This window comes from Haliotis cracherodii, unplaced genomic scaffold (genome assembly GCF_022045235.1).
Source record: "Haliotis cracherodii isolate W230 unplaced genomic scaffold, xgHalCrac1.p SCAF_1, whole genome shotgun sequence".
Classification (NCBI taxonomy): Eukaryota; Metazoa; Mollusca; class Gastropoda; order Lepetellida; family Haliotidae; genus Haliotis; species Haliotis cracherodii.
In genome coordinates this window covers 33,560,367-33,704,545 of record NW_027266264.1, presented here as the reverse complement: position 1 = coordinate 33,704,545, position 144,179 = coordinate 33,560,367, and the positions used below count along the sequence as shown (strand labels likewise).

Genomic DNA, 144,179 nt, shown 5'->3' with positions numbered 1-144,179 from the left:
GCAAGAGTCAGATGAAATTAGAAAAAAATGGGAAATTGTCAATTCAAGATTTAACGATTTCCCAGTTTGATCCATTATAATTTATGATAGCCTATTTATGATATTCCAAGAAAACGTGTGTACAGCTGATTGCTGTGTCCGGCTTAGTTTACGAGAAAATACACAAGGTAATCTTAATCCCTGGATATAAAAAAATGTCAAGTAGAACAAAAAATACAATTTAAACAGTAAATCAACATGTCTGGTGATTTTTTATCTCAAATTTCGAATTTGTACTGACAAAGTTTCTCATCACCCATTCGTTTGCCGGACTTCGCTGAAAGGGTACGGTGTAATTTTTTTCTGCGCATAATATTCAAATTTCTTTTTTTCCAAAATATTGAATCTGCTAGAGGGGGGTGCGCATTATACATGGGTGCGCACTACACTCAAGAAAATATGGCATGTTTAGTTGATTTGAATTTCACCGATAACAAAACAAGAGATAAAAGGCTTAAATGCATAGATATTTGTGCTTAGAATGAGGTTATCTTTCCTGGAAAGCACAGGCCCTTTGTACTACTTGGATAGTAGCTATAACAAGGTAAGTCTGATTCAATATTATTGAAAGATAATTTGTTTCTTATGAAATTAATTTTTTCCTTGTTCACTTCTGATGACCATGCATCATTAAGCTGTTTTACAGTAAGACTCACTTCCTACTCCTGCAAACATTGTAAGAGTTTTGATAAAGTAGAAATGTCTGAAAATGTGTCTGAAGGATGACTGTTTGTGTTCCCTCGTGACTAGCTGCTGAAACATGATGCTGTTAAGTGATGCTCTGGTCCAACCTTATTAGATCCACGATCCAACATTTTAGTCTTATTCACATTCCTATCTTCATGTACAGTATGCGTCACCCTGATCACTGATAATTTGAACCTATGTAAGAAAAAGTTATCAGCGAAAGTCTGTATTTTTATCACTGATTTTGTCAAGTGTCTTCTCTCTGGCACACACTGGCCCTGATGCTTATGTGCTGAACTTATGCATTTAGGATAACATTCCGCAGGAGCTGCTGCCCCACCTTCCGCAAACCTCGCATGAACAAGGTTTATATCCTCAGTGACCTGTTCCTCAGTGAATGATTCAAGGATCAGGTGGTTACATTGTGTGTCCTGGCTAATGGTGTGTCAGGATTATGTGAATCATTGACCTGAATTTGCTCATGCTACCAAGAGATCATTGTAATCTGGTTATGATTAGATCCTTTCCTCTCGCTCAGTCCTTCTCTCCATCAAGATCTCAGAAACCAATCAATCAGCATCGAGGTTTCTAAATTCCCGGTGTAGCTGCGTATCTAATTTCTGTGTCAAAAGATGATTGTAAATCGTAGGTCCAAATGGAGACTGATAACACTGTCTATGAGCACCAAGAGGGTTTACTTGTGAAGGAACATCTGTGTTCTGTATGGGTTCTCCTCTGATCAGATTAAAATTTACGAATCCTGGTGCTACAGAAATGAAGCTGAATCATTTTAGAAAAGCTGACATCTGATTGGCTCAATATTTCAGAACAAGTTCAAAAGGAAGAAGAATGGACACATGTTTGTAGGGGCTATTTTTAGTAGTACATTTGGAATACTAATTACAACACATCTTGTGATATTTGACTGACAAACTTGCTGAGGGGTCATTAAACGAGTAGCTTGTATATATTTTTGCAAGTGTATCGTATTGTTTTGATACTGGAAAAAAAATGTAGCATGGATTATATCATCGCATGAAAACTTACGATGCACCGGTACAGTATCGTCTCACCCCAAGTGGTTAAAGCGTTCACTAATCACACCAAAGGCCCATGTTCAATGGGTACAATGTATGAAGCCTTTGTCTGCTGTCCCCTACCATAATGTTGCTGGAATATTGCTAAAAGTGATGTAAAACCATACTCATTTAGAGTTCATTCACACATGGATATGTATGTATTTCCTTTGTGTCTTGTTCCTTGGATATGTATGGTCCTTGTGAGGTGAACTGAAAGCTAGCTGTCAAAACACACATGTGAGATGAAGTGCTGTCAGGCAATTAATGTACGATTCATGCATTTATTCTTCTGTCATTTCCTCAATATGTTCTGACAAGTCTTGTTACATGTGCATGGAGCTTTTCATCAACATCTTGCATGTAAGCAAGTAATAAACAGAACAAATATACCCGTATTTCTGTTTTTTTCTCTTAACAGGTAAATTTCCTTGGAATTTAGGGCGAGTGCAGACTAAATATATACTGAACAATTAAAAAGTATGGGATCATGAAGAAAAAATATGTAAATAAAAATAAAATAAATTAATTAAGCATTGTTTAAAAACGTGATCAAATACACTTTGTTTCAAGAGTTTTTTTATGCATTTGGAACACGAGGGTAGAGGAAACAAGTATACCTCTGATTTTTTTATATTAGTTTTTGCAAATTCATTTTCGAAACAGGGACTGCCTCCAATCGAGGAATTCTGGAGAACCTCTCTTTTCTTGAGACCTACACGGTGTCATGTTACAAGGAGCAATATTACATCCTTCAAAGGGACTGAGGTACATCTCAAGACTCAAGGAAAAACAAATTCACTCACTTCTCACAGACCGCCTCCGTGGAATAGTGGTCGAGCGTCCACCCGGAGAGCGGAAGGTCTGGGGTTCGATCCCCGGTCGCGTCAGACCAAAAGACGTTAAAAGATGGTACTTGTTGTTACCCTGTCTGGCACTCGGCATTAAGGTGCTGGTTGGCTCGAAGTCTGTATACTGTGTCTGAGTGGGGTATTCATGTTCAACTGCATGGTAGTACAAGCAGCCTCACACACACACACCAACACACACGCGTGCATGCATGTCTCTGTATAAGTGCAATAATCTTGGACGCGACGTTAAACCCCATTTCACCTCACTTCTCACAGTGCCTTTTATAAGTAAGACGGGAAGAATTTCAATATCACATCTTCAAATACCAAGCTCAAGACACATTTTTATACCACCGTAAAACAGTAACGATGCTTCATATAAAGCGTAAATGTTACGGTACTGAAAATATCCATTTAATATTTGGTCATTCGACTGATCGATGTTTTATCATAGCCAACTCACTTACAAAACCCATACCCGGTAACAGGAGACAGATCCACAGGCTCTAAAAGTGGTGCAACAAGTCAATTAACAATGTCATTATCGTGTGTGTCCACTTTGATACATGCGAGGCTGTGGCAGCGCATTGAAGACACCCACCAGGTGATTGTAAACAGCCTGAGGGATGTTCCAAATGTGAACCAAAGATTGGCCCAACTGATTTGGGGTTACCCACTGGTTCTGATCCTGTGGTAGGCGTCGTAACATCTCTGCCCAGACATGTTCAGTGGGAAGAGGTTTGGAGGAGGTCGGGCATGTCAGTACAGCAATGTTATGCTGCCTCAAAAAGTCTGTTACAACACGTGCAACATGTGGGCAGGCATTATACTGCTGCACGTTACGTCCCTGCTTTTGTTCAAAGGGGTGTCGTACCGGTACTGTACGCCACTCATATTGGCATTAACGATGATGAGTTTTGTCCTCCCACGAGTTGGGCAGCCACCCCACATCAATACCTTAGATGCTGTCGGCACCTGAAAATCTTTCAAAATACCTTTAACAAGACAGTATTTTTTTTATTTTTAGCATTTATGTGCTATGGATGTTGGTCATGTTTAAATAGGTTAGACCACTCCGATTCCAATGCCTAATCACTGAAATGTCAGTTAAATGACCATTTCAACTAGTAAACATTGGAGCCTCGTGGTCTAACCTATTCTAAGGGAGCAGCAAAGAGACCTACGGTGTATGCGGTTACCAGAGCTAGTCCTTTGGTTGACGACACACTGATAAAACATTTCTTATTCTTTACGATAAATAAAATATATTCAGTCCATAGGTATGTAATACCATTGATTATATATTGGATGTAATGAAAATGAAGAGGTGCGCGTAATAAAGTGGCATGTGACATAAGAAATCGCAAGAAATGGTGATAAATTTTATGTAATAATAATAATAATATTAATATAATGCGCTAGCCTCCATGTAGAGTTCATGCTCAAAGCGCTACATTCAAATGTCACCCTGGAAAGCTTTTTTTAACAAACGTGTCTTTGTCTTGCTTTGAATGTATGAAATGTTGAGGAATGTCTAATCTCAAGTGGAAGATCAATCCTTAACTTTGGGGGAGCCACACTGAAAGCCTTTAGTCCATAGCTGGAAAATCTCTACTGAGGAACAGACAGCAGGTGTTGATATGCTGATCGAAGAGTTCTTGGTGGATTATGAAGCTGGAGCAGAGTGGAGAGATAAGCTGGAGCCTGGTTGTTGACACACTTTTAAGCCAAAGACAGCATTTTGGACAAGATCCTTGACGCAACCGGAAGCCAGTGTAGATGCTTGAGGACAGGAGTGATGTGTGACGTACGTGATGTCCTTGTCACAATTAACCCTGGCTGCCGTGTTCTGCACTAACTGTTTGAACCCCCCCACAACAAGCTGTTTCCATAGTCTAGCCGAGACAACACCAACAACTGAATCAGGTTCTTAGCCGCCTCGATCTGTGGTGATGCTATAAACAACACTCCCTTTAGCGGTAGCGAGAACTAGGATCTGATTTTAATTAAATTAATTGAAAACGCATTTACTCAAAGTTTTACAAAAGCCAAAGTAAGTGATACAGAAGTCTCATTAAAGTCAGGTCTAAGTTCTCGCTATCGCTAAAGTGGGTGTTGTTTAGCCGTATCGACAACGTAATGAGATTGGTGATACAGATACATTTTTTAACCGCATTTTTTTTATCATATTTCAGAAATAACACTGAATAACTGGTCGTTGACCAATAAGAAATTTTTTTTTTTGCCAGCTCTTAACATGAACAATTACTTCATAAACAATGACATTTCTTGTGTCAATTGATCGTGCTTGCTAAAATTTGTCCTGCCTTCGGCGCGAAATGCAATTTCTAATTTCCCGCTTTTATTAACTTAGGTTACAATCGATTACCTCCCATGCGAAAAGCCAGTGCCCGTTGAGGGGGCGCTTTAAATACAGACCTTGTCGCTCAAACGATGGAAATGTGCCGCCATCGTGTGAAACTATCCAGCTAAGACAATTCTTAGTTTGAGATATTGCAAAAGAGTAGAAGTAGGTAAGTATGCGTGTTGTCATTACTTAGAAGGTATCTGATTATTTTTAATTTTGAAATATTCTTTGCAACCACAGCAGAGATTTCTTTGAAAATCAAGATATTTATCACAATTTTGCAAATATGTGTTTGATGGTAGTTGCAATATACAGTGTCGTTTACATGCACCAATTAAAGAGACTGCAGGAAAATCTTTGACGGCTAGCTATTTACATTGTATGCCTTCCTTGCACTCTTATTACGAGTAATGTCTGGTCCACGCACGTGATTACCTCCCCTTGAATGGATGAATGAATCAGCTGTAAAATATTAGCAATCAGAAAATGGTACATTGCGTGAGTTTGTTTCAACGCAACTTTGAACAGCATTTCGGTTGCGTCATTGTATGCCAGCTTCATGTGTGACGAAAGCCCAAAGTGAAGTAGGTCTTAGACAGTCACCCCTTTGGTGAAACCCACCGGCAAGGGTATGGTAAACCTAGGAACAATAATCAGTGTGAATTCCTGGATTCAAACACGAGAGATGCAACTCAGCACGACAAATTGCAGGCCGTTTGCTGACAGGGACGCTTATACCCCATAATTGCATACCTGTCAACTCTCACGCATCTCGCGTCAGTCTCACGCAGTTATCGCCTATGTCTCACGTAAGGTTGGGAAATTCTCACGCATTCATATAAAAATATTTTTGAAACCCTTTTCTCTTCCGATTTATCGCGATTGCGGCCAACACGACGAGACTGGGTTCATTCTTTCCCCTTTCCCATATATTTTTCAGAATACATGCTCTCTAAGGCCATTAGAATGGTCTTAAAATCACTCAAAACCAGTTTTCGCATTGGGGGCCTGACGCGATGCTATACATCATATAAGTAGTTCTACAAAACATTCCATGTACACACATGCCTTGAACCGTTTGTTATAAAATATAAGAAATAAAATGGCTCCATCCTCTCAGAAATATTTCTTTTGGAGGAGACTCTAATACCTTAATATATTGTTGCCTCAGTCTCATGTTCTCTATGTTGGCTGTCTTCAGAGATGGAAACGTTGCGAGACGCTGATCACGAGAGCACTTTACGACAGCGGTTTGAGGACCTTCGGAACCACCAGGCCCTATGTGATGTGACGCTGGTCAGCAATGATGGGCACAAGTTTGAGGCGCATTATCTCTACTTGGCCGTCAACTCTGCATATTTCCATCAAGAGTTGTCTTTCTTTAGAAAGGGTTCTATGCTGCCTTCAAATGTCTTTATAAAAATTGGTAAGGAGATCTCCGTGAACAGATGAGTGTGAATGTGTATGCTGCTATGAAATATATGTAAAAGAATGTCTAAGGTACCTTGCTCTGACCAATTAAAATGCTGACCAATTAAATTTGGAATTGTGAACATCAGAATAAGGGCTTTCATTTAAAAAGCCACAAATTGTCATATCGAAGTGGTGATTTTGACAGTTTGCAGACAGTGAAGAGCTTATAGCCATTAGAACTGTATGAAATTAAGCCAGAGTTAAGGGGTTCATCAGGGGTGTGGAAAATCAATCTTTAACTTCTCCGACTTGTTACATGGTATTGTCCAACAAGCAAATACTTTTAAATTTAGCACACCATGAGAATACGTAGTCAGTGTTGATAAAATATTTGTAAGGAGTACAAAACGTAGCTTTAAAAAAATGTAAACTTTGTAGGGCTAGGATGATGCACCAACTGTGCGATCAGATACATATCATGATACCTTGTAAACGATCTGATACCTATCACAATACTTGCATGTGCTCCTATCTGTGGCGTGTAAGCCATGTTTTTCATAGAGAGGATAGTTTTGACTACTAATTTTCACTACTAATTAGTGTTTGATGTAACAGTTATTAAAGTAAACATTTAAGGTATGTATTGATATTTTTAGCTTTGTGTGCCACAGCGATTGATACTTGTATCGAGCAGTAAAAAAATGCGATCCACTGATTCATCGGTATATCATCCCACTACTAAACCGCATTGTATTGTTTACTTCCTTGAATTGATTTCGTTCATGATTTTGGATGCACTCTCTGATTTGTTGATTCGAGTACCATGCAGCCATGGTAGATCAAATGGCAGCACAAAATGTATGGTTTTCATTTGATTACAGCCAAGCAATGGACAAATTTATTATTCATGGATTCCACACCGTTTTGGTCAATCGGGACAAGTTGACTTCATTGCCAGACAAGCGAATTGTTTTTACTGGTTACAATTTTGATATTTCCACACCCCTGGTACACGTGCGTGTCATAACCCTGAACCTGAAATCACCTACCATGTTACCTCTTATTTTATAACACTTTTTAGATTCTCAGTGTCTATGATTTAAATGCTGATTAATGAGATTTGTATTCTATTGCAGATGTGCCCTCCAGTATTTTGGGTGTTCTTTTAGATTATGTGTACACTGGAGAACTTGCTGTCACAAAAGAAACTATACAAGAAATTGAAAACATTTCTGTGAAACTTAAATTTGAAGATGCTCAAAGTTTACTTTCTAAATCAAAGTACTATTCATCTGTAAGAAAAAGCTGTTCAGAAGAAATAAGAGTTTTACCTAAAAATCTTTTGAAGGGTGTGTGTACTCCATCTATGGATACTGCATGGGATGCCAAAGACAGTAATGAACAGGATGATCAAGAGTCAAATACAACTGATGAAGAAGTGTTACAAGACGCCTATCAGGACTTGGATGCAGGGCCAGGATCTGGGAAGAAAAGGAAATCATCACCTGTCAAATCTACTCCAACAAAGAATGTTTTTAAGACTGAAAGATGTTTTGAACTCATAGAAGACATTCCACCAGAGACAATGAGTGGAAGAAAGAAAAGAACAAGCAGGTCTGCAAAAGACAAATCAGTTGCTGTTGCAGAACTCCCAAAACGTAAATCTGCCCGAGGTTCCAATGCTGGTGGATCTTCTTTGTTCAACTCTGATGTGAGTAAAGGTTCAGGTGCAAGAAGATCTGTGAGGAATTTGTCAAAGGTTGAGCAGAAGTCTAGCACATCTGGACAGGCTGGCAGCTCCAAGAGGACAAGACCAGTCCAACAAAAGATAGCTATAGAACCAGGCAAGAGACAGTCTTCCAGGTTACAACAGACTTCATGGGGTAGACTGAGCTATGCCAGCACTCCAGAAGTATCTGATGACGAACTAGAGGGTGAAGAAGGGAATTATGATTTCATTGATGATGATGAAACCCTCCCTGAACAAACCACTGACTCCTTCAACGAGCATGCATCTTTAGAAGACTTTTCTGAGTGTGAGGGGCAGGATGCCATTGTTAAAAAAGACTCCTATAAACAGGCCTTTTCTTGTGCAGATCATAAGGCTATGGAACTGCCATCAAAGAAATCAAGAACCAAGTCCAAATCTAAGGACTCTAAGAACGTTAGTTTAAAAAGTAAACGGCCAAATCGAACAAAGCACCCCCCTAAGAGATTTGATCCATCTGATTCTAGTCCAAAGAGAAGAAAAAATAAGGTTTCTTCAAAGCAGCTGGAACTGTCCTTTCAACCATTATCCAAAAACATCTCCTTGAGGTACCTGACAAGCCGATGTACCAGGTGGGCATTCGAGGCTTCCTCCTCCATGTGTCACCATGACTACGACAAGAAGACCTGGCAGTGCTGCCGCTGCCCAGAGAGCTTCTCCATGTACAGTCGATGGAGACTGCATTACAGGTAGGAGCTGACATGCAAGGCAATGAACTAAGCCTTTTTATGTTTCTGATTTTTTAACTTATGAATTTACTGTTTGTTCTTGACAGAGAAAGAGCTCTGAGAGGTCTTGCTGAAGAAGCTCTAATCCACTTGAATCCTTTGCGTGTTTTGCAACACTATCATTCTTGTGAATGTTATTTGTGCTTACGGTTTGTGACATCATATCTTTCATGTAATTTATGCCCTAGCATTAATATTTATCACCTGTAAATATCAGGCGCATAGTTGTACCAATTGGCCATTTTGAATTCATTTCATGGTCACATATTTTTGTCTCATACATTCTGTATTCTTTGTATTACTTGGTATTTCAATTCATTTGTTTGTGTAAACATATTCTCCATAAACCCACATGCCTGGGATAAATGATTGTGGCATACATAATCGGACAGGGACACATTTTGATTACGCTCTGCTATCATTGCAGATACATGCCATGTTGTAGCAAGTGCCACAGCAATAAGTCTGCTCCCAGGCTACTAAGTGTAACGATTGTCTGCCCCTCTCACCTACAGCTTTCTCCAAATACCTGGCAGACACAGCAGGCCTGGAAACATCTCAGTAAATATGTGTCTGACTCATTCGAGCCTACTACACCCCAACCAGCCATGACCATCTCTTCCTCAGGCGGGGTACCTCCAGCATGCATCTCCATACCTGTATCTTCGTGGGGACTATGTCTACCTCCTCACCACGGATACAGACCCACTCTATCTTCGTTGATGTGACATTGTGACTGAGCTTTGGGATTTGGACCTCCATCCTTCCTCCCGACGCCTTGGATCCTTCTTGGATTCAACTAATGCAGTTTCAGCAAGCAATGCCCAGGTTTACAGCTCTTCCGATGCCTTCAGCTTCTGTGACGCCCTTGGCGCCTCAGACAGCACCTCGTGTGGACCTTTCGTGGGGCCTCTACGATCCGTGCTTCTTCATCACATATGACTCTACCTTTCCTTCATCCAGACATAATGGGAGCAAGTAATCCCGTTCCAGACATCAGTCTTGGTGCCGCTCTCCAGTCCGGCGCCATAGAGATTATCATGCTGCCTCTTCTGAGGGTTCCTTCGTCCCATCTTATGATGGCTCCCTCGCAGAGGTTGACTCCCACCTTGGTCTCAACCAGGTTCCTGACTGGTTCACACATTGCCTAGCTGCTGTAGCTCCATCACCATGTCATGACATGGATAAAAAGAACTGTCTGGTCTCATCCAATGTCCATCCCGCCATATCCAATGATAAAGGATATGATTTCGGCTTTGGATGAGGACTTCGCCAAGCTCTCACTTACTTCCTCCTTCAAGGTGCCCAAGTACAGGAAGGATGACTTTCCAGTCCTGATCTTGGAAATAGCAGACAGTGCTCACACACTGGATGATGACCTACACCAGTGACTGGATCCAAACGCTCCACAACTATCCTGGACACTAGACTGGCGTACATCAAGACATAAAGCTCCATAAGGCCTCTCTTCGTCATGGCATCCACCTCCAGAGCCATCATTCAGGACCTGTCTGAGGATAACCCTAACCTCCTCGACCACCTTACTACTGTTACGGCTTATCAACAGCGTCAGATAGACCAGCCGTCGGTTACCTGGCGCTCACTGAGTGGGATTGAGAGTTCAAGAGTGATCTACTACACCAACCCTGGTCATCCACCTCCCTCTTCAACGGCCAAGTCTCAGCCACCCACTCTTGTGTCTCCAACTTCGCCAGAGACGAGACTGTAGTCACTCCACCTCAATCAAGCCCTCTCGATGAGGCAACTACCAGCCTTGGAGGAACTCCCTCTAGCCACACAGACGTGACCTTTCGGCCTTTCATGGCAGGAACCAGGGCAAAGGAAAGTCCACCCGAACCTACCAGGCACGTCATGACTGTTCCCATGGAGGGAGTGTGGACCGCAAGGCTAAACGTTGATGCGACAGATGCCAATGACTGGTACCTCTCACCCCCAGTCATTCCGGTCGTTGAGACCCCTGTAGGCGGGTGATTAGGACGCTGTTGGTGGAATTGGGACATATGTTTCATTATTCTGCGGCGCAGTTTCAACTCACTCTGAGTGAAGACCCGCCTCCGACTTAGTCATCCACAGCAGACACCTACATTAATCTGCCACAGAGACTTCACACAGTGTCTCCTCCATTGGTTGGGTTGGATCGTCAATGTCAGAACTCACACCTTCGTTTAATCTCCAATTCATCGGAGACCTCTTCCTGACCAACAGAGACCTCCTCTTAGTTCCCAGGGACAGGTGGCACCTAATCCAAGTCCATCTACTCCCTGCTCTCCTACAACCTCGCACTCTGTGCCAGTAGCAGGCACTCCTGGGTCTCCTCACAACAGCGCAGGATTTGACCTCCTCAGGGAGGCTTCATCTACACCCGATACAGATGTTCCTTGTTTCCTACATCAGGTGCCAGGACTGGTCAGTCTCCATGGTCCTCCTGGATCACCTCAAGCAACATCTACAATGGTGGATGATGGAAACGAACGTCTTACACGGCGTCTCCTTGACAGAGCTCACATCCTCACTTCAAAGCTGGGGAGCGCATCTGGAGGGTCAAGTCGCCTCAGGGCTGTGGTCCGTGCATGGCAGCAATCACCTTGGCACACTGACCTTCCACCAGGGGCCTTTATGACGACAAGTGGTGCTCCTTTGAGAGTTTCTGCAAGGAGAAACACGAGGATCCTGCCTCTGCGTCACCCCAAATCATCTGTTCCTGCGCCACAAGCGCTGTATGAAGGGCAGCAGCATCACAACCTAACTTGTGGTCCTTAACTCCGTCTTGAAGATTCAAAGATGACGAAGATTCTGTAACACCAAGAGCTGTTATGCTCCTTTTGTCTGGAAGACCAGATGGCCAAGTTCAGACCACCACCCTGGGATCTGGACGTGGTTCTTACACTTTGAGGCTCACATTTTGAGCCACTCTATTCAGTGTCTACAACCTCACCAAGAAGACGGTCTTCCTCTTGGCTGTGGCAACAGCGACACGAGTGAGCGAACTACGCCATCTAGACATCATCCGTTAGAGATTTGAGCGCAGAGCTTATGGAGCCGTTCATCTTAGGCTGTGCTAGGACTTTATAGCCAAGAATCTACTCCCAGGACAGCCAACAGATCCTTCACCATCCCGCCCCTATCTTCATGGGGGTTGAAGATGAACAAGAACTTCTACTATGTGCACGTCGCCCCAGACTAGGTTACATGCTACACTGGCTTGGGACGTCAGTTTTGGACTTTAACTACGTTTAATTTCTATTCCTGCAATGATACCGGGACATCATGCATACCTGATTCTCTCCTCCCTTTTTGACAGGAATGGTCACTCGATGCCGGATGTCGCTGTTGCTGCTTGGTTGGAGAGTTTTGGAAGGTCACATCTGAAGGTATGCCCTCTTCCCTACCGTCCAATGCAGATGCATAAAGGAGTAGTGCAGGATAAGTTAAAAAAATCTAGTAAAATCTAGATATTTTTTATATTTGTATACTTATCCTGCATTACTTTGTCTAAAGTGGCCCACCCGTCGCAGAGCTGCCTCCCCTCAAGAACTGCCTCAGCAAACTGTCAATAACTGAAAAGTGATCTTGGTATTTTGTAACCTGGAACGATATTAAAAAGTTTAATTTTACGAAAAACAAGAGATGCAAAATACATGTATAGGTTTTAAGGAAATATATATCAGTTAAGTGATATTTGATGTCTTCTTACATGTCTTAGGATGGTCCTTCTTAAAGCATACCATGCATACTTTCTGTTACAGATCTGTCCATTTAGCGTTTATGCTTTTGAGGCTGAAGAAGATTAGAAACATGAGCATATTGAAACTGAAAAGGCCACCAAAGAAGAGGAATAGGTTGTCTCGGGGCAGTGTTGTAATGATGAACTCGGGCAAGGTTCGGAAGATGCCGGGGCCGAAGTGTACACTGTCGAGGGCTGCCATGGTCAAGTGTATAGAGTGTGGTGTAATGCTGGCCTCTCGGGCCTCCCTCAAGAACCATCTGCTGCAGTATCACAACTTGACGCGACAACAGGTAGGAAATAGGAGATACCACATTTGTCATGGTTGTTGCAGATATTCTTCTAATGTCCTTATATTCTGTCTATTGGGAGGCTCGTGCTTCGTATATTCGCTAGCCAGGCAAATCACCAAGGTTTGATCACTACTGGTCCTGATGAATGTTGAATTACTCTTCCGAGGACCAGCGCCTTCTCAAACCCTGTTTTAACTGTTTCAGTAGTATTGGGATGGTTAAAAACACTGTTCCAGTTGAAGTACTTTGCATCTTTCTCACTCAAGACCTGAGTGATATTCAAGCTAGTGCCAGTGTGCATTCCTGAGGGCAGATCAACAACACAGCATCTGTATGGCCTAGGGGTGTCCTAACATGCACACCTCATGCATACATACATAGTACATACATGCCCTGCTAACATGACGTCATGTTATCAATCTGTCCTTGTTTAACTAGCATGACGGATCAGTCTCGGCTAGTTCTGATAATTATGTGCAAGCAGATTTAGCATTTTCTCAGTAATAAGTGCTATGGTGAGGAGCAGCTTTCAATTTAATTTTAGTTTTGTACTTAAGATTTTAATGTTTGAGACCATGTACTTTCCTAAACTGCACTATGATATATAAAAAAGAGTGAATGTGTGAGTGAGAAGTATGTTATTTTCTGTAAAAACAACAACAAATTAAGATGTACTGATAAGTTGTGCTTTATGTCATGGGCTTTCTGCTACCCTGGGCGGAAGCCCATTTATGTAACAGGTGCGTCTTTCTAAAAACAATAAAATAAAGTGCTATGGTAATGCTCCCCTGAGTAGGTATAAGCCTAGATTAATGCAAAAACATAATATTTTGCAGATCAATACAGAATGAAAACATGAATCAATACTTGGGTAGGCTCAACATGCATCATATGAGGTGTATCCGTGAATCGTGACTCCCCTAGTACGATCTGTAATGGAGAGTGTTGCGGAAATCGTTCCTCCAGATTCTATGTGCTGTCCAATGTCTGCTCCACAGGTAGAACGCCACAAGTCTCTGCTGGTGTGCTGTGAGGTAACAGGATGTGCGTTTGCCAACATTGACATTCAGAAGGTGGAGCGCCATGTTCGTGAGAGCCACCCGGAGGTGCGCCATCCCTGTCCTGAGTGTCAGCGGTCCTTTGTCCGCCAAGACCTCCTCAATCAACATGTACTACGGATCCATCAGAACCAGACCAAGTTTATGTGTTCCAGGTGTGGTGAACGCTTCAAGAAGTCCTGTGATCAGAAGATCCACGAACAGCAGGTCCATGGAGTCGATCACAACTTTGTGGTAAGTCAACTTCATGTATCTGGAACAAACAATGAAACAAGCATGCCTTATGAAGAACTGTCTGTGACAAAGTTGCAATTTGTGCAAGTATAATCAGGCCATTCTCAAGGTTTATTTGTACTTGTAATTATTTATCATTAACCAATTTACAAAGAGGACACAGCTCCATTTATATAAGCACAGATAACTACTTCACAGGTGGTTATGTAACTTGGAAAAGGCTTAGCATGTCTTTAGATCAGAAACTGATTGAAATCCGCGAACAACTAGATGCTAAACCGGTGGAATATGAGGTGTACAAACAAAAAAGGTTTCTGTTGACATCAAGAATGATATTGACAAGCTTAGCCTTGACGGATCCTCTGTGGAACACTGGAAGCAGCAGGTGTGTGAACCAGGGACCGATGCAGAGGTCAAAATACTTTTTAAAAGCACTGCATGTTGCTGGCAGGAGCTAAGAAAGTCAAAGGGTCCTTGTTAATTTCAGGAATTAAACCAACCTAAGATTTAAATATTTTAACAGCAAAGTACACCTGGACCCCTTAAGGCTTATAAAAATAAAAGAATTGGTTCTCAGGCAATGGCTTTTGAAAATATGGTGCGACCAGGTAGCCTTTTGTTTGTTTTTTCGGTTGTTCAAATTAGTATGTAACAAAATACACAGTTGTGTACAATCAACCTGGGTATGGGCCCTTCCCTACATAAATGTGTTCCTTGATACTGGAATACCGTTGAACTACTAGTGTGTACAATGAACCAGAACACCGGAAGACGCATGTCAACAAATACGTAAGGAAGTGCACAAGTTAATCCTATTATTACACTATCTTGTGGCTGTTACTTACGTTTATAATCCATTATATGAATTTCCTCAAAGATTTCATAAAATTTTGTTTACATTAAATTTGGTGAAATCGTATGTGATCTGATCAGCAAATCACATCAACTGACCATGAACTCACTTTTGAACAAACATTGGTCATTAGAGGTACATAGTTTTCGGTCTTTCTATCACTGTATTGAATTTTCTTGTCAGTTATGATTTAGGCCATGACATTAAGTATTATCTGAACTAAATCAGATAGGGAAGAAAATGTGTCAACAGCTGATTGCTATTACCGGCTTATTTTATGAGACAAATACACATGTCACCTTAATCTCTGCGTATGAAACATTGTCCCGCATACAGTACACAAATACCATTGAATTTGTAAATCATCACGTCTAGTTATGTTTTATCGTAAATTTCATGTTTGATCAAATTTTCAAATGGCAAAACAAGCATGCAAACTCCTATTACCGCCATGACCATAACACATAAGACAAGATGCATAGTGAGGCAGCGTGCATGTAAAGGGAAGTAACTGCATGCTGTATTGGATCGCATTGGTTTTTTTAAATATTGTAAAATTTCACTGCCGAGTTGTGTGTTCTAGAAGCGGAATATTTAAGGATTTTTGGGATAGATGGGGGAAATGGGAATAAAAGACATGCGTCAGATTTTGTGATGATGCAGGGGTGCCTGAGAACCATGACTACCGGTATTATTTTTAGCCTAATGTTGAACACTTACTTGTAGCCTGTGCACTGATAGAAACTTATAAATTCAATCTAAATTGGTACAATTTGAACCCTGGTCACTGCAGTGCTGTCACAACTTTCCATTAGATATTAATGTAACATTTCGAACACTGCTTGAGATGAACATCTCTTGGTCCTAATAACCAGTCTTGTTCATAATATCGACCATATTTACATGTGGGTAGATCAGTAGTGTTAGAGTGTATGTAAAGACATACCAAGATGACGTAGTCGTATTAACCGACATCCACTCCGACAATGTGTGGTTTTGGCTGCAGGTGTACAGCTGTAATGTGGAGGGTTGTGACTACCAGACAATCACTGCCCGATACCTGGACGCTCACAAGAAGGCCAAACACTTTGACAACAGAATACAATGCTCCTACTGTCCCACAAAAGTCAAAACCAAACTGTAAGTATGTCACTTTTACTGTAGATTCAGTAACAACAAGTTGGGCGGATGAGTATCTCAGACATGGCAGGATTTGACAAAATGTAATTTACAGATGTCATATAAATTGAGAATCTCACCCTTGTTACTTTTGATATAAAATATATCAACACAAGTCAGGAAAAGTTGAAGACTCCAAGGCTTGCAATAGAGATCTATACTTGTATCAATAAGTGTTGTTGATATGTTTGATAGGAAAGACATTACGGTCAGATTCTATTTATCGTCCAAAATCATTCTTCCAGCTTTTCAATTTGTAAACAGAAACAACCAGTGCCTTGAATGCAAACAGTGGAGCTAGCCAGCTTCTTTGACAGTGAAGCATGTGATGATTTTTGATTGAAACATCATGGTAACCAATGGTGGTAATGGTCTGCAGAGTATTGTGATGCAATTCATTCATTGTTATGGCAATATCTCCTTGAAGATATCACTTGATCTCACATTAGCGATATCTCCAGTTTTTGAGGATAAATAATGTTAACACAGGCTTAGTTAAGTAGTTAACCAGATTGGTCAGATAAGAATGTCAAATGAAAATGTGGTAACAGGAACTCCTAGTGGGTGTCAAATCTGACGGAATTAAGGTTTGAGACACAACTTGTTTCAGAGTTATGGTAAACATTGTAAAAGTGTGGATGCCCGGGGATTTGGTTAAAACATTCATTGTGTATGTCTCTGTGGCCTGAGTTAGCCTGATTTTTATCCAGAGCGCTACAAATGCATGTCAATGCCCTGCACCTGAACAAACGTCCATACCTGTGTGAGATCTGTGGCTCGGGGTTCTGTGACCCATGGACTCTGCAGCGACACATTGCGTTCCGCCACAGCACGACACGGGAATACTCATGTGACCACTGCCAGTATGCTTGCAACAACAGGATCCAGTTCATGAGTAGGTTGTTTTGATGGTGACATCCACTTTATCACATCTCATATTGTGGGATGATTTTATAGTCATTTAAAAATTTGAGACTATCATTTAGCTCAGTGAGCTTGGATATTGCCATGGTTAAAATATTTGATTGAGTAGCTCTAGTAAAGCGTACTGTCCATAAGATGAGGGATGAATTATGAACAGCCCTGAATTGGAAATTCAAAAATACTTTCTAGTACGACATTCCTTGTTCATTTGTTGATCGTTGCATGATTTGTACATTATTTTTTGCACTTGCAGCTAACCTGATGTTACAACATACGCAAGTGTAGCCTGATACAAAACAAATTGCATTAGTTTCATGATTTGCAGTATTTTCTTCACAAAGGTTCCAGTGAGCTTATTACATTATTTTATGATACCCTGATGGCGTAGATCGAATGGCCAAATGCAGCGTTTAACAGCAATAACGATCTTGACTGGTCAGAACTGTGTTTTCATAAGTCAGTGACATTATTTCACCAAGATGACTTCTGATATCTATTTCAGATCACACCTTCCAGCAACACGGCGTGAAGGCTGAGTTTGATAAACGTCAGGAGCAGACTTGCCCCGTCTGCAGCTACAGAGCCCTGTCAGCCAGCAGGATGAAGGCCCACATTCGTCATATTCACGCCGACCCACACAAGTACACCTGTGAAATATGTGGCAAGGGCTTCAAGAACCGCCACTATCTCCGCGACCACCAAGTGATCCACTCCGACTCCACCTACCAATGTCCGCACTGCGACTACAGCCCCTGGACCAGCGGCAAGCTCAAGAAGCATATCCGTACACAGCATATATTCAAGGACGTCAAGCCGTACAGCTGCCCGTATTGCTCCTATGCTTGTGCCTTGAGTGGAAACTGTCGGAAGCACGTAGTACACAAGCACCCAGGGTTTGATGTTAAGTACAATACTGACAAGGACATGCTAGCGTACATGAGGAAAGTGGAGTCTGAGCTGCATACAGGCAAAATTAAAGCAACGACAGCGAAGAAGGCCTAGTGACAAGTCAGACTCTCACTGACTTAAGAGCAGTAGGGTAGCCTTGTGATTAGTCCGTTGGCTTGTCAGGCTAAAGACCCATGTTTAATTCCCACATTGGTACAGCGTGTGAAGCCCATGTCTTGTCTTCCATAATAAGGCTGGAATATGGCTAAATACAGTGTCAACCCATACTCACTCACTCAGTGACTGCAGTTAGGGAATTGACCTAATTTGGCTGTTCAGTTGACAGCAGTTACCATGGCTACAACTTCAAGCTACAGTCAGATCATCAGTTCAGTGTGGTGTTAGCTAGTATTCTCTTGTGTCAGCAGCTTCCAAGATCATTCACACAACTAATATGGAGGTCTAGTTCCAGACTGGCACTGAAGCAGACTTTCCTCATTTGTAAAATAGTTAGACCCTGAACCTATAGGATGTCCTCTTCCAGGGGAGTGTGACAGAAAAGATGTTGCAGCAGAAGTAATTCTGTTCATGCAGACTGTCATACGGAAAGGAAACGTTTGATGAACTGGTTGAAGTACCATGTGAGCACTTGTGTTTGCACTACAGCAGAATGAGGGGAAGATGAGAGAAAAAGAGTTCATGTTAAAAACAAGAGGTATCTTTTAGGGCTGGGACAGGTAGGACCCAGGTACCCACAGGTCCACTTGGACCCGTAGTTAATCATGTGATATATTGTTTATGGCTAAAACTCACTATAGCTCGTCAGTGGTTACACTACAAGTCGCCAATGTTCGCATTTCTTTTTGATGATGCACAAATTCCTTTTGACTTGTATGTTTGAGTAAAGATAACGCTTCAGTCAACTTCAGTGTATGGATGATCTGATTGTTTGATACAGGTTTCTAAATAGTTTTTGCCAGGGTTGCGGTAAAACAGTTCCCAATCAGACATTTTGTTCCAGACTCTTGAGACCTACAGCGGGTACCTGGGTAGGGTCAGGTAATAGGGGGTCGGGTACCTGGGTAGTAAATTTGGACTCGTCCCAGCCCTATTATCTTTAGTATTGACCACAGTTTAAGTCCTATATGATTGTTCCATTGAGCTGATTGTTTCATTGAATACCTGTAACATTCAAACACAAACTGTTTGAATACACATTACAATTGCGGACAGGTAAGTTACTGTATGGCCGTTGATTCCATGAACATGACTGGGAGGATACATGTTAAATGTACCTGTATGTTATGGCATGTTTGGTTAGGTTTGTGCATGGATAGGTTTAATATGCAGTATGTACACAAATACTTACTGATGCGGTTAAAGGTGGATTTTGTTTAAAAACAAAGCCAGTGTGAGGGACATATCTAGTCATTTTGAGATGCTTGTAGTCAGCATGCATCAGCCCAAGATTAACAGTGAAAGTCTTTCCTTAGTTTATCATTTTTATTATTTATAATAATTAAAAGAAAAATACCTAAATACTTAGTTTTACATTATTGCATTGAATGCAGGGCTAAAATATTTATGATATATATATATAAGAATTTATAAAAATAAGGAATCTTAATCCCAAATTTTTGGACAATATGATGTTTTTCCCTTGATTTGCCTGTCACGTTTACTTGGTTGAAAGTCCCAGATAAATCCCTGAGTTTAATACCATATGTTTCTTGGTATGTAGGTATACTATATATATCACATTGTACTGTCATACTGATATATAGTGTGTTATCAGCCACCTCAAACATGAGTTGCAGTAGAACATTAATGTATGCTTCTCAAAAATAGTTAATGAACACCTGATTCTTTCACATTACTCTAGTTAATCTGTCATGACATGTTCAAGAACCTTGGCAGGAGTTTGTAGCCCCACTGATTACTACATTTAGGAAAGGATGGTATTGACCTGTAGGTTGCTGAAGAGAGTAACCTGCTGACAATCCAAACAGGTGCATCTGATGGCCCTGTGGTCTAAGTTGCAGCAATTTGTGTCCCTTATCTTTGCCAGGATCTGCTGATCATGAGTTCAAATCCTAAATTCGCCCTGATTCTATTCCTTGGTCTTTCATTACTAAAGTTTCGTCAAATAGGTAAATGTTTTCAACTGAGTCATTTTTAGCCTTCCCCAACATTATGCTGACATGCCATAGATTTATCTTGACCTGCTCAGAAGCATTTCACTAATGTTTCATTTTACCTTTTTGAATTGATTGAAATATAAACGTATTCCTGAATTTAAGAAGAAAAAAGGATGGGGAATTTTATAAGCGTGTGTAGCATGCGCAATGAAATTAGTAAAATCTAAATATTTTTTACATTTGTATGCTTATCCTGGATTACACGATAAGTACTAGTAGAATACAAACTAGCAGTCTTTCTCGAGCGACCAGCTAAGAGGCGCGCTGAGAGATTTGTGACATGTCATAGGGAGGTGCGTGCGCAACCGGACGGAAACAAGTTTAATGTTTACATTCCAGCTTCTGGCTTCCTTTTAAATGTGCGACTAGAGGTATGAGAGATACCCATTTGTACGACTGTAAACAGTCCAATAAAACATCGTTTTTAATCTGAAAAACCCATTATTTTTTACATTTGTATGCTTATCCTGCATTACTCCGTATTGCATTTACTGCTGTCGTTTGACAGAGAAACCAACTGTGTGAGATCCAGCTACTGAAGAAAAGTTGTTCCAACCAGTACAGGGGCAGCACCCTGTCACAATCGGTATGTGACCCAGAAGTCATGATATCACATCAAAACACAAAACTGCTTTAAACAAAACATCTAAATCTTTGTGGGGAGGCAGCGTAGTGAAGGGAGGGCACTTAGACTTTGTAATGCAGGATAAGTATACAAATGTAAAAATACTTAGATTTTACTAAAAAATTTAAATTATCCTGCATTACTCCGTATTGCATCTTTATCAGACGGCACAGCCGGTGGTCATACTTTCAGATGTGATCCATAAGAAACCCTCATCAAGGTCCGATGAAACCGCACTGCATACAAGTGATGACCGGAACATCTGGGACCATTCCTGTTGAAGGAAACGAGAGTCGATGCAAAAGAGGGAACCAGAAATAGGTGACAGAAATAAAAAGAGGCAGGAAGCAAAAAACTAGAACTGGCCTAAGACCGAATGTGGAACACAGTAGAGCTCTCTAATCTGGGGTAAAAACACCAGAGAGGTCGACGGGCCCCGCTCAGGGTGTCGGATAATCAGTGGTGCCGGGGGTTGGTGACCTGTTAGGCTACCACCAGGGGACCAAAGCTGTGAACGCTAGCAACATCTTCTACGGCTACATCACAAAGGTACTCGGTAGTGGCTGTCGAAGATGGTGTTGGATCACTAATAACAGCCTTCCATGATCGATTTGATGGAGCAGTTACTGTGAAGCGCCATGGTAGATGCGACCGCACTGATCTCATGTGGGTTGTTAGCATTGGGGGGTCTAATCTGGCGACTTTATAAACTTGGAGTGTGACTGCCTGCAGCCACAGGGAAATAGGCTCCTAGGGCTTTCTGTAGACTTGCCAGGCGTGCAGAAGAAACCGACCAAAATCAGTGTCAGGTGCCAAGGGGCCTGGATCTTTTGAAGAACCCTGGGAATTAGAACCGGAGGCAGAAAAGTGTAGTGCTTAATCCTTCCCAGGGGAAACTGAAGGTCTCGACAGCTACAGCGGCCGGATCTGGGACGGGTGAGATGTAAGTCGACAGCTGGCAATTCTGAGATGTGGCGAACAGATCGATGTTTGGGGTGTCGATTGTTTGACAAAGTCTAGTGAAGACCTCTGGGTGGATCTTCCATTCGGTAGGAGCCACCTTGTCCGGCCTGGACAGAGCGTCTGCCAGAACATTCTTGCAACCTGGAATGTGTTGAACGAATTGCAGGTTTAATCTGTCCACCAGGTTGAAGAATCGGAAGGTCTGGTTGAGCAGAGACTGACAGTGGAGAATACTCTGATTCCTCAGACACCACACAACAGTGATGTTGTCCGTGGAGATGGTCAACTGGGCGTGATTGAGAATGCTCTGCCATAGGCTTGGTGATCCATGTGAAAAGCCACTGGGCCGTGGAAATTCCAAATGGTAGGACCGCCCACTGGTAATGGGTACCATTGAAAATGAGGAAGCGCCGGTCGTTGGGGTGGATGGGCACATGAAGATAGGCGTCCTGAATGTCGAGGCTGATCAGGGAATGGCCTGCTTTGATTCTTGTCCTGAGCAGTCTCAACGTCGTCATTCGGAAGTAAGGAGCATGTACCAGGTATTGCCAGTTGAAAATGGAGATGTTGTGGATCATGCACAAGTTGGTGGTTACCTTCATGGGAACCAAAATCACCGGGGAGTAAGATCCTGGGTTCCAAGCTGGGTCGTGCACAACCTCTATGGCCTCTTTCCGAAGCAAGGTGTCGACACTGTCGTGGAGGAGTGGTTAATACGCATCTACTGTCGAATTGAACGTCAGGGGAGGAATTGGTGCCAACAGAAGGTGGTACCCTTGATGGAGGACGTTTGTCACGAACGGGTCCTCAACAAGGGTGTTGGTGACCGGGAAGTCCCAGTCGTTGAGGTCCTCATGCTTGGAGTTTGAATCGGCACCCTTGCATCAGGGCTGGAAGGTGCCACAGGATTTACCACGACAACGCCCTTTCTGGCCACGAAAGGGCGAGGTATGTTTGGGAGCGTTCTTGAGAGAGGAGCGTCGAGGTTTGTAGTTGCCTCTGGAGGACTTGGCCGCTGACTGGTGAGTGACATGCTCCAGTGCTCTGAGAGCCGTTTTGTCCCTGTTAAAGCTGGAGACCCTAGCGTGGCTCCATTAAAGGGGGTAGGTCCCGAGCAAAGTTGGCGCAGTAAGGAACACTTGAACTCGGAATCTCGGAGTGTCAAGTAACCTAAACGTTGTGTAGCGGTTATCTCCGCCAGAGTGTCCCTCAAGTGATTTTGCAAATGGTTGACTTGGTGAAGTTGAAAGTTCATAACGGTTCGTAGGTGGTTGATCCTATTAGGATTGGACTAGATCTTGGTCATTGGGATGGTGGCAGACTGGGATGACCGGGTCATTCTATGTAGGTCCTCGTCAAGGATGTGCGCACCGTCAGCCACATCGAATGTGGGAGCTATTAGTATAAGTTCTGTTTTCTCCTTTTTTACCTTCATTAGGCATCGACCTATTAATCTGAATGGGGGAAATGCATATGGTTTGATGTCCTTCCATTCCATTAGGAAGGCGTCCGTCTGCCATGCTGTCTGATCTGGCCGCCAGCTGACATACTTGTCCACCTGTCTGTTCAGTCTGAAGGCAAACAGGTCCACATTTATTGGTCCTCAAATTTTGTTTATTTGATTGAAATAAACTGTTTTCAGTTTCCAGTTGATGGAGTCTGCGTGGTGACTCCCAATCTGCCTCCACATTGTCCTTCCTGGGAAGGTATTCAGCCGATATTATGTTCTTTTCTTGAGGCAGTAATCCCAGATCATTTGGGCTACTGTCAACAAGTCCATGGACTCCGTTCCCCCTTTCTTGTTGAGCTATGCCACTGCTGATCGGTTGTCCGTCTTTAGATGGATGTGCACATCTGTTCTGCTCTTGGCAAATGTCTGAATGGCTAACCAAGCAGCCATAAGCTCCAGAACATTGATGTGGTGTTTTCTCTCGGAGAGACTCCACACCCCACTTGTCCGAACTTTCCCATACACCCCAACTGCATCCGGCCCTGTTGAGAGGAAAGATTGGCCATTCCAATCGGTGAGATGATGTATCAACCATTTCAGTTCCTGTTTGCATTCTACTGTCAATGTCACTTTCGTCTCGTAGTTTTCTTTGGGTTAGAGAGCTTTTGTTCTCAACATTTGTAAATGTCGATAGTGTAGCGGTGTGGGTGGCACCGCCATCATTGAGGCAGTAAGTTTGCTTGTCAATGTGGTTAGGTGTCGTACCATTGTGTGGGAACAAGTCAACATCATTTCACACTGTTGAAGAATGCCAGTCACAATGTCATGTCTGTCGAGTTGACAGTGAAACCAAAGGACTCTATTATCTGACATGGTTCTAGGACCGACTTCAACAGCTTCGTGAATACCCTCGGTGCTGAAGCCAGTCCAAAGGGTAGGCACTGAAACTTGTAAGTTTGTTTTGCCAGCGGAGTCTTAGGTATTTCTTGTGCTCGTTGCACACCGGGACACAAAAATAGGCATCTTTGATCATATAGTCCTGTTTGTTTACTAATTCTTTCAATGTCATTATTCCTGCCATTTGGAAGTGTTGGTAAGCAACACAACAGGTTTCGTTTCTTTGCTTTGAATACCGGTCTGTGACCCCCTGGTTTCTTTGGGGACACAAACACTGAGCTCACAAACTGGTTTCTTGCTGGAGAAACCTACTGCACTGCCCCTTTCTCTAACATTTCCATATACTTCTGCCGACATTATGACCATTTCTGATTTTTGCATCCTTAGTTCTTTTGGTTCTGATTTTTGCTTAGGAATTTGATGGAATTCTATTCTGTACCCCCGAACATTGTTTAGAATGTAAGGATCCTTTGTCAGCTTTTTCAAGTTTTTTAGGAAGTGTTGTAATCTCCCCCCTAGTTTGTAATCTGACTAAATGACCTGAAAGTTTAGGTCCTGTACCTGACAGAAACATATAATTCAACGACACATGTTGATGGTCGTAATGCGCACGTTTATTGCCGGATGACGGCATGTCTTTTTCAGTGATATAACATAACAGCACTGAGGGAAGTCGTAACATTGCCATATATTACATCCCCCTTTGTTTACCAGCTGAAAGCTTATATAAACAATAAATGTAATTATGAAAACTCATATAAAACTTATTGTTGACTAGAAACCACTTTCTTGTAAAATTTAAGAAATAAACTTTAAAATGTTCATGAGAGTTCATGTCTTCTCTGGCACTTGAAATCATGTCCATATATTGAAATATTTCATTTAATTAACAATAACACAATCTAACTGTCTCTGACTAATTGAATGTCTCTGAAAGCACATAATAACTTTGACACAATATAACAGCCTTTGTATATTGAAAGTCACTTGAATCTGAATTAAAATCACATCATGAAATTATGAACACACAACTTCACTTGTTAACTCAAGTTTAGAAAATGTTCAACTGGATAAAGAATTACACATTACACAGTTAATTACACATCCATTCTCTGTGGTGGTATTCACTCTACCACTTCTTGTTATTGCAGTCTATGTTGGTGTTGTTAATGGATAGTTCATGATGGGTAAGATCAACTTTCCCTGCTTCTTGGCGCAAGCATGCCAAGGACAAAATATGACACGTGTTGTCAGCTCTGCGCTTCACTTCAGAGTGAGTTGGCCAATTTATTTCTAAAAATAAACTACACATGACTGGCGATTTTACGTTGCTGTGCAACTCCCGCAGTAGCATTTGAAGCTTACATAAAATCATACCAAATGGATGGTTTACGAACATTAACAGAACATATTTCAAGTTATAAGTCATTTATTCATGCTCACACTCAAACACACATTTATCATAAATTAATTCATACAAATAATACGACTGTCTCTTCCAGACTTAATTCTTTACAGGCTCTGTCATATAGCTTTCATTTTCATAACAAACACAATTATTAATCTGCCTTTGTGAATTACGAATCCGAGTCTTACGCACACAGAATTTTCCAAGCTGCCGCATCTGTTCGGTCATCATAGTACTGGTAATCGTTCAACTCATCTTCGAAGTCGTTAGGGATGTCAGCTACTGTGTCGGTGATCTCAGATCTCCCGCCTTCAGATGACTTCAATAGATCTTCGAACAGGCAATCGTCCTGTGACCCATTCATCGCATTGGCGATCCCACACTTCGGAAAACTTTGCTTCACCATGGCATGTCTTTCCAGGCTACCTTGACCCATTTTGACAGCATCCACACATTCTCGATCCACTGTTGTCAGTCTTTCTGTACGGGGTCTGGCATTGTCTTTTTGGAAAATTAGGTTTGCTTGTTGCATAATTAAAGACGTTGGCCGAAGAATCTCATCCGTGTAACGTTGTACCTTTAAATTTCCTACAACTTGCACCACATCATCACACTACCACACCCAAATCTGTTCAGTTTCGGGCATAACGTTCCCTGCGATGCCTGTAAACACGTCGTCTCCCATCCGCACGGCGAAGTATGAGACATGACTCATCACTAATCCAAACTTGTGTCCATCGCAGTTGTGGCCGTATTTTGCGACCTTGACACCATACACATCTCACCCAATGAAGCAGGTCCATCAAAATGACCCCTCGAACTGGTCTATACCTTCAGTGCATAAACGATTCCTCACTGTCTGAGCTGATATCCCATGCAATACTGGTATTGCCGTAGTTGTAGAGGTGGCCATAGTGGTTCTTTCACATAAGTGACGTTGCCGTTCGAATCTGACCTATGCTCTAGTAGTGATACATATTTGACCCAATCTGGGATGGTCACATGTTGTCACATGAGTCTTGTAATGGTGCTTGGTAATAAGAAGAAAAAGGCTGACTATGGCCGAAGATGATTCACCTGTATGCAGTCGGTGTTCCATTGGGTTTCCGTCAGTCGTGGCATGTTTTTGCTGTTCACTTGCTGTAAGATGTGGTGGCATGCAAATAAAAAACAAAAATTTGTATAGCCCAGCATGATTATGTCATGTTGGTGTGTTTCGACACCAGGCTCTCACATGGTTGTGTTTTTGCAATTTTACTACTTTTGCATTTCTTTTGTTGTTGTTGCAGAGTGTGTGTGTGTGTGTGTGTGTGTGTTGTTTTCTAACCTTGATTGAATGCAGATAAACTTCATAAGATGTGGCTTCAAATTAAGGCTCTTCTCTGTATTACTGAGAGAATTGTTAGTAAGAAGGTTTAGAGACTGGCCTAGTCTTAGAGACTTGAAAATGCAAGTATCAACATAAATAACACTAGATGTTTTAACCGATTGCTAGTTTTATTTATCCTAGGATCGGATACACTAGTGAATTTTTAAATTTGAACAATCAATTCATAGAAACACAACATTTTATTTAATAATATTCAATAAGGGAGGAATGTCTGTTTTACTTATCATTTCTCATCACTAGAATTATCACAGACATCATCGCTAACAACATCAGCTGCAGGTGTTCCAGATGTCAAACCTCAATGTCATGAAGTCATGTGATCAGCTGACAGCATGAATGTCATGACAGCATGCAATGCATGTGCAAAGGAAGTCTGTCATGGGATAATATACACTGATTCAAGTTAGTGATTTCCACTAAAATATGTTTCACTGGGATGAATTACCCTTAATTTTTGGACATAACCTATCCCAGATTTCACACACTAAGGTAGGATACTTTACTCTAGAGTAAAACTTCCCCCGGGATAATATTTAGGTAGGATATAATCCTTGCTTACACAGCCAGCCCTTGTGAGCATCAGAAGTACTAGTACTTGGCAGCATGACAACATAGATATTGGAAAATAATCTGAGAAGTCTGTGTCAGAATCCTGATCCACATCTTCTACCTGATTGATCCCTTTGTTTACCAAACTTTCTGGCTGTGAAGCTTTATTAAATCCAGATGAAAAGAGTCTAATTGATAAGACCAAGAACGTTTGACTATGGAATCACTTGCATTTTTTTTATTATGATAATCAACAATGATGTACTATTGTACTATTGCTGCTAAAGATGTTTAGACTTACACTGTATTGAGAAGGCAATGTGCTTGAATGTCCAGTTTATGTAAGGACTATGTATGTATTGTGTACTGCATTTATATCACATCTCTGTCTATGAATGTGTGATGGTGTATCTATACATGATGTACCTTATTAATCAGTTGTGAAATATGCATTTACCAATCTCAAGAGATGTTTCATGTCTTTTACTGTATTTATATTCACACAGAATGAATTTAAGTAAAATTTGTAAAAAATAATAAAGAAATATGTTTATGTTATTTGTTGTGAAACTGGCAGCTAATGGTGCATCACACTTGAAAGACCACCTCTCATCTCAGTGGTCAGGTGAGATGGGGCTTGACGTTGCATCCAAGATTATTGCACTTAAAGAGCGACGTGCATGCACGTGTATTTGTGTGGCTGCTGGTACTGCTTGTACACGTGAAGATTCGGGTTAGAAAAAGGTCTTCAGCAACCCATGCTTGTCGTAAGAGGTGACTGACAGGATCAGTGGTCAGTCTCGCTGACTTGGTTCAAGCATGTCATATCCCAATTGCGTAGATTGGTGCCCTTTATATCAGTCACTGGACCGTCTGGTCCAGACTCGATTATTTACTCATTGCAGTAATAGACTTTGAGTGAGTGAGTGAGTGAGCGAGTTGGGTTTAACAGTATTCCAGTTATATCGCGGCGTGTCAGCTTAATGCAGGAGGAAAGCCCGAACTGATGCAGGCCTCGGACGTTTACCACTTCGGTGAAACCCACGAGCACAGGTATGGTGCTGACAAACCTAGAAACATATTCGGGGCGAACCAGGATTCAAATCCACAATCATAGGTTTCTGGAGTGCCCAAGGGACGTAACTCTGCACAGCGCCATAGACTGGGCCACCCGTGCCCTTAAAAAAAGACTTTGAAATTTTGCTGACTACAGGATAAAACAACAAACGTTCCCCATAGAAAGTCATGTTTTTGCCAGGTAACATTATAACTAGTGACACATGCTTGCAGTAACGAGTCTCTCGTCCAATGGTGAGGAGAAAACTGTCACGGGCATCTTCAGCTGAGAAAGATTTTCTCAAAAGAAATCATTAAGAACACTTCTTTCTCCAACTCAGTACGATCAGACAAAAAAATACACCTGAAGACAAATGTTTGAGATAAGTTTATATCAGTGTGGTAAGGTAAGGTACAATGTATGAATAAACTATCTACAGTATCTACTTTAAACTATGACGATATAACAACTAGCTTTGTAATCAACAGACATTTGCAAATCAAAGTTGATAACATTATGTTGTCAAACACCATGTCTATTTCAACCAGCAAAACCGAAACTCTGCACAGCGAAATTGTGATGCCTAAAGACAATTGGGCCCCAACTTTAGAGAGAGTTGCGGAGAGTATATACAGGACATGCTTCTTAATACTGGTACCAGGTAGTTATGTTAACTTGGGAATATCAAGACATACATGTGTTATTATACATAACCTAAAAGAGTGGATTATTTACAGTCCGCCATCATATAGCTGGAATAAGAACACAAAATCATTGAATCCTGTTTATTGAAGTCCAGCAACCTCTTCTGAACACAAGACTGTCAATATATGGACAAAGCTTGTGTAATCTACTAAACAGGTGATAATACTGAGAACAATGTTCTTTTTCATAGTAAACATTGTGTCAAAATTGCAAAACTTGAGTTACAAAATGAATTCAATGTTTAATGTTGAAGGAGTACTGGGGTATAGCTGCTACATCACAGTTATGTGTAATTGAGTCTGGAATCAACACAAGTGGATACTGGTAGCAACACCAGCAGTCTGGGTACAGTGACACACAGCCAATCAGATCACATGTTAGCACTGGGAGCAGTAACGTGGGTACTCGGGGAAGGTGGGTACTGAGTAGGGCCCAGGTACTCACAGGACAACCCAGACACGGACACTAAAACTCCATGGTTACAGTACAAGACACTAATGTTAGCATTTCGTTCCGACTAGGCACTCATTCCTTTTGACTTTTATATGTTTGAATAAGATAAAGTTTCAGTCAGCTTATCTGATCTAGACTCGATTATTTACAGTTTGCTGTCAAATAGCTTCATTACACAACAAACTTATTATTGTGGTCAATATCACAATTTGATAAGGTAAAATATTTGTTAAACATCTTCTCCCTTGAAATAGGGATAAAACAATTATATGAAACATGCATTTGTGTTGAAGAGGAAGTTTACAGGCTCTTGTATGATTTAATCACAGCTTCTGTTAAACTCTCAACGCTATCACTCATGGGCCAACTTATGACATTTTCCACTCAGCCAGCAGTCCAAATAACTCCCAAGATGCAACTGGCCAGACACACTTGGTTCCTAAGTAATGCTTAACTCATTGCACAAACGACAACATGTTCAGACAATTTCAGAAGAACAAACAAAATGATTATATGAAATACTTTTTACCACCTACCAACAAGAATATTTCATTATAAAAAAACGTAAACCAATAAGTAACAGTCTGACCTAACATTAGATTTCAGCACCAATCATCACACATATACAAGCAATAATTGTGAAAACCGAGCTTGAAACTTGTCAGTTTACCAATCTTTTCAATAATAATGTGAAATATATGACGGTGAAAAAGTATTTTCCGGATGATAACAGCTTGGAACAGCTTTATACATGCCCCTTACTTTGTTTGCAGGAAATTTGTTAAACTATAATTTCACTGGACTAACAAGCTCTCACTGTATGCTACAGACCGAGTAACGGAATAGACGACGAGATGCTGGTTCAGGATGGCATGGAGGCAGCTATTGCAAACTCTGGACTGAGCAAGATATGTTGAAACCATCACATGACAAGGCAAATGAAAGTAAAATATCAATACACAAACAAGACTTAACTGATTCATTTTGCTCATTGGTCACTTGCGATTACCAGTAAACTATTAAGATTTCATCAGTTCCAAACACAAGTGTCCAGTCGATTAGAAGAACACAGGCCCAGCAATGAAAGGCAACTAGCACTGTACATGTTGTACAGACAATGAACATAACGCTTTTGCATTAGTGTTGTGTGTCTTGAGTCATTCATTGAAGTTTCCAAGTCATCATGTACATGACATGATCAGTGGTTTCTATGTTTCTTATGGTCAAATAAGTTATCAGTTAGGTTTCCGTATCAAAATGGAAACCTCTTTTTAACCAATCAGAATCAAGCATTCATCAATGTCAAGGTAGAAATTATGTTATTAGCATCCCAGCTCTGAAAGAGGGGTGAAGTGAAATGGGGATTAACATTTTAATGCACTTATATAGCAGTGTCTACGTGTATTTTAGTCTTGATGGGGTGAGGTGAAATGGGGTTTAACGTCGCATTCAAGATTATTGCACTTATATAGTGATGTGCGTGCAAGTGTGCATGTGTTTGTAAGGATGCTTGAACCCTGACCTTCCGCTCTCTGGGACGACGCTCTACTACAAAAGGACCACAGAGTCGGTCATGTTTTAGTCTGGACTGATGCTGCTATTACAGTGCAAGCCCACTACACATACCATTCCACAGTTTAACCTGGACACTCGCCCACACACTCACATGATAGAATTGAGACATAATACACTTGAAAGTCAAGGTGCATTCGGCCATTCATGCTGGTAACTTCTGAAGGTCTTCAGCACTGTAATACTTTGCCTTTTCCCCGCCGACCCCTTTGTCCTGACTGGACCGTTCCATCTGCGCCTCTGTGAGCTGCATGTATAGTATCTGCTCCTTGTCGGTGTTGTAACGCACCTCCTCCCCGGGGTGTTTATGCATCACATGTTTGCGGACATTCCCCCCCATGGCGCTGCTGTAGACGCAGTACGGGCACAGGTAGGGCTTCATGCCCTTGAACACATGCTGTGTGCGGATATGAAGCTTCATATGCTCCCCAGTCTTGGAGCTGTAGTCACAGTAAGGGCACTTCTGTTCACCGTCCTGGTGGATCTTCCTGTGCGTGCTCATTGCCGAGAAGGACTTGTAGCTCTTGCCACAGACGTCGCATGTGCACTTGAAGGTATGGTCGTGTACATTGCGGATGTGTTTTTGAAGGTAACTGTTTGTCAGGTATTTCACATTACAATGAGGGCAGGAAAGCTCTTTGCGATTGTCAAAATCAGCCCGGACACCATGACGATGGAATACATGATCTGGAAAAAGGTAGAATATTCAGAGAAGAAGATACTAAATAATTGAAATCATGAATGAATGATTTACATTCTGGCTAGAGATACATTAACTGGTTGCCACGGTTTGTCGACAGACAACTGAATTGTTAAAGGTGATCAGACATATTTACTTTGGTGATTGCAAGTCATTATATCCAAGTGATGGGGGGATTTCACTCCTAATATCAACCGATGTTGACAACTTACTTTCTAGGTACCAGTGGATGTTGGTACCTTACAGACAACAGACAGTACTTACTGGCTAGGTACCAGTGGATGTTGGTACCGTACAGACAACAGTACTTACTGGCTAGGTACCAGTGGATGTTGGTACCTTACAGACAACAGTACTTACTGGCTAGGTACCAGTGGATGTTGGTACCTTACAGACAACAGTACTTAATGGCTAGATACCAGTGGATGTTGGTACCGCACGGACAACAGTACTTACTGGCTAGGTACCAGTGGATGTTGGTACCTTACAGACAACAGTACTTACTGGGTAGATACCAGTGGATGTTGGTACCGTACGGACAACAGTACTTACTGGCTAGGTACCAGTGGATGTTGGTACCTTACAGACAACAGTACTTACTGGCTAGATACCAGTGGATCTTGGTACCGTACGGACAACAGTACTTACTGGCTAGGTACCAGTGGATGTTGGTACCGTACGGACAACAGTACTTACTGCCTAGATACCAGTGGATGTTGGTACCTTACAGACAACAGTACCTACTGGCTAGGTACCAGTGGATGTTGGTACCTTACAGACAACAGTACTTACTGGCTAGGTACCTGTAGATGTTGGTACCGTACGGACAACAGTATTTACTGGCTAGGTACCAGTGGATGTTGGTACCTTACAGACAACAGTACTTACAGGCTAGGTACCAGTGGATGTTGGTAACGTACGGACAACAGTACTTACTGGCTAGGTACCGGTGGATGTTGGTACCTTACAGACAACAGTACTTACTGGCTAGGTACCAGTGGATGTTGGTACCATACGGACAACAGTACTTACTGGCTAGATACCAGTGGATGTTGGTACCGTATGGACAACAGTACTTACTAGCTATGTACCAGTGGATGTTGGTACCTTACAGACAACAGTACTTACTGGCTAGGTACCGGTGGATGTTGGTACCTTACAGACAACAGTACCTACTGGCAAGGTACCAGTGGATGTTGGTACCGTACAGACAACAGTACCTACTGGCTAGATACCAGTAGATCTTGGTACCTTACAGACAACAGTACTTACTGGCTAGATACCAGTGGATGTTGGTACCGTACGGACAACAGTACTTACTGGCTAGGTACCAGTGGATGTTGGTACTTTACAGACAACAGTACTTACTGGCTAGGTACCAGTGGATGTTGCTACCGTACGGACAACAGTACTTACTGCCTAGATACCGGTGGATGTTGGTACCTTACAGACAACAGTACTTACTGGCTAGGTACCAGTGAATGTTGGTACCTTACAGACAACAGTACTTACTGGCTAGGTACCAGCGGATGTTGGTACCGTACGGACAACAGTACTTACTGCCTAGATACCAGTGGATGTTGGTACCTTAAAGACAACAGTACTTACTGGCTAGGTACCAGTGGATGTTGGTACCATACGGACAACAGTACTTACTGGCTAGGTACCAGTGGATGTTGGTACCATACGGACAACAGTACTTACTGGGTAGATACCAGTGGATGTTGGTACCTTACAGACAACAGTACTTACTGGCTAGATACCAGTGGATGTTGGTACCTTAAAGACAACAGTACTTACTGGCTAGGTACCAGTGAATGTTGGTACCTTACAGACAACAGTACTTACTGCCTAGATACCAGTGGATGTTGGTACCTTACAGACAAGAGTACTTACTGGCTAGGTACCAGTGGATGTTGGTACCATATGGACAACAGTACTTAATGGGTAGGTACCAGTGGATGTTGGTACCGTACGGACAACAGTACTTACTGGCTAGGTACCAGTGGATGTTGGTACCTTACAGACAACAGTACTTACTGGCTAGGTACCAGTGGATGTTGGTACCATACGGACAACAGTACTTACTGGCTAGATACCAGTGGATGTTGGTACCTTACAGACAACAGTACTTACTGGCTAGGTACCAGTGGATGTTGGTACCTTACAGACAACAGTACTTACTGGCTAGGTACCAGTGGATGTTGGTACCGTACGGACAAGAGTACTTACTGCCTAGATACCAGTGGATGTTGGTACCTTAAAGACAACAGTACTTACTGGCTAGGTACCAGTGAATGTTGGTACCTTACAGACAACAGTACTTACTGGCTAGATACCAGTGGATGTTGGTACCTTACAGACAACAGTACTTACTGGCTAGGTACCAGTGAATGTTGGTACCATACGGACAACAGTACTTACTGGGTAGATACCAGTGGATGTTGGTACCTTACAGACAACAGTACCTACTGGCTAGGTACCAGTGGATGTTGGTACCATACGGACAACAGTACTTACTGGCTAGATACCAGTGGATGTTGGTACCGTACGGACAACAGTACTTACTGGCTAGATACCAGTGGATGTTGGTACCTTACAGACAACAGTACTTACTGGCTAGGTACCAGTGGATGTTGGTACCTTACAGACAACAGTACTTACTGGCTAGGTACCAGTGGATGTTGCTACCGTATGGACAACAGTACTTACTGGCTAGGTACCAGTGGATGTTGGTACCTTACAGACAACAGTACCTACTGGCTAGATACCAGTGGATCTTGGTACCTTACGGACAACAGTACTTACTGGCTAGATACCAGTGGATGTTGCTACCGTACGGACAACAGTACTTACTGGCTAGGTACCAGTGGATGTTGGTACCTTACAGACAACAGTACTTACTGGCAAGGTACCAGTGGATGTTGGTACCTTACAGACAACAGTACTTACTGGCTAGGTACCAGTGGATGTTGCTACCGTACGGACAACAGTACTTACTGGCTAGGTACCAGTGGATGTTGGTACCTTACAGACAACAGTACTTACTGGCTAGATACCAGTGGATGTTGGTACCTTACAGACAACAGTACTTACTGGCTAGGTACCGGTGGATGTTGGTACCTTACAGACAACAGTACTTACTGGCTAGGTACCAGTGGATGTTGGTACCTTACAAACAACAGTACTTACTGGCTAGGTACCAGTGGATGTTGGTACCTTACAGACAACAGTACTTACTGGCTAGGTACCAGTGGATGTTGGTACCTTACAGACAACAGTACCTACTGGCTAGGTACCAGTGGATGTTGGTAACGTACGGACAACAGTACTTACTGGCTAGGTACCAGTGGATGTTGGTACCGTACGGACAACAGTACTTACTGCCTAGATACCAGTGGATGTTGGTACCTTACAGACAACAATACTTACTGGCTAGGTACCAGTGGATGTTGGTACCTTACAGACAACAGTACCTACTGGCTAGGTACCAGTGGATGTTGGTACTGTACGGACAACAGTACTTACTGCCTAGATACCAGTGGATGTTGGTACCTTACAGACAACAGTACTTACTGACTGGGTACCAGTGAATGTTGGTACCATACGGACAACAGTACTTACTGGGTAGATACCAGTGGATGTTGGTACCGTACGGACAACAGTACTTACTGGCTAGATACCAGTGGATGTTGGTACCGTACGGACAACAGTACTTACTGGCTAGGTACCAGTGGATGTTGGTACCTTACAGACAACAGTACTTACTGGCTAGGTACCAGTGGATGTTGGTACCTTACAGACAACAGTACCTACTGGCTATGTACCAGTGGATGTTGGTAACGTACAGACAACAGTACCTACTGGCTAGATACCAGTGGATGTTGGTACCTTACAGACAACAATACTTACTGCCTAGATACCAGTGGATGTTGGTACCGTACGGACAACAGTACTTACTGCCTAGATACCAGTGGATGTTGGTACCGTACGGACAACAGTACTTACTGCCTAGATACCAGTGGATGTTGGTACCTTACAGACAACAATACTTACTGGCTAGGTACCAGTGGATGTTGGTACCTTACAGACAACAGTACCTACTGGCAAGGTACCAGTGGATGTTGGTACCGTACAGACAACAGTACCTACTGGGTAGATACCAGTGGATGTTGGTACCGTACGGACAACAGTACTTACTGGCTAGATACCAGTGGATGTTGGTACCGTACGGAAAACAGTACTTACTGGCTAGGTACCAGTGGATGTTGGTACTTTACAGACAACAGTACTTACTGGCTAGGTACCAGTGGATGTTGGTACCGTACGGACAACAGTACTTACTGGCTAGGTACCAGTGGATGTTGGTACCTTACAGACAACAGTACTTACTGGCTAGGTACCGGTGGATGTTGGTACCTTACAGACAACAGTACTTACTGGCTAGGTACCAGTGGATGTTGGTACCTTACAGACAACAGTACTTACTGGCTAGGTACCAGTGGATGTTGGTACCGTACAGACAACAGTACCTACTGGCTAGATACCAGTGGATGTTGGTACCGTACGGACAACAGTACTTACTGGCTAGATACCAGTGGATGTTGGTACCTTACAGACAACAGTACTTACTGGCTAGGTACCAGTAGATGTTGGTACCATGCGGACAACAGTACTTACTGGCTAGATACCAGTGGATGTTGGTACCTTACAGACAACAGTACCTACTGGCTAGATACCAGTGGATCTTGGTACCTTACGGACAACAGTACTTACTGGCTAGATACCAGTGGATGTTGGTACCTTACAGACAACAGTACCTACTGGCTAGATACCAGTGGATGTTGCTACCGTACGGACAACAGTACTTACTGGCTAGGTACCAGTGGATGTTGGTACCTTACAGACAACAGTACCTACTGGCTATGTACCAGTGGATGTTGGTACCGTACAGACAACAGTACTTACTGGCTAGGTACCAGTAGATGTTGGTACCGTACGGACAACAGTACTTACTGGCTAGGTACCAGTAGATGTTGGTACCATGCGGACAACAGTACTTACTGGCTAGATACCAGTGGATGTTGGTACCTTACAGACAACAGTACCTACTGGCTAGATACCAGTGGATCTTGGTACCTTACAGACAACAGTACTTACTGGCTAGGTACCAGCGGATGTTGGTACCTTACAGACAACAGTACTTACTGGCTAGGTACCAGTGGATGTTGGTACCATATAGACAACACTACTTACTGGCTAGGTACCAGTGGATGTTGGTACCGTACAGACAACAGTACTTACTGGCTAGGTACCAGTGGATGTTGGTACCATATGGACAGTGCTGACACTTGTATTCCTTGTCCTGGTTGTGTTTGCTCTTGACGTGCAGCCGCAGAACCGGCTCCTTGGCGAATCCCATTCCACAGATGTCGCAGAGGAAGGGGCGGATGTTGAGGTGCATCGTTCGGATGTGGTTCTGTAGGGTACTTGAACACAATCAGAGTGATTAAGTGAATAAGTTGCCTTCAATGCCTTTTTTAACATTATGTCAGTTATATTTAATATGTATTTCAGCTTAATGTGGCACAGGTATGAGACATTTACTATTTGGTGAAACCCACAGATATAGTGCTGAGAGACCAAGGATACTAATCCAGGTGAATCATGGACTTCAAACCATGATCATTGGATCCAGGCATGACTAAGGGACGCAACTCTGCACAGCAAATTGAGAAGTCATTGGCAACTTGACCCCTGGCACCCCAAACATTATCAGACCTTGGTCAAAGCAATTACAGGAGAGGAGATGAGTGAGTGGGTGAATGTTGTTTTATGCCAGTCAGCAATGTTCCAGCTACTTATCGGTGGCCCATCAATATTGATACAGGGTCAGGCAAACCAGCAGTTGATAAAACACTCAACACCATTGGAGCATGATGACAGGCATTACCCAGGTCACACATTGTGACCATCTAATCCTCACTTAGATACTTCTTATGACTAGCATGGGGTCCTGGAGCCCTAGAATCTCAATTGGTAGGAAGATACAATGCTCACATCTTCCAGGTAGAAAAACAATCACAGCACAACAAAATGATACAAAACAATTTGGAGAGAACCAATAGCTAATATTCCCAGCGTAATTGTCAGAGGAGAAAGAGAGAACTCACTCTCCTGTCTTGACAACGATGTTGCAGTGGGGGCACTTGTGCTCCGTGTGACCAATACGCTTGTGTTTTTCCAGGAAGAACTTGCGGACAGTCTCATACTCACACCCTTCAACATCACATCTAAACAGCTGCAACACATGATGTTAAACGGTCAAGAGACAGTGACGGTGAAAGATCAGTTGTGCAGAGAAAGAGTACTTTTAAATGAACATCACAGAGTGAGTAAGTATAGTTTTACACCACTTTTAGCAATATTCACGCAATAACATTGACTTACAATAGCACTAAGGACATTCACACACTAACATAGACTTAAAATGGTGCCAAGAACTTCCACACTCTAACATCAACTTTCAAAAGCCCTCAGAACTTCCACACCCTAACATAAACCTACAATAGCCCTTAGAACTTCCACACCCTAACATAAACCTACAATAGCCCTTACAACTTCCACACCCTAACATAAACCTACAATAGCCCTTAGAACGTCCACACTCTAACACAAAGCTACAATAGCCCTTAGAACGTCCACACTCTAACATAAACCTACAATAGCCCAAAGAGAGCCCAGGCCTTTTGTGGATGAGCCTGGAAACATCATGATTCTCAACAGTAGTGTTCCTCTTGTTCAACATTAGGCCTTGGCATACATACAGAAGCTACTGGTAAGTTTAACTGACACTTTATCCAATCGATTTGTAAAGGGTTATTGTCAGGAAAAGGCCCACCCTAGTTACTACACTGGGCCAGTAGAAATATAAAAGTGATGACCAGGGCACCTGCCTGGTTGGCCATCGTGTTTCGCAGCAACAGCAGCAGCAGCCTGTAGCTCACCTTCACGGAGTGCTGTACGCCGTGCTGGTCTCGCTCGTGCTCTTGCTGATGGACATACTTCACAAACTGCTGGCCACACTGTGTACAAGAGAAGATGGGCTTGTTCCCGTGCACCTTCGTCACGTGCTTGTCCAGCATGGCCTTCAGGTGGAACATCCTTGGCCTCTGACAGTGGGTACACTTGTACTTCACATCGGGATGTTCCAGCTTGGCGTGACGTTCCAGTTCACCGTAGTCGATAGAGGCAAAATGGCAACTGTCAATTTCACAGCTGACAAGAAGGGCTGAATTCATTTCCACCTGAAAGAGAAATTGTGGTCAAGACATAAAACTTTCTGTTGAAAGGTTTTCCTATATTCAAGCATTGCCAGTTAAGTTTTGCGCATCAAAATCTATGAAGACACTGTGCTATTGTCTGCATCTACTCAAGATTTACAAAGACACCTGGGCCATTGCTTTGTTGGTCTTGAATGGAAAGTGAAAATGCTGTTTGCGAGAACTGTTCACTTTATGCCTGTGCTATTCAGGAGACTCAAATTAGGATAATTGTTGTGACAACTGCACCTTTATATCCTGATAAAGCACTGTCACTCATGCTCAATAACATCCAAAAATGATGACAGCAGATTTCCAATTATACATAGCAATTATTTTCATACTCTCACAGAATTTTGCACTGTAAAACAGGAAAAGGAATATTGAACTGGCCTCATCATACACTTTTACTTGTAAGTGGTAATTATGCATAATTTGAACCAAAAGCATGGCCCTGCCTTTGAATTTACCTGTGATAGAGACATGTGATGCACCTGATAGATATACCTGTGATAGTGACATGTGATGGACATACCTGTGATGCCGACATGTGATGGACATACCTGTGATGGTGACATGTGATGGACATACCTGTGATGGTGACATGTGATGGACATACCTGTGATGGTGACATGTGATGGACATACCTGTGATGGTGACATGTGATGGATATACCTGTGATGGTGACATGTGATGGACATACCTGTGATGGTGACATGTGATGGACATACCTGTGATGGTGACATGTGATGGATATACCTGTGATGGTGACATGTGATGGACCTGATGGATATACCTGTGATGACATGTGATGGACTTACCTGTGATAGTGACATGTGATGGACATACCTGTGATAGTGACACGTGATGGACATACCTGTGATGGCAACATGTGATGGACCTGCATGAGGTGGAACTTGAGTGTTTTCCTTAAGGAGTAGACAGACCCACACTCGGTACACAGCAGACATTCTCCCGAAGGTTTCTTCTTCTTCTGACCTTTCACATCTTTCAGTAAAACTTTTACCTTCGACCTTTGACCTTGTAACTTCCTCTTCTGACAAAGATGGACCGAGATTGTGTGAAGTCTCCAAGTGCTGAATCTTTTAAAGTCCTTTCTGCATAGTGTACATCTGTAGCTCTGTGAGGTGGTTTTGTGGAGGTTTTGAGATAAGTACAAGTCCTTTAACAACAAAAGAATATGATATCTGCTACAAAGAGCCTTCGTCATCCTACCTAAGTGAGATGCTCTTTTTAATTCTTTTCTTTTAACACTGAACTCATATCTAATCTGTTTGAGGTTCTTTTGATTTGGCAGTTTACCTTCAGCTAAATGGACTGATTTTTTAATAATGTGCTTTTTCTTTAAATTACACTTTGCATCTTTGGACAACTTTCCTCCTTTAGTATTTGTGGCAGCAGGTCGAGAGTGCCTTGTGTTATGTCTCTGTGTGACCTTCACCTTCACTTCGTCATCAACTACAGGGTCACATTTTGACTTCCTTCCTTGTGTTCTCTGTACACTGGTTTGAACTGATGAAAAAGTATTAATCTTTGACTTGGTTTTAGATCTTGTTTTTCGTTTGTTTGTTTCCATGGTTACCGAAACACTGCTGCCTGACTTCACTTGCACTTGATTCATAACTCGTCTACTCTTCCTGGGTCTCACTTGACTGGAACTCCCACTAGATTTAACAGGATCGTCTTCAGCATCAGGGACAGGTTGGCTGTAAAGTGTATTTTGGGATACAGCAACAGGTGAATCTTCCACACCAACCAGGCCCTTATCTCCCCTACTTCCAAGAGAACGATGAGCCTCCTCATCAATGGCTGGGGTTTGCTCTGGCACAGTCGAACATGTAGTGTGTGGTACTATATATTCATCGTAAATATTGGTCTCGTCAATATTTGTCGAACGAACAGTAGTAGGATCACTAACATCTGATAGCTTAACATCACTGTCTGATTGCTTGCAACTGATATGACTCACTGTCTGACCCTGACCTGGATTATAAACACCTTGTTCCTGCACCTGCTGATAGTTAGAGCCACCTGTTCCTTGTGGCCCATCAGCAATGGTTTGAGGGGGACCTGGAGCACCTCCAGCATGCCCTGTAGAACTCAGGGCGACTCCTGTAGAACACATTGAAGTCTGCACCATGTTGGGAGGTTTCGGTGAAACACTCTGCACTTCACTTTCTACAGGTCTTTCAGAGCCAACTGAACTTGTGGGTACAGAAACTTGTGGGTTGTTACTCAACATTTCACTTTGTGAAGCCCTTCGAGAATCAGCTAAACCAGTGAGTTGAGGACCTTGTGGGTTGGCAGTAATCGGTCTGGTAGGGGCAGAGGCTGACTTTGGAGAGTACACATTTAGTGCTTGTAACACATGCATGTCACTGGAGGCTCTCTGGTGGATGACAGTATCTATTACGAGTGGATCATGAGTAGAGGTCGGTGCAGCACCAACAGACTGTAGCGGTATACAGCTGGGTGTAGAGAGTTGAAGGCCGGTCTGCATGCATTGTTGGGGTAGTGGTACAGCACACACAGTGGAGGGTCTGGTGATGCTTGGATCTGTGGTGTCAGAAGTCAGCCGTACACCCTGCAGGACATCACCATCCGTTATGCTGAAGCCACTCCTCATTGGGCCAGGATGCAGACTCCTCATTCTTTGCTGCCCACCCATCTGCACATCCTGCAGGGCACTCGTCATGCTTGTGTTCTCCTGATACCCTCTACCCTGGACCAGGAGGCCCCCACAGCCGGCCGGGAGGAGTCTGTCGGCACTCTGTAGGGCCTCTACTATACTGCTGAACTGAAGCGTAGTGGCAGCTTCCAAGATCTTCTGCTTCCAAGGCCAGAGAGAGGGGACCTTCACTTCCCCCTGGTATATCAGGCTGAGAAGAGCACCAAGCACATGGGCCTCAATGCCTGCAAGAAAAGGCAGAAAATAACTCATCATTTGTAATCAGTAGTATTTCAACATATGTTAGACAAAGCACATCTTCCCGGGGTAAGTGAGTTAACTGACTTTAAAAGTCCAGTTTCCACCCTTGCCAAACTAGGCTGGTATTATGGAGCTGACTGGACTAACGAGTCTATGCACAGTCCAATCAAAATCGCGTAACAAAATCGAAATCCGGTTTGTAAACTGTCGTGCCGATTTTGTTAGACTGCAAGATTTGCAAAGGATGTGCACCACCAACTCGGCGTCAGCAGATATTTTTGAAATGTTTTTATGTTTTTAATCAAGGTGCTCACTTGATTTGATGCACTTTGCGATGTAAGACCAATTTGATCACAATATAGATCTTGATTATTCAACGGATCATCTTGACTGGGCGCCGCCAGGAACACAACTCGTAATAACCACTTGTGGCGCTACAATCAAGCCCAGAAATTCCAGTCTAGTTCAGCAAGGTTGGAAACTGGACTTTTATAGTCGGTTAACTCCCTTGCCTCAGGAAGGTGGACAAAGCATGGATGATTGTTTTTTTAACAACCTCAATCATGTGAGCAGACAATTGGGATATCTGCCTTTTTTTTTACTGAAAATAATGGCACACTTTCAAATGTTCAAATTGAAATGGTGTATTTGATCTTAAATAATCGGGCCCCATGGAGATTCTTAAGCAGAATAGGTATCAGTACCCCTGCGATGTAAGAACTGACTTAAATGAGGATTTGGATGGTCACAATGTGTGACCTCTCTGATTCTGATTGTGTCTTTCTTCTGAGTTGACATGGATCGTTGCTGCTATTGTAAGAGTGAATATTATCCTACCCTATTTTTTATCCCGGTGATGAAATTCTCTAGTGTCAGGATGATTCTCCCTACTGAATTTGAAACCATACCAGTGTGGCACTAAGGTAGGATACTATACTCTAGAGTAAAACTTCACCCAGGATAATATTAAGATAGGATATAATCCTTGCTTACACTATCACTCACTGGTCTGCCTGGCCCAGACTTGATCAATAAATAATAATAGGCTATTTATATTGCGCATATTTGAACACCACTCAGGGGTATGCTCAAAGTGCTATTATTACCCTGGACCCTGGATCAGTTGGCACACAAGAATCATTCGCAGCACCCTGGGGGGTATACAACCCAAGCTGCCTGTTAGGTTGCCTGTTAGAAGGTTAACAACTACATTGCCATCTCATCCTACTGGGTACCCATTCACTGCTGGGTAAACAGAGGCTGGGACAAAGGTGGGAGGCTGGGTACTTACAGGCAGCCATGATATACTTGAAATATTGCTGACTATGGCCCACTCTATCACTCAACAATATGGAATACATGTTGCAAAGACCCACATACTTGTCTTGAATTCTGTGATTCTCTCATTGGTTTCCCTCCAGCCATGAAACACCCAGTGGAAGAAGGAAGAGTTGATGGCTAGCAGAAGTTGATGTGCTTTGAAAGTAGTTCCATCTTGAGCGATGAGGCTCACATCACACAGTGCCTGGTTACAATAAAACTGATGGAGGCCTTTGATTGCCGCCACACTGTGTTGAGGCCACACAAGGGTCTCCATCTGGGACAACATCAACAGAGCAGATTAGACATGAACCTAGACTTACATAAAGATCTCCTGTAGGACAACACATATAGACTATACAGGTAAAACCTCGCTCTTGTTTAAGGTTTGTTCTCATATTTAGAGGTTGTAAAAGTTTCATTCTACCAAATAAGGTTGGTAGTATGTATGTTGATAGCATGATCCTTGCTTATTTGTTGCTTTATGCTGCACTCAGCAATATTCCAGTTATATGATTGCTTTCTGTAAATAATCAAGTCTGGACCAGACAATCCAGTTATTGACATCCTGAGCATCGATCCACACAATTGGGATACAATGACAAACATCAACCAAGTCACCAAGCCCGACCACCCGATCCCGTTAGTCACCTCTTATGACAAGCATAGATGCCTCTTACAGCTGGAATAGAATAGGCCTATTCGGATCTTCATGGGTAGATCTACCATGATTGAAGTATTTCACTTGTTCAGAAGTTGTTGTCAGTACTGAGAAATACATGTACATATACCCCTCCATGTTGTCATGTCATTGATCCCAATTGCGTGGATGGATGCTCATGATATCAATCACTGGATTGTCTGGTCTAGACTTGATTATTTACCGACCAGTCATGTAGCTGGAATATTGGTGAGTGCAGCATTAAACAACAAACCAACCAAAAAAAAAACCATGTTATCAGCTCATGGTTTCAAGAAGAAGATTCTTTTTCGTTTTTTAGGCCACTGGATTAAAATTAAGAAATCAATATGAATTAAGTGTCAATTAATGAACATTATGTCTCAAGTATATCTGAACAGTACAGAAAATTGAACATTGTTTCTGATCAGTACAATATGTAATAACATGGACATTGTCTCACTCATCAGTGAAACAATGTGAAAGGCTCTTCTAAGTTCAATATGAACATTGCATTTCTGATCAGTAAAGTAATATGAACATTATATCTCTAATCAGCACAATGTAACATTATATTTCTTTTCAGTACAATGTGAAAATTGTAACTTCACAGTAAAACAAAATTAACATTGTATCTCTGATAAGTACAATAATATGAACAGTGCATATACATCAATGCTACATTAGATATTAATCAGTTACAATATTTAGAAGTGAAATATGATTTGAAATTGTGTTGGTTGTTACACACACATTTATTGGTTGAATTCCCATAAAAAGCCCAATTATCAAAATATGGTTATTGCTGTTATAGACTTGAAATAATGAAATATATGAAAGTTCAGATATATAACCAGTCTATTTTAATATAATAAACAATGCAATATTAGATTTACGTCACAAAACAACAAATTACATGTTACATGTTTTGTGTTTTGGGGAGTGGTGATGTGTGTTACTTTACAAAAAATGAACTTATAATCCTTGTATCCAACTTTTAAAAAACCCATAATAAACAAAAAGTTTTAACCCCACTAGATTCTATTATTTTTATACAATATTAGGAATGTTATCATCAGATGCATATGTGGTATTTCTTTCCTTATTACTGAATGATCGACAATAATAACATTAATATAATAGTAACTGATGAATAAGACTACGTTAAATGTGATGCTCTCGCCTTCAATGCAAAATGACTCTGCTTATGGCAGTGACGTAACTCAGTAACAGCACATTGGATGGTTTGCAAAAACTGTTCATGTGTAATACTTGCAATGCCCAACCCTACGCACAGTGAAACACCATAGAACATATACGTATGTGTTTTGCTCTATAGTCTAAAACACCATGTTAATGTTAGGTTAAATATTCATGAAGACGCAATACCATAGTTTACGTTTTACAGCAGAGTCAAAATCACTCGGGACATTCCTGCGTCGAACGACTTCCGCGCTTAGAAATGGAGTTACGTCCCTTGAAAATTATCATAAATTTTGCTGCTGCGATACGTTTATGTTTTCAGATGGGCGTATTTAATATGACATTTTTATTGATATAAATGTCTTGGCAAAATGAGCCACATAACGAGGCACGCAAGAGTAACACGCGTTTCTTTATGTTGGGACACACCAAATTAATCATTGCTTCTTCCAGAGAGTGTGTAGAAGGAGGGAAACAAAATAACCTTTTATACAGACTCCCTGATATAAGCGTATTATTGATAGAATCCCAGGTTCTTCGTAACCTCATTATACGTTTTTAGGGGGAAAACTTTATTTGAAACTTTCTTCTGATCGGGAACTTGGCGTTTTTTAAATGCTGCTTACGTATATATTCTTTGGTTAAAATTAAGTGAGTGAATATGGTTTTACGCCGCTTTTAGCAATATTCTAGTAACATCCCAATGTACCCATGTCGGGAAACGAAACCGGGTCTTCGGCGTGACGAGCGAACGCTTTAACCACTAGGCTACCCGGACGCCCCTCTTAAAATTAAGAGTGACAATATGAACAAAGTGTATGTTCTTATTTTGTACCCAGAATTCCCAGTGATTTTGTACCAAATCTGTATGCATTAGTTTCTAAAATATACATTAATTTTAGTATCCTAAAGTTACTTTACTACTTCTCTTTACAAAATCCTATACATTCGAACAAAGCCAGTGGTGTAGAAAACATCGTGTCATTGGTATTCCACCAGTCGTTAGGTTATTTTATTTCTTGCTTATTGCCAAGATGGGCGGTGATAATGAGATGTCAGTTAAAGGAGGTGTTGGGTTTTCATGTTTCTATTTGCCACAAACGTGTGCATGGTCGTTTTGACTTGCTCCCTGTGTGTATGTGTTATAACTCATATCAGATCACTTTACCATTGGTAGATCAGTCCTGTACACCATATACGAGCAGGAATTTTACGAGATCACAACTTTTAAACACACATGCTACATGTGAAAGAAAAGGAATCCTCGAAACCTTCTCGTTTGGTAGTTGTGTTATTTCTATTAAAAATATCACAACGTGAGTTAGTGTCAGTGTACGTGTGCGCCTTGGGGATCTCGAGAATATGGTCCGAGAATATATAGGTCCCGATAAATCTATGCTTGTCGTAAGAGGATACTAAATGGATCGGGCGGTCAGGCTCGCTGACTTGGCTGATTGAATGTCATCCTGCGTAGATCGATAATTATGATGTCAATCACTCGATAGTCTGGGCCAGTCTTGATTATTTACATACGGCCGTCATATAGCTGGAATATTGCTTAACCAACCAACAAACAAATCAGACCCCAAAAACACATTCTACTGTCGGTCACTTGCAAATAATGATGAATCTATCAACACTGTTGTGGATCTGAATTTCGTATTATTGTCTAACGAAAGGAAATCATAAACCAAAAGGATTGACTGACATGTTCTGAGCCAAACTATGATGGACTTCCTTGATAATTATTGTCAACATGATCCCATCCGAGGTGTACACATTTCTGCCAACGATGTTGGAGTGCCTGGATCTCACTGGTGTGGAAGGCTTCCTTCTGGTGGTTGTAAAAAGTCCTCCACCGCATAATGCTTACCAGACAGATCTTTCTTCATGTTTGGGAAGAGGTGGAAATCTGACGAAGCATTACTTCATTTTACACGTATATATTTATGAATTGTTTGATAGGCATTACTTAGAAGTTGACGGATGACAAGGTAGACACAATGTTATTGACAACAACTTCTTTAATACTGTAAAAAGCGACGTTTCGGTATAGATCTTTATACCGTTGTCAAGCACGACTTTTTTTATATATATATTTATGGTAAAATGGTGTACATGTAAAAGAATCGTTAATATATCGACAAAACATTCACGAAATAATTAATCGTTGTTACTGAGTGCTATGTTTCACTGTATATTCCTATCCTCGATAATCCAGTGCAATATATTTCTATGAGTTATATAGTGATATAATACGCTGGGTAATCGAGAATGGTATCTTCCCTGCAATATTATCAAACTGTTCTGACTTCATTTCTGGCTTAACAATATGGATAACCATATATTGTCCATCACCTGTGCAAGCTTATATTATTCAGGCATCTGCGGGCCTCTAATACCAGGGATCATATACCGATATTGCCCTCATGGTTTATTCTCCATGCAGTGTTTCACTGTACGATAAACAACACCCACTCATCGTTTATTTCTTAAATGAGATATTGACATTATGTTCAGCCTCTCTAAGGCTATATCTGTTTGTAACGTGAGTGAGTGTGTGAGTTGGGTTTAACGCCGCTTTTAACAGTATTCCAGTTATATCACGGCGTGTCAGCTTAATGTGGGAGGAAAGCTGGAAGTGGTGCAAGTCTCAGACGTTTACCACTTCGGTGAAACCCACGAGCACGGGTATGGGGCTGACAAACCTAGAAACATAATCGGGGCGAACCGGTATTCGAACCCACAATCATAGGTTTCTGGCATGCCCAAGGGACGCAACTCTGCACAGCGAATCGCGGCGCCTTAGACGACTTGTATCGCCGAATGAAAGCTTCCGTTATCACTTCGTAAGACTTATGCATTCAGTACTTTCAACGACAGGAGACTTGCTATCTATAGATGGCAACATATTAAACAAAGATTTTGAACAACATCCACATAACTAGTATCTCACCTATACAACACAGGATGTTTCGCAAAAGAAAAGAAAAACAAACAAAAAACGCAAACCAAGACAGAGTTTGGCGTGATGTAGTTCAAAACAATGTTAACAACTCTTACAGCATAGACATGTCCGATTCTATTCCCTATTTTGACCTGTACCTTATCTTCCGGTGTGGTTGTTTTTCAGGTGGACAATATTGGTTGGGTTTGCATGTGTTTGTGACCGGTGCCACCTGCAGAGCAGGATGCGCTCACCTTTTCGCGAACACCTGGTATCTTTACTATTTGATAGTGCATGCTTATGATATAGTCGGAATCCTACATAGCGTTTGGTCGCTTTTATTTGCATACTATCTTACTTATCTATCAAAATTTGTTTCTTAATCTTAATTTTTTAATCGTATTTGCTGTTATATTTAATCTTGCGATTTCGGAAACGATGGATAACTGCAAATCCCACAAGGTTTATTGTTACTGTAAGTGTTACTGTTAATTGTTGTGTAAGTTACTGCTGTGTGAAGATGGTGTTTACTGTTTACCACGGCATAATCCACCGTCCTACTGTTATTGCTCATATCGACCGGTTGGGACGACTGTATAAGGGAGGTAATTGAGTATTCGCTCTTCTGAAAGCGGAGGCGTGGTAGCCGTAGAAATGGAATGGCAGAACTTATTGTATAATTTGATTCTACACAACCTATGCCTCTAAATACCTCGCAGAGGTTTGTTTCCCTACAGCATTATACTACTGCATTCAAAGGTTATTTTACATGACACTAGGTGACGGAATGGGATGTATTTAGACGCAGAATCCTGCAAGCAGAAACCGGAAGTAGGGTAGTTGCTGTTGCTACAGTTCTGCCCAGATAATAGAACCAGTAAAGTGTGGGGTGTTTGAGAAGTATGGTACAGTGCGAACTAAGCTGTTACTACAATTACTGTCACTCTACGAGACAGCGATGAACTCTGTAGTTTTGGATCATGTAATCACAACTGTTATGCATTTGTTTTTACCGTCATAAATGTTATTATTTTGTGGATGTATGACATGAGAATAGATTGCACAAATTAATTACTTAATTATCTACTTGAACATTAATCCATCAGCCTCTAATCAAATGTATAAAAGGCAGGTAATACTTCTTGTTATCGAATATATTCGACTACTAACAGGACATGTGAGACAATAGTTAACACATGCATTTTGTCCTTGTGATATTATCTTGATACTTTTCCATATAGCCTATAGATTGGAAATACTTTTTAGCATTGTTTTATAATGTAAGGTTTTGTATTGTCTCCAAACATGCCAACACAACAAAGTTCGAAATGATGAATTTGTGAAAAACACATTGGTCTATACTTTCTCTCTATGGAAATTATTATAAAATTTGCTATAAAAAATAGCTAGAATTTACAAGTTTTATCCGCTGAAACACAGAAACAGATTGCAAAGAAACATTCAAATTTCCAGTACATTCGTAATAGACATGTAATGTATGTCCAACTTTTGAAGGCTCAGTGAAGTGTCACTTGAATTACAAGTGCATGTTATTATCTGAGACATGCATAGAGATGCATACTTAGCTTAGGAACCAGCCATGTAAAGATAAAAGTATTTAGCTGTCTTTTTGAGAAGTTAGCCTCAAATCTATTCCCAAAATCTAGTGCCAACATATATATGGATGTTATACATTACGGTATGTCTGTATCTTACTACATTTCATAGAGACCCGTGAAGATCCCTGGTAGAATAGGTCTTCAGCAACCCAGGCTTGCTGTAAAAGGCGACTATGCTTGTCGTAAGAGGCGAATAACAGGATTGGGTGGCCAGGCTTGCTGACTTGGTTGATGCATGTCATCGATCCCAATTGTGTGGCTTGATGCTCATGATATTAATCCATGGATTGCCTGGTCCAAACTCAATTTTTACAGACATCAGTCATATAGCTGGGATATTGCTGAGTGCAGCGTTAAACAACAAACCAACCAACTTTCTTGTATGCAATATGGCTCTTGTCATGTGTCCCTCCTACAGGTTTTCTTCGTCCAGGTTGGATCAGTCAGTCTGATAGTAGATTGCTACTGAATTTGTCAACCTTTAATGGTTCAGGCCAATTGGCTGTCCCAGCAAAATTGAAAGAAGTCAAACAAAGCCAAAGTTTAAGATGTACCGTATTCAACGTAAAAAGCGCCCTGCTCTAATATGCGCCCATGGCGATATTTGCTAATATATTGGCTAGTGAACAATCCCAATTAGCACCACTTCCCATTGATCAGTGTACACAAGACTTATTTATTCGCGTATAATACGAACTCGTGTGTTATATGCTCCCTTAATTATGGGCAATTAAATTCTGGAAAAATATATCTCTCGTATATAAACATTTCAGGCTGTCAGTATAAACCACGAAATTTATCTTTCAACTCTGTTTTTTTCCACTAAAATATTATTCTAATAAGAGCCCACTATTTCTAACTTTGAGAGCGCCCTGGGCGCTTATTACGTCGAATACGGTATATCAATCTATCACATTCCATTTCCCTATTTGCACAGATACATGATCTAAGATTCACACAAAACACTAACTACATTTAGGTCTTGACGGGACATAGGGTCAGGACTGGGAGCAGAGTCCCTCTTTAAAGCATGAATAACCAGGAAGTACAGTTGCTTGTATGTGGCTATTCATTATGTTGTGAATAATAACAGGACATTGGGTATTTATAATCTGATGTTTAGGTCCCGGCTATAGTCTTGTTCTGGGCATTGTTCTCTGTATTTCAGTGTAAAACCCCTGTTACTCACTCTCTCAAGCTGTGTTCTCAGCCTGGGGATGGTCTCATGGAGCAGATTTGTAGTCCTAGCTAATCTGAATCACATGACAGGGTTAGACATAAGCACTACTCCTGTAGTCCTTGCCAAACTGCCGATGGTTAAGGTAGCATAAGGACTTGTAGAAATTTGCCATTTCTAACGGTTTAGCTTTATGTTATCATTATAAGGACTATTGGACTGAAAATGTTAGTTGCTAAAGCTGCATGATATTACATTTGATGATAAATTTGATTACTTTAATTTTAATGAGACAGTATTTGAATTCACACAATGCATCGACTACAACATTTCCATACATGAAAACGGAATCATATAGGTGAACTGGTCACCTCTTTAAGTTCTTGTTGTATTAATGTTATTTATGTTGTGACAGGCTGGTTTCTGAGTAGGGGGGGAGGCTGTGCAGAGTTGCATTCCTTGGGCACTCCGGAAACCTATGTTTGTGGGTTCGAATCCTGTTTCGCCTGATTATTTTTCTACATTTGCCAGCACCATACCGGTGCTCGTTGGTTTGACCGAAGTGGTCAACGTCTGAGACCTGCATGACTTCATGCTTTCCTCCTATATTAAGCGGACACACTGCCATTTAACTGGAATACTGTTAAAAGCGTCATTAAATCTAACTCACTCCCTCACTCCCTCACTCTGAGTGTGGACTAACCTTAGACAAGATCTATTTTAACTGTCTATGCCATGAAGAAGAAGGCAAAATGAAGAATATGTAAAATATTTTCATGGTTGATTTCTTAAAAATACTGTTTTGAATGAAATGCAGCGTGTTACTTTTTAGTTGAACTGAAAGTCAACTTGCTTATGCTGTGGTGTCGTCCGTTCTGTGCATGGTGAATGTTTACATTGGTTACAGAATACCTGTCTGATGGCCACATGACTGCCATGGTCATGATAGAAGCCATATTGAAAATGCCATGTTTACATTTCTGCCCATTACTCATTTCTGCACTTTTTCCCTCTCGACCGGAACCGCTGGGTTTATAAAGCAATCTTTACTTTTAGTCTTTATGTTGTTGTTTTGTAGGGTTATGTATAGACAAGAAGATAAATAGGTCTGGAAATAGGCCTGTATGTACGCAATATTCTTGAATTCGGAACCCATATCCTGGTGATGTAAGTATCACTGTCTGTTAACAAACCATGGCCATGGTCTTCTGAGCATCCACTGCAGTTTGCTGGTTTCAGATGCTGCTGACGTAGGAAGCATGCAGAGGCTGAAGGACCGGAGCCACCAGGCCAAGCTGGCCTGCCGGTTCGAGGACTTGTACCGCAACCGGGTCCTCACCGACGTCATCCTGTTTACAAGTGACGGCATGGAGCTCAAAGCTCATTGGCTCATTCTGGCAGCCTACTCAGAAATATTCAAACAACTTGCAATCAGTCGAAAAACCATGAAGAACGACTGTGTTGGTACTGTTGTGAGACTGGGTAAGTACTCATATAGCAATGGAGAGTCCAATGAAACAACCAGGCAGGAAGTTGTGCAGGGTTCAGAATTGTCAGGTTAAAGTCTTGATTAAGGATCTATGCAAATTTGCAAATGTAACATTGAGTCAGTTCACGGTTTTCCTGAGAATGTTGTCTAAACAACATGACTGACATCAGGGCCCTCTAACCTATGCAAACCGCCTCCGTGGTCTTGTGGTAGAGCGTCCGCCCGGAGAGCGGAAGGTCCAGGGTTCGATCCCGGGCCGCGTCATACAAAAAGACGTTAAAAGATTGTACTTGTTGTTACCCTGTCTGGAGCTCGGCATTAAGGGGCTAAAACAAGGACTGGTCGGCTTGGAGTCAGTATACTGTGTCTGAGTGGGGTATTCGTGTTAAACTGCGGCATGGTATCTCAGTGAGCTAGCACTATAAATCGGCATCAGTCCGGACTAGTACAAGCAGCCACACACACACATACACGTGCATGCACGTCGCTATATAAGTGCAATAATCTTGGACGCGACGTTAAACCCAATTTCACCTCACCTAACCTATGCAATGTGTTCTTTGCAGGCTAAATAGAAGTTGGGTCACAGGTGAAAGATTTGACCAGTTGTCCATAGTGAAGGGATGTAAATATTGATAATGGATCTTTAGTTTTGTTCGTTTCTGAAGTCATAAATTTAAAGAATAGATAGTTTACTTGACTTACAACAATAGTATGTTTGTATTACTGTTTATTTAATTCATCCATTTTGAAAATCTTATTAATGGATAGAGTTATCTCCCTTAAAAGTGCCAGAATCTGCTAGTCATGGGTTGGAGACTGTTTAGGTTCTTTGATGAGGATCCTTTGTCTCTTATCACGATACCAAAGTGCTAAGCATCAATGACAGGCATCACTTGGGGCTTTCATTCCACAATAAGTAAACATGCCATGGTGGTAATTGAACTTGCCTCACAATATCACTTACATACATGTATTACAAACTGATGTTTTTGTTTTCAGAGTTCACATCAGACATTGTTGCCATACTGTTGAATTACTGCTACAAAGGTGAGTTGATTATCACCATGGCAACCAAACCCCAGGTCCAGAAGGCAGCACAGCTCCTCTTGATGAATGACATCCTCAAACTGCTGGAGTCCAATGAACTGGATGAACAGGCAACAGATTACCTGAGAAAGGATAAGACAGAAGTCACCTTTGCCCTTTCAGAAGCAACGCCTACAGGGGAGATTACTCTAGGTCGACATCAGGAATTCTCCATGCCAGAAGGAAATATTGTCCCTAGAGATGATATAGAAGGAAGGAGGGGAATTAGGACAACTGGAATTTGGCCAGATTCTTTAAAATCAACAACATCTTTGTTGAAACAGTTTTCTGAGATAGTTACTCTTCAATCTGAAGCTGGAAAGTTGAAACCTCAGTCTGTTGCCCCAACATCCTCAAGTGTACCTGCGAAAGATAATTCAAAATACATATCACTCGATTTGTCCAATTTAGAAAAGTCAAAGTTGCGAAAAGAAATTATGAGAAGTGAGAATCCATTGCTAAAGAAACAGCCAACCATCCCCGTCCGACGAGTGACATACAATAAGGTGATTTGCCCACGAGAACGGAAGTCCAAAGACACTTGGAAACCTTCCTTGTCCATAAAAATAGCAAAGAAGGTAGCAGAGAAGGTGTTTAATACCAGAATCTTGATGCACTGTTGCGTAACTTTAGACTCCTTGGACACTAATGACAAACTGTTTCTGTGTCGCAAGTGTAACAAGAAGTTCTCTCGATTCAGTTTATGGAGACTCCATTACACCAGTACCCATCTAGCAGAACTTGTTAAGGGAACTACTTTGGAAGAACTACGAACAAACACCAGACATCGTAAAATGAAAATGTTTGGAAAGAGAAAGCGAGAAAGGTACTTTGATTGGGAAGTTTTGAATCCTTTAGGAGAGGACAATGAAGACTCTGTGTCCACTGAAGGCTTTCCTGCACGAGAGTATGATATCGACAATAACATCCAGGTTACCTTTCAGCCTGCTGGAGTTGTTTCCAATGTGTCAGGTGGCCAAATTCAGCCTGCAGCACAAACTCTTCCAGGAATAACCATGACAACACCACCACCAGCTTCTGCAGTGACAGCAGCTATTCCTTTAGGGCAGCCAACAGCACTGCCCGACCAAACAATATCCACCTACATGGCCGCTCCTCAATATAGCACAATACCTCTCCCTCAGACCCAATACTCATCCACACCCCTCATCACAGTGGCAGGACAGTCCACATTTCCTGAACAAATGCAGCAGACAACATTACAGCAGACGACAGTGCAGCAGACGACAGTGCAGCAGAGTTCTCTTGGCCAGACCACAATGCTGGGTGAAAACAATTTACAAATTGAAGTTCCTGTTCAAACTCAGGTACTTTCACAAGCACCTGCCCTGGCTGGCACATCAACATTGCCTCAAGTTCAAGCCCTCCCCGATCCAAATCTTGCTCCTGCTCCTATTCCTGGCCCATCTGATACACCCAGTGCCTCCATTGCTTCTGCTTCTTCAGTTACTCTGTCCCCCTCAATTGCCCCGAACCAGACTCTGTCCACACAGTCTACAGCTAAACCGACTGACCAGACATCGTCCCAGTGGTTGCCATCACATGAGAGTTGGATGAGCTTTCTGCAGAGTGACTCTTTCACAGCCAGTGTGCTGGGGCCTCCACCCCCCCAGGTGAGACATATAGAATACTAAAAAGCTCCCTTTTAATACAAATGTTATGAAAAGTGCGAATAGTTCTGGCATCTGACGAGTGAAGGCAAAGTTTCATGAAATTGGTATCGCATGGAGTGAGTTCAGTATTCTGTTTATTACTTGCCATTATGACATTTCATTTCACTGTTGTGTGTAAATAGGCAGACATGTACGCAATCTACAGCATAATCAATGGAGTTGAACAGACTAATACTTGTTGACACATATTATTTTAATACCATACAACAGCCTACCTTTATAATTCAGGGGTCCGATCCTCAAAGCTATCATAGCGCTAGGGTGATACTTTAACATAGACTTATGACTGCCGTTGCGCTACGTTTGCTTTGTGGAAACTTCCTGCACCACAAAGTTTTCACAATACCCTATGTGAACAATTTGTGGAATTTTGTTGCAAGACTGCTAGGGCTGGGACGGGTAACTCGGGTACCCGGGTCGGGTTGGTACTGAGCAGTACCTGTGGTAAGTCACGAGATATATTGTTTAATGACAAAAATTATCCAGAACTCTATGCTTACACTACAAGTCACTAATGTTCGCATTTCTTTCTGACTATGCACCCATTCCTTCTGACTTTTCATATGGTTCAATAAAGATATAACTTAAGTCAACTTCAGTGTATGCATGACCAGATTGTTTAATACATGTAACTGAATACGTTTTGCAAGTGCAGTGGTAAAAAAATTCCCAATCGGACTTTTTGTATCTCTTGACACCTACAGTGGGTACCCGGGTAGGGTCGGGTAATAGGGGGGTGGGTACCCGGGTAGTAAATTTGGACTCGTCCCAGCCTTAAAGACTGCAAAACAATGCCATGTGACAGAACGAGTAATAAAGTGTTTTCTTACACACCTGTGGATGAGAAACCTTTTTGAGATAACTGGTCTCAAACATAAGTGAGATATCACATTCAAGGTCCATCATGGGCTACTCCATGGTGATGACGTAAGGTCCAATTATGACAGACTACTTTCCTGTTTGGAGTTGAATGTTCTTTGGACTGGTCGTGTTTGCATTATCATCATCGCCTTTATAATCCATAGATACGATCAAAACTTTTATTGTTGAGGGTTACTCTAGGTATGGGTAGTAAGCAGTAGGCCGACGTCACAAATGACCATTGTATTATATATTAATGTGCCACTGTGATCTTGAGAATAAACAAAATATGCATTGATTCTATGTTAGAATTGTGTGATTTTTGGGTGTGTAAAAACAGATAAGTCTCTGTAATGAACATATTTTGCAGATAGAAACAGTTATTAAAGTATATTTATGAAATGTAATAAAAAGTAGCCCAGCGGCTCTCTTCATTTTCAGATACTGCAGTAATCTTGACTTGCCAAATATTATAGACTTTCAGGGTCTGTATGACTCTTGCCTATCAGGTTGTACAATAAAAGGTATCTTGTGCAATAATCTCTATATGTGGTATTCAGCAAGGGACATAAACACACACCCCCACCTACACACACACACACACCCCCCCCCCCCCACACCCCCACACACACACACACACACACACACACACACACAGAGACACACACAGACACACACACACAATAGGCGAGACAGCGTTGTACCTTGGTATCAACTGTTATCCTGTACACCTTGGTATCAACCATACACACACACACACTCATGCATGCATGCACGCACACACACACATACGAATACACCCACCCAATAGGTGAGACAGCTTTGTACATTGGTAGGGTCTTGTTGTAGAATGAGTCCCAAGTTCTCTATGCTTGTTGACTATGAGGATTACGTGGTTACAATGTTAGATCACCCATGCTGTCAGCAACTAGTTTTCTGTCCGAGACTTCTTTATTTACGCGCTATCCTGATACAGCTGGAAAATAGCTGACTGGAAAACATCCACTCCTACACACTCTCTCTTCCCCTTCCAGCCGCAGAACACACAGTACATCACTATGGTGAAGTGTAGTGTGAAGGGCTGCAGCTTCGCGGGCTACAGCACGAGGGCGGTCAACAAGCACATGCACGACACCCATCTCAACATGGAGTGTTCCTACTGTATGTTTGCCTGCAGCAACAAGGAGGAGCTGGAGAGACACATCGCAGAGCGCCATGAGCGGAAGAAGGCTCGGCAGTATTCGTGTTCGTCGTGTGGGAAGAAGTTCTCCAAGGCTATCCACCACCGCACACATGAGCAGTCTCACCATGGCATCAATCATAATATGAAGGTAGGAAACTGCAGTTGTCGCCTTTCCCTGATTGGTTAGTTTGTGAGTCTGGACCAGTTACATTTCTACAGGTTTAGTTATTATTCTAAAATGTTCGAAAGACAGGAAGCATAGTGATGATTACAAAGTGTGGCACTAATATCAGAGTTGATTTGAAGCTAATTTTCTGTTTAAAAACTCTTGAAATACAAAATGAAAACAAAACAAGGTTCTGACTAAGCAGCCTGTAAAACTAAGCTTCTCATTTGTAAAAGAAAAAAATATATCTGATTTGCTACACTAATGTTTTGACTGGTAATAACAATGTATATTAAGAGACAGTTGTAACTGATAATAATTAATGAGTTAGACTGTTCCATCATCACTGATGGTTGGTGCAAGCTGTTTGAATTCCATGGGAAAAAAAGGAAGCAGAATAAACCATGTACTGACTATATAAGATTTCAAAACCTATTGGCATCAGTGTTATTTACAATGTTTACATATGGCCTACTGACCAAGGGCCCTACATCATGTTGCCTACTGACTAAAGGCCTTACACCATACTGCCTACTGACTAAGGGTCTTACATCATACTGCCTACTGACAAAGGCCTTACACCACACTGAATAAAGGCCTTACATCCTACTGCCTACTGACTGAAGGCCTTACACCATACTGCCTTCTGACTAAGGGTCTTACATCATATTGCCTACTGACTAAAGTCTCTACTTCATACTACCTACTAAGGGCCTTACATCATACTGCCTACTGACTAGTCTCTACATCATACTGCCTACTGAGGGCCCTACATCATGCTGCCTACTGATGAAAGGCCTTACATCATGTTGCCTACAGACAAAAAGCCTTACATCATACTGCCTACTGAGGGCCCTACATCATACTGCCTACTGATGAAAGGCCTTACATCATGTTGCCTACAGACAAAAAGCCCTACATCATATTGCCTTCTGACTAAAGGCCTTACACCATACTGCTTACTGAAAAAGGCCTTACATCATACTGCCTAGTAACAAAAGGGCCTACACCATACTACCTACTAAGGGCCTTACATCATACTGCCTACTGACTAAAGTCTCTACATCATACTGCCTACAGAGGGCCCTACATCATACTGCTTACTGACTAAAGGCGTTACATCATTCTTCCTACTGACTAAAAGTCTTACATCATACTGCTTACTGACTAAAGGCCCTACATCATGTTGCCTACTGACAAAAGGCTTTACACCATACTGCCTACTGACTAAAATCTCTACATCATACTGCCTACTGACTAAAGTCTCTACATCATACTGCCTACTGAGGGCCTTACATCATACTGCCTACTGCCTAAAGGCCTTACATCATACTGCTTACTGACTAAAGGCCTTTCATCATACTGCCTACTGATTAAAGGCCTTACATCATACTGATTACTGACTAAAGGCCCTACATCATACTGCCTACTGATTAAAGGCCTTACATCATGTTGCTTACTGACTAAAGGTTTCACATCATACTGCTTACTGACTAAAGGCCTTACACCATACTGCTTACTGATTATAGGCATTACATCATGTTGCTTACTGACTAAAGGTCTTACATCATACTGCTTACTGACTAAAGGCCTTACATCATACTGCCTACTGATTAAAGACCTTACACCATGTTGCTTACTGACTAAAGGTCTTACATCATACTGTTTACTGACTAAAGGTCTTACATCATACTGCTTACTGACTAAAGGTCTTACATCATACTGTTTACTGACTAAAGGTCTTACACCATGTTGCTTACTGACTAAAGGTCTTACATCATACTGCTTCCTGACTAAAGGTCTTACATCATACTGTTTACTGACTAAAGGTCTTACACCATGTTGCTTACTGACTAAAGGTCTTACATCATACTGCTTACTGACTAAAGGTCTTACACCATGTTGCTTACTGACTAAAGGCCTTACATCATACTGCTTGCTGACTAAAAGGCCCTATATTGTACTGCATGAAGGACCTACATTTTACTGCCTACTGACAGTTAATCCCCTGATCAGGACCCTAATGTTTTCTCCATCTGTCCCAGGAGTACAAGTGTGAGGTGGAGGGGTGTGAGTTCCGCACGCTGGCCAAACACAACTACTTCAAGCACAAGATGACCCACCAGGAGAAGATGTACTCCTGCCAGTACTGTGGCATCAAGATCAGGACCATGGAGTGAGTAGTGTAGTCAGTGGGAAGTGAATCAGGCCCTTTAATGTTGCACTCAGCAATATTCCAGCTATATGGTGGCGGTCTGTAAATGAATCTGGACCAGATGATCCAGTGATTGACATTCATGATCTACGCATTGGGATACCATGGATACCATGCATCATGCATCATCAAAGTCACCAACCCTGACCACCCACCTAGTCGCCCCTAGCATGGTCGTCTCTTACAACAAGAATGGCTTCCTGAAAACCTGTTCTAACCTGGATCTTCTGGGGGTCCAAGGTCACACAGGCATGACAAATATGCAAATAGACTTGGAATCATTTGTGAGACTTCAAGGTTTGGGTGGTCAGGCTCAGTGACTTGGTTGTTGACGTGTCAGTTTACCCCTACACAGCATGGACCATTTGCTCATAGTATCAGTCACTGGTTTTTGTGGTCTAGATTCGATCATTTACTGGCTGTAATCATATTGATGAATGATGTTAACAAACAGAAACAGATTGGTATACTTATAATTACATAAAGAACTGTACTCTTTTTCTACATCTCCTGCAAAAACAGATTAGTTCCAATATTAGAAAAATGCATCCAGAAAACATGGAAATCACCATTTTGTGACACAAAAGCCCTAACTTTGCATTTGATTTTTCATGTATATAAACACATCGATTAAGTTTCAAAACATCTTCTAGTTTTAAAAGTCTTTTCTGAAATGATGCAGATCTAGTGGGTAAGATATTGTCAACGATCATCACTCATCCCTTGTCCGTCTCCAAACCTGATCCCTAACTGTCCCTGATATCTTTACTGATAAATTTTCATTACTTTTTATCATTAAAGATTTAGTTACTATTTTACTGGATGCATTGTTTGCCTTTTTAACCTAGATAGTCATGATCAAGGGCAGTAAGTTCTTCATGACATCAGTTTTGTCAGTTTTGAAACAAGTATGTTTGTCACAGTTACTTGCAGCGTCACATCAACAAGCAGCACCTGAACATCCGCCCCTTCCAGTGTGAGCACTGTGGGTCAGCCTTCGGGGACATGCACGCCCTCAAGTCCCACATCTCCGCCGTCCACGTCAAGAAGAAGGAGTTCAAGTGTGAGCACTGCTCCTACGCAGCAAACATCCGATACAAAGTAGCTAGTGAGTATTGTTCAGTACGTTAGTTGGCTCTTGTTCCCAATATTGCGAGTGAGTGAGTATGGCTTTACACCGCTTTTAGCAATATTCCAGCAATATCACGGTGGCAGACACCAGAAATGGGCTTCACACTTTGTACCCATGTCGGGAATCGAACCCGGGTTTTCTGCAGGACAAGCGAATGCTTTAACCTCTAGGCTACCCGACCACCCCCCAAATGTTGCAAGTGAGCATGCCCTGATTCAGTGAGGAAGTTACAGTATGTAAGCACCATGTGATTTCATAGCTATTTAGGGGCGGTCGGGTAGCCTAGTGGTTAAAGCGTTCGCACGGCACACCGAAGACCCGGGTTCGATTCCAGACAATGGTACAATGTGTGAAGACCATTTCTGGTGTCCCCCGCCGTGATATTGCTGGAATATTGCTAAAAGCGGCGTAAAATCATACTCACTCACTCACTCATAGCTATTAAAAACTACAAAAATCACCAGTTTGTTGGATAAAATCTTGAATGAATGATCGCTTTAGCCGATGTTCAGAGTGTGTTCCTACTACAGTTACTACTACGGTTACTGTGATGAACCATATGAGCTCTGCTTATAATAGTACATGTAAGAACTGTAAAGCCTGCAGCAAATGTTACATTACTTAGAGTCCAGCTCGTGCTAGCAGCAGAGATGCCAAACCTAATTGAAGCTGTCGATTAATCAGTGGATGTAAAAGAGTAATTTCATGTGAAAAAGAGAAATGATAACAGTACCAGTAGTTCCTGCCTGAGCCCATTTTAACGTTACAGCCAATCAGAGACATTGTATCACAGAGTAATGGATATTTTAACATTATGTGAATTGAAAGCTTGGTTCTCATTTGTCAGCGTAGTTTTGCTGAGGAATGCTTCATATCAAGGGTGCATTAACAATTTGCTCTCCTTGACACTTTATGCATGTAAATAATCTTTGTACCCACCAGACTCCCCAGACATGGGGTTAGTCACGTGATATTTTCTTTAATGACAAAAATTCACTGTAACTCCATGGTTACACTACCAGTCACTAATGTTTGCTATTCTTTGTGACTCTGCACCCATTCCTCCTGACTTTTATATGAATGTAGATGAAATTTTAGTCAAATTCTTGACATAACAAGATCCTTTTATATGTGTATCTGAATACTTTTTACCAGGGCTCCAATAAAACAATTCCCAATCGGATTTATTGTAACCAACTCTTGATACCTACAGCGAGGGTCCCTCGGTAGTAAATTTGGACTCATCCCAGCCCTTGGTGCTCAGTCTTAAGGGGTGACTAACCTGTTCTTTCTGAATGTGGTTTAATAATGTTTACATTTACATGCTTGATGAAAATTACAATTCTTTCAGCCCACATGTATCAAGTCCATGGCATCCGAGCCTCATTTGACAAACGCAAGGAGATCAAATGTCCGCACTGCAACTACACAGCCCTGGTGAAGTCTTGGATGACCAAACACATGGACCGACATGCTACTACCAAAAACTACACGTGTGAGTTGTGCGGGAAGACTTTCGGGTCGCCTCGAAACCTCAACTCCCACACGCGGTGGGCACACAAGACTGCCAAGCACCAGTGCCCTCACTGTGAATACATTACCAAGACGCCAACCAGGCTGAAGAATCATATCAAAACTCAACACATGTTCCGGGGCTACAAGCCGTATACGTGTCCGTACTGTCCGTTTAAGTGCGCAACAGGCGGGAACTGTCGCAAACACGTGATGCAGAAGCACCCTGGACAGACCGTGACGTATAACCGGAACGAGGAGCTCATCGCATACATGAAGGCTGCTGGGAGAACAACAGAGGAGGATGAATCCTTCACCCAGGTGGTTTCCTAAGCTGCTGATGCAACTGAACACATAACTGAATAACCAGAAATGCAGTCATTTCTACAAGGTTAAAAAATTCTTTTAATTCACCTGGCTTGACCAGGGTACAGACTGGTTCTGTGTTCAGTGTCTGCTGCAGTGTCAATACTTTCACGACTTGTTTATGCTTCATTTCTCCATCACTTGTATACATACAGCTACTGTGGTCTAGTGATATTCTTAACCTGCAAATCAAGCCTGCGCCTAAATTGAGAGTGGACAGTGAGTGCTCTGATTACATATGGTAAAAGGCTGCTTCTCACTGGGCAATGTGTGCAACATGGGTCATAGCTTGGTGTTCTTCAGGTCTACTCACTGCTTCCATGACAACAGTAGTAGGGTTCACAGAGAGTTCATACAAGTCTGTGAAGTATGTGTCTGTTGTGTTGTTGTTTGTGAAGGACCATGGTTAGTTTTGAATGGCTTGTCTGTGTGAAGGCAAGAATTAGAAATACATCTGTGAAGGAACAGCCGTCAACCGTGTCCCTTTAGATTGCTATATTTCACTTGAAATGTGGATAAGTAATATTTTCTATCAGGTTTCTGACAAATGAGGGTAGAGATTTATAAGAAGCTATGTCACGCAAACTGTTTAAATGAGAGTTACAGTTATCAAGGGAGACAATTCTTGAATTAGTTATTTCCAAAACACAAGTCAGATATCGTGATTGATTCACTGCTATAAAATCTGGTGTCAAGACTTGGGTAGAAAATGGTACCGATATTTATGTGAATAGACATAACACCTACATGGATCAACACCAGTGTCGTACTGGTGAATGTCATCTATCTGGCTAGTTCCCCTCGAACTGATTTGATGCAGAAGCAATACAAGGACTGTGATATTACACACATCAGTCACGTAGTTAAGACTACAGTAAGAGTATAAGGAGATGGAATCAATATGGAAGGAGAATGGGTCTGTGTTCTCAGCGCGTCCACCCAGAGGGGTCATTGGTTCGATCCCCCAACAGTGTCACACCAAATGATGTTAAAGGATGGTATTTGTTGTTAAGATTAAATGCAGACTGGTCAGCTCGGAGTCAGTATACAGTGTCTGAGTGGGTAGCCATGTAATACTGCAGCATGGCATCTCAGTGGGCTAGCACTAGAAGTCCACCATTAGTCAGGACTAGCACAAGAAGCCAACATGCATGTGCGTGCACATCACGAAGTAAGTGCAATAATTTTGAATGCGACATTAAACCCCATTTCACCTCACCCATTATGGGATGGTGGGCTCGGTGAAAGAACCAAGGTCACCCTTAACATGACAGGCTTGGAACCACTGAGGTTACACAAAGATAGATGCACAATCTTTGGAGAAACAAAAAACGTTATCTGTTAAAAGTCTGTTCTTTTGATTTTCATGGTGATGAACAATTCTGCTGATCCCCATCACAGTGGGTGGTACAGAACACGGATCAACATGGCAAAAATATGAATGTAGTGACACGTGCATATGTGATAGCTAAATGGTCAGCATAGGTTAGGCGTCTTGTCAGTCCAAAGATGAACATTCTTAGCATCACTGATACCATGTTACATATAGTGAGTGTTAATACATATATGGAGACACTTACTCTTACGGAGACACTGCAAATACTCTCGTGGAGAATAGCTTGACATCTGTATTGAGGTGTTTGCTGTGTTACGTGTGTTAGTTTTATTGATATGATTTGGTAGCTTGAATATATAAAAGCAATAATTTGAGCAGTTTGTTGTGATTGAAAAGTGTCCCTACTTCATGTTTGAAGTTGGTTTAACATTACCATATCTCATATCTACTTTGTTAATCATTATCATGATCTATGTAATGTGGTGATCAATGACATTTGATTGTTTTGACATTAATTTGTCTGAAGCTTCTATGCATTTATTGATTTCATTATTTTGGTTATCATAACCAGGAACAGTGTTTGAAATAAAATAAATTGCCAGGCTGCCATCAGGACCCACAGACTTTAGAAGCTGCAGGCCCTGACTAAACTCTGCAGACCCTCATTTACAATATGCAGTTTATTGTGACAAATAAATCAACATGTAAATTTACAGCCATAAGGACCCATACAACTCGGAAAATATGGGCCCAACACAAGATCTGCCAGCCATGGGCCCAACACAAAATCTGCCAGCCACGGGCCCAACACAAGATCTGTCAGCCACGGGCCCAACACAAGATCTGTCAGCCACGGGCCCACAGGCAGGTGCTTATTTCCAACACTGACCAGGAATAATAATGTTTCAGATTTACACCCAACTTGAGCTTGTTTTCAAAAACATAATTTCATGTATCCCTAACTTTCCAAATGGAAATGAACAGTCATTCAGTTAGGATAAACACAGATGTTGTGTGCAAACAGTTGTAAGAAACATGGATGGGGTGTACGAACTGTTATAACAAACATGAATGTAGAGTATAAACAGTTATAATGAACTGAGATTAGTGTAGCAAACACAGATTAGGGAATAAACAGTTATAACAAACAGATTTGGGTGTAAACAGCTATAACAAACACAGATTAGGGTTTTAACAGTTATAATTAAGAATCCTGACTGCATGTCTATTTATCATATAGAATTCATGAGAGTAACAGATTTTTATCAAGTAAACAAATAAAATGTAGAACAGTCTGTTTTTAGTCAATTCTATGTATTATACAAAGTCTGCATTGAGTAATTTGCACATTTACAGCCATTTATACTTTTGTATTGACTCTGGCAACCGCAGCACAATTTGTTTTTTCTGGTCCATTCAGTTTTCTCCAAGGTTCAAGCAGCAACGGGTATTGTTTCTTGTTCCATCACTCCGTGGCTTTGAATCTTTGAGTTCTATTTTCTTTTATGTTTAAGGAAATACCTTGCGTGTTATCTGGTCAAATTTTAGCAAATCTAGTTTTGAATCTGCGTTGGTATATACATTTGTTTTATCATTAGTGGTTAGGACGAGATGTACAAAGCTTTCTGTTTCATTCGTTACCACAGCATATGGGAAGTGTCTTTCTGGAAAGTGGAAAGATAATTTTTAAATGCCCATAGTGCTAAAATAGTTATATATACTAGTTCTTGATGAAATACATTTTCACTGAATTACGCATTTAGGTTAAGAATGTTGTCAAGTATTTATTGCTATAAAAGACATATTTACCGGCTGGTGTATATTTGTTATTTGCTATAACTGATTAATGGCATAGTACTGCATATTGTTTTTGTTATCTTTCAACAAATACCTTACACCTTTGGTTTTGTTTGCTTTCTTTTTATCAACATTTACATCAGTATCTTATCCTATGGATGTCTTAAATATGTGCTATTGTAACTATAATCACTAGTCTTTAAGGTATAGACTTCAAAATGTGAAAAGACAAATTGTACATATTTATGATGAAATATACTATGTATTACTCGCTGATGTTCAACTGAAGATGGGGGCGGTCGGGTAGGCCAGTGGTTAAAGCTTTCGCTCGTCACGCCAAAGACCCAGGTTCGATTCCCGACATGGGTACAACGTGTGAGCCCATTTCTGGTGTCCCCCACCATGATAATGCTGGAATATTGCTAAAAGCAGCTTAAAACCATACTCACCTCAACTGACAATGAGGCTGTCAGTATCATCCAATTGAAGTTCCCCCTGAAACTGGATTGTTCTCTCCAACTTAGCTTAACCTGCATGGGTTAGATACAATCCATCATCTGCTGGATATAAAGCTACCATTCACTAAACAGCAACTTGTTTGTGAAGTTTGATACCGGGTGTACTGCCTCAGGCATGTCTGTTTTTAGACAGTGACCAAGACGGTTTGCTTGATGCCTTCGTGTTTACAGGTTTATGAGTTTGGACAAAATACATTTTCAATCAAAATATTTGGTGTTTTTTTAACTAAGATGTATTAACAATTTCATGATATTCTGTAATATGCACTGTGACAGAGCTTGTGAAGGCCGGTGCAAAATCAGCATCGGACTCTTATAAGAAAGTTACCAGTGATTGCCTAGTGGTAGTGAGTGAGTGAGTGAGTGAGTTGGGTTGAAAGCTACTTTTAACAATATTCCAGTTATATCGCAGCATGTCAGCTTTATGTGGGAGGAAAGCCCAAAGTGATGCAGGTCTAAGATGTTTACCACTTCAGTGAAACCCACGAGCTTGGGTATGGTGCTGACAAACCAAGAAACATAATCAGGGCGAACCAGGATTCAAACCCACAATCGCCTTAGACAACTGGGCCACCCATGCCCCGCCTAGTGGTAGTTATGAATATTAGCAACCAGTAGATGTTGACCGTGAAACGGAACAGTACATATGGCTACAGCTAACTCGGAAGGCCAATCATGACATTGTGTGAGATGGATTGGATTGCCTGTTGCTTTACACATACTCCACCTACACGTGTGTGTGTGGTGGGGGGGATAATCCAGACAGGGCCAGGCAACCCAGTGGTTGATAGCATGAGCATCATCTACTGTTCTCTGGATGACAGTCATGTGACAGAGATGCTGGTACCCACCGACCCCCGTCTCAGGGTGTAGTGAAGCACCCTCTTCTTTACTTGAGCATCATCGGACATGTTACTGTGATGGTGAAGTAGGTAGAGTCAGACCCTGGTTTTGTTACCTTAGGCATATCCTATGATTATTATATGCTTCATATACACTGTGAGCAGTTTGTTAGATAAAATATTGAATAAAACATGACATAGACAAGTGTGTTTGTTGTTCAATGCAACTTTTTCATTATAATTGTCTGGGGTTTTTTTATTAAGGAGCAAGTTAGTGAAAGTTGTTTTGCACTGAGTTTAGTGGTTACAAGCTATGTTCATAACCAAAAGCATAAGCAGATATTCATTCACAAACATATAAACATTTGCATTTTTTTTTAATAACAAATGTTGGTGAAATTAATTGTTCATGATCCAAAAACTGACCAATGGTACATGTTTGATAATACTAGACTGACATTTCACAGTGAAGAATTGTCCATTCACAAGGGCATGATTTGGTCGAGTTGCCACCAATCTCATTAAAATCAGATCTTAGCGCCCGAAGCTGCTACACAAAGATCTGAAGATATTCCATTACAGAACGACCTTGGAAGAACTGAGATCTGATTTGAATGAGATTGCATATCCACATCCAACAATTGTCTGTGTTTGTTGTCTATTACTGTTTAATGCCACACAATAGGGATACGATGACATGCATTAACCAAGTCCGTGGGCCTGACCATCGAGTTAGTCACCTCTTAGGACAAGCATAGTCACCTCTCACACATGGGTTGCTCAAGCAAATTCTAATCCGGATCTTCATACGTCCATTTGTGTATGACAAGCACATGACCTGTTTGCTTGACACTGCAGTCAGCAATATTCCAGCCATATCATAGCAACATATCAATGATCAAGTCAGTGGTTGATATGATTGATAGTAATAACATCCTTCACCATTGTGGTATGATGACACACAAGCAACCAGTCCTGCCTCCATGGGGACCACAGTAAACAAACTATTTGAGAAGTGTAGCCTCAATCCTGGTGAGTACTTCAGATCTCGTGGCATTGACCTGCTTGACATTCTGAAATAATTCCACATGACCAATAGGAATAAGCTTAAGGTCAAATGTTTTCATTTTTTAAGACTAAATTTGAAGTAATTGTTGCAAATTCAAGAGAAAGCTTAGTTGAGCTGATGGACATTATTTCTCTGTTTCCATTATGCATATTCTCTGGCTCTTCCTGATCATACACGACACAAAACACTTGAGCTTCCTTCAGGATTTATTTTGTATAATGTGCATGTTGTTCAAGGAACACTTTCATTACCCATCTAAATGACCGAGGTATATCACACAATGCTAAATGCTACAGATGTACATATATTAAATGCTAAGAATAAATGCTTTCTAATAAACAAAATATCAGCTTTTGCTTTAAAATAAGAGCATGGATACATACTACATGATGATATTCATTCTGCATATTGTATTATTTACCGGTTGTGGGGAAACGGGTCAAGATACATACCAGTTGACCCATGCTTGTCAAAGACCCCTGTGGTTATTCCAGGGTAGAACAGATCCTTGGCCTCCCGCCTCTCTCGTCAGAGCTGGCTAATGAGATTTGGGTGGTCACTGGGTGTGACACGGCTGATACTGTGTCACTGTACTGTTGCCTATGTCAACAATTACTGGCATCAATCACATACAGCTCTGTTGTTTGTGGCGTTGGGGTGTTAGACATAAGCTGCCTGGGTACGAGGACATGCAATCCACTATATCACCCAGTCTTGACCACCCAAATCCATTAAGTCGCCTCATACAAGCATAGATTGCTGGGGACCAACTTTAAATTGTAGACCCCCACGGAGGTTGATAGTTTACTGGCCATTGTGATACTGCTGACTATTGCTGACTGTGACTTTTTCTTTCATTCATTCATTCATTCATTCATTCATTCATTCATTCATTCATTCATTCATTCATTCATTCATTCATTCATTCATTCATTCATTCATTCATTCATTCATTCATTATTTGTTTCTCAAAACATCTGTCCATTGAGATTTATCCAGGGACAGCCATTTAGCCTTCATTTCAGCCAGAAGCTCCCGATCAGGCACGTACTTCACGTCTTCGGCTGGGTGCTGTACCATGACGTGTTTGCGAACGTTGCCGCCAGTCATACTCTTGTACGAGCAATACACACACGAATAGGGCTTCACACCCTTATAGTAGTGGGCGATCATCAAATGTTTCCTCATGTGATCCAGAGTCTTTGTTGTATGTTGACAAAAGTTACAGTGTAGATCCGATTCTTTGTGTGTTGAGTTTCGGTGGCTGCTTAAATTATTTGGAGTTCGGAATATTTTGCCACAGATTTCACAAGCAAAGTTTTTTTCCGTGACATGTATTTTTTTGTGCGCAGTGAGGGTTCCTTGCCAGAGGGTGATGAAGTCGCATTCATCACATTGCAAACATTTCCTTTTGTCATCTTTTAGCCCATGGACCTTCCACAAGTGATCTGGGAAAATAAAAATAAACACACAATTATTAAGATATTTCACAAATAAATATTACAGAAAATGGAAACTATTTCTAAAATAATCTTGCTCAAACAGTTTTTCAATACTGGAGAACCTATGCTTAAGTTCTCACAAGAGAGTTTGGCTCTCAGTAACACAAGTAGGGATTAGATGTCCATTTTGTCAGACCAATTTTCAATTTTGTCTTACATATAATCTTAAAGTTTTGTGACTGTCAGGATCAAAACTGCAGTGTTTGATTGAAAATATTCTTTCTTAAGACTCTTTTGGTTCGTCTTTTTTCTTGTTATTACTCTTATTTCAGTGAGTGAGTGGTTTTACGCAGCTTTTAGCAAAATTCCAGCAATATCACGGCGAGGGACACCAGAAATGGGCTTCGCACATTGTACCCATGTCGGGAACTGAACCTGGTTCTTTGGCATGACGAGCAAACGCTTTAACCACTGGGGTACCCGACCACTCCCTTATTTCAAAGTTTATCAGACAATTAACCTCTAATCATCCTTTGCAACATTTGTTTCTTAATTTTGGCACCATATTCAACATTATTTTAGTGTGGCTTGAATACAGGTCCCAGCGTTCCCTCACCATCCATGGAGTACTGAGATCTGTAGTTGTTCCCACACACATGGCACTTGTACAGCGGGCCGTCCGAGTGGTTGGTGGTCGTGTGCAGTTTGAGGTCAGACGGCGTGGCTGTGAAGTAGCCACATATCTCACACTGGTAGCGCTGGCTGTTGATATGGTGGTACATGTGATTCTTGAGTGCTCTGATTACAAAAAAAGAGATAAGGCTGTTATTTTTGTGTTTGTTTGATCACAGATCCACCAACATTATTTTCATAAAAAATGGAATGAAACAAATACTTACACTAATGTTTTATCTGTCAATATGCAAAAATATTTTGTGAATAACCATCAACACTTGTACAATTTGTTTTCACATTTTCTCCAACTGATCAGTTACCTGATTTCATGCATAAGAAATCCCTTCCTTGGATTCTGACTCCAATATGTGCATATTTCCATCAATGCATGTTGATTCCATTTTTTTACTTTTATAAAAATCAGGGTAGGTATCATCTCCACGGGGCAAGGGAGTTAACTGACTGTAAAAGTCCAGTTTCCACCCTTGCGGACTTGGCTGGAATTTCTGGACTTGATCATATGATGTCCCAGATGTCTAGTTGGTTACACAATTTTGATTGGACTATACATAGACTTGTTAGTCCAGCTAAAATGTAACTCCTGAATTCCAGCCTTGTTGAGCAAGGGTAGAAACTGGACTTTTAGAGTCAGTTAACTCCCTTGCCTCAGGAAGATGGGTAGGTGTATTTATAAAACATGACAACAACTGACATACTTCCTGGTCTTGTACTGTTTGTCACAGTGTTCACAGGCATAGCCAAACGTGTCACCATGCCCCTTCCTGTGTTCCCCCATAGTTGCAGGCGACTGAGCGGCGCAGTAGAAGTGACAGCCCTCCGCCTCACATACCAACACCTGCAACATCATCAACCCTGATAGTTCCACTGTCCCATCTTACCACATTCCAAGTCATCATTGCTGATCTGTCCATCAAGATCACATGGCTTTGAAATTCTAATGATATATTTTTGGTTAATGATGAGATGAGTTCTAAAATTTAACCTTTGTTAATTTTGTGTCAGTGAAGGAAACAACATTCTGTGCTCATCTAGCACATAAGACGTGTAGGTGAATCAGGTGTAGGTCAATCAGTTGTAGGTCAATCAGTTGTAGGTGATGAATCAGGTGTAGGTTAATCAGGTGTAGGTCAATAAGGTGTAGGTCAATCAGGTGTAGGTGAATCAGAGAATTTAAGAGTGTATGAGTGAGTATGGTTTAACACCGCTTTCAGCAATATTCCAGCAATATCACAATAGGGTATACCAGACTTCACACATTGTGCCCATAAGGGGAATCGAACCACTAGGCTAACCCACCGCCCCTCTAATTTAAAGAACATCAGACAATATTCCTTCACCTCTCCATGGTGTACTCCATGCACAATCTGGTCGTGACTGAGCAGGCCCACGCGGTTGTGGCAGTCTCGGCCACACTTCCCACAGCTGTACTTCCCCGACTCCCGCCACAGATGCTGCCGCTTCAGATGCTGGATCATGGCCCTGTGGTCCACTGACTTGTTGAAGCACAGCGGACACACGTGAGCCTCCTCCGGATGTGCTGACTTCCTGTGGGTGACCACATCACTTATCTGACCTTCAAACCCACACAGGCTGCAGATACTGTTCTTGTTCCAACGAATCTGTGGACAAGAAACATTTCATGATTTAACTGGTAGTCATTAAAACTGTCAGTTGAAAAGTCAGGGAATTTACCATTTAAATAAATTCACTGATCGGCTGGCTGAAGTCCTCAGGATTCTGTTGATCTACAAAAGTAGTTCTCAACCAACGGCAGGATTCTGTTGATCTACAAAAGTAGTTCTCAACCAAACAGCCCTTGAAGACAGTCCTCTCAAGTGATGTGTGTGAACTTATCAGTGTGATGGTCCGTGTTAAAGAGTTTTATACTCTCTTTAAAACCCCTCATGGTCTACATACCTACAAACTAAACAGCAGCAGCAACTTCTATATTCAAGTGTCATTATTAAAACTTTGTTTTAGTATTGAGTATTTATTTGATCATCTCCATCATGACTACCAATCACTCTTTGAAAATATGAATACAGACGTTGTAACCATATGTAGTCTGTATCCATATCCCACATCCTGCATCCACTTCCAAATGACTCGAGATGATATTCATGTAGTCATTTTTGACTCACCAGGAAGTTGCCAGCTCTCCCTTTCTTCAGAGTCTGAAAAAATAATACCACAATGTTACTGATGTTATGGTGATGGTGGTGGTGGCGAACTGTTATTGTTAACTTTTACTTCATTAGCAGCAGAACTGTACTGCTGGTAAGACTTGTTTCATAATCAAGGGTTATAAGAAATTCAATAAGTAGCTACACATTCTCATTTTGGTTAAACATAATCTGTGATATTTCAAAAAACATTTCACTGCCCTTTACTGAGAGATTTTACAGTAGATTTTCTCGGAGCTACATAGCTCAAAACTTGCTGATGCCATAAAATCTTAACTCATTCATTATGTGTCTATTGCAATAATATTGAATGCATAGATCACACTACAGCTGAATAATAGTACTGATGAAATAAACTAGACAGACTTCAGTTAGTGTAGTCAGATAACGGGCAAATGTAGTGTTTTACCTCTGCATAATGCTACCATATTACAGCGAAACATATCAACTTTCAGCAGACCATTTGATACAAGCTTGAAAATGTGCTAAGCTAACAATTCAAATATTCAAAAGAACTTTGACCAACCTTGACAGCTGTCTTTCCTGATTTCCTCTTCTTTCTGGGGCTAGGGATTAAGAACTCATCTATTTGGTCATTACAGCCTGTGAGAGGAGGAACTAGTGCCACATCATCCGTTTTGTTTCCAAATTCATCATCCACGACTGATCCTCCTTCAGCAGGCTCATTGTCAACATCCGATATCACATCACGACCAACAGAATCAACACTCACAATGGCAATTCCAAGCCTTCTAGGGACAGACTCTGCTCCTTTCTGTGCAGACTTAGTTCTAGTTCTCAGCAACACAGCACCTTTCCTTATCTTTTTGGTCTTAACTCTTGATGTTGATTTATTTGATTTTTGAAAGTTATCTCTAATGTCAGAATGCACAGAAGCAGCAAAATTACAAGTCTGAGCACGTGGCGTTCTCCGACACCCACCTCTCTGTTCTCCTGGCCTGTTCTTGACATTTAGTCCATCTGATTGTGTCTTCCTTCTCCTTATCTTGTTCTCTTCCAGTTTGTCACTGGCTGCAAGACATTGAAATAATGACACCTCTTCATGATCATATCTGGAGGGACTCCCATCACCTGCATCAGCTGATGCTGATGGAAGCAGTATGTTCTGTGGGACCTTCCCTCCAGCAATATTTGGCACAATATGGCTGATATGGACTGCTTTACCATCAACCAAATCGGGGTCTCTTAACTGATTTTTACTGGACATAAACTGATCTTTTGGCATTGGTGCCACATCTGAAGTTTCAGCAAACCCTTCTGTGTTAAACGTAACTTGAAGATTGGAGCTGAGCGGGTCCTCCTCCTCCTCCTCCACCTCATCTTTGACTCGGTTGATGTCAAACTCTTCACTGTCTGTGTGGGGGAGAGACTCGGGCAGAAACACAGACTCAGACTCAGGTAGACCCTGATTCCGTAAGTCTGACCCTGGAGAACCTCCTGACCAGACTCCAACAGAATGGTCTCTACCTGACTTGTATCTGTCACCAGGAAGGTCCAAAGAACTCACTCTTGTGGCTGGAGAACAAGATTCTCTCATTCCATCTGCTGTCATCACAGATGTTTGATTTGAGATAAATCTGACAAGGTATTCAAATTTCAGTTTTTGGCCGGTGTCCAACAGTTGAGCCCTGTTTGAGTCAGTGACCTTCACCTTTCCACTGTATAGGTAGTCAAGGATATTTTGCAGGACATCAAGGTCAACATCTGTTAAGAGAAGTGATTGAGTGAGTTGGGGTTAATACCGCACTGAAGAGTATTTCAGTTATATCACAGCTTGTCAGCTTGATGTGGGAGGATAGCCCAAAGTGATGTGCTTTGGTGAAAACCATGAGTACGGTATGGTGCAGACGCTCTACCACTAGACACTGAAGGATGTAGGCACTCTTAAGGGCCACAACTCTGCACTGCAAATAGCAGCACCTTAATGATGGTGGCATATGTAAACAGGAGAAGCAATTCTAGTCAGTAAAGACACTTACACTGAACCCGTGAACATTACACATCAATGCTCATACATTTAGGGTTTGACAAATATTTTTCAGTAAGCGAATTCTACATGTAAAACAGAAAAATCACTAGAACCATAAAAAGGTTTACTAGACGTCAGAATGTTTTCAAACCTTTATCTTTTGCCTTATTCGGTGAAGAAACATACAAAGCCAATGGTGTAAAGGGTCAACAAAATGTCAGCATAGACATTACTTTACTAATACTGAGTACTCCTAAATGTCCCATACAGATAGTCACACACTTGTACACACCTAAATCAACAGTGTTCACTGGACTGTCTGAGTTTCTTGAACCGTGCATGCTGTGAAAGTACTCCGAGTGAGCAGCAAGGATTAACCAATGAGCTTTCAGCTCACAACCATCAGCAGTCTTCAGTGTAACGTCACACAGGCACTTGGTTTCATACAGATTATGCAGGCTCCTCACCAGACTTTGTCCATATTGGGGATCTTCTATACTCCCCATCCTTACTGCTCCTGTTTACGTCTGAAAATGAATCAAATTTGTGTTAAAATATTTGTATTGATAATAACGAATATCCAACTAAATGAACGAAACAAAACCAATGATTATTCAGCCCGTTTATTAACCCAAAACTATGCACAATATGCACAAACTACGGTTCCATTACACATTTGACACGTGCAGGTTGCAAAATGAAATACAAACGATACTTACAAGCATTCAGTTATTGTACAATATAATATTACCCTGTTATGGCAACATTATATGTCTATAATTCTGAATAATGCCCCTGTAAAGGCACTATAATGTAAGTTGTACTCTTGTGTGAGAGTATCCCACGACACGTCTTACACTGTCCAAACTGAAATGTCTAACTATCAGAAACTCCCATGTCCCAGTCATTAACAAGGTCTTCACTAGAAACATGTTCTTTCCGCAAAGTAGGGTGTGGTCATGATGGGGACGTGCGAGTTTCTGCGAAGTAGATTGTGTTTGGTACACTCAACCCTCCTGATCATGATGGGGTCGTGTGAGTTTCTGTGAAGTAGGGTGTGTTTGGTACACTTAACCCTCCTGATCATGATGGGGTCGTGTGAGTTTTTGTGAAGTAGGGTGTGTTTGGTACACTCAACCCTCCTAATCTTAATGGGGTCGTGTGAGTTTCTGCAAAGTAGGGAGTGTTTTATCCAAAAAAAACTCCTGATCATGTATATACTTTCCTCATGTGATCCCCAAATTGATGTAATCCTAATTTTGCACAAAAGGCATGACTTCCAAAAAAGATGAATTTATTTAAAATGATAATTTTGCAGTACACTTTCTTAAACATGTTAAAGGGAAGTTGCAAACTTCATCATGTGCGGACCACACTTGTGTAGCTGTGACATTGCTGTATTGCTGTAAACAACACTCCCTTTGCTGGTGACTGTTGTAGGTGTTCGTTTGGGTTTGAAATTAACATACAACACTATGTTAAAATTAGGAGGCAAATTCAGTCAGCACTGCACGAGTTCTTTTGCAGTATTTAGGGCTGTCATGTATATATGAAAATGGAAAATTTCAGTGTTGTTTAAAATGTCTGGTGGATGCCGACTGACAACTGACCCCCCCACTCATGGTGCTTCAGCTGTCAAATGAGAGAGCCTGTCTTCAAAAGGAAGTGCCCGAGACTGTGTAGTCCTGCACCATGACTGAATAATCTAGAAACGCATACTAAAGCAAGTCTAGCCAGCTCCATCTTCCCAAGGCAAGTGAGTTAACTGACTATGAAAGTCCAGTTTCCACCCTTGCCGAACTATGCTGGTATTATGGAGTTACATTTTGGCTGGGCTAACGAGTCTATGCATAGTCCAATCAAAATCGCGCACCGAAATCGAAATTCGGTTAGTAAACTGTCGTGCAGATTTCGGTCGTTGCAGGATTTGCAAAACATGTGCACCACCAACTCGTTGTCAACAGATATTTTTCAAATCTTTTCATGTTTCTAATCAAGCTGCTCACGTGATATGATGCACTTAGCGATGTAAGACCCGTTTTATCACAATAGAGATCTTGATTATCGATCAGATCGTCTTGACTGGGTGCAGCCGCTTTGTTTGAAACAAATGCAAGTGATACAAGAGGTGGAATCTGATTGGTCCATAGGAGAGGCTTAGAAGGGACATAACTCGTAATAACCACTGGTGGCGCTACGATTGAGCCCAGGAATTCCAGCATAGTTCGGCAAGGGTTGAAACTGGACTTTCAAAGTCAGTTAACTCCTTGCCTAGGGAAGATGAGCCAGCTCCAGCTAGCTCTATATGAAACCCGCATAGGGAGATTTTTTTTTTTTTTTAGAAACAAGAAGGATATTGTGTAATATAAGATTTCATAGACTAAATGTTAGTTTAGGGACTATGATCCAGTGTCTACTGCCCATTTGCAGACAATGTCAAGGTGTCAAACTGTCTGTGTGTAACAGAGGATATAGTGTAAATATCTCCCTACCCAAAGTCACTCAATGAGAGAAACATGATATTACCCGAGACACATGGAATATCCTATTTATTTTATACTTTTTGTGTAGTTGTCTACTGGAAAATTATATTATTTCATTACAAATGTAAAACCTTGAAACGTCAGTTCTCCCTACCTAACACACAGGGACAGTTCACCACCCCTTGTTTTGAGATTGCAAAATCTTAAAAAATATTAACAAAAGTACTAAAACATATTTAGGGTCACGAAAATTCTGTATCATACATGTAACATATAGTTATCATAACATACAAAATCCACTTTAACAAGCGAAAGAATGCATCTAATAAAAGGATGGAAGTAACAAAAATGGCGCTCTGCGAAAAGAACAGACTTGATTGACGAGTTAAATGAGAAATTTACAATTTATAAGGAAACATTTTCAAGAGAATAACAAACAACATGAAGCTATATTAACTCCATAAAAAACCATCTGTCATTATTTTGCCTTGTCAATGTGGAACTAATGTAAAAAGGAAGTCAACAGTTTGTGTACGGACCAGAGACTTATGATAAGGGGAGACAATTTGAGGGGAGGTCACTCTTGAATGACAATAGTTCCGTCAAAGTTTTATGTTCACTGCTGTGAAATATCAAGTGTTAAGTTCACTGCAATGAAAATATCACATTTTCTCAACTTCGGAAAACTCAGTCTTTCACACTGAAAATCATAAACTGCTGGAGTGGTGTACATAACAAAATAGGAGTTTGCAGATACAAAAATGGGAAAGACTTCCACCTGTATCCCCCCTCCAAAGTTTATGTATCTTCCAACTGTAGTATTTGGTTCTTAACTCTTACATGTGATGTTCCTTCAGTTATACCATCCAGTATGGTTATTATCAATACATATATGTTTCATACCGTGTCCAATGCATTGCCACTTAATCCTTTTACATATATGTGTGCCAATATATATACATATATGTTTAGGGGGATAAAGGCAGAAGTCGTGCCCAAAAAATGTGAGTTTTTAATTTACTTCAATTAAACTTGCATGCAGTTACAGACAGCACTATGAAGACATCTCCATTATTTGTCTCCAATGTACCTGCATTATGCACATTATGTATTGTTCTATGATTTATGTAAGTAAATATTCTGTAACAGAGAGGTTGATGTTTAATGCCGCACTCAGCAATATTCCAGCTATATGAGTACGGTTTACAAATAATCGAGTCTGGACCAAACAATCCAGTGATTGACATCATGAGCCCCGATCTACGTAATTGGGATACGATGACATGCATCAACTATGTCAGCAAGTCTGACCACCCTATCCCGTTAGTCGTTTCTTACGACAAGCATGGGTTGCTGAAGACCAATTCTATTCCGGATCTTCACGGGTTGTAACGGAGAGGTCTTCAAATAGGCAATTTGCGTGTTGATAATCCAATTTCCTGAGATGAATCAGTGTTGAAATCACATGCTAAAACAAATCCAAGTCTAGTACGTTCCCCTGCAAACTGACAAGACTCGCGAAAGAGCCGCCTGTAACTTGACCGTCTGCAGGACATGTTCATATCCACGTGATATTGTCGGGTGTACTGTGTACATTCCCTTATAGGAACAATCCATTTTCACTTACCAATGTGTTACAGGAGGATTTTATACGCTATCCAGTATCCAAGACCACAAGCATGACAAGATATTGTTTTAACGGGCACCTGTCTCTGCAGAAATATAATTAGAGTTATCTCCCTTGTAGTTTATGGTCTGTTTTACAAATATGCAAACTCGTTAATGTGAAAAAAATGGTTCCATCCTCCAAACATCATATTTTCTACCGGATCATTAAAAGAAGTATTTCTTCCGCTCATGCTTTTGTTGTGGTATCAAAGATAATCAACGATACCTGTTTTCATATGTCTTAGGAACTTCAATTTGTATGGTAGGGTTGTGGTAATTTCTAGATTTCTTTATTTCCCTTCTGGCCAATTTCTGGTGTCCCCCGACGTGATATTGCTGGAATATTGCTAAAAGCGGCGTAAAACCATACTCACCACCACTATTTCCCTTCTGAGGAGGCCACAGGCATATAGTACATTTATAATTAGTACATTCAGAGCAGTAGATTCTATAACATATGTCTCATTGTATGAAAAACATGCATAGGTATTTTTTGTAAAACTAAGTACCTCGAGATGTTTAACAGAGATGTGAATTAAAGAAATTGGGATTGACATAGTAATATTCAGGTATATACTTAGCCCTTAATGTTGCATAACAAAATTCGCAACCCTAACGAAATATTACACCCAAGAAATGTTGTACCCCTAGAAAATTCGTATAAGTTTATAGCAATTTCTATGTCAGTAATCATTATACTTCCCAAATTGGAATGACAAATTTCCGAAATCATGTTACCGGTAATATTGTTACAACTAATATTATGTTATGACATTCCAGCTATATGACGGCGATCTGTAAATAATCGAGTCTGGACCAGACAATGCAGTAATTGACATCATGAGTATCGATCTAAGCAATTGGGATACGATGACAGGCATCACCCAAGTCACAGCCTGACCACCCGATCCCTTTAATCGCCTCTTACGACAAGCATGGGTTGCTGAAGACCTATTCTAATTCGGATCTTCGTGGGTAAAACATTACTTAAATTATTACTTTGTAGAGATAACTTTTATATTACCGATAACAGAACTAATAAAGAGGAAGAGGGTTTAATTCTTATTCAAACATTATTGCACTGAACGTAATGTTAAGATGCTTCAGAACTTAGTTAAATAAGAACGTTTACAAAATCCCAATTTTGAACACAATTTATTTTTTTTGCAATTTGCCTGCGAAGGGCACTTAGTTTATAATTCTAGAAGATTTTCATGGGTGGCATTGATGAGTTCTTTGTGAGGTCGTGCCTTGTCGTATTTAGATAGACCAAGTTGTGTGAACTAACAGCTTAGGTTAGTCAAATTAGAAAACTAAAACATAACCAAAGGTAGAGAATGGGATATTGTTATTTTCCATGTATGAGACTTAGTCAGCTTCACCTAGATGTATAGGGGTAATCGAATCATGAAGGATGTTTGTGACATTGCACTATTACATTGTGTTTAACAATTATCTTTTGCTTCAAGTATTAGTAGCTATTTGGTATTAAAGAGCTATTGCGCCTAAATATAGACATTTCACCAGACTGGGATATTTCTTTCTTATTAAACATCATTTGTCTGAATAGTTTCGGTTGCAGTATACAGATATGTATTTTAGAACGCGGAAATCAGACCTTGTTTTTAACTTTTGATTTAGTCATATGCCACGAGAGCCAGTCACTGATCACGTGATTATCTAATGCAGATCATTTGCATAAACGAGAAGACGATCTTTTCCACACGATCAGAAACTTTATGGACTCGTTTAGAGAGAAGGTAATTGGCCAGATTCAACAAATCGACATAATCGATAATTAAGATTTTGTTATGTCAAGCATACTCGCCAATAAGATAAAAAATTGTTTATTAATGTTTTTGCCGATCTTCATTGACATCCTTGGGGGCGCGCCTTTCTTTTCAGTAAGGAAAAAAGTTGTTGCCGCTTGAATAGAAGAAACGAGTTACAGGCTATATTCTTGTATTTATCCATTTTCCCGTTGCATCAGAGAGTGATAGCAGTGAACACATAACGACCATTCTCTCTGGATAAAACTAAAAAGACAGCGTCAGAACATCAAGTGTAAACGCCACAGTATCTTCATATATTGTTTATACAATTATGTATTATTTTGTGTAAAACGTTGTATTAGCAAACATTCCATTGAACCATGGAGATGGATGTATTAGACGTAATTAATGCCAGTGTGAAATTGAAACATAAGAACATTGAAACATTGAGGTGTATTGATAAAGACTGATTTACAAAACACAATTTACGATAGCAAACAAACGATAGCAAAGACGTTCAAAATACTCCGTATATACTGATAAACAACACGCAAACGTGAAATCATTGAATGGCTTGATGTGGGGGGGAAAGCCCGAAGTCATGCAGGCCTCTAAAGTTAACCACTTAGTTGTAACCAAGAGTACAGGTATATGGAGCTGACAAAACTAGAAACATAATCGGGGTGAACCGGGATTAGAACCCACGATAAAAGGTTTCTGACGTGCCCAAGGGACGCGACTATGTACAGCAAATTACGGCGCCTCAGACGACTGAGTCAAGAGTGAGCGAGTTGGGATGGGGTGTTACTCGCATTGTAGGAAGAAAAAGTAATGTGCCCTTTTCTTGTTGACAATTTCCAATATTGCCTCAATATTGAGCACCTGTTTATGTTGGAACAAATAATTGAGCACCTAAACAATTTAAAAATTGCTGATCTCTTACCAGATTCGGATGAGGTGTTTTGCTTTACGCTGCTTTAAACAGTTGTAGCAAGGCAGCAAGGTGCGTAAACTGTATGTGGGACGTCGAACCGTTACAAGTATATTGTTAAATGAATCCCGTTTATTCTGCTGCATAGATTACCGAAACATACACAGAACTATCGCATACTTACCTCGTGTGCTTTTATTATATTTGACATGAGAAATAGAATCGGTGCCGTTTTCGTCAGGCCAGGGTGCATTTTTCGTGAAATTAGTGTTGTTTTTAACTTAGCGACAGCGTTGATCTAAGGGAAGTAACTCTATTTACCATCGCTCTACCGGAAGTTTTGTAGAGCTTCAAAATGGCTGTCATCCACAGAGCACTGTTCACCTGGTTTACAGTTTTAGTGTTTCTCATTCTTTTAGTGTTGCGATTGGACCACAAGGTTGAGTGGAACTGGTTCTTGATTTTCATTCCGCTGTGGCTTTTTGATGCTGTAGTTGTCATCTACATTACAGTAAATATGATCGTCCATTGTAAAAATGGGTATGATAGAAACGAACTGACAATGAGAAGAAAAGCCTGGTTTATGGCTTCGGTCGTGCTAAAAATGTCGTTCCAAGTGCTACTCTGTCTCAAAGTACAATATTTTGATGACATTATATCCACGTACATTGTGATGATTCCATTCTGGCTGGTTCTATCAGGTGCGTCGTTTGATGTCTTCAGAAGTTTGATGAGGTTACACTGATCACCGGTGTACTGGAAATATGTCGGCATGGTTACAAATACTCCAACGTATGAAGCGACTATACGTTTACTAGAAATTCGGTGTTCTAAGAAATCATTCCATTTGATGACACTCAAGCCAGCTTGCTTGGTACAGTGAACAGCACAGCACCAATGTGATTATTCATCGTCCAGGTTTTAGATGACATTCATCAAGTTCTGGATACAGTATGTACATATCCATGTTGATCAAGATATGCTTTGGAAAAGTATGTTCATCAAGCAGATGCTCAAGGGAAGTAGCAAACACTGAATGTATGTATCCACGTAGGGAGTCATTTGTAAGGCTCAGGCAGATGAAATGTGTCGTATGCTGCCAGGCATGAGGATGTGGACAATGCACACAGGATGAGAAGATGTAATAAGTAATGCTAACAGTAATGTTGGTTGTTGCAACAATACACGTCATAGTGTCACTGTCAAAATAAAAAACAAAAATGGAAGAACTTGGTTCCGACCACTGTGTACGAGAAACATGCAAGCTGCATCAATCTGGCATGTGTGCTAGAATGCTGAAGACATTTACCTCTTCAAATTAAAGACATGATCATGTGTGCAGTCTACCATGTCTACTGTCTAGTCAAGTTGTCAACAATATTGCAGCAGAAACAATATCAATAGGTTGCTTTTCTGTCAGTTGTCATTGATGGACACTTATTTATCATTTATGAAATGTGAAGATACTGAAAAAGTGACAATATTGAAAAGGTGATGTGTGATGATTTTCAACATGCTTCACATACATGATAGAACCATGATACCTCTTACAATCTGCTGTGGAAAGTAGTATAAAGAACGCAATTGCTTCACACTGAATTATTGTCTCTGCAAGTAAACCATTGTCTCATTCAGAACATGCTTCATCAAGAAATCATACAGCATGCTTTGTATCTGGGATAAAACCATTGCTTCACATGGAATGTCCATGTTAACAGTGTTTGCTTGTCATGATGAAAACCCAGGTTTCAATGCGAAAACTTATTTCTGGTGTCTCCCACTTTGTGATATTGCTGGAATATTGCAAAAAGTGTCCCAACTCACTCACTCAATTTGGTCAACCATCACTTTGTCTGCCAACTATAATTTTAAGATGTTATTGTGCTAATATTTCAAGATTAGTCAACCAGTAATTATGAAGGCAACGTGTCAGTTTCATGGTCCCTAGAAGTGAGCACCGGAGAGTGGAGCATTTTCTTGGATCACAATGTTGAGACATAACATGAGATGTTACTGATCCTATTTCATAAAAACGTAAAAGATGCACAGGAACATCTGCCTGTTGAATGCAATTACATGGGAGTGGAAGGTAACCTCATGGTTAAAGTGTTTGCTTGTTACTCTGAGGAACTGAGTTCCATTCTCCACATGGGTAGAATTTGTTAAGTCTTTCCACTGTGGTATGACTAAATTATTGCTGAAGCAGCATAACAATCTTCTCACTCACTGATAATTATGAAGATTACATTTTCACCTAGTCATCATGGTTTGCTCTAATATTCTTATTGATACACTCAAATTCTCAGATCACTCCAACATCCTGTTTTTCAGGATTCTATGTTCCCTGGAAAACTGGCCCCAGGAAAGTTTTCTCCATAGGAAAATAATGTAACACTGGAAAAGTGTTGGATTTAAGTTGATCTGAAACTTTTGTCTCGACAGTACATCATAACATGATTTAGCTGTTATCGAACAATTGATCAAATGAGCCTTGACAATATTCCCACCTGCAAACATGTTTCCCAACATGTGGCCTTATGATACTTTATGTTATCACAATGTTTGTATTTCCAACTGCAAGAATGTTCAAGTTATTTTCAAAATAATGATGACAATCATGTGTATATCATGTTTATGTACATATTATGACATGATACAATCTACCCGTGAAGATTCGGAGTAGAATAGGTCTTCAGCAACCCATGCATGCCATAAAAGGCGACTATGCTTGTTGAAGTGAGTGAGTGTGTTGGGTTTAACTCCGCTTTTAACATTATTCCAGTTATATCACGGCATATCAGCTTAATGTGGAAGGAAAGCCCGAAGTGATGCAGGTCTCGGACGTTTACCATTTTGGTGAAACCCTAGAGGACAGGTACGGTACTGACAAACCTAGAAACATAATCTGGACGGACCCACAATCAAAGGTTTCTGGCATGTCCAAGGGACGCAGCTCTGCATAACGAATCGCGTTGGCTTAGATGACTGGGCCCCCCCGTTCCCCCTATGCTTGTCGTAAAAGGCGACTAACAGGATCGGTAGGTCAGGCTCAGTCGCTTGGTTGATGCCTGTCATCGTATCCCAATTGCATGGACCGATGCTCATGAAGTCAATCACTTGATTGTCTGGTCCAAACTTGATTATTCACTGATTGCCCTCATATAGCTGGAATATTGCTGAGTGCGGCGTTAAACAACAGACAAACAAAACATGATACAATCTTTGAATCTGAAGACATACCCATAACAGGGTTTCAGACAGGACCAGTGATGTAGGAATTGAAGACTAGGAAGAAATTGACACAATCTTGAAGTAAATGGATTAATGTTTGTATTGTGATCAGAATCATTTATCATGTTTATTATGATTCTAGTCCTATGTCCAATACATGCTTTTCATGTGACAAATGTTAAAAAGCTATCGTTCACTCAAGTTTCAGTATCTTTTGTAATTACAAAATTGTTGGTTTTCAATGTTTTGCTTTATCATGGGATATATTGATGTGAAAGTGACATGGATGGAATATATTCTTATAGTTTTTGTATATTATGTACATTTATCATGTCTTGTGTATATAAAATATGACATTGACAACTTATTAAATGTTATCAATACCCTCCATCTTTAGCCAAATTGTGACACTTTCTATGGGAACTTAACTAGTCAAAGGTTAAAATTAAACAATATTTCCCACTGTTCCCACTTTGGCTGTGCTAGAGTTTGAATGTTTTGATCGGAATCCCAGGTGTTTGTTTGTCAGCGCCATATCCGCGCTCGTTGGTTTCATGAGAGGTAAGCATCTGCTGTAGGTCACGTTCCTTCCACATAGGCCCAAGGATGTTCAAGGTATCAAGATGAAATCTTTTGTGTTTTAAACAGGAAATATTGTATTAATCTAAGTTAAGGAATGTTTATAAAGAGCTCCCAAACTATGCACAAGGTGTAATTTTGTATGAATGCCAGTGATCTTTTGATGATACCATAAGTGTTTTGATTTATACAACATGATATTCAAGGTATCATCATGGCACTCAATCTGCAGGTGGTTGTTTCCAAATACAAAAGGGGCGGTCGGGTAGCCTAGTGGTTAAAGCATTCACGTGTCACGCCGAAGACCCAGGTTCGATTTCCGACATGGGTACAATGTGTGAAGCCCATATTGGTGTCCCCCGCCGTGATATTGCTGGAATATTGTTAAAAGCGGCGTAAAACCATACTCACTCACTCACTCCAAATACAAAAGGATTTCTCTCAATATTGTACAACTCACAACCAGAGAAAAAAGCATATTTTTTATAATAGCTGCCAATTTAGATCGGAGGCAATCTCGTCCAAAAATACCCCAGTTGAAATAAAAGTAACCAGTACACAATGACAGCCACATGTTATGAATAAAGTTCGGCAAGGTGTACAATGTATGACGTCATTCCTCGTGCGCCCTTTTTGTGACTTCATATAAGGAACACACAACTATTTTTAGATAGTATGAAACTTCCAGATTTGTCAGATTTACAATATTGCCCTTGACATACCAACGAAATATTTATCAAAACAGTGACTAAATGCTAGATACTAGTATTTATCATATAATGGGTAGGATTCTCGGGAAGATAAAGCCAATGGATAAAAACGATATCTGTTGGGGTCATATGCGGATAGAGATGCAAGTATCAAAGGTCAAGTAAGGACTACTTTCAGTGTTTATAAACAAACATGGCGTCGCCCTTGTCATTCGGCGATCGAGTCAGAATTACCCATCGGGAATCTGGATATACTAAAGGGATATTTCTATCATTATCAAAAGAACAGTCTAATATACTGATAAAAAGGCTAACTGTGACGTAGCTAAGGCATTTTATAAGTTTTGGCAACTTTGGAGATATAAATTTTGAAACAGTTTTGCGATGACACTTGGCCTAGCCAAGCAGCATCAGTAGCCATATCTGTGCTTGAAATCTTTTCCACAAATTAAAATAGTTGGATTTGGCCGAAATATGTTTGAATTGTTACCTTGTTTCGTTTTGTCGCTGTGTGTACGTCTGACTGCACTTAACGTTATGACAGGACAGACCGACTGTCAACAACGTCTAAACGTGGCCATGAAGTCTCATAGACTAGGGTTAGAGTAGCTTCCCTTTGTCAAAGGGAAGCTACTCTAGTGGACAGACCGATGGATTGCCGCGAAAGGCAAGTAACAACAATTGTTGTTTTGCGTATATATGTTGCTTTGACACTGTATAACAAACAGATTTTAGTTGGAACTATATTGGCTACTGTCACTGTCCGACTGACACATCACTTACCCTGTGACGTAATAAATATTAATGCGCGCATTCCAGGAAAACTTGCAATGTTTAGGTAATGTTTGTGAGTGAGGGGAAGCGATTTTCAAGTACAGACTTGAAGAATGACATTATATGATAAAGAGGTTATCACGCTAATGTGTTTAGGGATGATAAATATCCTGTATTAGGAATAAACACTATGTATTTAGTTCGCCAAGGCTAGCTAAATACAATGTTTATTCCTAATGCAGGATATTTACCATCCCCAAACACACTTGCGTGATAACCTTTATATAACTGCAACATGTATATCACATCACATGAAGGGTGCAAGAAGAAAGGCGCAATACGTCGTGAACCTCGGCATCATGTTGCTCATTGCATGCATATACACAGTGGAATACACAGATGATTAAACTCAGAATATGCCACAACTTGCAGTGTTGTCTGGCATTCTTTATTGTCGATGTTGTCCTTTAGCATTGACACTCTATTGTACACATAGTTCATTCTTTCATATTGCATCTTTACTTTGAGGTTTGATTATTGGTATTTATTTTGTATTTTGAGTACATTATTTATAATTCTAAGATGCTCACTAAAAGATCAAAAGGTGCTGACTGTTCCATACCCTGCGATAAAGTACACTTTTGGAGTTACGGGGCTAGAGCAAACTGTAGTACTTAAGCAAATAATTTTTGAGTAACATTTTGTATTTTTTTCTTAACATTGACTATTATTGCTTACTGGTCATCTTAATTTCCACTCATGTTTTGTTTTTACCGAATGGCCGCCCCTACATTTAGCATGTTTAGTGAGAAAAAATCTACATATGGACTAAATGGCCTCTCTTTAATGTGATGAATCCTGAGTGTCACTTCTGGTGCTCCCTCCCACTCAATGACTCATACATCAAAACCCCTGTCTGTGACTGTTAATATATAATAAAATAATTGATCTGTCCTTTGGCCCAATGTGGTGGGTTTGGCTTAACCCCACTTTAGAACAGTATTTCAGTTACGTAGTGCCAGCTTGATGTGGTAGGAAAGCCTGAAGTGAGGCAGGTCTTGGACATTTACCACTTTGATGAAACCCACGATCATGGGTAAGGTGCTGTCAAACCTAGAACCACAATTAGGGCAAAATTGGGATGCAAACCCTTGATTACAGATTTCTGGCATGGCTTATGGATGCAACTCGCAGCGAATTGTGGTCTCTTAGATCACTGGGCACGTGTGTCACTTGGCCTCAACAGTCAATTAATTATTGATGATACTTCATACCAATGACATGGTTAGTCCATTACAACTTTGAAACTTTTGTGATTTAACATCTGTTGTAAATGAGTGAGTGAGTGATTTTGGTGTACGTCGCTTTTAGCAATATTCCTGCAATATCACAGCGGGGGACGCTAGAAATGGGCTTCACACATTGTACCCATGTTGGGAATTGAACTTGGATTTTCGGCATAACGAGCGAACGCTTTTACCACTAGGCTACCCAACCACCCCTCTGTTGTGAAAGGGTGATGTTAGTTGACAGTGCCCATTGATCTTTCAATGTAGGATACAGCTGACAAGACAAAGCATTTCAAACCATTGTAAATTATTTCCACAAACAAATATCAATGAATATATTCTTTTAATCCAAATTCTGCTATGACAAAACAAAGCAACTATGGCACTGTTACCATTGTTGAATGAAAGCATGTTTATATACAAACATTCAATGATTCACGTAAAGATTTACAAATTACGACATGGTATATCTATTGCAAAAGATCATGTTAACATGGTACATAACACTGATGCGTATACACAATAAGTGCACAGCATCAATGTAGATGAATAAAAATATAATACATAAATACTGTGGACTAAACAGTAACACTGAAATCTAATGACATGAACAAAATATATCATGAGGAGAAACACACATGCTCCATTTCACAACAGAAACTTACAGCTTATAGAACCAAACATGCACTTGGATTGGATACAAAAACATATTAGAGTATGTTGTAACAAATTCCAAGTCAGATTCAGTCAGGTGAGTTCAACTCACAAAGTCCATTCAACGTTATTTTAGTATAAATAAACATAGTAAAAGTAAAACCGGTGCAAAAGATTCTAAAAAAAAAAATAGAAACAAAAAGTATTTATGAAACTACAAGTTTGAGTACTAAAAGTCATGCCTTCTGCAAAATTATATTTTCTTGTAGTCATTACATTCATACCAAGTTTAAGCCCTGTGTCCTCTGGTTCTTAAAAACAATTTTTAAACCTTCATAAAATTTGATTTATAAAATATGATTAAATAACATTTTGATGTTTGTTCACATAATGATAAACAGCATCAATGTAGAAGAATAAAAATAAGACACCAATACAGAAAGACAATATTACACCATAACACTTTGATATTCTGATACTTGAGAAATAGACTGTCAGTACAATGTGCAATATGACAGCAATGTTCGAAGTATCGTTGTCCTGTAGCTGCCAATATCATCTAGCAATGAGGCTTGGAGCATGTATGTACCAAATGTCAGTTTCATTCAGAAATATAGGATACCTGACTTAAAAGTAAAAAAGATTGCATATGTTCATAATAAGCTATCTACATGATGTATAAAAATATGTAATGATTATTGAAAACATTTTATGGTTGGCAGTGATGTTGCCCATCCCCACTGAATGAGAATTAATTGTAAATCAGCATGATAATAGTACTAGCACTAACTACTGAAGCACACCCTTATTAACCACTAAACCTGAAAACTTATTCTGCAAGTCTGTAAATGAACCAACTTATGGTGATGACAAATACAGAGGAAAAGTAGGATGTTGACATACACTTCCTGTTTAAGTTATCATTTTTTATTCAATCTGAGCTGTGTATGAAATCCACTGGAAATGAAATACTTCCTCAAAGTGAAGGTGAATATTATTCTAACATTTTCTTAAAGCATCTGTCATAGTGTCCCACATTGAAAAATGACAAATTTGTAGTGGGATGATACACCAGTGGATTGTGATTTTTTACTTCTTGACATAAGTATCAATTATTCGTAATTTAAATAAATAATATCGATCCTTACCTCACATGTTTGCCTTAATAAAGGTTACAGGAAATGCTAATTTGTAGTGAGTCCTTTGAATGAAAAAATAACAAAACCCTCAAAACTGGCAAATTTCTACTAGTCCTTATGATATATTAACTTTTGAGCCGTTTGGCAAGGACTATAGGGCTAGAGCGAATTTCTATTGCTGTGTATATATATGATAACAAGAATAAACAATACATAAACTTTACTGCACTGCCAGAGTTTTGAGGATGTTCTAAATTGAGTTGTATCTTCTATTCACAATACATACTATTTTACATGTAATCCCATTCAATATTTCTCTCATTTTACCTGAAAAAGAGGCCACGTCATACAGTAAAGTATCATTTTGGTTGACAACATATCAAAGGCAATGGCAGGAGACCGTTATTTAATTACTGGGATCAAAACAATTTTTAAAAAAATATTTACATTGATCTTTAAATATTTATGTTTATAAAAATAATGCAACTCCCAAAAATGACTAATGGTTAACACAAAGAAGAGGGGCCATGAGGCAGTTCATGTGGAAGAAACATTGCCTTTTCATCCAGTTATTACCTGACTGATAAAAGAGCTACATGTTTTCTTATGAACAGACAAAGCTGCACTCCAGCGGAACACCTCATTGCACACACAGGTGAACCTTTTCTGCTGAAAGTGGACTGCACGAATATGCATTCTTGTGGTATCAGCACGAGAAAATGTTTTGTTACACAAGGTGCAAGTTGTTCCATTGATATATTTCACTATCATCTGTAAGTTGGTCGCCCGTCCATTCGGTGATTTCTTGACGTCTGCTACCACAGAACTGGATGGGATCTTTTTAGGCCTGCCGATGACCTTTCCCTGTGATATCTTTTTGTCCTTTACTTTTGGCCTATTGCAAAAATTCAAATGGCGAAGCATGTTACTTTTGAAATGGAATGGTTTAGCACAGTTATCGCAGGGATACCTTGCAGAATTGTACTTTCCCTTTTTCATGGATTTTCCTCCTATCAAAAGTGACTTTTCACTTTTATCTGACACTGTGAAACTGGTGTTGTCCCCTGAAGTGGATGGGATATTGTTATCAAAAACTACATTCTGTTGGTGTCTATCTTCATCTTGCAAGAGTGACTGCAACAGAAAAACAGATTTATAACTCAAAAAGCAGCAACCATGACAACAGATGCTACACAAACTGTTCACATTGAACATTTGACATGTTCTCAATTACCAGCACAATCACAAGAAACATTTCTGAATTCATGTTCTAATACGTATGGATTACCTGGACCACGTTCTGCTGTTTATCTATACATATGATAACTTAAGACAGGCTTAGAGTACACAAAAAACTGTTATTTTAGGATAACAGAAAATGACCAATGTTGCTATCACGGAATGTGAAAACAGCAACCACTACCCCAATAAGCCATCCTATCTCTCAGGGTGTAAAAATACATGTAATCAACTTACGTTGTTAGTAGTGTGATCCAGTTTCGTAGACATCCTTCTTGAAATTCTCCGCTCTCCCTCCCTGCCAGAACCTTTATTGATTGTCGGTAGAACAAACTTCCAAGCTTTCCTTCTCCTGGTCCTTTTGAACTTCCCATCACTTCCTGCTGTCTGTGAAGTGCCTTTTGTCCATGGTTTTCCTCTTGTCCTTAGTGTGCATGAACTTCCTGGTGGGTGTGGGGCTGGAACAGAGCTGTCTTCTATCAGAGCTGCTTGGATGGAGGGTAGACTTTGTGTTAAAGCTCTTATTTGAGGTTTTACTTTCTGTCTTTTGACTGTTAAGTGTTTTGACAAACAGTGATACTTCAAGGAACTTAGGTGCTTAAACATTCCCTTGCACACCTTGCACTGAAATGGTGACATTTCTGTCTTCCAAATACACATGTTGTGGACATAATGAGAAAGTAAATACTTACTCTTTAATGCACTTCTGAGTTTGTGGTATGACTTTGATCCATGTGATGAATGTATTTGAAGTTTTGAGGTGATGTTGTTTCTGACTCTACAATTTCTAGCTTTGCCTTTTCTTTTCTTCCCTCTCCTGTGTCTGGTGCCATTGATTTGAGCAGTGTAAGGCTGACCCTGGGTGAGTGATGTATCATCCACTCTATTGAAGGAGCGTCCAAAGGAGTCAGTATCAGAGGTGTCAGCATTCTCATATATGACATAATCCAGGTCACCTGACTCGGCATCAGGTTGTTCAGTCTTCACAAGTCCTAGGTCTACTTCACAATCTCCTGAAGTACTGGATGACCCATTTGAATATGAAGAACCATTTTGTGCTGTCAAATCTTCTGATGTATATTTTACCCTTGACTGTGATGATTCCCCTTCTGGCTGTTCATTCAATAATCCTTCTTCTGGGAACATATTAGTTGACACAACTTCTAACACTACAGAAGCAGATGATTCATCGCGATTCATCTGTTTTTCTATCGCAGGAATTTTGGACACCTTTTTTCTTGTGCAAAGATTAACATACTTCACAGAGGGACATTGAGATTTGGGACACTGTCGTTTGAGAATGTCTAATCCTAATCCTTTAACTACTTTTTCTGGTCTACCTCTTCTTCTGAGAACTGCACTTCGGTCTTTCCCAACAGATCTGAAGGAGAAGCATGATTTCCAAGATCTACCGTGACTTCTCCCACCTGCATTCATATCCTCATCCAAGTACTGCCTCATGGGTTCACTTCTCCTTCTACCTGGTTCACTGGAGTCAAGATCCTCATGTTCAGGAGAAACACATGAGGGCTCAGAAAAAGCATCCTGTTCTTTGGGAGAAGATGCAAGATCTGTGGAATGTACCGCTTGATTAGTGTTGCCATACAGATCATCACCCTGGCCATTTGTCATGAAGAGTTCCTTGCTAGGAGACACTTCCATTGAAGTATTTTTCAGCTGACCTTCCTGTTGGCTGTACACTTCTCCATCCTTCCCACTGCTGACACTGGACTGTTCATGAGAACTGTCCTTGGTGTGAGGTCTTTGGTGTAGATATGCATTACAAAATGAAGGAGGACTAAATGCTGTTTGGTGACCATTCAGAGATTCCACAGACACAATGGTAGGTTGTAAAGATGCTTCCTCCTGAAAACTTGGTGCAGCTGGTTCCAATTTATTGCAATCAGTGTCATGTTGTTGGCCTTGGAGATGGCCCTTGGTAGATGCCATGGGTGATGCAGTGGATGGCACTTGGACAAACGGTGCCTGCATGGACTGCACACGACTATATGATGCAGGTGACTGTGTTAAAGTCCCTACAACAGCAAACCCCTGGTCTTGTTGACTAGGGAGCTGTTGTAGTTCAAGGACAGGAGACAGAGGCAATTCAGTTGGCTGCAGTATTTCTGACTCGGCTTCATAACTCTGATCACCCAAGCAGGACAAGTGAGACCGCTCCAGCAAGGCAAGAGCTTTGGACAGCTGTAGGACCTTGGCAGCTTGCTTTATCTTGTGCAGACTGTCCTTGGTGACCACCAGCTCCCCAGTGTACAGATAGTCCAGGATCATCTTCAGTATCTCGGAGTCAATGTCTGAAACCAAAATTATTGTACTAATAGAATAAGAATTGTACATTTTACAAGAAATTGTATATCTATATACTTGTCCTAGTGCACAATATGCATTTCTCATTCTTCTTTTAATCCTAAGGGGAAATGTGCCTTAACAAAGGTTTCCAGCTTCTAAAAAACAATCCACCCGAACACACCTCGCATCACCATGGTCACCCCCCAACAATCTATGTCATGCACGCTTATCATGCCAGTCAACCTACATGTGCTCAACATGTGATTTCTCCAGCCAACTCATTCTCTTTCTTGAGCTGATAAGCTGATTCAAGGATAGAATGGTGAACATACAGTGTGTGAGAATAAGTATATATAAATATACAATTTACTGTAAAACTTACAAATTTTTAAACTTATCCCATGTCACACTGTGCATTTATCCCACGGTTGAAAGGTGGGGTGCAAATCCCATCCCTATAAAGGCAACAACCGTAGGATATACACAAGGAAGCTGGTGCTTAACAGTGATACAGAACAACATTAGCTAACACTGTCAAGTGTCATAAAGACACTCTAAAATAGTGTTGTGACTCTTATACGTGAACAAATGAAACACCTGAAATTGGGAACAACATGTGAAACATGTTCATTGAGAAGATTAACTGTAAAGCCATATGATTCGATTCCTAAATCCAAACAACAAGACAGGGGTATCACTCTCTCCCTTGGATGATAGGACAAGCCAACTTGGCATCTCCTTCAACGTGTCGTCAAAACCATCAATCATGCCTTGGGGACTTAAACAAAGGTTAAGCCGAGAAAAGGAACGATTGACCATATCCACAAAAGGATCAGTGAACCAACACCAAACAACACATGCAGAAGGCACACGTGAGTGGAATCGAGGACAGTAAAACAGGAATCAGGCGGCGACTTCCAGGTGAAGACATAAGTCTCTACAGATGAGTGAAAGCATTCTCCAATCGGATACTCCGTCTGGGAGAACCCCCAAAAGTATAATAACCTCAAAGAGTCATGCCAAGGTTTATTGTAGATATAGAAAGATATAGTACAAGGAACTGGATCAGATAAATGTCTCACCCATATGTCTCCTTTTCCTGTCTTAACCTTTGTTGAGTCTCAACTAAATATAGTCGTCGATATATGATTCAAAGACGATGCGTTGAACATGTAGGAATTTGACAAAGGGCTTAGTGAGGCGGGTAAATAGCTATGGAGTAAAAAATTCCGAATGGGAGCACCTTCCATTGGTAGTGGTGGCCGAGGAAAATGAACTGGAGGAAGCGTCAATGCTCCCGATAGATGGGGACGTTTAGATACATGTCCTGTAGATCTACACTGAACTGAACAATTGACGTCATCCGGGAGTGTGGAGGTTTAACTTGTTGAAAACGAGTGGAGAAGAAATTTGGTGTCAAGGGAGATGTGCCCATGCACTCAGTGGCCTTCTTTGCAAGTAGCATACTTATAGCATCTGTCAGAACCAGAAGTTGCTTGTCTGATACAGGCGAAGAGGCTGGATCTGCTACTAATAACCTACCAGAGATCAGACTGAGTGAGTGAAGTGAGTGGGAGAGAAGGCAGGTCACAAACAGTCCCTCCGTTGTTGCTCTTTAAGCTGGTTACATTGTAACCGAAGCAGATCAACTCACGCCAAACCTTCTGTGCAATGTTTTGAATGTGTCAAGCCAAACGTGGAGTTGACCAAGGCAGTTGGCATAGGCAATTTTTTAAGGGATCATCCAATGAGATGTTACACCACACCGTCTGAAGGTAGTAATTGACCCTGCGTGATGGACAAGAAGATCCGAAATGGCTGTAACCTTGTCCTGATAAAACCGACAGCACCTCGAACACAAGCTGACAACAAAAGATGTAAGGTATCTTTGGGCGAAGTACACTTGGGAAGCTTGAGTTTATATTGCAATCCAAATCAAAACCATAACTGGATCCACAGTGTCAAAACTGTCAGAAGAAGAACAGGGGAGGCATGATGATCAACTAAATCATCTTCTGCCAAGGGATCCACAGGAGAAGGGGGTGAGACTGTTGAGGCCATTGGCCAGAATGGAAGTTACTGCATCTGTAGGAGGACCCAACTGAGGGGCACGCTGACTTCACAGCTTGTAAGAGAGAGTGGCTGTGCCGGGGATGGAGGTGAAATCTTTAGGATTCCACGAGGTAGGAAGTATCTGTATGGAAGAATGTAGTGTCACTGGAGGATCTGTTACTGCCAAGGCAGGCGCATATCGAACGAGAGAGAGCGGAGACAGCGCATTGAAGGAAGAGTGCCATGTGTGGCCTTTGGGGAAGGTCATTTGCTGGTAGCAGCTGAGCGATGAGGGTTATCTCTGTGCCAGCGAAGTGAGGAAAATTCATGGCACTTAGAAGGAAAATAGCTCCTCATAGGAGTACCACGGCACAGATGGAAGGAGTCCATATAGTGTGGGTAGTGTTCCGATCATGCGCCGGGTTTGTGTAGGCATTAAACATAGCAGGGTTCCATGGAAATTCTCGTTGTTGATAATGATAGTCATAAAAACAAGAACAACAACGTAGACGAGAGTCAAGATGAATGGAAGAAGAGGAGTGAGCCAAGTGTGACAAGTGTCCAATAGAATTGGTATAAAGTTTCGTACAGATTCGTGAGTAGATGACCAATCCCCTGATTGTCAATCCTATGAAGATCTCGACCTCAAACCATGGGGGAACGTTTGATCCTTAGAGTTACGTCGCTCCTTTCAGATGCGGCGATCCTTAGAGGAGTTGTGAACGTTGGGAGTGTCACGATCCTTGAAAGGTTCGTCAAACCGTAGATGTATGTTGATCCAGGGAGGAGATCGCAGATCCTGTGATCCCGGGTTCTTCGAAGGTCATCGAATCGAGTTCTGTGGGTGACCTGTTACTGAAAGCTTATTTGCTGAACACCGAATAGAGGATCAGGAACATCGAGAAGTAGGCGTGGAGTGGTAGATAAAACTGCAGTCTGAGAGATGCCCTCAGGTGGAAAAAGATTGATAGTATCAGTGCCAGTAGACGAGGGCAATGAAGAAAAATGACGGTCTACGGTAGGCTTCACAGAAGCAAGAGGGAGTGTGGCCAACTGTGAGGAAACTACAGCAGCTGTACAGTAGAGAACAGTAGGTTGAATCGCCTTAGATGTCGATATTCCAGAAGGGGCTGAGCGGTCAAACCTGGAACGTCTTCCCTGAGAAAGTGGTCAGATACTCCATCGTCATTGACAGACAAAATGGGAAGCGTTGGGGTAGACAATTCAACGATTGTCGAAGATATAGGTAGCTTCGCCGATTTTTTAGATTATTTCATAGGACTTTTCTTTGTTTTTGTCAATTTTTCTTGTTCTCTTTGCCAGCACTTGTGAAGATTGCTGCAAATTGAAGAGATGAGCTGCAATGACAGCGGCAATCCAAGCAGACATCATGTGGGTTGGAAGGGGAAAAAACCTGCCTACAAGTCAGGCACAAATGTGTTCAGCGTGTGTTGGTCGACTGCAATGAAAAGCATGAATAACCCAGAATGTTGGGAGGTGATCATGGTGATGCTAGGTGTGTTTGGGTGGATTGTTTTTTAGATACTGGAAACCTTTGTTTAGGCACTTTTCCACTTAGGATCAATAGAAGAACAAGAAATGCATCATGTGAGATGGGAAAAATTATGAATGTTTGTATAAACACATAAATCCTTAACAATCACAGTCTGCATATATGTGCTAAAATTTATCTATTATCAGCGTCTTATACAGTGTTCAACATTAAAGGGTCCTGGGGTCCTAGAGGTCTCCTCGTGGTATGTTAGACCCGCCCTCATTCTTTCTTTTAAAAAGAGTTATGACAATGACCCGTTGACTTTCATGCATAATTTCTAACACTAAATGTATTGTAGCAATTCCATCTTTTGACATAGATTACCAAAACTATTGCCATGTGGGTCACTCTTGAAGGCCTAGAATAGCATTATTAATTCAGATATCCAGAATGACAATATGTTGATGTGTAGTGACAGCTGCTGTTATATCTGCAGTATCAACATACAAGAACATTGTACATAGATGTTAGAATTCCACAGAAGTATCACAATACCATGTGTAATGAATATAGTTTTATCAAATACCATGAATATACTCCCCAATACAGGTAAAATACAACTGAATACATAAGCATAACCAAGCTTTTCAAAAAGAGAATTGATTCCCTCGGAAAGTTCAATTTGGCATTGAACCCAAAAAATTAATATTACAAATTGTACTTACATCAGGAATCAAATCTGTGTCTAAAACCAAAGACCATATCTAAACATAGTCTCTAATAAAGTATAACAAACAGTTTAACCACCTCACAACCTCATGTAGGATTTAATTAATGACAGCTTACTCAGTTTCAAGCTGCCTGTGTCTGACACCATGAACTGCATCACGTTCCTGCTGACTGCGAGATGCCGAAGAAAGTCTGAATGTGCTGCCAGAACCAGCCAATGAGCTTGAATGTCAATGCCATCGCTGGAGGTCAAGGTCACATCACACAAAGTCTTGTCCTTGTACAGCTTATTGAGACCTTGTTTCAGAGTGAGGCCATGTTTGCCATCAAAGAGAATTTCCATGGCAGTTTCATCCATCCTGAAGAGATATCATATAACAATATCATATATACGACCTACAAAAATCAAGGGAACTAATGATTTGAATGTTTCATGTTTTGTTTGTTTATTTGTTGTTTAACGCCACACCCAGCAATATTGCAATCCCATCAGTCACCTCTTATGACAAGCATAGTCACCTTTAGAGCAAGCATGGGTTGCTGAAGACCAATTCTACCCCGAATCTTCAAGGGTGGATTTGAATGTAGAAAAAAAATTACAGGGGAACATGTACAATATTGTGGCGGTGCATCTGAACGCAGAAATTAATAGGCTACAAGGCGCTGTAAATGTTATGCTGTTATGCTATTTACAGCTAACCAGGAAATACTAGAAAATCTGTGTAAGCTAGTTGTTAAGCAGTTTAGTTATTATCCATGTGTCTAAAAGCAAAATAACTTGATATGGAATGTATTGTTTGTATCGTGATACAGGGTTTGTAAATCGATGTATTGTATCGTGGGCCTTGTATCGTCATATCATTAGACCACTAGAAGTCAAAATCCTAAGTTGCCCGAATGTTTGGCAAAGCAACAAGTGTAATTTCTCAACCATGGGACAAGTCCCTTCAAATGGGTTTGGTTGCTATGAGACCTGGGTGCTGCAGGCCTTGAAAACTTACACCTAGTCAAGATTGTCTCATTACATTTTTTGCACTAAGCAATATATTCAAATCTGCTCCTGTTATCCTCAGAGAATTCCATACAAGAACAGGAAGTCAAATTTTAACATCTACTGTTAAAAACGGCTCTATGCAGCCTGCCTGAAAGCAAGGTGTCCTGTGAAGGGTGTGACCCCAACAGGTCACCATAGACGGCAGAGATTGGGCTGGGCTAGGCAACACCAGGGATGGGCTGCGTGACAAACGTGTTATATATCATGTCTACAGACGAATCAAGGTTTTGCCTCTGATTTACAGATGGTAGAAAATGTAGGCAACGTTGAGGAGAGCAGATTGCCATGGCAACAAATTCTTGACCATGATTGGTATGGGGGTGGTAGTATCATGGGGTGGAGTGTTACCACACCTGACAGCCAAACTTATTTGGTTATGATATTGTGAATGGACATTTTTCTGGCCAGCAATATGTTGACAACCATTATGCATACTGGTGTTATTCCATTCACCAGGATTATCACAGAAATTTTGAACTGCGAGATGACTAGAAGGCATACAGACATTGGACTGGCCTGCTAAGCCCTGTAGAGCATTGGTTGCACGTTCTCAGGCAGAGAGAGAACGACCCAACACCCACCAACGTGGCCCAGCTAGGATTAGTCCTTCAGGCAAAATGGGCAATATCAAGGGCAACCCCATGCAAGTTAATCAACAGCATGCCATCAAGTTGATGTGCAAGTGTCGCCAAACACGGTGGACACACTAGATATTGATCTAAACGACTGAAAATTATCTTACAGACATTTATTGTCATTACAACACCATCACTGTCATGTCATCAGTTCCCTATTTCTTGTCGGTGGTATAGCAATGTATTGGTCATATTTCAAACTTGCAAATATTCAGTTAGGCCAAACAATTTCCTTGCAGATTTGGGCGGCGGCGCTCTGAAATACATACAAAAGGTGTAAAAAAAACAGAGCCACTAGGCTCTGTATTTCAATTAAATTAAAAAGAAATAATGACACCCATGTTTAAAGTCAGATGAGAATTCTGCATGCCAATTTAAGAGACACCATAGATGTAAACTTACATACACAGTTTCACCTCCATAGACCTCATAGTTTCAGAGATACAGTAACAAAAGTAGGGTAACAAAAAGTGGGGTATGTGAAGGTCAAAGGTCAAAGCTTGAAAAAATATCAAAATATGCCTTGCATATGTTATACCACATACCATATACCTGCTTCATATAATTTGTTTAAAATAATACATGCAGAAAGGGCTGGTTAATGGACAAAATGACATTTTCAATAGAACTGCAACAGAGTGTTTCTACCTCTTGACAAATGGTTCGGATCATTCCTCATGCCATCAACAACTGGTCAGCGTTAAAAAAATTGGCACAAGTCCTATAGTCCTTGCCAAACTGTTTTGCTTTATGTTATCATTATAAGGACTCGTAGACAAAACAGTTTCTTTCATTGTTGGTTCATCTGGCACTGATTTGATTATTTACAAACCGACATATTATAGCGGGAACAATAATGACTGCAGGACAATACAACATTCATTCACTCGCTCTCTCCAAAAAACAATTCCCAGCTTGTGTGTCAATGGATTGTTAAGGTGAGTGAGTGAGTGAGTGAGTGAGTGAGTGAGTTTGGTTTTATGTCGCTTTTAGCAATATTCCAGCAATATCATGGCGGGGGACACCTGAAATGGGCTTCACACATTGTACCCATGTCAGGAATCGAACCCGGTTCTTCGAGTGATTAGCGAACGCTTTAACCACTAGGCTAACCGACCGCCCCTTTTTTTATTAGGAAAGAGAGCATCTGGGTACTGCTTTGGTCAGTCTAATTCAAATCAGATCTTTTACTGAGATACAACACCTCTCTGTGTGAATATCAGAGGAAACGTCCTTAGAGTTCAAATGACAAAGTCGACTCAGATGAACTGTTGTGCCAGTGCCACAAATTCTAACCCGAGGAACTCTGAGGATGTGTGCGTTCATTGTGTTTGTGTCATGGGCCCAGTGCAGGCACCCTTCTTGTCACCATTGGGTACATTTGAAAGTTTGTATCACCCCTGTGAGGACAGTACTGAGTTATGGTGTCCATGTCACGTTGAAAAAAAAAGAATTTAGGACACCTGAGACTTGTACATACTTGTATGTGCAAAATGTTTGAAGGTGATTGGAATAGGACTGTTTTTTTTAATTCACCAGAACGACCATTATGTAACTTGTACATATTTTTTGAAAATCTATTTAATGGATCACTTGTGGCAACGCCAAAATTTGGAGCCCTCCAAACACACCATATTTGCTCAAGGGTGATCACTGTTGGTCAGCCAATCATCTGGCAGAAATTTGATGACATCACTGTTAAAAAGTTTGTTTTGGAAGCTGAAGCGATCGACTGATCGCTTCGATTTTACAAGGGAAAAAATAATCACGATTTGTGCAAAATAGCAATAAACTTCAAGTTGACAGGTAAGAAAACACTTAGGTTCCATATTTATTCATTCATTGTTTGGGCACGGCAATATCTCTAATGTGACCGAAAACCAATTACCATGATTACGAGGGGTGAGATGAAATGGGGTTTAACGTCGCGTTCAAGATTATTGCACTTATAAAGTGACGTGCATGCACGTGTTTGTAGCTGCTTGTACTAGTCTTGACTAAAGCCAATTTTATAGTGTTAGGCCAGTGAGATACCATGCTGCAGTTTATCATGAATACTCCCCTCAGACACAGTATACTGCCACCGAGCCAACCAGTCCTTGTTTTAGCCAGGCAGGGTAACAACAAGTACTGTCTGTTACCGTCTTTTGGTATGACGCAGCTGGGGATCGAATGCTGACTTTCTGCTCTACTGGCAGACGATCTACCACTAGACCATGGAGGTGGACCCATGATTTCACGAGGATGTGCAACAGACTGGTGCACATTAAGTTACCATTGCTTACACCCTGTCTGCCACATATTCCCTAAAATGAAATTTAACTAACCAACTTTATGAATCATGCATAAATTGAACACATTAGTTACAAAATCCATATGTGTAGATCAAATTTGTGAAATTTTGGCTAGATTAGGGATTCTGCATACAAAACATGACAAATAATTAGGGTTCTTAACATAAATACACAGTGATTAGAGCTACCTATGATAACTGCTTTCATCTCTTAACCAGTGCTGAATGTTTTATTTTTTCGAGCTCAGCCTACACCACAAACCTACAGATAGACAAATATCTAGTCTATGAAATGAACATATATTACAGAAAAACAGTTGTTAAATTATCTTAATAAGATATAGTAAAAAGGCGCCCAGAGACTGTCCTATACTGCAGTAGTCTAGACTTGCCCACTATTATAGACTTGCAAGGGCTATATTGGACATATTTGTTTCTGGGTATGACAGACTAGACTAGGCTAATCTACTGACTGCAGTGCAGGCGAAATATTTCCTTGTGTGATAGTACAGTGTAAACATCCGTGTTCTAATTCTGTGACTACATAGATCTATAGAATAAAACAGCTTTTTCAGTCCTGAAACGAAAAGGGGAAGTTCAAGAGCAGAAAAGTCAATTTTGACCGGCCCGCGTCTGTTCCAGTCAGCGCGAATGGCAATGCCATTGTGAACCTGAGGCGATGACCTGCAAAGCTTGCTGTAAGCAAGAAGCCATGGACTGTTTCTGAATGTCTTATCAATATTTGACATCGCCGTAACGTTGAAAAGGTTACCTGGCTGATGTTATGTTATGGGAGCGTCGGTATCATTAATGCACTAAAGATTCACACAGAGTTGGCATCTATTCCATGGTCAACTCTGTCGTTTGTCCCTCATGTTCAGCCATCTTTGTTGATGCGCTTTTACTGTAGAACGGAGTAGCCTCCCTTAGACGATATTGCAATCGGATTTCCTCGGAAGACATCATCACCTTGCGAACAGAGGATCGTTTGCATCCGAGGATGGAAACATTATGGCACTTATTAGCGGAGGTTATTCCAACTAATAAAGAGATCACGCTCCAAAAAATGTATGTCATTTAGACTCATTACGGAGACCATCAAGTGTTATTCTGTTGCAATGCATTTAGTAGTAAATTTTCTTATATGAAATAATATTTCAACTTTCAATTAATTAGTCACCATAAAGGGATACGATTCCCGACTCTCTGTGTGAAGATCTGCCCACACCTCCATCCATATGAGGATGCGTCAGGTGTACTTTCCAACCATCATCGAGGATTTTAAATTCTTGGTATGAGTCAGCTAGGCCTTAAAAACTGAGCATTTTCGTTCCACGAAAACGATTGTAATCGAGTCGTTAGGAATGCACAAAAAGCGCAATTATATTCCGGTTTTTTTTAAATATATGAATTGTGTTGTTTCTGAGCGCCATGACATCTACGCCCAATATGGTTACTGTCGAGGCATAATTTGTGATCTTTGTCTGGTTACATTTGCGAAGATCGAAAGTCTGAATCGAGGTGGTAAAGACATGAAGTCAAAACACCTAAACACAAAACACACCATGACCGCCTCCGTGGTCCAGTTGTATAGCGTCTGTCCGGAGCGCAGAAGGTCGTGGGTTCGATCCCCCGCCGCGTCATACGAAAATACGTTAAAAGATGAGATGGTACTTGTTGTTACCCTGCCTGGTGTTTGACATTCAAAGGGCTAAAACAAGGACTGGTTGGCTCAAAGTCAGTATATTGTGTCTGAGGGGAGTATTGATGTTAAACTGCTGCATGGTATCCCAGTGGGCTAGGTAGCACTATAACATTCAAGCAGTACAAGCAGTCACACACACACACACACACATACATACATACATACACACACACACACACACACACACACACACACACACATATTGGTAATTTACATTGGGCATGTTAAACTGTGGTATGGTGTCTCAGTGTGCTAGCACTCTTAATCGGCACCAGTACCGACTAGTACAAGCACACACACACACACACACACACACACACACACGTGCATGCACGTCGCTATATAAAAGTGCAATAATCTTGGACGCGACGTTAAACCCTATTACACCCCCACCACATTGATAATACGGAAGACACACAAACACACATACTCAAAGATGAGATTCGGAAGAATAACTGAATTAATGTGTGCGGCCTTATACGAACAAATGACAAAGTAAGATATTTATCCTGAAACGTTTTATTTCCCTATATATGCCGTGTATATCATTCCTGGAACGTGACTACACCATGAAAACCTGTACGTCACTGTCACAACTTGAGTGAGTGAGTAAAACATATTCTGTGTTATGTGGTTCGTTGGGCTATTGCTAATGTCAAAAGTAAATCTCATTAAAATCAGATTTTAGTTCTGGCTACTGCTAAACAAAGATCTGAGGACATCCCACTTGGGGTCACGTCAGAACAACCTTTCATCCGACCAATCAGAGCGTCGCTTACCAGCTCGTGAAAGTGACAGTCGGAATGTGATTTCTAATCATGCAACCTCAAAAACTTTAACACGGGGTATTCCGAACGATAGTTACGGTCTTAATACACTCTATATACTCTAGACCATATATTAGCCATTCCAGAATGTTCTTTTGTTCAGGTTCCAAATTTTAAATCGAGAATTTGTCAAAATATGTTTCGAAGCGTAGTCGCCAATTTGTAATTAGTGCCGTAAAGCACGAGAAAACTATCCCCTGATTGGCTAATGTCGACTTCATTTCAGTCATTTCATTAAGATCTGATTTTAATGAGATTGGTCAAAAGTACACATTAAATGGATAAGTGCATTGTCCTCAAGGTGACTCGCCACAACCGCTTTTGTTACTGGAGGAGTGAATGAGTTGGGTCTTACGTCGTTTTTAGCAAAATTCCAGCAATAACAACGGGGGACACCATTGGCTCCACAAATTGTGTCCATGTGGGGAGTCGAACCCGGGCTTTCGGCGTGACGAGCGAACGTTGTAACCACTAACTTACTACGCCGGCCCTGATACTGGAAGATCTCACTATATTGCAAGTCAGTGTTTATGTTGAAGTGTTCAAGTGTCAACCTTTAAAACTCGGTTGGTGCATCTCGAACGTTATGCACAGAATGGTCTTGGGCTACAAGGGCGGATCCAGCATTTTTAAAAGGGACGGACGGGTCTAAAATATGAAAATCCCTAGACCCCCTGAACAAGATCCACCACCCCACCCCTACCCTGGATCCGCCTATGTACTACACATGAACCGTGCTTCTACTGATGTTATAAATGATCTCTTTCGTGCTGAAGTGACGCACGGCAATAACTAAGTAGTACAATTTGTTAATATTTAGGTTTACTAGTTGTCCATTCCCATACTTTGACAAACAGCATGAATGCGGTGACAACAAAACATGAACTGTTCAAATACGAAATTTCGCCACCCGGAAACGTATCGTTTTCTTGAACCACGCAATGGAGGCGGCAGAGAATCCCCGTGTGAATCTATCAGTATTCGGCTGCAGTGCCCCCTGCAGTACCTCTCCCCTTCCCTTCTGTCTCTCCGGGCTCCCGGGACTTCTGGCTTGCTGTCATCCAAGCAGCCGCAGAACCACCAGGATAGGAGCCGAAACTGCCGAACTGTGACCCACCATACTGAGGCATACTTCCAAATTGGGATGTAGCGCCGAACTTTGACCCACTATACTGAGGCACACCTCCAAATTGGGAAGTAGCGCCGAGCTGTGACGTGTCTCCAAAAGAGGACTGGCCACCGAACTGTGATCCAAGTTGATGCGTGGACCCGAACTGTGATCTCCTAGATCCGAATGACCCTGCTGATGGCGTGTCCCCGGAAGTTTCTGGGTAGAACCCCTGAAAATTGCTACTCCACCAATTCTTCCACCAGGGATGGAATTCATTATTTCCAGGCCACCTTAAGCTCTTATCACGTGATCCAGGATAGTAATCCACACGTCGTTGCTGTGTAATTGCTGGTTTCCTAACAGCCGGAACCACTGCGGGTTTGAACTGAATCGGGTAAGATGGCATATAACGTTGGATGGGTTGCCTCACTGGAGTCGGTCTTATGGGTTTGGGGGCAGGGCGGGGCGCGGGGCGGGGCGCGGGGCGGGGTGTAGGACGCTGTACTGGATTGGCCTTCGGTTGCGGCGGCGGCGGCGGTGGTGGTATGGGCTTGGGTGTGGTTGGCGGGTTCAACACAGGTAGAACGGGCACGGGTGGTGGAATGGATGGAATGGACGGTTGTGTATTGGTATTGTTCACTAAATTTTCCAGGCTGCCACGTACTTCTGCCATTTGGCTCGTGAGATCGGTTAGTTGTTTGGTTATGGAACCGATGGTGAGTTCCAAGAACGAGTTCAGTTTTACCATGAATGTCGTGATCTTCGTTAAGGAGTGAAGATACCGGTCTTCTTTGCCTACTGACGCCTGTGCTTTAGCCGAGGCGGAAGCTGTCGCTGTCGTCGATGCTGTTGGAGTTGGGGCTTTTGCAGTGGCGGGCGTAGATGTAGGTCCACTTTTTCTGGGCAGTGGTTTTACGGGGGGTATACCGCCACTTGCTGCTGCCCCGACTCGGGCCCCAGCGACGGGGCCATGAGGTCTATGGTATTGGACTGTGGACAGGGCAGCTCCTATTTTGGATAGAAAAAGTGCATTTTAAGGAAAGGTGAATTTGTTTCTTCGTTGTTTAACGCCGCAGTTAGCAATATTTCAGCTATATTTATGACGTCTGTAAATAGTTGAGTCTGGACCAGGCAATCCAGTGATAGATATCAGGAGCATCGACCGACGCAATTGGCATAGGTTGGTTACTCATATTACCCTGGTCCACACGGGTTTACTGAAGTGAATGAGTGAGTATTATTTTACGTCGCTTTTAGCAATATTCCAGCAATATCACGGCGGGGGACACCAGAAAAGGGCTTCACATATTGTACCCATGTTGGGAATCGAACCCGGGTCTTCGGCGTGACGAGCGAACGCTTTAACCACTAGGCTACCCGACCGCACCGGGGTTTACTGAAAGGCCTAGTACATGGATAAAAGGTCAGGGTGATTTAAATCAATTTCATATGTTTTCAGATATAATATACTATCATTTAACGATAGACGACAATAGGGGCATCTGTTTCCTAAACCAAATCTGCCAAATTAAATCAGCGTATATACATGAAATTGATCAACATATGCCGCGTCATTAAAAGCCATATTAATGACGCCACATATTTTCCATCTTCCCGAGGCAAGGGCGTTAACTGACTATAAAAGTCCAGTTTCCACCCTTGCCGAACTAGGTAGGAATTTCCAGGTTCGATCGTTGCGCCACCGGTGGCTATTACGACTGCAAATCCAGCAGTCGACCGAAATCTGCACGTTAAAATCCGTGTCCTGTACGAACCGTATGTCTAGTTCGTTACGCGATTTTGATTGGACTATGCATATTTGCAGCCTAGTTCGGCAAGGGTGGAAACTGGACTTTTACAGTCAGTTAACTCCCTTGCCTCGGGAAGATGTATATTTTCTATAATCATAATTATAGTAACCAATAATATACACTTATATATCGGCTTCGTTAAAACATTTTTAAATTTCCTGTTCCTTTCGGAGTTTTTAATTTCAACAAATTGATACATCTTTTTCTTATCGACAATGACCAGTCACCGCTAAAGCTATATATGTTGTTAAAGGGGTCTGATATTCTCAGACAAATGAAAAACAAAAACACCTTGCAATGACAAATTCATTAAAAAAATGATCGAAATTATATTTTTGTTTCGAATTGATTGTTTTTTTTCTATAAAAAAGGGCCACGAGAAAATGTTGTCTGTCACTTGCAAATCAAAGTAGCTTACCATAATACATACAATACATAAGCACTTACCATCACTGAATCCTAGCCAGGTCACCTGGAGTACGACCAGACCGATAAGTATTGGTAACAGACCCATCCGAACCCTCCCTGCAGGCTAACGTTGTGTGCTCGTAACGGCAGTGGCAGCTGCGCACTGCAGGAGCACGGGGTCAGGCAGGAGAACGTCATCGTGTGCCACAGCAGCGCCATGACAACCTCGTAAACCCGTCAACGAAGTCGTAGGTCGATGTTTTCTTCTCCTGACACAGGTCCAGTAAGGGTGGAGGTATTGTATTTTTGTATCCTAACTCGTTCCAAAGAATAGTATTCGACATTTTTCAAATGTCACTTCACGACTTTATGTAGTTATTTTAACAATGCCAAATGGGGTAAAAAGTGGTAAGAATGTGTTTTTATGTTTGGTATTTTGTGACGGAATAGGGCCTCGTGTATGATGTGACACGTGATCTTGGAGAACGGAGATGTATGTAAACGTCATTCGATGTTTGCCATGTCCTGTTTGTTTGAGGCGGATATGACTTGATTAGAACATGCGTCATGAGAAATCAAGAAAACAGTGTATGAATCAGTCATGAATCAAAAGTGCTTTATATTAATCATGATCCTATATTTGGAGGGTTACATCTTCTGTGTCATAAACGTCATGCCTTGCACGGCAGGCCGAAGGAATTTGTAATTGCGGAACTTCGTGTACAAATATGGAGCGAGTTTTTTTCCCTTCCATTGAAAGTATTTATTCTCGACACTTCCGAGAAGCGATAATAGAAGCAAACGTGCAATTATGAAATAAACCTACGGTGTTGTCAATATAGAGGTTTCGAACGTAGATTCGATACCTTTAATTTCATTCGAAACCTGACTGCGTTAGGGGGAGGTTTCGAATTTGAAAAGATTTAATACACGGAGGTATGGAATCGAAGTTCAAAACCCCTAACTTGCAGACACAGTTGGTTTGTCTCCGTCCTACCATGAAGCAACCCAAAACAAACAGAAGTGATAGCAGAAATTATTAGTGATATGGCAGCAGTTGATGCTACATTATGGTAGAACAATAATTACACACACCCTGATATAGGCGTCATCGTAAAGTGTCGAGACGTCACAGTAGACGATAACGTCATCTGTTACACATGGGGGTTATAAAAAAAATGAATTCATAAAATTCGTAAGTACACCTGGGCAAATATCACTACACGCGCACAAGTTTTGTTTACGTCATCTGAACGGCATTGTTGACGTCATTTGAACTTATTGAGACGTAAGGTCGGAATGCCGTCTCACTAGAAACGACGTCATAGATGAAGATTGTTGACGTCTGTCGACAATTGCGGTTTTCTAAGACGGCGGTCGTGAATCAGTGTAACTAAAGGGGCGCTCAGAAGGATAGAGAAACAACGGGTTAAAACGGATTTTACGAAACTGGTGTAAGAATTCATGTATTACTCTCGCTCGGGAATATAAGAATTCTGACACTCGTTTCGTAAAATCAGTATGACACACACGCTTGTATAATATCTATGTCCACCATTGTTGGCGTCATGTTACCAGTGTTATGGGAGAGCACAAAGTCACAACGTGAAGAAAAGCCCATGATAGGTTCGCATGTACTGTAATACACGTAGTTGTTTGCAATACGAATATATATCGGGGGTAGAGGGTGACACCGGCTATGAACTATTGCGATACATCGATAGGTAGATCAATCATTACACCCTATAATCTTTACTACAGCTAATTATCAAGTGTGGATAATAAAGATGTTATTTCAGTTGTGTGTATCATACTAAGGTTAGGAAAGCACACACACTCATGGTAACATGTTGATTTAGTTGTTAAAGTAAATCAATGGCTTTTGGGTGACACAGGTTAATACAATAGCGGAAGGTAGATAACTCGAGCAGTATTTCAGTTACATAACGGCGTGACTGCTAGTTTGTTTGTTGTTTAACGCCGCGCTGAGCAATATTCAAGCTATATGACAACGGTCTGTAAATAATCGAGTCTGGACCAGACAATCCAGTGATTGACAACATGAGCATCGATCCACGCAATTGGGATACGATGACATGCATCAACCAAGTCAGCGAGTCTGACCACCTGATCCCGTTAGTCGCCTCTTACGAAAAGCATAGGCGCCTTTTACGGCAAACATGGGTTGCTGAAGACACGGATCTTCACGGGCCTGTCAGCTTGTACAATATGACGTAGGCTGCGTATGGTGCTGACAACAAAGAATGACAATGCCATATACCCCCGGGCATGTTGGTTAAAATGAATATAAAGTGATATTCCTCCAGTTATATCATGGACCCTCAATATAGAAGTGTCCATAGTTATATCTGTGATTGTATCTTTGCTTCACAAACGTGTCCTTCCTCAAAATAAAAATCTTTCCTTGAGATTATAAATAATTAGGATAGAGTCGCATCTTCCTTTTGTTTTGATTTCACACGAACTGCATGCGCACTTGTGAACATCAACCCAAATCATTTCGTGAATATTCAAAATGTCATAAATAGATCATATAAACAAGTTAGACCATGTTCTGTTTGCTGCTTAAATTACCATGAGCTATCGTTTGACAGAGTCATTGGTATATGAAATTAATTACATTTAAATTTACTTTGTTTTGCCTCATATGTTTTGATAAGCTGGTTGATGCCACGTTAGGTTACGGAAAGAATCGAGGTGTGACGAATGCCTCATGAGCCGAGAAGAAACGAGTAGGCCCGAATTTCCGAAGTTAAACGGAGGAAGGCGGAAACAAACGATATTATTCGGAATGTAAGCAAGGTCAGTTCTGAAGGTCGGTCGGTAACAACTAACTATGGCTGCCAGGCGTGTTGTCGCAGAAGGTTAGACTGTAATTCGCAATTAATACTTCATTAGCCATCAGTAAATGGCAATCGGTTACTTTGATAAAGGGGGGATGGAAGTAATGACACATTTAAAGAGTTTAAGAGCAATGGGAATTTATCGCTAGTTGGTGTTGCTCGACAAACTAATGTGTTGGATAACCAATCAACACGATTTCTGTGAGTCGTGTAGGCGAATCTATCTTTGTATTACTCGATTTAAGAGTTATGCTAGTTCAGGGAAGAATGTTCTTTGATTCACCGATTCGACGGTGTCAAGATATATTAGTATCAAATGAGATGGCCGAACGAAATTAACTCTTGCCCTTCAGACAAGCATGCAACCGACAAATAAGATATCCTTTATAGATCTTGTATAACCATGTAACCGTCTGCGAGTTAGTTAGTATATATAATATTAGTTACATGGTGCTGTGTTTAATCTTGTCCTGAAATTATACAAATATAAATTGCATAATAGAGGTAGAAATGGCATGCACTCGTATGAAGAAATCTGTCCGATTAACCAGAAGGGATATATCAACCAGTCCATGGCAATACCCAGTCTGTGACTTTAGCCCGAGTCAAGTAACATTCAGTTCTCTATGAGTGTTTGAAATAAGGGTCTGCCAATAGCAAGTAGATCTTGTCTCAGGCCCATAGTTTCAAATTTGTGTAGGTCCTTATGGCCTGCAGTAAATTTACATGTCGATTTATTTGTCACAATGAACTGCAGTTTTCTAAAAGAGGGCCTGGAGAGTTTAGTCAGAGCCTGCATCTCCTAAAGTGTGTGGGTCCTGATGGAAGCCAGGCACTCTTTTTTATTTCTAACACTGCAGTAAATCAGTACTGGGACGGGTAACTCTTGTGGGTCCTGAGTACCTGGACCTGTGGTTAGTCACGTGGATATATTGTTTAATGACAATAACAATTAAACTCCATGGTTACACTACAAGTCGCTAATGTTTGCATTTCTTTCTGACTGTGCTCACGTTCCTTCTAATTTATATATGATTAAATAATGAAAAAGCTTCAGTGTATGTATGATGAGATTATTTTATCTGTGTATCTATATACTTTTTGCCAGGGCTGTGGTATTCGGACATTTTGTACCCAACTATTTCCTGTAGTGGGTACAAGGGTAGGGCTGGGTAAAAGGGTGTCGGTAAATTTGGACTCATCCCAGCCCTACAGTCTAGTAAGGTTGGCCAATGACAGTTGACATGATAACACTTAACTCTACTGTGAATGATTCTTAGGGCCATAATCGGGTTAGCAGACTAAAAGGTTTTGTCCCAGGCTGCAGGTAGTTAGTACTTCAAATAAGCATGTGTAGATCTTTTAATAAAGACATTTCTTATAATTATGAATGCAGAGTTTCATATTGGTTTATTTTTAGGACATTGACCGATTGCCAGCCAATATGTCCCGAGAACACAGGACACAAATCAAAACGTTTTTTTAAGCTTTCAGAAATAACAAGACAAAAGTTTTAACTAGTTGGTGACCTGTTGTCTGTCCAATTTGCTTGAATGAGGACTTTTAGCAGCATATCTCTATAACTACTAGGATTGTGACAATACACCAACTGTGCGATCCAATACGTGTGATCATGATACCTTGCTCACGTTCCGATATGCATCATGATACTTGCATGTTCTCTTATCTGTGGTGGGTAAGCCATCTTTTTCATAGACAGTTTTTGCCAAATACCTGGCATACTGACGATTTTCAGTTTGCATTGTCAAGTATGGTACAGTGGACATGGTGGATGAAAATATTTATGTTTTCAGTACTAATATTCACTACTAATTTGTGTTTGGTGTAACAGTTCTTACAGCAAACATTTAAGACCAGTATCGATATTTTTTACTTAGTGTGCAACTGTGATCAATACTTGTATCGAGAAGTAAGAAATTGCGATCCACCGATTCATCTGTGTGTCGTCCCACTACTAATAACTACACATATGGCAGTGGTTAATTTTCTTGGTTTTCAGACATTTTGTAAATCTGATCCATAGCTTACAGCTGATTTACTATCTATACTAAACATACTCAAGAATATGTTCAGCTGGATGTATTAGATAGATTCAAACTATGGTGGCAAGTCACCTTGTCATTCATACTCTATCATGAAGATGAATCACATTATTGACATAATTTTATTGTATTTTCAGTTCCTGCTTGGAGGAAGTCACTGGCCAAGTGGGCCTATGGTCTGTCATACTTCCCACAGCTAGGTAATGAATACTAAGATGTAACAGAATTAGTTATATTCCAGTCCCAATTAGCAATGGTCATCATGTTATCTGTGATGATGAACTGTCTTGAGAACAATTCAAACTTTTCTGAAATTGTTCCTGAATTGTGTATCCCTAATCAGTATGTAGAATCAGCACTGCAGCGCACAATTCTAGGGTTTGACATGGGCCTAATGTTAAATTAAGGATATATGGGTTGCCAAGATTGGAATAGTGTAGGAGCAAGCATCAAGGAGCCCAAGAACCCTGTATATTTCAAACACTGATCAGGGAGTAGCATTCCAGAGTAAGTGTTCTTGGCAGCCAAATTGTTACTTCTCTCTTTTGATTGAATGTTAATGCTATTAGGATTATCCTGATAACATTACAAGGATTATCCTGATAACATTACAAGGTCTTTGTGATGAAAATGATTAAGAAGCTTCATGGACACAATAGAATTATTAATATCCTCTGCCTGTGGACAGTGGATATAGGCATTGGTTCTGTCCACCTTTGGCTATGGATACAAGGATGAAATTTTGCATACTTTAAGCGAAAAATATGTTATTATCCCCCGCCCAACAAAGTTGGCGGGGGATATAGAAACGGGCTCCGTCCGTCCGTCACGTTTAGTTTCTGGAGCGTAACTCAGAAACCATTGAATATTTTTTCATGAAACTTTGCAGGTACACACTGAACTGGTGCCTTTTGCTATTTAGAAATTTTAGAATTTTTTTTATTTTTTACGTTTCCATGGCAACAAGATGGACTTAGGTTCTGTGAAGGTAGGGTTCGTTTCCAGAGCATAACTCCTAAAACGTTCAAACTTTGCAGGTCTGTCAGGTACATTCTCAACTGGTGCCTTTTACTATTTAAAATTTTTGGAAATGCATATATTTTTTATTTTTCCCATGGCAACAAGTTGAACATTAAGAAATTTATTAATTCTTCTTTTAAATGCCAAAAACCCACTCAGTATAGGATTGTTATCACTGGGGACTTCAATATGGACCAGTCTGTCCGTGACAACAGTGCACTATCCAACCTCATGGAGCAGTTTACATTAGCCCAGTACATCAGCAAACTAACTCACACCCTTGGGGGTACACTAGACTTGATCTCCTGTAATGAGCCCATCTCAACAGGAGTCCAGTTCCATACACTGACCATCATCTTGTATGGGGTGTGACGGAACAGGTGTAGTATATTGAAGTGACTATCATTATTTCTTTGTATGTTAATCAATGTAAATATTTTTACGAGTCAAAATGTAACTTGTAATGTTTTTTCTTTCTACCACCCTAATGAATTCAGTAGAAAATGTAGTAACTGGTTTTGTCAGTTTGTACTTCCATCTTGTTTTTGTGGAGAAGGTTTCATTTGTTTTCTTTAACTTCATTGAAATTGTGTTTTGCAGCATTATATTTTGTTTCTTCAGTATATTTTGCATTTACATCAAGTAGATGCTCCCCTGCTGCCTTTTACTCCTTACAAAATTTTGAATATTTTCAAATGTATGTGTTTGTGTGATCAAATTTCACTATAGTTGACATAATATACACTTCATTTGCTGGACAGGAGACTTGGCCATGTTAGTGGCAACCTCTTCTTTTTTTTTACAATTTCCATGACAAGTTCCACATCGGTAAAAAAAGGTTACGGTTTGTTTAGATTTAATTATGGCATAAATTCTGCAACAGGGGCGGGGGATATAGCAATATTAGTGGCAAACTCGTGTTTGAGTTCAAAAACCTGAAAAGGAAAGTTTAATTTTACAACTTTTATCGTTTGCTTTTCCAACTTCACAAATTTGAATAAGGGTTGTCTTTTTTTCTGGTGCCAAACTTTTCATTATTGTCCATGAAACTTTGGTAAATGTATTAGACTAGATAGGACTGGTGCCTATCATACTTACAGTGGTAAGATCTATTTGTTGACTACTGTAAGCATGCATGTATGGTGGGAATATAGATTACTCTGTCCTCTTTGTATTATAGACTGCCTCCATGGTCTAGTGGTAGAACATCTGCCCAGACAGCCACGTCATACCAAAAGACATTAAAATATGGTACTTGTTGTTACCTTGTCTGGCGCCTTACATTAAGGGGCTAAAACAAGGAATCAGTATGTAGTATGACTCTATATTAACACAGGCTCTATATTATCGGGGTATCGGTAAATCTTGTAATTCGCACCCTCTGTCGACTGTTTACTTATGCAAATCTAAGCACGATATTTCATCACTTGATCACTTATGGTATGTCACAGCTACTCGTAAGTATACATGTTAACTTTTTTATGATTGTTTCTGGAATATTTTTGAAGTGGAATTATCCCTATCTCCATTCGAAATTGATTAGGAAAGAACCCATTTGTTTGGACGAAATCCCTTGACCCAACCTAGGTCATATGCATACTGATTATGCATAATCCAAAGCAGGAAGTGATGTAAAGCACATATTCAACTCATATCATACCACAAAATAGACATATCATAATAATATATAGTTGCCTACCCTCGATTTGCTAATGACAGGTATATTTACCAAACGCGGTAAAGAAAATCAGCATTGATCAATCCTAATTGATGTGTCATAAAAGTTCAACAAAGAACAAGAAACATGACATATTTAATAGGTTAATAAGCATGCACCATTACCGTCCATTATAAAAAACTACCGGGATAATATAGCGTACCATGGATTGCCATGCTATATTGTGTTTGAGCGGAGTATTCATGTTAAACTGCAGCATTGTATTTCAGTTGGCAAGCACTATGAAGTCTGGACTAGTACAAGCAGACAGGCACATGCACGTCACTGTATAAGAGCAATAATCTTGGGCGCGACATGAAGCCCTATTTTCTTGGTATTATAATATCTATATTTAGTATCCATGGAAGGTAACATTTACTGATGGATATTGATGCTTGAAGTTAACAGTTGAAGTATGCAAGTATGTTATTTCATGCTGTACATGCAGGTCTGATGCGGGATGACATACTTAACGAGACACCAAATGTTAAAGAAGCCCTTCGTCGCCTCCCTAGGGATGTGTATGATGCCCGCCAGTTCCGCATCTCCCGTGCTCTCAACCTTTCAAACAAGAAAGATATTTTGCCCAAGGACGAGTGGCAGAAATATGAGGAGGTGAGGTCAAGGCAGCTAGATGATGAAGCTAGGGGTGACGATTTTAACTTTGATTTGAGTTATAATTAAAGACCAGAGCATTATTTCAGCTGTATTGTGGTGATTACATGTAATATCTTGAGTGTGTACGACTAGTTTGTCTAGTGCTATGGGCTAATAATATCTTGAGAGTACTAGACAGAACGAAATTTTACAACTCTCTGGCTAAGGGAAAAGAGGCTTAAATGGCAGACTGTTTGTATTACTCAAAAAATATGTTTATTTTATGAACTAATTGGATAACTCTGAAAAGATCAAGCTATAACACGACAAATATAGACATTAGGCTTTATGTCTCCAGCAACCAAAGTTAGGCCAAAGTGCTTGGGACGATAGAGACTTACAATACTTTTGCTACCTGCTTGTGCCCCAGCAGATATGTGTAGAGGTAGTCTAGAGGTTAAAGTGTTCACTGGACATACTAAGACTGTTTAATGTGTGAAGCCCATTCTTTTTGTTTCCAGTCTTAATATTGTTCGAAATGGAAAATCCTAAAAGTGATGTAGGCCAATGCTCTCTCTCACAAATGTTTCTATTTATGTATATGTTTACCACTTCAGGATGTTCGTTACTTGAAGCCCTATTTGGATGAAGTGGTGGCTGAAATACAAGAAAAGGCAGAATGGGCTAAAAAGTGATTTTTGTTTCCCATAGACAATTTTTCACATGAACATAAACAGTGGATGAACACAGTGTGTTCACTATGAAGAACGGAAGAAGATAGTGTATATGTGTGTTAATAGTTCCTTATCTACAATTGGTCTGATATTTTCATTGATGATTGGGCTTATAGCAGATCATGAAATAAATAAAACATGACCAGAGAATTTGAGTTTGTGTTTCTCCTTCACCTAAAAAGGTATCAACAAACACTCCTTCATCAATGAACAGCCAAGAACACCACTTCAGTGGTATCCCAGACATGGTGACATATTGTAGGATGATGAAACTGGATTTGGCTCTCCTATTCTCAAAGAGTGTGGGGTAGCCTCGTGTTTAAAGCGTTTGCTCATCACGCCAAAGACCGAGTTTGATTCCCCATTTGGGGTAGCCTCGTGGTTCAAACACTTGCTCGCCACGTCAAAGACCCAGTTCGATTCCCCACATGGGTACAATGTGTGAAGCCCATTTCTGGTGTCCCCTTCCATGATATTGCTGGAATATTGCTGAAAGTGTCATAAATCCAAACTCGCGCTGTTATCTGTTATGATCTTGAACAAAATGCCTCTGTTTTTACTAGATTTGTCATACTAGGAAGTAAAGTATAGTTATGATCTTGGAATATGCCTCCAGTTTGAGGATAATTTCTTGATTATGCACAATCAAACACTGCTCCTGAAAACTTTATTCTCAAAACATTTTTAACAGAATGAAATTATGAGGATAGTTAATGTGCATTTAAAGACGAGCGTGTAGTTGTTTGAAGCGAACGTAAAAATGTCAAGCAGTTTGTTGTTTAACGCCCCACGCATCAATATTCCAGCTGTATGACTGCGGTCTGTAAATACTCGGAGTCTGGAGCAGTCAATCCAGTGCACTGGAAACAGGGCGCACGCACGCACGCACACACACACACACACACACACACACTCACACACACACACACACACACACACACACACACACACACACAGAGTATTTTGTCAGAAATCTCGAAATAAAACTTTTTTTCCTGCACCCCCCTATAGGAAAAGAATCCATGAAATTGTTTTCAAGTTATAGGTCGCACAAATGTTGAAGAAAAAAACACCTAAAACATTTTATTTTCTCCAGAAAATACACTTCTCAAAATCAAACTTGCACTGCATCTCTCCTGTAAGTATAGAAAGTGTTCCTTACATTTGAAAAGAATCCATGAAGTAGTTTTTAAGTTAAACGTCGCGAAAAAATGTTGAAGTAAAAAATAATATTTTAAAACATGTAAAATATCATATATATTTTCAGAAAATCCAGGTGTCAAAATCAATCTGTACTGCACTTCTCTTAGTACGGAAACTTCCTAAATTTCAAAAGAATCCTTGCGGTTGTGTTCAAGCTGTATAGGTCCCACAAATGTTTAAGTAAACACGTGCTAAGTCAAAACATGAAAAATAGCTGTATTATTTCAGAAAATCCACATATTGAAATCAAACTTCTCACTGCACATCTCCTATTGGTATAGAAAGTGTTCACAAGTTTGGAAAGAATCCATGCAGAAGTTTTCAAGGTATAGGGTCGCACAAAAAATGTCCTCGGAAGGACGGACGGATGGACGGAATTCCTGGGTAGAACTATATACCCCTGCGATTTTAGGTCGGGAGTATAATAAACATGAGAACGGAAAAAAGCCAATTAAAGATGCATATCACCAGAACAAGGTACAAAGAGAATAGGGCTGGGACGGATAACTCGGGTACTCGGGCCGGGTGGGTCCAGAGTAGGACCCGGGTACCCACAGAAATACACAGACTCGTGGTCGTCACGTGATATATTGTTTAATGACAAAAACTTATTGTAGCTCAGTGGTTACACAACAAGTCGCTAAAGTTGGCATTTCTTTCTGATATTGCACACATTTCTTTTGACTTGTATATGTTTGAGTAAAGATAACGCTTCAGTCAACATCAGTGAACGCATGATCAGACTGTTTGATGCATGTATCTAAATAGTTTTAGCCAGGGCTGCGGTAAAACAATTACCAATCAGCCATTTTGTTCCCTACTCTTGAGACTTGAAGTGGGTTCCCGGGTAAGGTCGGGTAATAGGGGGGTAGTAAATTTGGACTCGTCCTAGCTCTAAAAGAGCATTCTCAAGGGTTATTGTGGAATGTCTGGTTAAACAAACGATACTGCAACACTATTCCCTCGGTTTTTTTACATCAATAAATGGGTGTATTCGACGTTTTTCGCGTACACCCAATCTTAGTGGGAAACTTGAATAAGGCATCAATTGTTTACTGATCCTGTCTACCTGTGCCATTATCACGGATTACATATTGACACTTGTGTCAAGTTACTGATTTTCGTACATGGATAACATACTTCCAACTTTACGACCAAGATCCACAGTCACAGTCTGTGAGGAGAGGGAGTTGGGCATATACCACCTATAGTACGACGTGACAGTGTAACGTAGGAGTTATCTGGAAACATAATCGGGGCGAATCGGTATTCGAACCCACATAAGTTTCTGGCATGCCCATGGGACGCAACTCTGCCATCCATGCCCCCAATGTGGGCAGAGATATTGAGATATCGCCTGGGTACCCTCATTAACTGCAAACAGAACCACACAAAACAATTGACCCTATATTGTAGGTAATGAAGCGCGATCCCTATTCTGCATGCTAGCTAAAGAACCTTTGCCCATATTGTTTACTATGTTGCATGGATACGTTTAGCATCGCACCGAAGTCAGATCTGAAATGTGAATTTTTCCTGTAACAAAAAAACCAAAACGGTATTATATGATTATCATTAACAAAAACAGACAAACGCGAACGTTGTACCAGAGAGGGTAGGCGATTAATTGAAGTGAGGTCGGGTCACGGACCGAGAAAAGGATTGGTCATGTGACGAGGTATATGCCGATGCTTGTTTGTCCGCCTGGAGCTGATTTCCCAGATTCTTCCTTGGAATTCACACAGTGAGAAATCGTCCCCACTGGAAGCGCTCGTAAACGGCCAACATCGTTATTATCGATATTGGTTTGTATGATCGTTTCAATCCAGTGATTGGCATCATGAGATATGATGACATGAATCAGCCAAATCAGCGAGCCTGAACACCCGATCCCGTTTTTCATCTAAATTCCTGTCGTGGACAACTGTGACTGAACTGTGTCTATTGTTTGGAAGATGATGATGATCATTTACAAAAACATACTCGTCAACCCCGTGAAAGGGAGACGAGGCTTCACTGCCTGGTACCCATTTTGTGCCGAGGCCTACACGTTGTCATTAATACTATGTGGAACTTTGATATCATCTCTGTGTAATTAGGGTTGCCATTAACTGCTAAATTGGCGATCATCCTAAAATTTGAACTAGCTAGACCAAGAAACTGTTATTTTGAGCGACGCGTGTAAAGTGTTTAAATCTACAGTTGGCTTATAAGTGTACTTAAAGGGGTCTATTTGCTCTGACTTCTACCTGAATGTCTAACACTGAATGGCAACACACGTGCTTATCATGGATGTCATGTAAATGAAATGCAGCCCCCTTAATAAAAAACCTGTATAAGCGCTTGCATAGAGTTTCACAAGAGCCAATATAAGACTTTTTTTACAAGCTAAACTTAAACTCTCTTGGTTCAAGCCAAGTCTCTAAGCGATAATTTTATTACATAAAGTTGTTATAATTTATGTATTCGTTATCCCGGCATGATTTCCTCGAAATCTGTCACCAGAGACCATATAAGAGATCTATTATATCGTGTCTGCTGTCACACAGATGATCACGTATCAACACATGCCGTGTAATGGCTGCCCCGTTTCTCTGTACAGTTGTTTGTTTTATTTCCTAGCTGCGTGACAGTTTCTGTGTTCAAACGTATAGTAAATCTTCTGTAGATAATTTTATGTGAAATATTAAAATATCATTGTATTTTACTTGCAGCCTTAATATGATGTTCCTTTAGCCAAAGTAAATAAATGATATTAGCGAGTCAGTGTATAAAAAGGTCTTCTGTCCTGCTTTATATGAATATTTACGCATCCTCACATAATTAATTTCAAGGACATCTATTGGACATATCCGCGGTATTATTAGTATTCTTCTGCTTTGGATGTGATGCCAAATCAATTTGATATTTGTTAGAGGATGCAATCTATGCTGTCTTTAACTTCTGGCACGGTTACCACAAAACCGCTGTAGGGAGCTTACGTGTCACATGATGTTCAAAATGGCGGTTGTCCTGAAATGTGGGCGTGTTAGCATAAGTATATAGTAAACGTTGAAAAGAAGGCCAATAAACGGATGTAGCTATTTGCAGTTCACAAGACGACTAGGAGTTAACCATGCCGACTGCAACAGTTACTGTCAGGTAGCACACTTGGAGTGCACACTTCTGCTGACCACTATGATTGGTTTTAAACTGCCGTCACAATTAATAATGACCGTCACCAGCTGGTCACCCAGTGGTCAGCTAATGTATTTACCAAAATTATTAATGAGATTAAGCTTTAATTTTGATTAATGAAATGAAACTTAATTGATTTAGTATCAATAAACCAAAAACACATGTTAGGATAATATTAACTGATTCTATTTAGATGGCGAATAATGTAGCATACACACACTATGATCAGATGTATTGTAAATCCTTTTTATGCGATTAAAGTTTAATCTAAATGAAAATAGGTAAAGTTGTATGATGGAAGTAGACTGTTGTTAGGGTCTTTAGAGGTATATTTGGTTTGTTATCTTGTCTAGCGTTGATGAACATGCATTTTCATTGTTTAATGACGCAATGTTTTGTGTGTGTTTCTATGTATTTTCCTCACCAACATCCCTGTACATACCATAACACTACAGTTAATGATGCTGTAAATCAATGTGTTGTTGATGCAGGGATGTGAAGAACAAGGACACGGGGATTGATCTGACAGTGCCCACATTCAAGCATATCCCAGGGTTACTGTCATCAACATATATTTATCAAGTTGTTGCAGTTTCCAATCTAACTTTCTTCAAATCCCCCAAGCACAAGGAATCTGACACTGTGCAATTTATGGTAGGTAATTGTATGTAAATTGGGCTTGACACAGATTTATATACATGTAGTAGGGAAGAGATTATTTAGATTAAAACACAGATTGACAAAATATAAATGTTATCACAGATGTGAATTTTAAATTTAGCAAAAGATGCAATTTGACATTTGTAAAGTGTCTTTTTATATATTAGGCCAGATCAAATAGCTTATAGCTGCAAAACACTGATTATGAGGACTCTTGTTTTGTATTCATCAAATCCCTAAATCTAATAAACAAAAGTGTGTTACGTGGAAGGGATATATCTAGGATTCTAAACTTCACTGCAATAGTGTCAAAATATGCACTACAGTCTTTTCGATGCACTTTATTTGTTCTGTCATCAGTGAAATACAAGTCACCTCTACAGAACCATAACATTGGTTATCACTGGTTATGACTATAACTACATGAATTTGGAAATTTATAATTCTAATATGGGAATGGTACTGTGACATTGGCTGCTTTGGCTGAGCAGGTCTAGATAAATGCATATCTGGCTTCCAAGAAGGGTTCTGAAATAAGCACACCCTACAATTTGGTGTTTGCAGTGGAATGACTGCTGGACTACCTTATGACTACCGGTACTGCTGTATTCCCAAAGACAAAAAATGTGATATGTTTTAATGAGCATGATTTAAAATGTGTGTCGAGAAGTTCACTTTTTCCTATTCAAAGTTGTACAGACATTTCTACCTATAATACATTTGTAATATTGTCAACGCGCATGATGACGGGGAATTAGCTCTTGGGGAAATAAAGGACAAAATCGACATCACTGTCCCGTAACGCTTTATGCACAACATGTAAACAGTAAACAACAATTGCACAATGAGTGGAATACCTGCTCTGACAACACAAACACAGCGATGAGCGGACCTTCAAGCTCAGGTGTACAAGAGGTGAGCGGAGTTCCAGCTCACCTCAGGGCGTTTCCTACGAGCGGCACATCCTACTCGAGGTCGTCCCTACACCAGCACTCGGAATACCAAGGTTGACTAACACCCAAGTAACAGTGTAATGGTAGCACATATATAGTAATGAACAACAATGGACAGACAATGACGTTGCTCTGGACATGGGACTTCTGGGGGTGACACAGCTTAGGGAATAAACAATTAAGGCAATAAATGTCATACTATAAATAACAGTAATGAACGGGAAGCGATAAAGTAGCCCAGTTTGGCTGTCAGTCAATATACAATGAAATGTTGGTGAGGATTAACAACGGGGATTAGCGCCTAAAACTTAATGACAATTAAGTTATGGAGACATGGCTACAGGGTAATTTGCCTTTGGAGTCAAATGTACTTCAGACAATGGTAGTCATAAATCAGTCGCTATGACAATATGATAAAATCTCAAGAAGATATTTTCTTAATTGCCTCTGAGTTCAGAGCCTCTAAAATTTTAAAAAGCCATGCATATTGACATGCTGATTGTATATGTTTGTAGGTTGAGAGAAAGTTTAATGACTTTGAGGACTTGTACAACAAATTGAATGAGAAGTTCTCTGGCACCGTTTTCCCTCCACTTCCCAAGAAGGTTCTTCTCATGAATGATGTCGTTGCTAGAAGCCGCCGTGGGGATCTGGAACACTTCCTCAAATTCCTGGCAACAGTTCCAAAAGTTGCAACATCCTCTGTTGTGCTGGAGTTCTTAGGTAACTGATGTCACCACAAGCACAGTATGGCTTTTATAGGTTGTTATATCTCATGGTTTATTCACCTTGTAGTGTTTTATAGTCTATTAACAACTCCCACTCATCGTTTATTTCTTATTTTAGATATCGACATTAAGTACAACCTCATCAAGGATGTTAACAAAAAGTGCATGCTCTAAAAATATTTACCTGCATTAAAATAATGACGACTCCCTGAATAGAATCTGACCGCGGTAAAGTCTTTCACACATATCTTCACAATTTTCACGTCAATTATCTGTGTCTTTTCTCCCAATACTGATTGTCATATCTCTCCCAGTTTTTGAAGCAATCGTTTCAGACGCTGCAACTAACTAGACACTTCCCTCTCAAAAATAATGTTGTCCAATTAACAACGTCATCAAGTTGCGAGTGCATGATGAATCTCCCGAAATGACGTCATGAGAGAACAAAGTTTTATTGTGAAATAAACCACACTTTTGTCTTCATTGTTCTTTGTGATTTATGGTGTAGCTATCTTTGTATAATGAAATTCTACATAAATATTTAAGACCACAGTACTGGTAATTCATTTCTTAGAATTTTATCCAAATAATTTCAGTAGTGGGGCTGAGATATTGTGATGTTTCTTTTGACAGTATGAATATAGTATAGTCATATTTTGTTTTATTAACGCAACAAAGAAATATCTATGTCATTATTAACATGATAACCTGATGCCAGGATTTCCACTGAAATATTAAAAGTAAAACCACCGAAATGATATCCAAATACTATTGTTGATAGAAACCAGACTTGTCTTTTATCAATTTGGAAAACTCTTCCTTTGTCATCTTTTCATCTAAATATCAAATATGATGTACCATTAGGAGAAATAATGCTTAACTAATTACAGCTGATAAATGCATCTTCCCAAGGCAAGAGAGTTAACTGACTTTAAAAGTCCAGTTTCCACCTTTGCCGAACTAGGCTGGTATTATGGAGTAACATTTTGGCTGGACTAACGAGTCTATGCATAGTCCAATCAAAATCATGCACCAAAATCGAAATCCGGTTTGTAAACTGTCATGCAGAGAATGGGCTATTGCAGGATTTGCAAAGCATGTGCACCGCCAAATCGTGGTCAGCAGATATTTTCCCAAATCTTTTCAAATTTTTTATCAAGGTGCTCACGTGATTTGATGCACTTTGCGATGTAAGACCCGTTTGATCACAATATAGATCTTGATTGTCGATCAGATTGTCTTGACTGGGTGCCTCCATTTTGTTTGAAGCGAATGCATGTGACACAAGATGTGTAATCTGATTGGTAAAGCGACATAACTGGTAACAGCCACTGGTAGTGCTATGATCGAGCCAAGGAATTCGAGCCTATTTCAGCAAGGTTGGAAACTGGACTTTTAAAGTCAGTTAACTCTCTTGCCTCGGGAAGATGGATAAATATTTTGAACATAAAGAAACTAAGATTTCTATGTGATGGACTTTGGGTTATGTGTAAAATTGAAGACAAACATGACCAAATAAAATCACATCTTTATAATCATAAAAATTGCATTGTTGGCTGTTGTTAATATTTGTTTCCTGTGATTGGGATAGGTGTATGTGTTACCTGTGATTCAGGTAGGTTTATGTGTTACCTGTGATTCAGATTGGTTAATGTGTTACCTGTGAATTCAGAATGGTTTATGTGTTACCTGTAATTCAGAATGGTTTATGTGTTACCTGTGATTCAGGTAGGTTTATGTGTTACCTGTGATTCAGATTGGTTTATGTGTTACCTGTGATTCAGATTGGTTTTATGTGTTACCTGTGATTCAGAATGGTTTATGTGTTACCTGTGATTCAGAATGGTTTATGTGTTACCTGTGATTCAGAATGGTTTATGTGTTACCTGTGATTCAGATTGGTTTATGTGTTACCTGTGATTCGGATTGTTTTATGTGTTACCAGTGATTCAGAATGGTTTATGTGTTACCTGTGATTCAGGATGGTTTATGTGGTGTATATGGATGACTTCAGGTGTTGGCGCAATGAAGGCAGGGACGTTTAGGAAAGGGGGAATCAATGATGGTGGTAACGAGGACAGCAGTGAGAAGACAGAAACCGAGGATGATGACGTGGAGGATCAGGGGTAAGCAGGGGACCAACAATACACTACCTGACCCACCCTTATCATCCGTCTACTTGGCAGGGACAGCCTTCGTAGCCCAGTGGTAGAGCGTCCTCCCGCACACGCACCTTGCACACGCACCCTGCACACACACCCCGCACACTCACCCCGCACACGCACTCCACACTCGCACTTCAAACACGCACTCCACACTCGCACTCCACACACGCACTCCACACACACACTGCACACACGCACTCCACACACGCACTCCACACACGCACTCCACACATGCACTCCCCACACGTACCCCACACATGCACTCCCCACACGTACTCCACACTCGCACTCCACACACGCACTCCACACACGCACTCCACACATGCACTCCCCACACGTACTCCACACACGCACCCCACACACGCACACCACACATGCACTCCTCACACGCACTCCGCACATGCACCCCGAACACGCACCCCGCACTCCACACACGCTTTCCACACACGTACTCCACACACGTACTCCACACACGTACTCCACACACACACTCCACACATGCACTCCTCACACGCACTCCGCACACGTACTCCACACACGTACTCCACACACGTATTCCACACATGTACTCCACACGTACTCCACATGAGCACTCCACACACGTACTCCACACACGCACTCCACACACGTACTCCACACACGTACTCCACACACGTATTCCACACATGTACTCCACACATGTACTCCACACGTACTCCACACACGTACTCCACACATGTACTCTACACATACTCCACACACGTACTCCACACACGTACTCCACACATGTACTCCACACATGTACTCCACACGTACTCCACACACGTACTCCACACACGTATTCCACACACGTACTCCACACACGTACTCCACACATGTACTCCACACGTAATCCACACGAGCACTCCACACACGTACTCCACACACGTACTCCACACACGTACTCCACACACGTACTCCACACACGTACTCCACACACGCACTCCACACACGCACTCCACACACGCACACCACACGAGCACCCCACACACGCACTCCACACACGTACTCCACACACGCACTCCACACACGCACTCCACACATGTACTCCACACACGTACTCCACAAACGCACTCCACACACATACTCCACACACGTACTCCACTTATGTACTCCACACATGCACTCCACACACGCACTCCACACATGTACTCCACACACATACTCCACACACCCCTCTTGGATGTTTGATATTTTCATATTTGAAATTTTCATACCAAGTGTTATAATCTAGTTTGGTTGCAGGCCTCAAGCAAGTCTGTTTGATGATGAAGACAAGCAAGAGGGGGATGAACTGTTTGCTGGCCTGGATGTTGCTGATGGTGGAGAAGAAGAAGGTAGGTGACTGCTCACAAACATGTAACTTTTCATCGGCTGGCCAGGACATTTTTTTTTCTCAATTGGGTAGAGGAATTTATTTTATATGTTATACAAGTTTTTTTTGTAGTGGATTTCAAATCTATAAGAGTAACCTTGATTCTGGTGTAACATGTGACCTCTTTGAGCTCATACCCTGCAGTTTGAAGTGAAAAAAATCAAATTTCAGTGCTAGTATGATTTTCTCCATTTCTTCACAGAACTATAAATATAAAACTTATTATGGGTGGCAGCAATTGTAAGGTCATGAGAAACAATTTGAACAAGAGATTGGGCTCAGTTTGATTCCAATAATTAATACCCACTTTGTCTGCTACATAAGCTTTTATTGTAAAAATCAATCTGTCAGGTACTGAATACCTAATTACAGGCTCAGTGTCTCACATGGCACTGATTCCATAGCCCCCATTAGGATTCTGGGATAGAATCAGTCTACAGCAATGTAGGCACAAGAGGCGACCAAGTGGTGGTCAGGCTCCATGACTTGTTTGATTGTGTGTTATCATACCCGAATGCCGTTGGTCTTTACTCACAATATCGATCACTGGGTTGTCTGGTCCAGACTTGAGTATTTACCAGTAGACGTCATAAAGCAGGAATATTGCTTAATGTGGTGTTAAACAAATAAACAAACAAACAAAACTTATTACACAGACACAGTTGTAATCAGGATTGGTCATAGTGCAATACTGGAAGTAGTTTGTTTTAGAGGTATCTTGGGCCTCCAGGAGGCCTATTTGGGTCCATTCTATTACTGTATTCTACTTGCCAATGTTACTGGTCCATTCTATTGAATGCGGTATAAAATTATCAGAGTTATCTCCCATGGACATTTCAAATCTGTTGACATTCATTTCTCACCATTCTCCCCTTTATCACAGCTTTGTTTCCATGGTAACATGAATAAAAGAATGGTGATTTATTGCCAATTTATTTTTGCACTGCTGATGTGATAATTATTGTTGCAATGGAAAAAAAAGACAGGTGGATATGTTTAACATGTATATATGTCCCTGCTGGCCTTGTGGTGTTGTAGCATCGACTCAGCTGTTTGAGGCACAAGACTTTGGTGGAGGAATATCTGAAGATGATGCCTCACTCTTCCTCCCTGATGCTGTTGTTGATAAAGAAGCCACTGCACCAGTTACAGCACCAGCCAGCACGGATGAAACAGATCCCTCACTATTCCAGTAAGCAACACGCTGGAAAGTATAGTCAGCGTTAAAAATACCTGTCAACCGAGAGTCCCGGAAGGCCTAGTTTGCTGACGGATGGTCAGTTTTGAAAAGTTGCACGCCCAATGGTCAGACTGTTATTGCAGTCGTTAAATAACCTAAGCATTTTTTTTTTACTTCAGTGTAAAAAGTAATTTTACTTCAAACTAAACATTAAACACATTATTAATGAATAAAATTTCAATATCAAAGTTACTTAGTTAACAATCCATCAGTTTATTGCTATTCTCTGAGAACTAATATTAAACAGTTCTATTCTTATATTCACCCTTTTCTTACTTTCTAGAAAATACGGGACTGGCAACATTTTATCTGGTCTGATAACTTTTCTTGACTGAAATGTTTGGGAATTTTATACACTGGTGTAGTTTATGGATACCATTGTGCAGGTGGACTGTTGGTCAGTTGTATCCATCAATGTCTGTGATCATGAGTTGCCGCATAGTGGGAGATGTCAACAACATGCATCACTAAGGGTTATCCTCCTTCATATAACTGAAATAAAACAAAGCTCTTTTAACGAAGGGACCCGCCATTTATTATAGGGATGGATGAATCAGGGAGATTTCAGGAAGTGTCACCAAACATTATGACAGTCTCTAGGGGAGGTTCCTAAGAAATAATAAACATATTTGGGGAGGATCAGTACAAAATGGACATTTTATCTTAAAATATGAAAATATAATGTGCTTTTGCATTTTGGTTTGGGGAGGGTCATCCACAAATATGACAAGCATTTGGGGATGGTAATTATTTTCAGTACATTAGTGCATCAAAAACCTCTGCCATGACAATGATTGATTAACTGTATAACATGCCTGAAACTCTGACTTACTAATTGTCTGTTCATCTTTGAATGATCATGGCTTATAATTCTGGCCATCTTCCAGAGGCAAGCGTGTTAACTGACAATGAAAGTCCAATTTCCACCCTAGCTGAACTGGCTGGAATTTCCAGGCTCCATCCTAGCGCCATCAGTGGCTATTACGAGTTATGCCCCTTCTACGTCCCTCCAACTGACCAATCAGATTCCACCTCTATATCACTTCAAACAAAATGGCAGCGCCCTGTCAAGACAGTTTGATCGAAAATTAAGATCTATGTTGAAATAAAACTGGTACACATGCTTTGCAGATCTTGCAGTCAGCCCAAATCTGCACGTTGTTGTTTGCGAACTGGATGATTATTCATCTCACAACTTTGATTGGACTTCGCATAGACACGTTAGTCCAGACAAGATGTAACCTAGTACGGCAAGGGTTGAAACTGGACTTAATAGTCAGTTAACGCCCTTGCCTTGGAAAGATGAATCCTGGTACAGCCTGATTATGTTTCAAGGTTTATCAGCGCTATATCTGTGTGTGTGGGTTTCACCGAAGTTGAAAACATATAAGAATTGCATCACTCTAGGCTTTATATATAACTGAAATACTGTTCAAAGCAACGAGGAACCAACTCACTCATAACATCCAGGTATGGTTGTCACTGAAGGATACTGTTCATGATGACACATCACATGTTTCCTTACAGAGCGTTCATCCTTTTCAGTAGCAAATGTACATCAACGTGATGTTTTTTTCAGAATCGATGAGGATCTTGAAAACTTGATGAAAACGGAGATCACCAGGAAGTCAAAGAAGAAACAAGATGAGAAAACTGGAGAAGCCAGCGAGGTTAAATCCAAACCCGATGTCAGACCAAAACCAGGTCTCAAACCAAAACCAGGTCTCCAACCAAAACCAGGTCTCCAACCAAAACCAGGGGTCCAACCAAAGACAGAGGTCAAGCCTGAATCTGATGAAAACACACAAGAAAAATCTATTTTAAGTAGTGGCGATATTTTGTCTTATATTCAACAAAATACAGTTGAAGAGGATGAGGATGTGGACTTATTTTCATGAGAAATGGAGAATGTGATGCTCGTCTCATTGTTGTAGGTTGGTTGAGTTATTCTCCTTGTTTATTGGCTTACCTACCCTGGTAACTAACTGACATAAAGAAATGAAATTGTAAATATAAAGAAAATAACTTTTGGTGTTATCCCGGGGATCTGTAAGCAATATGATGTTCAGCTGTTGGGGGAGGAAACCACTTCATGTACAGACTGATACAATGCAACAGGTTCTCTTGGGGTTCGCTGACAAATATATACTCACCGCCAAAAGAGACACAAACCAAAGAAAGATTAGAGAAGTCTGTACGTTAAGAATAGAATAACCATCAGTAAGGTGTTACCATAGCATATCTTTATTCTTATTAGGATATGCTGCATGTGAAGTCCTACCTTTACATGCTAATCCTGCACGAGAGAAATGGAGTTTAGGCTCTATGATGTCACATGTGAATCATTCATGAACCTTAGTTCAAACAACACAACAGTATGTTTGTTTGTGGTTCGAACAAATGTAATATCTCTTGAATGTAATTCTTCATATATTAACCAACATGTGTGGTATTTGCGTTTCTTTTGGCGGTGAGTATATTAAGCAAGTTGAAAATTGTTACTAAATACTAAATATTTTAGGTAATCCTAGCTAATAAACAACTGTTTGTTTGAAAACAACAATTTGTGCAATCTATACAAATTAGAAAAATATATGCGAATATCAAGATTTTGAAAATATCTTGTCAAAATGTCATAAGTAGTTTGAAGAAACTGAAAGCAATCAATTAACCTTAATTTTGACCATGGCATTCATCAAGGTCGTGTTGGAAACACTAATTTATTTGTAAATTGTTTATTCCCTGTATATACAAATGACATGCAGAATGTGTATGCTGTACAAAGAGATTATGGGTCTGAAAAAATGTTTTTAACAAATAATTACTAACTGATGGCCTCTAAAACTACTTTTAAGATGACAATTGACAAAATGGCTGATGTTCTCCTCAACTTTGGCTGCAAATATTTGTGGTTGTTTACAAAGATGATAGAATGAGATGAGGTTAAGAAAATTACTGTTTTCCCAGTTTACTCCATTGATGTGATTGAGGTATGGAGTTTAGTGTTTCTCAGCAAGACTGATATTGTCATAACTATGTTTTAACATTTGACTCACTTATAGGTAAAACTTCCTTGAGGATTTATCCTTTTTAACAAACTCATAGACCTGATGTTTTGTATGTAAAACTATTTGTTTCGACAAATGTGATTATCCTGTTGGTACTCATCCTCGATTATCAAGGGTATTATATCCTCATTCTGTTATGATAGATACAGGGGACCCATTTGCCATCATAGTTATGTCTTGAGTACGGTTCAAAAGACACATCCATCAAATTACTCTGACTTTTCATGATTGCAACAGCTGGCAATATCACTAGTGTATCCATAAGCCTTCATGCATACCATCTCAGATACAGCTAGGAAGGATAAGCATTTCTCTCCCCCATCTCAATACCAATTTGACAGCTGTTAGATTTGATTAAATGTATCAAGAGCTTGCACATACAAAGCCACTATTTTGGAAACTTGAAATCCATGCCAAACTCTCATTCAGAAGAGTCATATTGGATGATTTCAGAAATTCTGTTGGTGATGAGAGAGATGGATCTGGTCAGGGTGCTGTGATGGTGAATGGGTCCAGGGTATCATGATAGGATGGATATAACATACACTCAGTAATCGAAGACAGGAATGAACAAACTTGTATAGCTGCCTGATCTTGAACAAACTGTTAGTTATCTAGAGCTTCAAGTCTTCCAGATCCAATAGGAACAGGTTCTGTTACTTTAATTTAACGCATTATAGTTAAATGCTCATTTTTCAGCATTAGAGAATATATACTCACCCATTGTATGAATAACTCAAGACCAGTTCCTCTTCCATAAACTTTCCTGCATCAGAGATCACCCCCACAGTGGTCCAGATCTGCAGCTGCCAAGACAGACCAGTACCTCTTCCATGTACTGTCCTGTATCAGAGATCACCCCCACAGTGGTCCAGATCTGCAGCTGCCAAGACAGACCAGTTCCTCTTCCATGTACTGTCCTGTATCAGAGATCATCCCCACAGTGGTCCAGATCTACAGCTGCCAAGACAGACCAGTTCCTCTTCCATGTACTGTCCTGTATCAGAGATCACCCCCACAGTGGTCCAGGTCTGCAGCTGCCAAGACAGACCAGTACCTCTTCCATGTACTGTCCTGTATCAGAGATCACCCCCACTGTGGTCCAGATCTGCAGCTGCCAAGACAGACCAGTTCCTCTTCCATGTACTGTCCTGATGACAGGGGATGATAAGCAATCAGTTATTTTGAATGCTGTACAAAATGCAGTGTACAATAAGGACATGGTTTGTGTTTCAGCAGGTAACTAAGACCGATTTTTAGCAGGCATTGATGTTTTGACTTTTGTGTTGATCTATGTGTGTTTCTGTGTAATATCTGATTCTGTTGGTGGGATTGCACGATTTGTGGGTGCCATCCATTTGATTTTTGTGGTGCAGTGTTAAGCCATGAGCAAAAACTGGTCCCTTATTCCATGTATGTCAACATCGTGAACAGGCTCTTTTCCAAAGCCTTGAAGACAAGGATCATAAAGCGTGATAGATGTTCTAGGTTCACATCTGTTATTGCCACAAATAAAGGAAAATATGCACAAAAAGATCAGCTTAAAAATAGAAGCTGAAAAGATACTTTGTTAGTTGTGGAGTGTTGGTAGGCTTTTGTTTTGGTTAAACTAAATTAAATTCATTTTATCTGTTTATTGTTCTGAAATCTCCTGAATTATTTAGTTTTCAGTTTTAGGTGCCATCATTTACTGAGGCATTTAACTTAACAATGTTCCATTTGTAAGTGTATTGCTCCACACGTTATGTGTGCTCGAAGCTCACAAAAAGGCGATGTTATGTCAAGTGTGGGGAATCAGTAAACACAAAGCTTTGAGATCACGACTGGTGGCATGCAGCCATAAACCAACACAATAGGGCTGGGACGAGTCCAAATTTACTACCCAGGTACCCAACCCCCTATTACCCAACCCAGGTACCCAGTGTAGGTCTCAAGAGATAGGTACAAAATATCTGATTGGAATTTTTTTACCATATCCCTTGCAAAACGTATTTAGATATGTGTATTTAACAATGTGGTCATGCATACACTAAAGTTATACATTTATTAAAAAAAATGAAAATTCAGGAGGAATGGGTGCATAGTCAGAAAGAAATGAGAACATTATTGACTTAAAGTATAACCATAGAGTTCCGGATAATTTTTGTCATTAAACAATATATCACGTGACTAACCACTGGTCCAGGTAGTCCAGTGGGTACCTGGGTCCTTCTCAGTACCCACCCAACCCGGGTACCCGATTTACCCGTCCCAGACCTACAACACAACGTTAACAATTTTGAGTTGGTGGATGAAATACCAGATACCAGGTGTTCATCTTTCTCTTTAAGAATATTCTATAAAACAGCCATGGGAACATTGCAATTCACCATGTTTTTGTAAGCTTTCATAATAATTTGGCATGACATCAACACTGTACTAACATCACCATCATGAGGACTTTAACTATTGTCCATTTATTCTCCATAATTTACAAGTGTTGACTGTTAACTAAGAGATATTTTAGTCATATTATCATCCTAAAACACTGGTCAGCATTGTGAGTGAGTGAGTGAGTGAGTTGGGGTTAACGCCACTTTTAACAGTATTCCAGTAATATCACGGCATGTCAGCTTAATGTGGGAGGAAAGCCCCAAGTGATGCAGGTCTTAGACGTTTACCACTTCGGTGAAACCCACGAGCACGGGTATGGTGCTGACAAACCTAGAAACATAATCGGGGCGAACCGGGATTCGAACCCACAATCATAGGTTTCTGGCATGCCCAAGGGAAGCAACTCTGCTCAGCGAATCGCGGCACCTTAGACGACTGGGCAACCCCTTCACCCATCAATATTGTGAACCATGAACATACCATTATACTGAGGCAGGAGCTTTACTGAATGCCATTCATGCAGAAAACAGAGATGTTAGATTTGTGCCAAAACCATTGACATCATTGTATTACATGCTTTTGAGAGTCACATCTCACTGAGTAGAATTTGATGTATTTAGACATATAATGTGTCTCAGACTTGTGTTAAATAGAAATAAAATCTGAATTGATGAATGTTTTATTTATGTTTGGCTTACCTGGCTGTAAGTTCAAGAAGTGACGTCATGATGTGACGTCACACCAACAGACAGGTGCTAAAACCAGAACTGGTCAGCTTGGAGGTATACTGTGTTTGAGGGGGGTATTTATGTTAAACTGCAGCATGGTATCTAAGTGGGCTAGCACTATAAACTTGGCATTAGTCTGGACTAGTACAAACACACACACACACACACACACACACACACACACACACACACACACACGTACGTTTATCACTATAATCTCACCTCACCATTTCACCCAATCTCATTAAAATCAGATCTTAGTTCTCGCTACCGCTAAACAAGGGTTCTTTTTTTAGCGGTAGCGAGAACTAAGGTCTGATTTTAATGAGATTCCCATTTCACCTCCCCTCTTCCTCTGTGTTTTATCACATTGCAAAAGTGGACAAACACTTGTCAGGGTTGACTGCACACACACCAATGTATGTATGAAATTTGATTTATTCACACAAAGAATGTGCAGCAGCAGCTGGTCATCATTGAATCACATGTGCAATTTACCTGGTACTGTTTGTGAGTCACATCAATTGCAAGCGAGGATATAGCTTTTTGAAAAAGAGGGGCACATTTTGGGATTTGTCAATTTGTGTTCAGAAATAAGAAATGTAATTTATTAGAAACTATATCATCTATACCATGTACTTATGTTTAGTATGTACCCCACACCACAGTGAAGGTGGTGTTCATTCAGAGTAATCTCCCTTGGCTGGCACTGTGGTATGAGTTCAGACCAACGTTTCTACTCTACTCCATCTATCAGTTCAATTTTCTGATCAATATTGATCACCTTTCGCACAATATTTCTGTAGCTATTAATCGGTTCCTAGATCAATTATTATTCAAATCAACCGCAAGCTTCCTCCTACATTCAAACATACCCCCACTATCCAACACAGTGAACAGACTACCATCATCTGATATATCCCATCTTCCCCCACAGTAAACAGACCACCATCTGATGCATCCCATCTTCCCCACAGTAAACATACCCCCACTATCCAACACAGTAAAAAGACCACCACCATCTGATGCATCCCATCTTCCCCACAGTAAACATAACCCCACTATCCAACACAATTAACAGACCACCACCATCTGATGCATCCCATCTTCCCCCACAGTAAACAGACCATCATCTGATGCATCCCATCTTCCCCCACAGTAAACAGACCACCATCTGATGCATCCATCTTCCCCACAGTAAACAGACCACCACCATCTGATGCATACTATCTTCCCCTAAGTAAACAGACCACCATCATCTGATGCATCATCTTCCCCACAGTAAACAGACCACCATCATCTGATGCATCCCATCTTCCCCCACAGTAAACAGACCACCATCTGATGCATCCATCTTCCCCACAGTAAACAGACCACCATCTGATGCATCCCATCTTCCCCACAGTAAACAGACCACCATCTGATGCATCCATCTTCGACACAGTAAACAGACCAGCATCTGATGCATCATATCTTCCCCACAGTAAACAGACCACCAACTGATGCATCCTATCTTCTCCACAGTAAACAGACCAGCATCTGATGCATCATATCTTCCCCACAGTAAACAGACCACCATCTGATGCATCCCATCTTCCCCTAAGTAAACAGACCACCATCTGATGCATCATATCTTCCCCACAGTAAACAGACCACCATCATCTGATGCATCCATCTTCCCCCACAGTAAACAGACCACCATCTGATGCATCCATCTTCCCCCACAGTAAACAGACCATCATCTGATGCATCCATCTTCCCCCACAGTAAACAGACCAACATCGGATGCATCCCATCTTCCCCCACAGTAAACAGACCACCATCTGATGCATCCATCTTCCCCCACAGTAAACAGACCACCATCTGATGCATCCATCTTCCCCCACAGTAAACAGACCAACATCTGATGCATCCCATCTTCCCCCACAGTAAACAGACCACCATCATCTGATGCATCCATCTTCCCCCACAGTAAACAGACCACCATCTGATGCATCCATCTTCCCCCACAGTAAACAGACCATCATCTGATGCATCCATCTTCCCCCACAGTAAACAGACCAACATCTGATGCATCCCATCTTCCCCCACAGTAAACAGACCACCATCTGATGCATCCATCTTCCCCCACAGTAAACAGACCACCAACTGATGCATCCTATCTTCCCCTAAGTAAACAGACCACCATCTGATGCATCCTATCTTCCCCACAGTAAACAGACCACCATCTGATGCATCCCATCTTCTCCACAGTAAACAGACCACCAACTGATGCATCCTATCTTCTCCACAGTAAACAGACCAGCATCTGATGTATCCTATCTTTTCCACAGTAAACAGACCAGCATCTGATGCATCCCATCTTCCTCACAGTAAACAGACCAGCATCTGATGCATCCTATCTTCCCCACAGTAAACAGACCGCCATCTGATGCATCCACCGCTCCCACAGTAAACAGACCATAATACCTGATGTATCACACCCTCTTCCCCACAGTATAGAAATAATAATATAATCTGGTTAATGCCTGAACATTTTGCATACAAGTATTACAACCAGTGACATTTTAAGTAGGGTCAATAGTTCCAGGGTACTCCAGGCGTGTCACTTCAGTCTGAAGTAGACAAGCGTTTTATGCGATATATTGTTTGTGATTGTTTACGTCGCAAAACAGTTGTGGCATTAAATTGTTAGAAATGTTTCTTTTTATATTTTGTTGCGTATTGCAAACACGTGTACTGTATTTTGTTCTTTAAGAATTATACGTGTTCTGGATGTTGTGCATTATGAATAGAGACTTACTGAGGTCGTCTAAGGCGCTGCAAAATCACTGTCAGAATCATATGATCGTCGGTTCGAATTCCAGATTCGTTCCATACGCTGAGGATCTGTGAAGATCCGGGGTAGAATAGGTCTTCAGCAACCCATGCTGGTCGAAAAAGGCGACTATGCCACTAACGGGATCGGGTGGTCAGGCTCGCTGATCTATGCTCATGATGTCAATCACTGAATTGCATGGTCAAAACTCGATTATTTACAGACCGCCGTCTTATAGCTTTAATATTGCTGTGTGCGGCCTTTAACAACAAACAAACAAACAAACAAAACATGGTCTGTAGATCCCTTTAACACTCTATGCATTGACGCCACAACAGAGATCTTGGAGTGTTTATTTCAGGATAACTTAAGTGTGAAGCAAATACAGACAATATCTATATATATATATATATATATTAAATACTTCTCATAAATAAAGCGATACCCTCTTTGCATGATTTGTCTTCTTATAATCAAGATTATGTCCCGGGTTTGGGAACTTGATTATACCTTAATAAGAAGAAGAGGAACGATTACAGTCAAGCAGTTTACTGTCAGTGGTGTTGTGTCTTATAATACAGAATACAAGAGACATAATAGCAATACATGGTACATAGAATGATAACAGTACGAATACATCAAACATATAGAATAATGATAGAACGATCGAATAAGCAACGGTCATAATACTTGAGGGGGAAAGCTGGAAAGGTAGGGGATATAGCTATAGGTAGAGCTAAGCACACTTTCATGTCTAGAGAGAGCATTACATCATGACACCAACATTATGACCTGTGACTGCATTTGTAAGTAACGTCACTATAAATACGCTTGGCTTATTACGTCTGAAGTGAGACGCGCTATTTACTAAATGTAGATAGACATATACACGATAAACGATAATAACAATAACCTCAAACCAAGTATAATAAAACATGTAGATGTAGGATATGAATGATATTGATAATCAGAATAGTATCATTTGCATGGAGTTGACTTATCACGATGTTAGATTTGATTTCTAAGTTCATCAATGCTTTGTCATCGTGTGTATCAAAATATGATAGAGTAACAGTTTCTGTAACGGCCGAACATTAGATATACAGACTAACTGTCTGTGTCTTTATCGTTCAACATACCGCCCGATTAACGTTACTTTCATGACACTTATTTGATACATATTGTATTCTGATACCGTGTATATTCGGATATTGATAATGGAAAATCATATTCAATTAATAGGGAATTACTGCTCATTAACGGACACATGTGGTGCTAAACACATTTCATAAAACATACAAAGTATAGTAAACATCTATTCATAATACATACAAGTTCTGGTAAACAAATATCTAAAACACACACGTTATTGTGTATGATCTTTCATACGTACATAGGTAATAATGAATGCTTCATTATTTAAACATACAAGGGACCCGTGCACATGCACAGTGCAAATATGTCTCCACAATCTTACATTAGCTTGTTAGAGTTAACCATCTATAGAAACACAGACTATCTAGAATATATCACACACATATATATAGTATAGGACCAAATGTATCAAATAATAAAATGTTTCTGACCTTAATAAGAAGAAGAGGAACGATTACAGTCAAGTAAGACGAGTTCTATGGATGAACAACTTCTTTATTACAATTAGTGCGACGTTTCGGTGTAGATCCTAACACCTTATCAAGCAAATTGCTTTGACAAATTGCTTGATAAAGGTGTTAGGATATACACCGAAACGTCGCACTAATTGTAATAAAGAAGTTGTTCATCCATAGAACTCGTCTTACTTCATCACTCCAACTTCTAAATGCCACTGAAAGAAGATTACAGTCAAGCAGTTTACTGTCAGTGGTGTTGTGTACTGACCAGTGGAGATGCTTGATTTTTATAGTAATCGCCTCGAACATTTTGACTTTGAGTGATTCCCTAGTCAATGAATTGTGCATTGTCTTCATCTAGTTCTTGACCGACGGACGATACGTCACGAGGTAGTGATGCTGTATTATTACATATTAATAACTTCTACGCCGGTGCAACGGCCTCTGGACAATAGAATTCACTCAGCGCGATGGGTTTGATGGATACGTCCATCTTACATCACTGTAGCCTGCTATGTAGCTGTCAGTGTTCAGTGTGACACGTGAACGTCTACAAGATTTAATTGCTTGTTGATATGTTGTTGGTAATGAAACCTTTATGAATATTTTAATTCCATTTATATTTAGCTAATAATTATATCAGAAAACGCTAATATTTACATAACATATTGGAACAATATTGAGTGTATTTTACACTGGTATAATTTACCTCTTGTGTGTTTTAGCTTTTGGCCTCAAAAGCTGAACTAAAGAACATGTTAAACAAATGACAAATTGAATATAAGACTAATAACATATGGAATCTATACAAAAATACATATATAAAGGCATGGTGATTAGTACTGTAATGGGTTCAGTATTCACATGTCTGGATACATTTTGTCACTGATAATCTCTGGTTCCAGCACGATGAAGAATCTTTGATGTACAACCAGAATGTGGGCTTGAAAGGGTTGCTTTAAGACGGTCTTCAATGTTTTACCAGAAAGGAATGGTACATTCAGAGTAGAACTTACTAATATGCTTTTACCCGAAAATTTGTTTTCAATTTTGAATCCTGGCCAGTTAAGAGAAAGGGTCGGCCAAAACGTTCCAGTAAGGGATAAATTATCGATGGTAATAGGGTGTGTCAGATGCCAATATGACGGACAGAGGGACAGTTTGATTATAGGGATAATAACACACGCAGAACCTGTGGTGATTTCCAAATGTAGCTCAGTGGTGTGGGAACGCTTCTTAATCAATTTGGAAATGAACAGAAGAAGTACAAGCAATGTACAGATACCAACCAATAATGATGCTAAGGGGAAAGCATAGTCTACATCAATGTAGACTGGTGAGGGGGGAGGGGGCGTGGTCTCAAATGGATATTTAAAGGATGGAACGGTCGGATCTCCCAAGGCTTTGGCAGATGGAGTTTGTGTAAACAGTATTATCATTGCTGTAAGAGCGCGCAATCTTAAAAACATCCAAAAACTGTAAATGGATAATACACATACCATGAATAAGGAAGCATAGGAAATCATAGACTTACCATCTAACCATGACGTTTGTAAGTTTATTTGACCATCCAATAAGGTTCGGTAAGTGTTTGGAAAATGAGTTGGTCCGTTTTAGCGCTCTCAGCCATGCGTCTGAGATTGAGGTGGCTATTATGGTCATTAGCTATGATGTTCGAAAAATTGTGTGAATAAATGTGAAAGTCTGGAATTTCAACTTTGACAGGAGATAGGTAGGTGGTGGTTCCTGTAAGTGATTCTTATGTATTGTCCTCAAAGAAATGTTGTAGCAAGGCCAAATTGACTGGATGAGAAGGAGTAACAGTGTCACTTGCGTTACTGCATGAATTAAGACTTGCAGGAATAAATAGTGATTGGGTATGTAGCGCACATCGACATGGAATGGACAATATGCCGAAATTACAACCTTTTACTATTTTTAAACCTGACTCGCAGTCCAATGAAATTAGAGGAACATGATAAACTAGTACTTTGGAAGGGGATATTTGAATGAAATTAGACTGTTTGGTAGTGATGAGAAAACGGAAGTTGCAAAACTGTTTAACATCTTTTACTTTGTTATGAAACAAGGACATAACACAGGACGACTGGGTGTTAGGTATCAAGGCGAACTTGAAAGGACATTGTAATTGTTTGAATCCTTGACACTGGGAAAGATGTTTGTATGTTAAGGGAACATGATATTGACCATCTGAAGAAATAGCTAAATATTTGGATAAAACTAAAAGTTGGGTAGCATGAGCTGAAGTGGAGTTAATGGGAACAGGAAGAGAAATAATTTCATAAAGAGACATTGGTAATTTCATGGCTGAGATGGGGAATTTAACAGAAACATAAAAGTTCTTGTGGTGTCGAGCAAAGATGAATTCAGCCTGTGAATAATAGTAATTTGTGTTTTGGTGCATCAGTGTAAACGTTTTGTATTTGTCATGTATAATGGCAGGGATTTGCCGAATACTGTGTCTCATGTCCTGTGGTTGTACAAGGAGTGGAGAAAGTTTTCCTTTTGCTAGATCTTGTACACCTGAACTAAGCTGGTAGAGTTGGTGTTTTAAATGTGATGATTGCATCATGTGTTTGGTAAGCAGAGAAGACATGAATACGTTTTCAGCTTGAAGGATCGAAAGAGCTGCATTTACCGAATATGTGATATTAAATATATCGTCGTGGTTTTGTTTCATCCCACGAATAATATTTTGGAACCTGTTATCAACTGATGCCATAAACGATGGTTTGATCGGGTGGTCAGGCTCGCTGACTTGGTTGATGCACGTCATCAATCCCAATTGCGTGGATCGATGCACCACTGGATTGTCTGGTCCAGACTGGATTATTTACAGACCCCCGTCATATAGCTGGAACATTGCTGAGTGCGGCGTTTAACGACGAACAAACGTATATCAAGCTCTTCAAATCTTCAGTATCAGATAACAAAACAACGTCCGGATTCTAAGCGGGTGACGTCCTCGTAATGATTGAGCATGATGGTGTATGGCGAGCAATGTTCCTGCATTAATGATGCTCTTGTCTCAATGTAGGCACATGAGTCTTTTCAAAATGCTGACAGTATCATATACACTTCCGTAAAATATGTTTCTCCGGAAGAATGTGGGCCCAGTCGTCTAAAGTGCCCCGATTCGCTGTGTAGAGTTGCGTCCCTTGGACACGCCAGAATCCTATGATTGTGGGTCCGAATCCCGGTTCGCCTCAATTATGTTTCTAGGTTTGTCAGCACCATACCCGTGCTCGTGGGTTTCACCGAAGTGGTAAACGTCTGAGACCTACATCACTTGGGGCTTTCCTCCCACATCAAGCTGACACGCCGTGATATAACTGGTATAATGTTAAAAGCGGCGTTAAATCCAACTCACTCACCGGAAGATTATGAGTTATGAACCAATACGATGCTTGTACTCCGCCTTATCAATTGCGTATTATATACATGACCCCATTAGGCCGGGCTCTGCTATCCTGCATGATATAGGAGCATGAAATGAAGACAAGAGATGTTCTTTGGATGAAATGGTCATGGTTGTGGAGGTACTGGTGGACTGCCGAAAATGAGCTTAACTCCTGTTAAGCTAACCCAATGCAGCAACCGTTGCCGAGCAACCCATGTTGCCTTTTAATTTTGCTACCACTGCCCTGCAATTATCGTTGCCAAGCAACCCATGCTGCTTATAAATACAACGACCACTGCCCTGCAACTACCGTTGCCAAGCAACCCTGGTTGTATGCAGCCAATGCAAGTACAATTGCCAAATATTGAGCGATGGCAACCATTGTTGCCAAGCTGACCATCCGCTGTAAAGAGGAAACTAAGCCATCCGCTATGTAAAGCAGAATGTATAAATTGGTTCCTGCTGTAAAGTCTCTAAGGCAATAATTATTTGTTTTAATCATAAGTTCTAGATTATGATTTTAAAAAGAACAAGTTGTCCCTATAAGAGACTGGAGTCCTTTGATTGTACTATCCACATATCTAGACTTGTCTACTAGGAGGATGGAATTACTTCACATCCATAGATTGTTCTTTCGGTCCAGCCTTGGAGCAAGGCCACGGGGAAACCTATCCTGTATAATTTATAATTTGGGATGTATCGCAAGATTCCAAATGAAACTTGTAATGCAGTCCACCGGCTCCCCGCCCGTCCCAAACGTTTTATCAATGAAGATATCATTATGTACAAACTTAATGCTCCAGTAAAGTTCCGCAAACTTGACAACTGCAAAGCTTGAAAAACTAGTAATTTAGGACAACAGGGTGGGTAGGTGAATGTAACGAACGGCAGAAGAATACAAGAATATATAATACGTGTTGTATGACTGAAAACAGAGCGAGTGCGACGTGAGTCGATGCCACGCCACTGAGACGACATAGTAAATATAGTAAATATAAAAAACCGCTCCTATACCGGACGTGCCAAGAGCGGATCTAAGACCAGAGACGATGGCACCGTGCAAACCAGCACGTAGACACACAAGATGAAGGAATTTAGCCGTAATAACAACAACAATAATAATAATAATAATATTAATAATAATAATTCAAGCCTACAAAAAGGCATTAATGAGCATTAAAAGCTATTATGAGTCTGTCGCGTAGTTCGTTTTTATTTCAGTAATGTGTGTGGCAATAGAAGTTGTAGAGGGGATCTTAGCCTTGCTCTAAGGCTGTACTGAAAGAAAAATCCACGGATGTGTAGTAATTACTCGTATATCCTCCTAATAGGCAAGTCTAGATATGTGGGTAGTCTTAGGACTCCAGTTCTTAGGGACAACTTGTTCTTATTTTTTATATAATCTAGAACTTATGATCTAAACTAATAATTATTGCCTCAGAAACGTGTGCAAGTCTAAGGGATTTTATGCCGCATATATGCTCACGTCTTGTCTCGACGTTTTACGTCTAAATAGTATTTTCATTTTTCTGAATATAATAATATATCAAGTGTTTTCTTTATTTCGACTACCGTGGTGTAGTTGATACAGCGTTTGCCCGGAGAGCATAAAGTCGGTGGTTCGAGCCGCTTCTGCGTCATTCCAAATGACGTAAAGATGGTACTTGATGTTACACTGCCTAGCGCTAGACATTATCGGGATAAAAAAGGACTGAACGGTTCTGTGGGTAACCACTATAAAACCGGCAAAAGGCCGGACTAGTAGAGGCAGCCAAACACATACACACACATGCGTGCATATATAGTCGGTTAACAGGGGCATAGTGTAGAGTATGGAATGGAGTTTGGATGGAATATTTGAATGGAATTCGGAATGAGAA

The 144,179-nt window shown here is 40.7% G+C and overlaps 8 protein-coding genes across 10 annotated transcripts in view; 5 read left to right on the top strand and 3 right to left on the bottom strand.

The window, feature by feature from the left end:
- Nucleotides 1–2,124, top strand: part of LOC139476401 (zinc finger protein 184-like) — a 13,789-nt gene extending 11,665 nt beyond the window's left edge. Inside the window, exon 7 of the mRNA XM_071259404.1 lies at nt 1–2,124. This exon is cut by the window's left edge and continues 3,054 nt beyond it. The gene's annotated coding sequence lies outside the window, so the exon portion shown is untranslated.
- Nucleotides 2,125–6,224: 4,100 nt separating this feature from the next.
- Nucleotides 6,225–18,715, top strand: LOC139476354 (zinc finger protein 62-like). Its single transcript, XM_071259402.1, has 7 exons — nt 6,225–6,447; nt 7,571–8,891; nt 12,698–12,968; nt 13,967–14,260; nt 16,120–16,253; nt 17,003–17,187; nt 17,719–18,715. The coding sequence occupies exons 1-7, from the start codon at nt 6,225–6,227 to the stop codon at nt 18,216–18,218; spliced, it is 2,928 nt and encodes a 975-aa protein (XP_071115503.1). The 3' UTR covers nt 18,219–18,715.
- Nucleotides 18,716–31,470: 12,755 nt separating this feature from the next.
- Nucleotides 31,471–43,952, bottom strand: LOC139476286 (uncharacterized). Its single transcript, XM_071259396.1, has 6 exons — nt 43,724–43,952; nt 40,271–42,327; nt 39,079–39,378; nt 38,245–38,372; nt 37,376–37,560; nt 31,471–32,058 (listed from the first exon to the last, which is right to left on the bottom strand). Exons 1-6 carry the CDS (start codon nt 43,950–43,952, stop codon nt 31,517–31,519), a joined length of 3,441 nt encoding a protein of 1,146 aa, XP_071115497.1. The 3' UTR covers nt 31,471–31,516.
- Nucleotides 43,953–49,147: 5,195 nt separating this feature from the next.
- Nucleotides 49,148–67,674, top strand: LOC139476302 (uncharacterized). Its single transcript, XM_071259397.1, has 7 exons — nt 49,148–49,213; nt 52,528–52,770; nt 53,780–55,500; nt 57,456–57,752; nt 59,816–59,946; nt 60,909–61,093; nt 62,469–67,674. Exons 2-7 carry the CDS (start codon nt 52,548–52,550, stop codon nt 62,960–62,962), a joined length of 3,051 nt encoding a protein of 1,016 aa, XP_071115498.1. The 5' UTR covers nt 49,148–49,213; nt 52,528–52,547; the 3' UTR covers nt 62,963–67,674.
- A 1,809-nt stretch (nt 67,675–69,483) lies between these two features.
- Nucleotides 69,484–79,051, bottom strand: LOC139476370 (uncharacterized). Its single transcript, XM_071259403.1, has 8 exons — nt 78,979–79,051; nt 75,161–75,395; nt 73,405–74,603; nt 72,837–72,869; nt 72,033–72,314; nt 71,391–71,530; nt 70,616–70,797; nt 69,484–70,005 (listed from the first exon to the last, which is right to left on the bottom strand). The coding sequence occupies exons 2-8, from the start codon at nt 75,372–75,374 to the stop codon at nt 69,515–69,517; spliced, it is 2,541 nt and encodes an 846-aa protein (XP_071115504.1). The 5' UTR covers nt 75,375–75,395; nt 78,979–79,051; the 3' UTR covers nt 69,484–69,514.
- Nucleotides 79,052–88,698: 9,647 nt separating this feature from the next.
- LOC139476318 (uncharacterized) lies at nt 88,699–102,778 on the bottom strand. 3 transcript variants are annotated; one of them, XM_071259399.1, is made up of 5 exons: nt 102,675–102,778; nt 98,038–98,279; nt 92,030–93,649; nt 91,575–91,822; nt 88,699–91,232 (listed from the first exon to the last, which is right to left on the bottom strand). In XM_071259399.1, exons 2-5 carry the CDS (start codon nt 98,276–98,278, stop codon nt 90,660–90,662), a joined length of 2,682 nt encoding a protein of 893 aa, XP_071115500.1. In that variant the 5' UTR covers nt 98,279; nt 102,675–102,778; the 3' UTR covers nt 88,699–90,659. The 3 variants fall into 3 exon arrangements, with proteins under 3 accessions (XP_071115500.1, XP_071115501.1, XP_071115499.1); XM_071259400.1 differs by having other exon boundaries at nt 91,575–91,795; XM_071259398.1 differs by having other exon boundaries at nt 91,575–93,649.
- Nucleotides 102,779–110,571: 7,793 nt separating this feature from the next.
- On the top strand, nt 110,572–116,896 carry LOC139463716 (cytochrome b-c1 complex subunit 7-like). Its single transcript, XM_071244971.1, has 4 exons — nt 110,572–110,649; nt 112,829–112,891; nt 115,877–116,043; nt 116,643–116,896. The coding sequence occupies exons 1-4, from the start codon at nt 110,622–110,624 to the stop codon at nt 116,718–116,720; spliced, it is 336 nt and encodes a 111-aa protein (XP_071101072.1). The 5' UTR covers nt 110,572–110,621; the 3' UTR covers nt 116,721–116,896.
- A 4,084-nt stretch (nt 116,897–120,980) lies between these two features.
- On the top strand, nt 120,981–134,358 carry LOC139476270 (HCLS1-binding protein 3-like). The gene is made up of 7 exons (XM_071259395.1): nt 120,981–121,103; nt 121,631–121,793; nt 123,268–123,475; nt 125,495–125,606; nt 126,909–127,000; nt 128,077–128,230; nt 129,858–134,358. The coding sequence occupies exons 1-7, from the start codon at nt 121,078–121,080 to the stop codon at nt 130,174–130,176; spliced, it is 1,074 nt and encodes a 357-aa protein (XP_071115496.1). The 5' UTR covers nt 120,981–121,077; the 3' UTR covers nt 130,177–134,358.
- Nucleotides 134,359–144,179: the final 9,821 nt, after the last annotated feature.

What these genes read in the sequence shown, in the direction of transcription:
- LOC139476302 (XM_071259397.1), top strand. Translation starts at nt 52,548, where the DNA reads ATGCAGAGGCTGAAGGACCGGAGCCACCAGGCCAAGCTGGCCTGCCGG. An exon ending in TGGGGCCTCCACCCCCCCAG is followed by an intron (nt 55,501 to 57,455) that starts GTGAGACATATA and finishes TTCCCCTTCCAG; the next exon opens with CCGCAGAACACACAGTACAT. An exon ending in CATCCGATACAAAGTAGCTA is followed by an intron (nt 61,094 to 62,468) that starts GTGAGTATTGTT and finishes CAATTCTTTCAG; the next exon opens with CCCACATGTATCAAGTCCAT.
- LOC139476270 (XM_071259395.1), top strand. Translation starts at nt 121,078, where the DNA reads ATGCCGACTGCAACAGTTACTGTCAG. An exon ending in ACTGCAACAGTTACTGTCAG is followed by an intron (nt 121,104 to 121,630) that starts GTAGCACACTTG and finishes TTGTTGATGCAG; the next exon opens with GGATGTGAAGAACAAGGACA. An exon ending in CTGACACTGTGCAATTTATG is followed by an intron (nt 121,794 to 123,267) that starts GTAGGTAATTGT and finishes ATATGTTTGTAG; the next exon opens with GTTGAGAGAAAGTTTAATGA.
- LOC139463716 (XM_071244971.1), top strand. Translation starts at nt 110,622, where the DNA reads ATGGCTGCCAGGCGTGTTGTCGCAGAAG. An exon ending in CAGGCGTGTTGTCGCAGAAG is followed by an intron (nt 110,650 to 112,828) that starts GTTAGACTGTAA and finishes TTGTATTTTCAG; the next exon opens with TTCCTGCTTGGAGGAAGTCA. An exon ending in GTCATACTTCCCACAGCTAG is followed by an intron (nt 112,892 to 115,876) that starts GTAATGAATACT and finishes CTGTACATGCAG; the next exon opens with GTCTGATGCGGGATGACATA.
- LOC139476318 (XM_071259398.1), bottom strand. Translation starts at nt 98,278, where the DNA reads ATGGATGAAACTGCCATGGAAATTCTCTTTGATGGCAAACATGGCCTC. An exon ending in CACAGGCAGCTTGAAACTGA is followed by an intron (nt 93,650 to 98,037) that starts GTAAGCTGTCAT and finishes TTTTGGTTTCAG; the next exon opens with ACATTGACTCCGAGATACTG. An exon ending in TGGATCACACTACTAACAAC is followed by an intron (nt 91,233 to 91,574) that starts GTAAGTTGATTA and finishes TTTCTGTTGCAG; the next exon opens with TCACTCTTGCAAGATGAAGA.
- LOC139476354 (XM_071259402.1), top strand. Translation starts at nt 6,225, where the DNA reads ATGGAAACGTTGCGAGACGCTGATCACGAGAGCACTTTACGACAGCGG. An exon ending in ACAACTTGACGCGACAACAG is followed by an intron (nt 12,969 to 13,966) that starts GTAGGAAATAGG and finishes TCTGCTCCACAG; the next exon opens with GTAGAACGCCACAAGTCTCT. An exon ending in CAACAGGATCCAGTTCATGA is followed by an intron (nt 17,188 to 17,718) that starts GTAGGTTGTTTT and finishes TATCTATTTCAG; the next exon opens with ATCACACCTTCCAGCAACAC.
- LOC139476370 (XM_071259403.1), bottom strand. Translation starts at nt 75,374, where the DNA reads ATGGGGAGTATAGAAGATCCCCAATATGGACAAAGTCTGGTGAGGAGC. An exon ending in GGAGAGCTGGCAACTTCCTG is followed by an intron (nt 72,315 to 72,836) that starts GTGAGTCAAAAA and finishes TCTTGTCCACAG; the next exon opens with ATTCGTTGGAACAAGAACAG. An exon ending in ATCTCAGTACTCCATGGATG is followed by an intron (nt 70,006 to 70,615) that starts GTGAGGGAACGC and finishes TTATTTTCCCAG; the next exon opens with ATCACTTGTGGAAGGTCCAT.
- LOC139476286 (XM_071259396.1), bottom strand. Translation starts at nt 43,952, where the DNA reads ATGTTGTCCCAGATGGAGACCCTTGTGTGGCCTCAACACAGTGTGGCG. An exon ending in ATCACATGTTGCCATCACAG is followed by an intron (nt 39,379 to 40,270) that starts GTATGTCCATCA and finishes TTTCTCTTTCAG; the next exon opens with GTGGAAATGAATTCAGCCCT. An exon ending in ATCGTTGTCAAGACAGGAGA is followed by an intron (nt 37,561 to 38,244) that starts GTGAGTTCTCTC and finishes ATTGTGTTCAAG; the next exon opens with TACCCTACAGAACCACATCC.